Below are 136,949 nucleotides of genomic sequence, written 5' to 3'. Positions count from 1 at the left end.
AGGTTGTGCAGGTTATTGCGGAAGCCTTCCAGGCCTAGAGAGCAACCTTGTTCACTGTCAAAAATCTCCAGAAGGCCTTTCACAAGGTGTGGGAGGTTTGGTTTCTGGTCAAGCTCCAGCACAGTGGCACTGGAGACAACATGCACCGGTGGGCAAATTACTGCTATCACCATTGATCCAAGTTGGTCATATACTATATGAATCAGGGGGAATCCTCAAAAAAAATAAACCAACTGCACCTAGAAAGCAGGACCCCGTTATGATGGTAAAGATTTTGTGCCTTCAAAGTTTCGGATATGTTTTCTACTGTATTTGGAAGTAGTTATTATTGTTAGCCTATATTGATTGGTTCAGTCACAATATTAAATGGACATATTGTTGATGGCTACAACATTATTGTTTGTAACTCTACAGAATCATTCAGGTGCACCTTACTGCTGGCTGCAGGACTGCAGTTTAGAGCACAGTTTGTGTGCATTAACAGCCACAGCACCACAAGAATTGTTCTGCCTTAGCAAGAACAGTCTCAGTTCCAGCAAACTAGTAATTTTGATATTTGTAATCCCTTGTGGAGAAGGAAAGTAGCCAAACAATGATCAAATTATTTCCCATTTCTTGTTTTGGTGGGTCATGTTATAGTGGCGTTTACTGCATTTGAGTTTTATGAATTATGGGAGGCAGCTAAAAGGCTCAAATAGAGGTAATTCTACGCCAGAGCAGTGGATGGCAGAGTGGACTGATCCTTACTCTTTTTCATTGGCAGACTGACCATGGGAAATTTTACCTGGATCCAATGACATCACTGCCGGGTCTGGACCAGTGGCGTAGCAGGGGGGGGGCAAGAGGGGACATCTGTCCCCGGGCGCAGCATCCAGGGGATGCCATTTTAAAATTTTCTTTCCCTTCCCCATTGCAATTTGGCAAACAGGAGGGGGCGCGAAATCTTCAGTTGTCCCTGGGCGCTAAAAACGTTAGCTACGCCTCTGGTCTGGACCTGATGACATCACTTCCGGTTCCGAGCCCGATTATGTCACCTCCCCTGCCTGACTTTAAAGCCGCCATGTTTCCCTGTCTGTTTGTTCTTGTTCTGGACTAAAGTCTGTAAAATTTTGAACCACAACCTTCTCTTTTGGCAGCCAATTTCAAGTATATGGACTGCTGCCCCCAAACCTCTTTCTGTCTGAATCCTTTCACACAATGTAAAGCATTTATAGGATATTGTGTTTTCCCCAATTGCCAGATCTTCGTCTAAAGCATGCCAATTCCATCGCAAATTAATTTTGTGAATATTATGTAGTGTGTGCTTTCTACTCAGCTATTATAATAAAGATATTAAATTACATTTTATGTAATATAAATACTAATAAATATGGACATTTCTAGAGTAATGCATTTTTATTTAATGTGTCTGTATGTTAGCTCTGTCTGGAAGCAAGGGCTGTGGTAAGGGAGTCTAATGTCTTGTCTGGTCCAGTAGCCCTCCGATCTAAGATCTGTCCCTGGTGCTGGTGGGTGAACATTAGTTCTGCTGAGACAAGGGTTACATCAGGAAGGAGTACTTTCACCAGTGTTACGCATACTCATCAATAACTTTGTGTGGATCTCCAGAGCTGCCCATTATGGTAGCACTACACGCAGATGACCTCTGGTACCTTTAAGAGAATATAATAACCACACCCTACGGGACGAATCATACCCTGGACAAAATCACAATATACGTAGATAGCTTGTGCATTACTATCAATAAAGAGAAAACAACAGCTACAAGTTTCTCATTTCTTACTAAAGTCCAAGCTGGAAGACTAAAAATCGCTGATACACACACTGACATTGGAAGACCAGCACACATACTTGGAGAATTCCTTTGAAATAGTTCATCGTTAATGTAGAAGCATCAGTCAGAAGAAAACATATGGAGGAATCTGGAAGGAACACATTGGGACACCGATGAGATAATCCTCAAAGCTGTATAACGGTAAGACCATGGCTTAAATACGGATCAAGCTTCTAGATTATAGCAGCCAAGACACATCAACAGACCATGGAGAATATGAAACAAACACTAAAAATTTTAACAGACATTTTAATGTCAACACCAATAGAGATGGAGTAGCAGGTAAATATCAGTGTCGTAAAGATTATCAAATGTGTAAAAGTTTGAAACAAGTACAGGAGGTGTCTAAAAAAACTTCACCCAGGAAGCATGGACTAGATTTATACAGCTTGGTTGGCCACAGATGCAGTCTGGGCCAGAGAGCTTGTATCTATATGCAGTGTCCAAATGGAGTATGGCAGGCAGAGACAATACCAATAAGCTTCCAATATTTGAACTACAGAGCTGAAACATGCTATAGTGCTAAAGAAATGAATTGGTGGACAGATGCAGGTGCCTGAAGATGCTTTGCTGAATATGACCAGTTTCATCCTGTGAGCTGGCCTCAGGGTGTAACCAGTAAATGACTTGAAGACTAGAATAACAAGCAAATTCAACACAACAGGAGGAGATGCCAGGTATTGAACCCAGATTGCTGACGCACTGAGGTATTTTGCCATTACACTGCCCTATTATCAAAAAATGGTGTTTAATGTAAGCAACGAATTAAAGCAGCACATATTTTACTATTAGTGTGGTAATGGAACAGTGGTTAGTACAGCTGTCTTATAGCATTTCAGACCTGATGTTTCTGATTTTTGTATGCAATTATAATTTTTTTGAGTTACAGAACATTGGTTACTTTCTGGAATGTTGTTTTCAGATATGTCTGAACTTTGCATCTTATTTTGATGCTACCTTAATTTTCATGCACGTTGCTATTTTAGTGGTCTTGTTCTTAGGAATCACTCCAGATTGTCAGAGACACGGTCTTAGAGGTTGCAGAGACTGGCATCATTCACATGACAGGTTAAAACGTTACCTATAACAATTTTTCCTTATCCAAGTCTTCAGATAATTAAAAAATCCATGTTTTGTTGTTTTTTTGCTCCTTATTAGAATTATACACTCTTTTTTGACATCAGGCTTTGATTTTTGATTTAGGAGTAGGCCTTGATGACAGTTAGGTTGAATTGTCAGTTGTGATTTTTTTTGCTTGTATTCATTGATAGTTCTTCTCAAGGTTATCTCCATTATTGAAAGTTTATCTCATTTTACATAACACTAAGTTTCTTGACCAGGTCAATGTCTGTATAGAATTCATGTTTAATTTTATTGGTCCTCCCCAGGTACCCCTGTTTCTTTCCAAACCCTAATGTGATGTGTTAGGTGAACAGAAACTTAAAATTAACAAAGTGTGTCTATAACAATGTCCTCTGCTGGACTGGCATACCACCCAGAGTTGGTCTATGCATCCCAGCTCCAAATAAACTTGCCATGAAAAGAAAAATATACAAATATATTGTTTATTAATAAAGAAGAAAAACTCTTTACCATTTATAAAGAAGCCTAAAATTGAAAGTATAATTTACTGTATATATTTCCATAAAATCATTTTTTGTACAAGTTAGTTTACTATTGCATATTGTATTTGTATTTAGTTGTTCCTTGGTTTTTGACAGACTTCATAATACTCACTGTAAATTTTATTGGTTCTGCGAATTCTGTGGTGCTTAGAAAACCTCAAAGTGGACTTCTTTGATTTCTTGAGTGCTCATGCTTTATTTCAAATTTAAGAGGGTCAGGAAAGACAGAAAAAATGCTCAGGAAACAGATGTAACACACCAATACAGCTGAACTTATAAGGGTGCTTTGCAGCAAGAAGGGATAATTCAGTCAGGTCACCTACAAAATGACTTGTTTGTTGTGAGCTGTCATTTTGAGGGCATAGCAACCTCCGCAGAATAATGACAAAGAAAGTTAAGAATTTAGAACTGCGGCAAAAATACAAATATTTCTAAATTTCTATTTAATGTAAATCTCATATCAAGGACTAATAAGGCTCTGAATAATCTAAGCACCTTCTTATATTTTGGAGTGTTTGACCTCCTACATTCCAAAGTGCAATCTTAGATCCTCTAACAACGGCTTGCTCAGTATTATGAAAGTGAAGCATGAAAGATCTTACAAGGTGGCATTTTGTTTTTTATGCGACACAAATCTGAAATAGTTTATTGTTAGAGATATGCAGGGCTACCACAGTTGAGCACTTAAAAAATATTTAAAATGTGCCTGTTTATTCTGTTTATTTTTCTTAATCTTTTAATAAATACTGGCATTATGGTCATTCCTTTATACTATAGGGAAGTGGGAATTGTTTTTGCCATTTTTCATAAAATGCATTTTTATTTACTGTTGTATAGGCTGGTTATTAATCACTACTTTTGTGTGCTTTCTTTTTTAACTCTGGTACTAAGTATTTGCATGTTTTTTCCCTGGTATAAATAATCTGCAGATACCTGGGATGCTGAGAAGATGAAGAAAGCTCCAGAAGAGCAGCCTATTAATTGTGACATGTTTATGTACTATAGAATGCTGAGAGGGAGCTGGGTGGCCTTATGGCCTTGGAACCCATGAAGGATTATTTTCTTTAGCAATCTGCCAGATGCAGTTTAATTTTGCTCTCCTCCCTAGCCATTTGACCATAGTTTTTGTCATTAAAATGGGCATTTTGATTTGTATTTCTAACATTTTATATAACATGTCATAAATTACTGTGCCTTAGCTTTTACTTTCTTTTGTAACTCTGTTTAGTCATCATTATTGTAAAGCATTTTGAGATACTTTCATTTATGGACATGTGCTATATAAATAAATGGTGGCGGCATTGTATAGAGCATTATACCGTATAACCTGTCCAAGCTCAGTGAACTCTGAAGAGAGAATAATATTGTTTTGTGTTTTTCCTGGCTAAGCTTTACTAAATATAATCAATTACAAAGCAAGAAGACAAACTAAAGACTTTGTGCAATCTGTATAATTTAGCAAAAAGGTTATTGCTGCTCGCCTGGCTGTGAATAACCCCTTTAAAATTAACCCTGCTTTTATAAACGGCTCACAGAAACAAAATGATTAAAAGCAAATGGAAGATTCAAGAAAATTCTTCAGGAGCTCAATTTATGCTGGCTCTTATATATTTCTCAACGATTACCTTATGTCAGATACCAGGTTGATTACCAGAAGGCAATTTATGAAGCGTCAGACCGTGCAGCCAGTATGAAACATTTAGAAAAATCTATAATACAGCAACCTTACAGGCATTTTGAAATCCTCTTAGTTTAATTTATGGTGGAGGGGTAAGCTAGACATTTTAACGAGCAGTCTCTTAACATCCCCCCAGGGTCATTCCTTTTGTTTGCTCTGACCTTGATGGAAAGATTTCAGGCCTTTCCTCTCCTAATTCTCCGTCTCCTGTCATGAGCAGAAATGAAGCAGTGGAGTACAGTCAACCATGGTGAGAGACTAGGTGCTGTTAGACATGTGAGATTTGGGATGTGATTCAGTGAAGTGACAGGGAGTTAATTGTTCCTGTATGTGCTGTTGAAGATGACAGTATTGAAAATGCTGAACTAAATTCTACAACTTAACATCAAACAGTAGATTATAAAACACATGAACTGAAAGCTAAATCAATATAATTGAATTTGATGCATTTTTTATATTTAAAAAATGTACTTTGCAGAAGGTGGCACTCATTTAACTCATTTCATTATGTTGTTTTCAGAATATTGTCCTTTTCAGTATTTACAGTTTTCAGGTATAATTTATATAAATTAGTCTAATTAACATTCATTTTCAACATCTGTATACTTAAATTATTTCATATGCAGCAAAAGTAATGAATACAAAGAGTATAATGAGCCTAAAGCTGAATGAGCATTTATGTGTAAGTTTTCCCAGTATGTACACAGTTGAACCTATTTCCATCATATTTTACAAAGATTGCTCATTTGTAGAGGATGTTTCATTTCACACTGCAGTCGCTGTCCCAACCAAGAGCAGTGTGGAGTATCCCTTCTTGTGTTTATCTGGTATGCAAATCTACACTGTTGACCCTATTGCCACCAAATTTTTCACAGATTCATTTTTGTACAGGTGAACACCATAGCACTGTAGATTAGGTCTTATTCTAAATATTAGTTGGTGCCCCCACCCCACAGGCAGTGCTGACTGACCCTCTTGTATTCTCTGAAATAAGTATAAGAAGGTTTGGGGGCAGAAACAACCTACCCCATTTAACAGCCAATTCTTTGGGTCTAAAATGTAGGAATAAATGAAAAGTTTAATCAGACAGCACCAATGTGCCTTCCTCCATGGTTTTCCAGAGCTAAGAACTTGGGGACGAATTGGATTTTTAACCTGTGTGGGTAGTAGAGGCAGGGTCATAGATATGGCAATTGGTCATCTTCTGAGTCACGGCCTTCTGGGCAGAGGAAAAGGAAGGAAATGGTTAAGTAGCTGTGCTTTGCTCAAATCATTCTGTGGTATACCCATAAAAATCAGACACTTTAAAGACTGCAGTATGCTCCAGCCAGAGGTCAACCCATACCCAACCTGCACTGGACAAAGTGAGTTCAAATAATTTGATTTTTCATCTATATTTCCTCCACAAAACATAATCACATCTTCATTTTCCAATCACACCCCTTTCTTTAAATTTTTTTTGCCCAAAGCACCCCCAAATGTGACTCATGGAGTTCTCCCAGTGGTGGCCATTTAAACAGCATTCAGTGTTTAGTTTCTGACCACTCTGGAATCATGTCTGAGCTTAGAGGTGGTTTGTAAAAGGCCAAAGCCAGCAGACCTACAGTATAAAGCCATTGCAACCTGTAGGTCTTCTTTATACAACATTTTTGGGCTTTTTGCCCTCGGTGATAAACAGCTTGAACAAACCTGCCCTAGGAGGTGATCCTCTGCTTTGATATTCATATTTTTGGGGAAAGCTGTTAAGTGCGGGTAGCACAGTGGCGCAGTGCCTCGCAGTTAGGAGACCCGGGTCCTCCCTCCGTGGAGTTTGCATGTTCTCCCTGTGTCTGCGTGGATTTCCTCCCACAGTCCAAAGACATGCAGGTTAGGCGCATTGGCGATCCTAAATTGTCCCTAGTGTGTGCTTGGTGTGTGGGTGTGTGTGTGTGTGCCCTGTGGTGGGCTGGCATCCTGCCTGGGATTTGTTCCTGCCTTGTGCCTTGTGCTGGCTGGGATTGGCTCCAGCAAACCCCCATGACCCTGTGTTAGGATATAGAAAGGTATACAGTATAGGTTGGAAAATGACTGACTGACTGCTGCTAGGTGCCTGTCAGTTAAGCATGTCACTTAACTTGATCTGGTGTTCTTTGAGGGCCTCTTTTTAAGGACATCCTAGGAAGGATCTGCACCAGCAATCAGAAGGTTGCCAGTTCAAATACCCTAAGTGCCAGAAGTGATTCCATTCCATTGAGCCTTTGAACAAGGCCCTTAACCTGAAATTGCTGTGTCCTGGGTGTGATATTAACCTGCATTCAGCCCGGCAAGAAGGTCCTCCAACATGCAGGGAAAACACAGGGGTTGGTGGCAGGATTGGCACTCCAACCACTGTAAAAAACCTCACACTGTTCCACTCCATTTGAACTAGTGTGGTGCTGAGGTGTACCCACTGCACGACTGTGCTTGGGTCCTAATTTGGGATGTAGAGTTGGTTCATCGTGTGGTGGGTGCAGCAATGTACTGTATCAGTGCATGCTCCCCAGCACCTCCTAATCCTACTTTATAAACTGCTCAAAAAAATTAAAGTAACGATTTGAAACACATCTGATCTCAATGGGAAAAAAATCATGCTGGATATTATACTGATGTGGACTGGGTAATGTGTTAGGAATGAAAGGATGCCACATCGTTTGATGAAAATGAAAATTATCAACCTACAGAGGGCTGAATTCCAAGACATCTCAAAAATCAAAGTGAAAAAATGATTCAGCAGGCTAGTCCATTTTGACGAAATTTGATTGCAGTAACTCAAAATCATACTCAGTAGTTTGTATGGCCCCCACGTGCTTGTATGCATGCCTGATAATGTTGGGGGTATGCTCCTAATGAGATGACGGAAGGTGTCCTGGGGGATCTCCTCCCAGATCTGGACCAGGGCATCACTGAGATCCTTGACAGACTGAGGTGCAACCTGCCGGCATTAGATGAACCAAAACATAATATCCCAGATGTGTTCTATTGGATTTAGGTCAGGTGAGCATGTGGGCCGGTCAATGGTATCAATTCCTTCATCCTCCAGGAACTGCCTGCATAATCTCACCACATGAGGCCGGGCATTGTCGTGCACCTGGAGGAACCCAGGACCCACTGCACCAGCATAGGGTCTGACAATGGGTCCAAGGATTTCATCCTAATACCTAATGGCTGTCAAGGTGCCATTGTCTAGCCTGTAGAGGTCTGTGCGTCCCTCCATGGATATGCCTCCCAAGACCATGACTGACTGAACGATGTTACAGGCAGCATAATGTTCTCCACGGCTTCTCCAGAACCTTTCACGACTGTCACATGTGCTCAGGGTGAACCTGCTCTAATCTGTGAAAAGTACAGGGCGCCAGTGGTGGAACTGCCAATTCTGGTATTCTATGGCAAATGCCAATCGAGCTCCACTGTGCCGGGCAGTGAGCACAGGGCCCACTAGAGGACATCTGTCCCTCAGGCCACTCTCATGAAGTTTGTTTCTGATTGTTTGGTCAGAGACATTCACACCAGTAGCCTGCTAGAGGTAATTTTGTAGGGCTCTGGCAGTGCTCATCCTGTTCCTCCTTGCCCAAAGGAGCAGATACCAGTCCTGCTGATGGGTTAAAGACCTTCTATTCTCCTAGAGTAACTGCCTGTCTCCTGGAATCTACTCCATGCCCTTGAGACTGTGCTGGGAGACACAGCAAACCTTCTGGCAATGGCACGTAGTGATGTGCCATCCTGGAGAAGTTGGACTACCTGTGCAACCTCTGTGGGGTCCAGGTATCGCGTCATGCTACCAGGAGTGACACTGATTGTACCCAAAAGCAAAACTAGTGAAAAAATAGTCAGAAAAGATGAAGAGAGAAAAATGTCAGTGGCCTCCACTTGTTAAACCATTCCTGTTTTGGAGGTCATCTCATTGTTGCTCCTCTAGCGCACCTGTTGTTAATTTCATTAACACCAAAGCAGCTGAAACTGATTAACAGCCCCCTCTGCTACTTAACCGACCAGATCAATAGCCCAGAAGTTTTATTGACTTGATGCTATACTCTGATTAAAAAGTGTTCCTTTAATTTTTTTGAGAAATATATTTACAGGTTTTAGTTCTCTCTGTTGGCTAACAATGTTGACTTTTATATTGGCTCTTCATTTATAAATGTGGTCTTTCCTTGTGCCCAGGCTTTGTTTAATACTTCTCCTCTGACATAATTACTCCCACTTCTGGCAATTTCATCACAATTTGGATCCAGCAGATTTACTTTTATATATACTTATGTGAATTTAATACTTCAGATTTTCTGTAGCACTTTACCACCTCAATAGCACCTAGATGTAACACCTCAATTTATAGCCAAAGGATTTTAAATTGCAGAACTGGATAGGACCAAGTGCTGTAACTGTGGTTATCTTTCCTGGCATAGAGTGGTTATATTCTGGGGCTACACTTTTGTTTTCCCTTCTTCTGTGTTTTATGGTGTTTGAAAAGAAAACAAATAAAAAGAAAAAAAAAATCTATAGATATATTTCTGTGCACACTTTAACAGGATTGAGATTTTTGAGTGATTTTGCTGCGTGTGCAAAGTGTCTAGTACTGCTGTCTGACAGTTCCATAGATATAGATTCTAATTTTGGTTTGGTGAATTTTTCATGTTCTTTTCTTTTCTTTTTTTTTTATTTTCTGAGAATACTGTGGATTTCACTTCAAGGAAGTGTGTGTTATTTTACTGGTCATTGATAACGCTAAATTTGAATGTGTATGTATGCACTGTCATCCTGTCCTGTCTTGTGCCTACTGCAGCTCGGACGGGCTCTTTGCCCAATGGTCCTGACATGAATTAAACAAGTGTAATGACAGAGTACTTGGATTTTAAATATATCAGTAGTTTAATAACATATAGCACAAAGAGCTAAAAATGTGGTCTCCAATATGCTGCAGTGGTTTACTTACCTATGCTTACCATATGCATTGCGACTTTGTTTTCTGTCTTTTCTGTAATCTACATTTGTGTGTTTATCGAACAAATAAACATTTTTTTATACCTTTGGCCTCTTTGGAATTTATTATTGTTTTTGGAAGATTTTTAAATAAACTATGAATGCAAGACTGAATTTTACTGGAAATCTGCTTTGTGCTTGACCCTATGTATGACTGGCTGATAGAGAACAACAAATGGTCCAAGACAACAAGCAGTGGAGCCATGTTTATCTTTTAAAGATTGAGAAGTGGCAGAAGGCCAAGAAAGAAAATCCAGCCTGTTAGGCAGCATCACAGAGCCCCGAACTGCATGGAAAGGGATAATACTCTTTTTAATGCAGGCAGCTATGTGGATATACGATAAATTTGGGCCTCTAAGGACAGATAAAGGAAGAAGAGCCCAAGGAAATCATGGTATTTAAAGGAAGGGCAGGTAGGTGACCCTGTGCCAAAAAGTAAAGTTATTCCTGACTCCAAATCTGATTCAGGTGCTTGCCCAGAATTGACCCAAGCAGATTGCTTAAAGCTGAATTATGATAGAGACATCTTTGAGTCTGGATTACTTAGGGTAACAACCTATCTGGCAGGAGAATGAGGAGGAGAAGGAGAAGGAGGCTAGAGTTATCTGTAACTAGAAAAGGAAAAGAATGTAAAGAGATAGAACTACATGGGAAGTGATGGAGCGCAGTGCTGGTACTGCATGTTGCAGATGAGCAGGTTGATAAACTACCTCTACTCTACTCTACTTATTAGGCCTAGAGATAATATAGGGTTTTGTTTGTTATCTGCATAGTTTGGAACTTTTATGTTCTCCATTTTTGTACATATTTTATGCTTTTGAGTTATGCATTTATTCTGGGTGTTGAAGGCAGCCATAAGACTCCTCAGTGACATCCTTTCATAAACATAAACTACGAATGGGAAACTAAATTTGACTGGGAACCTTTACAAGTTGGATTCCTGCTTTGGGCTTGATCCTGTCAAGATAGGCTCACCACAACTCTGACCTGGCTTAAGAATGCTCTGTATATAGATAGACAGATCATATACACATAGCAGGGCTGTCTTAACCCAAGGACATGCTGGCCAGTTGCCTGGGGGCCCCATGAGCACAGGGCCCAATGCTAATCTTTGTATGTTGTGACTTGCTGAGTGGTTGTGTAGGTAAGGGCCCCTGTGCACTGCTTTGCTTTGCTGTTAAGATGTCCCTGACCACATAGTATCTTTTTGATTTGTATGTACATTTTCTTATTTATTTAAATGTGTTATCGGTGATAACTGTACACACAGTATACAATGGTCTATCTTTTCCATCCCTTACTGAACACACTTAAGATGTCATTTTGCTTGAATTCTCATTGAACTTACTTTATACAGTTCTAGGTGTTTGGGAGCAAGTACTGATAAGAGTTAAATTAACTGAAATGGAACTGAATTTAAGTGAGCAGCTCTGCAATAATGATTATCAGTTAGTTGTTTTATTTGATTTTCTCTCATTTTTTTCTGGAATGGAAACAAAACTACAGTTTTTATTTTCCCAGTGGGTTCGTTAATCAAACTCCTATTTCATGTAACAATTCTCAATGCCCTCTCCCTCATTTATCTGAACAGTTTGTTTTTAATTTGGGAAAGAATTCAGGTCAACCCACTCATTTTGTGCAAGAAAAAATAAACAAGCTCCAAGAATGTTACTGTGCCAAGGAAAATAATATTTTACTGTCTTTTGCTCTTCATTCATTTCCAAAATGTTAGTGTGCATTCAAAAAATATGTATTACTTACTGATCAACAAACTAATTACTTTATTCCGAATCATGCTAGGGACATTAATTCAGTTCAATTTGATTCAATTTCTACTAACAAAGTGCAATTCCACCCATACAGCTAGTGTATTATACATTAATATACTGTAATACACCCTCCACTGAGTCAGTGCCTTAACATGGCACAGTAGTTTGCATGATTCAATGATCTGCTAAGCGATGTCGTTGGGAGTCGTGTACTCCTGGTAGGGCCACCAATAGCAGCAAGGTCAGAGGTGAGGTCCTGACTAAGACTGACTTATCCACCCACACCCTGTCCCACCAAGGGTCCATCCAAAGTGGTGCAACTTTGTAGTCTTGCACCTGGCTTGCCATGTGGATTCCTGACAGGAAGTGAAACGGTGTGATTGAGGAATGGGCACCCTCACTATCACCGATATCAACAACTCATTTGCACAGGCTCTTCCTTCCATTTATCTTTCTCATCCTTTCTTCTGCATAAAAGTCCTACAGCCATGGGCAACAGACGAATTGAACTACCATTGGGTGATGGCGTATGCTCTTAGTATGGAACGCACATGTATGGTGCCATTGGTGTGATGGCTGTTCAGAGGCACACCCGGCACAAATGTGTCATCCATGTCTTGCTGGCATGACTAGGCAGCCTTTTTCAAGGATAGCACTGCCTACCCCTGAAGAGGAGAGGGCAATAAAAGGTGTCCTAAACAAAGTTTGTCCCATTTGTATTCAGCCAGGCAACCACATCTGGTGAATTACCCCTTTACATATGGTCAAAAAACTACAAAATCTTTTATCCTAGCTTCTTGGAATATCCGCACACTTTTGAATTTGACTACTATGGACTGACCACCTTGAAGAACAGTCCTTGTAGCTTCAGAGCTCCAATGCTACAAGGTGGACATCTGTTCACTCAGTGAGACTCGTCTCGTTGATGAAGGATCCATCACTGAAACCACAGCTGGATATACATTCTTCTGGGAATGCGGACCAAACTCAGAAATGCGGATCTACAGAGACTTTCAAGACAGACAATAATGAAGGAGTCCATTACTTTGAACAACAATGGAGACATCAACAAGAAGAGAAGAGAATGGCAACCATCAAAATCAACCCACTGTACCTGGGGGCAATTCCCTTGCCTATCATGCCCCTGGGTGTGCCTATATCGAATTTATCTGCTCTCCCATCAGCACACACACAAGAGGGGGAGTGACAGAGATGGACAAATGGATGGACTGCATCATCGTCGGATTGCCAGACAGCCATGAATATATATAACACAAATTAAGTATTTAAAAAAAATGCATGCAACAAAACAACAAAATCACTTAACTTGGCCTGCAGAGATAAATAAACAATCCAAACATGCAGATATAACTATGACTGCATTTAATAATTTTCAGTTAAGTGAAAAATCTTCTGATGGTTGCTATGAAAAATTAATATTGGGGCTTCAGAATAAACAGCTTAGGAATGAAGCTGATGGCATATAGTTCAGTGACATAAAAAGAGGCAGTTCATATAATTTATACATGTGGGATTTGAGAACAGATAACCCCATCCCACGCTTTAAATGCAAATAATTTTCTAGCTCATAATTTTAAACAGCTCATGTAAGTCTGTTAGACAACAAGGAAAAGTTACAATTATTTCCTGAAGTCAAGAGGCTACTGTCTGCCAGGCTTTGTTTTGAATACTTAAATATATGTTTATAATGACCAGACTGTTCGGCTGCCTTTGATTTAAAGAGGTTCTCATGACAGAATATGACTGATGATGTAAATGGGTTGAAGTAGACAATATTGCAGATAAATAACACCAGATTTAAATTTGCACTTCGTGCCATTAAGATCCTTCTTTCACTTTCCATGTCTCATCAAGATCCTTCTTTTAGTTTCCAGTTTGTCATCATCCAATACTTAAAATAGAAATAAACCAATGCAGCTATCAAGCTGCATCAAGGCTGTGCTTAAAGTATTTGTAGCTTAATAGCAATCTAGGAATACAAGTTATGATTCTTTTTTCAAATGTCATTTTAATGAACATATTTTTCAAACATCACTTTTCTTTTTCTTAAAGCCAGAACATTGTTCTATATGTTTAATTGTTGAGATGCAAGTTTATGCAGATTATTTGAAAAAAAACTGTTTTCACTTCTCTCAGGAATCATAAAGCACGGAGCAGTTTGTTCTCCATTGTGCTATCGTGTTCCTTTCCTATAACAAAAACTTTTGATTAAACTGTCTCAAGGTCTGATAATGTAAAGCATATGTTATGATTTTTGCATTGCATAGGCAGGTTTCTGCTTTAGACAGACAAAAACACATTATCCACAGTATCTTAACTATTTCTGGTGTTTCTAACACTAATTATTAAAGTGGTTAATCGTGCATTCATTCAGCCAATTAACATTGATGAATATGGAAAGCTGAATCAGTCAATTTTAATTAGTTTTCACAGAATTGCTTACAGTGAAGTAATTGAGAAAGAATAAATTACATTGGTCTTTATCTCTATTTAGTCAAAAATGAAAGATTTTTTATCTCTAAGGCGGTTTTGGATATGATTAAATAAATGAATAATGAAGACTATGGGAGAACAGTGGTGCAGTAGTTATCATTGCTTCCTCACAGCTCTAGGGACATGGCCCAGGCTCCTAGACCATTCACCTGCATTTTTTGCAGAGCGTCTGGTCTCCTGCCACAGACAAGGCATGCTAGGCTAGTTAGAGATTCTAAATATACCAGATGGGACTAGAATCCCATCCAGAGTTGTCCTGATCCTGCACCATTTTTGCCAGGATAGACTAACACATCTATAGATTCAGTATGGGAAAGCAGGGTATTTGAGGGAACAGATGGTATCAAGATTGTCATGGTACAATTTAATTAGTGGTGATTTCATGTAGTGCTTCAAAGGACTGCAGGCACATGAGAGACAAAGAGACAGTTGCAAGCACGTTTGCTTTGGACAGAGCAATTTAGGATTACAATCAAGAAATGCATATATTAAAGGAACACTCCACCCAAAAATTGCATTTTTTATATGTTACTTAGTACACTTTATTTGTAGTGATGGTAGAGAAAAATCTCATGTTTCATGGAGTGCAGAAATAAAAATGTTTCTGACAGAATAGCAGCCGATCATGAGCAATACTGGACAAAAGCATACAATATCAAAAACATCTATAAAAAAATTCATGATACTTGTGTCACATAATTCACATATCAAGTCATCAAATCTTGTACTCACCACATGCAAAACACTTGCAATTTTTTGATAAAGTGTTGTAAATTAAATACCTACAGAAAATAAAGTAGTCTGCAGAAACAAAGTCCTTTCACAAGGGATTGTGTTTTTGAACTGAAGACAGGACTGTTGATCAATGACCATGAGGGAGAAGCGGTCTGAAAACTGAAAGCTTCATTTTTGCAACAAAGTATGAACTGAACTGAGAACTCCTTTTGCAAAAGTCTAATATAAGGCAGGCAGGCAGGCACATATCAGTATACATGACAGATGTATATATGTAGTACATATACTTCATTGCAATATAGATTTAATTTTAAATGGACACATTTGCCATTTCTGCCTACAATCAATTATCCATAACAACAAAGTTAAATATGTTTTCTGAAAGGTTTGAAAATGTGTTAAAAATCAAAAACTGAAATTACTCATTTTTATAAGTATCCTGAGCCTTTGCCATGCACTGCACATTGTGGACAGGTGCATCCTGTTTGCTTTGATTATTCTTGAAATGCACCTAGAGCTTCATTGGAATCTGCCTATGGCAAATTGAATCATTTGGACATCGTTTAGAAAGGCACAGAACTGTGTATATAAGGTCCCACAATTCACACTGCATGTCAGGACAAAAACCAAACCTTGGGGTCAAAGGAACAAACTGTGGACTTCCGTGATCAAATTGTAATGAGATTTTATTAATCTGGGCAAGGGCACAAAACTATTTCTAAAGTGTTGAGTGTTATCAAGAGCACAGCAGTCTCAATAACTGTGAGAACGAAGAAATTTGGAACCATCAGGACTCTTATTAGTGATGACTGTCTGGACAAAATGGGCAAGAAGGAACTTGGTCAGAGAGGTGACCAGGAACCCAATAGTCACTACCACATAGCTTCAGAAGTCTTCTGCTATGATGGGGTAACCTGTATAAAGTATGGCAATTTCAGCAGCACTCTTCAGTAAAAGACATATATCATCCCACTTGGAGCTGGCCAAATGGCATTTAAAAGACTCTGACAGAATGAAGAAAAAGATTCTGATGAGACAAGAACTGAACACTTTGGGCAGAGTTCCAAGAACTATATTGGTTGAAGATCCTAAATTGTGCTTGGTGTGTGGGTGTGTGTGTGTGTGCTCTGTGGTGGGTTGGTGCCCTGCCCGGGGTTTGTTTCCTGCCTTGCACCCTGAGTTGGCTGGGATTGGCTCTTCGTGACCCTGTAGTTAGGATATAGCGGGTTGGATAATGGATGGAAGGATATTATATATATATATATGCTGTCAAATAAACGAACCACACGCCGTGGCGCAACGTTAGGGGCATCGCCTCTGATGCTGACGTCCGAGGTTCGATTCCCGAGAGGGAGTGCAGTGGAGTGTGTACACCTGATGAGCCCAGAATGAGGGCGAAACACGTGTCGTGTACTCTTTGCATTTATTTGACAGTAAACTATTGCAACCATATATATATATATATATATATATATATATATATATATATATATATATATATATATATATATAAAATGCCACACAATCAGATGAGATTCTGAAATGAGAATGCACATCTGGAGACAACCCATTAAAAAAGTATGTAATAATGGCAAAGTCCTACGCTACAAAGCTCCAACCACAGGATTTCCTCCAAAAACACCTGCCTCCAATTTTTTCTGTCAGTGCATTTTAAACCAGTACTGGGGTTTCAGGAAAAGAGCAAAAGATACTTAATATTGAAAGAAAATAAAATGCTAAAATTGCTGTTATCAATTCAGGAACTCAGTAGAGCTTAGTAACTAAAGCTTAATTATTAACTTGCACATTTTAATGAGCACTGCCACAGTTGAGACAGACAGACAGACACATACACGTAGACTACCTCAGGTAGTCTCCACACATTTCTGAAGTTCCTCGGTCTGCTATGATATCTTTCTGTCATATTAACTGCTGCATCACTATATGACATAAAAACAACAAATAGTTTAGATAACCATTGAGGTCTTGAAGATACAAAGTGTTAAAAAGCTAAAGCTATTTGTCAAGGTATGTTTACATTTCCAATTAGACAGCAATGTTAATTTTTTTAGGTAATTGTTTAGGCGTGCAGTCAGATGGTGGATGTTGTGCAGCTGCATCTGCACATCTACTGGTATTGTTAGACAGATTTGCTGATTCAGGTGTTTTGAGTACTGAAATCTGTATCTCAGATACAGATATTGGCTAAATTAACAGCAGTATTTTTTCACAGAGTGTGAAACACTGTTTACTTCAAGTGCATATTTTGCAGTTCATATTTTCATGAATATAGCTGCCAGTTTTTCCAAGCTTATATTGACTCCTACACTATCATTGCAAATGAAGAATAGAGAGCACACACAGCACCTGCAACAACGTATCATTCATGTTTACCATTTGTCCATTGTACATTGGCATTCGACAGAATCAATCTAAAGTTACAGAAAGGTTTTTTTCCTTGCATTAGGTAATGTGTATTTTTAAAATGTGCAATTTGCTCTCTACACACAGCGACACACATTTAGAAGTCTAATAGGGTTATTTAGGAGACTTTTTGATTGTAGATGGTTCATCATAAACAGAAGATTGCTCTCTGTCAGATTAGGTTACGGCCTCTACTTTGAGCACCACCTTCATGAGACATTGGATTGGTTTAGAAATGTGACGATCAGTGAGGTGTCTAATTGCTCCCACCCAGTTTAATGCACTCATGGTTGTCTCCAGAAGTATATACTGTATTATACATCTGGCTTCAGTGAGACTATACACACACACACACACTATGTTCTGAACACACACCACAATGACTAAATACAGAAAAATATAAAAAAGAAAGCTTCTGACTTGGCAGTCTCACACTTACAATGAGGCATTATACAGGCATATTCACGTTGTTATAAAAGAGCCCCAATAGCATTTCTTGACACATTTCTGCTAAATAATTCATGGGCTGAAAATAGTCAGTGGTAGTGCATCACAGAGAGGATACGCAGTATTGTTCATAAAGGCATCCAGTTTTCTTTTAATTTTCTCCGTCACTATTGACTCCAGGGGGTCGAGAGTGTATCTGATAACTGAGACTGCTCTTTTTAATTAGTTTGCTTATTTGATGGCCCTCTTTTGAAGTTATTATTACCTGCCTAGCACACCATAACATAAAAAATCACACTGGCTAGCACAAAGTTGTAGAATATGAGAAGGGTGTCACTACCCACATTAAAGGAGCACAGTCTCCTAAGAAAAAGAGCCTGCTCTGTCTGTTCTTATTTAGTTCCTCTTTTTTATGCGATCAGTCCTACCTGTCCTGAGTGAGGACCTTAACCTGCAATTGCTCCATCCTGGGTATGATGTTAATCTGCATCCAGCCCTGAAAGCAGGTCTTCCAAATTACAGGGAAAACTTGTGGGTTGGTGGTAGGACTGCCACTCCAGCCACTGTGAAAAACCTCACACTGTGTGGTGCTGAAGTGTCACCCATTGTATTCACATTACATTGATTAAAAATCTTCAATTTAAATTCAGTTTTGGTTCATTTTATTTTGCATATAAATTAGTATGATGGAATTGAGGTTTAGTGGTTAACTCTGCATCCAGACAGCAACCTCCTGGGTTCCGATACTAGAATATGTGAGTTTTCTTCAGGTACCCCAGATTCCAGCAACATTCAAAAGATATAAAAATTAGGCTGACTAACAACTTTAAATTGGCCAGGCATCAGTCATTATGGCTATGTAAATCAAAGTGTTCTGAGGGGGACTAACCAAGTAATACAGGTATAAGCTCTGACTTCTGAAATCCCAGTGATGAAAACAGCAGATTCTGGATGAATGTATATTAGGATGACACAGAGAAAAGCACTGACTGTTAACAGCAAAACAGCAAGGAGATAATAGTATGCAAACTTGCAAAACAGCCAAACAATAACACATCATTTTATTCTCACAAATGTCTGAACAACGTAACACCTGATGCTTTATATTACTTAGAAGCTTAAAATTAATTTCCTTATCTTCTGATTACTGTTCTTATGGATGGTAGATGTACAGCACAATGATGTGTTTGCTAACACTACTCTTTCACTGCTTATTAATGGGTCGGGTGCTTACACAATACTTTAATTAAACTAAAAAACAACATTATATTTCTATTGTTAAATGTGTAAATGGCATTGAGGACATAAGCCTATGTTTCAACAGAAAATACCCAGTCCATATGACCTACAATTTTAAAAACATATGCAATTTGTGTGAATTTTGCAACTGTTTCTCAGGTCACAGTAGGTTAATTCTGGGTACAGAGTTGTTTTCTCTTAATATCCATAAATGTGCATGTTAGGCTAGCTAGTCACATGCAGGTAGTCTTGTGAGTGCATGTATGAGCGTGTCCAGCAAAGGGCTGGTGTTTTATCCAGGTTTAGTGCCTGAATATATATGCAGCTCAGGAAATCCTTTCAGAAAATTGAGAGTATCAATAATCAAGGATCGTTGTCTGAGAAGATATTACAGTAATCTGACCAGTAACTCCCCTGGTGATCGAAGTCTTTACCTTCCTGTGGTCTCTTATTTAAACACTATTTAACACAGGCTTGCATGAAACCATTTCTGAAAATTTATTTATTTTTATGTGTCTAGATCCAGATAAACAACTAAGATGCCCAGGCTGTAACAGACGGCTTTTTTGAGCGCTTTGAGTAGTGAGAAAAGCGCTATATAAATGTAAAGAATTATTATTATTATTATTATAGTTCTAACAGTTATGTTATGACTTCTTATTTATTTTATACCTGTTTTCCTTTTTTCTGTCAGTCTTAGAACATGTAAAAAGGGGCTATCTCACATATGAATACTGGTTAAATTATATTAAATTTACAAATTAAAAGCTTCCTTTAGAGGTAAATAAAAGCTCAGTGGTAACGTATCTTATCACTGTCATTTTTAAAGTTTGTCTATGTAACTGTAAAACAGGAACCAAGTGTATCTGAATTTATTCAGAATTTGGTTAAACAACACTTGTCACAGATATTATAGCTAGTAAACCACATCTCTGGTGAAATTAGCTTCAATGCTGAAGACTGGACCTGCAAGTTTAAAACATAAAGAGCTCTTCTGTTTGCATATTTCTATCCTATTTCCTTCGTTAAAAATTAAATTAGCAAAATATTAGTTTACATTGAAGCATATACAGTATGCATTAGCAAAATTATATGCTACTTGATGAATGATTTTGATTGTTTAGAATAGCTTTACCAGATAGGTATGGCAAAAGAGAAGACAAAAATGTGAGAAGCTATGAAAATAACCGATGAATAAATTATACCAGTTTGACTTACAAGTAAATAAGACTGACTTTTATGAGACCCAGTTGTTTTTCACATGCATATGCAGATCAATTAGCAGCATTTTCCATGTTCACAATCCTTGTTATAATACAGTTGAATGAATTCAGTACTTTTATGCTGAAACATACATCATATTATTTTTTGTTCTTGTCTTTCAGGAATTATGACAAAGTGACCACATCCTCTGAAAACAAAGAAAAACTTCCTTGTAGGAAGCTGCTTTGGCTGCTCTGCTGCTAAGCTTCCTGGGAAAGTTATTATAAGTAGTAATCCAAGTTTGCAATGAATGGAACATTTGACAACAGGCACATTATGGTTTTACCATTACAAATACCTCCTCTAAACTGGATTATTGTCAACTTTTTTATATTTAAAAGTAAACTTAAAATTACTTGTAATATATAAACATTACTACATTTTAGAGTTTTTACTAAATTTTCACTTTATATACAATATACTATATTGTTTGTATAAAATAATAATAGCCTTTTATTCATAAAACTATTCGAATAAGGCAAAACTGTTGATTTTTTTTTTTTACAGTCCTGTAAATACTTACCAGGATCTCTACAAATTGGTATCTGCAGTGAAGCTGTAGGCCCGCCTCTCATTGCACCAATTGGTGCGTCTGGTGCGGCAGTGTGCTTTGTGATTGGTAAGACTAGTTGTCAATCGCGAGTTCAGCACGGGCGATATTTCACAAGACAATGGGCTCGAGGCTGGTGTGGTGCCATTTAAAGCTGGACAGTTAAATTCCAGGAGATGAGCTTAATGTTTATAAATTGATGTTATTGCTGAACGAACACTTGTCTAATACATAAAACGGATTCTTCGAGGTGGTAAGTCTGTGAAATGTCAATTGTTTTCAGACAGGTTATTTTCTTAACCTGTAACATGTTTTCTTTCCATCGTCGGTGCACCTTGCTAACATGAAAATGCGCGTGCGGTTCGATTTCAACTACAGGCTTTAATAAAATATGGAAAATACGAGGTGTAAAGACTTAATGCGGACAAACTGCAATCGCCCAGATTTGTTTTCCATTTGTTGAATGAAAATAACGTTTGGAGCTAACCCCACAAATTACGATGTACTCTAAGTTATGAAAAGTTTTATGTTTTCGTGCTATTTCGTCTACGGGTGCATAACATATACTTGCTAATTTCCCTTATATACTAGGATGTAAAGAGTATAGGTGTGCCTGCTGCCTATTCCAAGAGAAAGTGCTGCTTGCGAATAGACGTCGGCTCTTCATTAAGACAAACTCAGGTGTGGAGAACGAGCGCTAGCATCCGTCATTAGATCAGCGCCTCCTGGGAGCTCGGTGACTGCGGATTTTCCTTCCAATCAATTTCCAGTGTGCTGCTTTAAGTACAGTGTGAGATCAACATTTGCTACATTTATAATCCACAAGTTGCTCCAAACGATAATAAAGATTTTATACATAACGTGAAACAACAAAAGTCAGTAAAATTATTTAATTTGGTTATCAAGCGGGCGCATTTATTTGTATTTCCTTTAGTAGGATATCGTGATGGTGCAGTGATTAGCACTTGCTAGCACACAAATTCAGGAGATGAGACTTCATTCCTAGCCTGATCACGGTTTAGTAGTGTTTTAATTTTCACTCATTATATGCTGTATTTGTCACAACCCCGTCTGAAGGTACTCCACTTTTCTTCCATATCCCAGAAATGTGTAGGATATGTGCACAAGTGTGTCTTGTGGTGTACTGGTGCCCCATCCAGGATTGCTTTCTGTCTTCCTTTCTTTCAGTGCTGCCGCGGTATTTCTTAAGAGGGTGCTGCATATAGGGAAATGTGTATTAACATTTATTTATTTTTTTTCTGTGTAAGATGCACACCTTGCCTAGGGCTGCTTACTGTCTTGTGCACAGTACAGGGGCATAGGCTCCACCCCAGGACTCTGAACTGGGTTAAACTGTTTTGATAACTTTATGTTTCTTTTATTTAGGATGTATTGTCTGTTGCATCTGTGCTTTGTTCACTGCTTACTTTCCTGCTTGCCAAGTAACTGGACAGAACTGGACACGCATTCAGTCGAAGAATTTATCGGGGTGCGGATTTCTGCTGAAATTATTCTTTTACTATAAGTTATGTGTAATTTAAGGATGCACAGTAGAAAGTAAAGGAGCTTCTTGATTACTTTTAAGTTGATAATCTATTTTAAATACTATGTACATGTGTAGTTTTTTTCTACATTTTGCTAAACCTCTTAACTTAAAATGTAATCACTTTTCTAATGTACTTTTCCCAAAATTACACACACTACAGTAAATTTTAAATATAAAAATGTTTGTCATACCTTGTTTCTATCCACAAAATTACCTACACAATTCAGTAAATTCTTGTTTTAGCTTCTGTTTTAAACTTTTGCATGTGTCTGATCCCATGCTGTAGTGCCCCATATTCCTTTTTTCAGTTTTCAAATCAAGTTAAATTTTGTCACAAATTACACATACAGTACAGTATGTAGTGAAATGCTTAGTTGCTCAACTCCAATGACTTTGCATTTGAAAAGATTAATAAAAGGACAATAGCAATAATACATGACATTATAAATATCAAAAATCATTAATAGAATTTTTAAATATGTGATAGTAATAAATAAATGTTCTTTATACTCTTACATTTTTAATTGTTTTTTCTTCGTTAGTTTCAAACATTTGCTTAGTCTTTTAATAGTATTTGTTTTTATTTTGGACCTGGATCAAGATGTCTCTGAAGTGAGCATATCGATTTTTTTTTTTTTGTAGAGTTTTTATTTTTCTGTCATTTATTTTCTAGATTTCTCATTCATAAATAATAACAAAATGGTTATCTGAAAATCTGCATATGCAGTGGTTGTTTCGACCAGGGTTGAGAATTATCAACATATTTCCCCTTGGACCATTTTTGAATGAATGTAAAATTTTTCTTCATGTGCATACACCTACAATCAGTTTTACAAACAGGTATGCATGGCATATACACAGAGTAATGTGCAGGTACATTGTATGTTTTTAGATTCTTAGTATTGGATGATTTATTGTTATGCCCCCTCACCCCCTTTCGTTTTCCTAACCCAGTTATCCAGGGCAGGATCGCTGGGTAGCTAGACCTATCCCAGCAAGCTTTGAGCGTAATGCAGGTGCAACATCTGGATAGGGTGCCAATCCTTCTCAAGTCGAACACACGCATACAAACTACGGCCAACAAGTCACTACATGTCTTTGGACTGTTGGAGGGAACTGGACCACCCTTAGTAAATCCACGTGATGTGGGGAGAACATGCAGACTCCACACAGGGAGCTGAAAATGGGCAGCAAGCTGTTATACTTGTTAGTGCAGTTGCTTCGTGATTCAGGGGACCCGTGTTCAATCCTTGTCCCAGTTACTGTGTGTGTAGTGTCTTTACATTCTCCATGTTTCAGTGTGGGCTTTCACCAGGTGCTGTAGTTTTGTGCTGCCAGGATGAATTACAGGCCCCAAAAACTTAATGTTGGCTTAAACGAATTTAGAAAGACATGGAGGCAATGAAGTGGAAAGATGTATTTTAGTAATTTGTTACACATTATTAAACTATTTACTAAACTATTTAAGTAAAACATTTTAAAAATATTTGTAAATTCTCCCTCTGTTTAAGGGCACCAAAGTGGCTTAGAGGTTATTTTTATCCTATAGTCCTTTTGCACTAGTTTTGGCTGTTTCTTGTTTTTTATTTTTTCCTTTCCTCCTTGGGCAACTCTGGTTTTATTCTAACATCTCAGCGATGTGCATTTTAAATTGATTGGCAACTTTATTTGGTGAGATGTGCAGAAAGGTGTAACCCATAGTGACCTACTGCCTCATTAAGGATTATTTCCTGACTTGTAACCAATGCTTTTTGGATAGGTTCTGCCAAGAATGAATAATAGAGTTTTGGGACTAGATGATTGTATGCTTTAATTACAAATGTTGCACATATTGCTGATGTACTTGCACACCTCTTATTCGTTGTCTTGTTTGTACTAGCACCTCTTAACGCAACAGGGGATGAAGGTTATATAATAAGTGGCAGATTCCAGGTGTATTTGACATATAAATACTGTTAGGTCCATAAATATATGGACAGAGACAACTTTTTTCTAATTTTGGTTTTGTACATTACCACAATGAATTTTAAATGAAACAACTCGGATGCAGTTGAAGTGCAGACTTTCAGCTTTAATTCAGTGGGGTGAACAAAACGATTGCATAAAAATGTGAGGCAACTAAAGCATTTTTATAACACAATCCCTTCATTTCAGGGGCCCAAAAGTAATTGGACAAATTAAATAACTGGAAATAAAAGGTTCATTTCTAATACTTGGTTGAAAACCCTTTGCTGGCAATGATAGCCTGAAGTCTTGAACTCATGGACATCACCAGATGCTGGGTTTCCTCCTTTTTTTAATGCTCTGCCAGGCCTTTACTGCAGCAGCTTTCAGTTGCTGTTTGTTTGTGGGCCTTTCTGTCTGAAGTTTAGTCTTCAACAAGTGAAATGCATGCTCAGTTGGGTTAAGATCAGGTGACTGAGTTGGCCATTCAAGAATTTTCCACTTCTTTGCTTTAATAAACTCCTGGGTTGCTTTGGCTATATGTTTTGGGTCATTGTCCATCTGTATCATGAAACTCCGCCCAATCAATTTGACTGCATTTAGCTGGATTTGAGCAGACAGTATGTCTCTGAACACCTCAGAATTCATTCGGCTGCTTCTGTCCCGTGTCACATCATCAATAAACACTAGTGTCCCAGTGCCACTGGCAGCCAATGCACGCCCATGCCATCACACTGCCTCCACCGTGTTTTACAGATGATGTGGTATGCTTTGGATAATGAGCTGTTCCACGCCTTCTCCATACTTTTTTCTTGCCATCATTCTGGTAGAATGTTTTTCCAGAACTGTGCTGGCTTTTTTAGATGTTCCTTAGCAAAGTCCAATCTAGCCTTTCTATTCTTGAGGCTTATGAGTGGCTTGCACCTTGCAGTGCACCCTCTGTATTTACTTTCATGCAGTCTTCTCTTTATGGTAGACTTGGATATCGATACGCCAACCCCCTGGAGAGTATTGTTCACTTGGTTGGCTGTTGTAAAGGGGTTTCTCTTCACCATGGAAATGATTCTACGATCATCCACCACTGTTGTCTTCCGTGGACATCCAGGTCTTTTTGCGTTGCTGAGTTCACCAGTGCTTGCTTTCTTTCTCAGGATTTACCAAACTACGCAGCTTAAGGATGGCTTCTTTCACCTGCATGGAGAGCTCCTTTGACCACATGTTGTCTGTTTACAGCAAAATCTTCCACATGTTGTCTGTTTACAGCAAAATCTTCCACATGCAAACACTACACCTCAGATCAACTCCAGGCCTTTTGTCTGCATAATTAATAATGACATAACGACGGACTTACCCACACCTGCCCATGAAATAGCCTTTGAGTCAATTGTCCAATTACTTTTGAGCCCCTGAAATGAAGGGATTGTGTTAAAAAAAAAAAATGCTTTAGTTGCCTCACATTTTTATGCAATCGTTTTGTTCACCCCCACTGAATTAAAGCTGAAAGTCTGCACTTCAACTGCATCTGAGTTGTTTCATTTAAAATTCATTGTGGTAATGTACAGAACCAAAATTAGAAAGAAGTTGTCTCTGTCCAAATATTTATGGACCTAATTGTATATCTTAAACTTTACCCTCTCTTTCTCGATATCTTCTAACAATCCTATGCCTATGTTTGTGATACATGTGTCAAAAGAAAGGTGCAGCTGTTGCAGTTCTAAGGTTACACACCAGATTAATGATTTTAAACAACAGGTGGAGAGGGTGTTTCTTTAGGGAGCTCAGACATCTACTGTGCTGTACCAGCAGAAAGGAAACACATGTTATTCTGTGCTGCAATACCATTATCCATTCCAGTTGGTTATGGCTTTATGTGATCCTGTAAAGGAACACACATACTCATCTTTGCCTGAAGCAGTTGTAGAAAATTCTTCATTGTGCATTACTGATTAAAATGCATTCCATACTGTAGTAATCAAACAGATGGAAAGATAAGGATGAATATTTACCTGTTTAGCAGCTTCTAATAGTAATCTTTTAAATTTTCTGAATTGTTTTTAATATAGTATTCACATTAGTTGTTTTAATATATCCTAAGTTAAATACCAACAGAAGTACTGACATCTGTGGATGAGGTAGTAATTTAAGCATTAGGACAAATTAACTTTGTTTGCTTGATCATTCTGCTGGGATTTACTAGCTTTAGACTGAGCATTGTGTGTCACACACATTTGTTTTACAAAGAAAAATACATCAGGAGGCATAGATCAAGGCTTCATGGCTTTCTTGGGGAATAATCTGAATTAATTTAACTTTCTTTTAACTGTGCCAAAATAATATTTTCCCTTTCTGAAATTGTAAAACCCTGAAGTACATTACCGTGAGACTAAAGGCTACAATATAATTATTAAAGTAGCTGACAAGAAAAAAAAATCAAATTACACCAAGTTTTCTGATTTACATTTATTTTATTCTTTTTTTTCTTATCCTTTTTGTTCTTTACGTTGTAAAGATGTTTAAGGGAACGATTAGTTGAATGTGTATCAAAAGGCAGGCAAATATTTCTGTATTAATTTTTTACAACTAGACGGTAAAGGCTTAGACATGTGAAGTGAAAGGCTAAAAGGTAAAGCTGGTTGCGTTGTGATAGAAGGGAAGGACCCCATGAATGGAAGTTGTACCAGAGAAGTAGAAGAAATGAGTGATTGTGTTAGGCAGTTGTTTGATCTAAGTGAATTCAGGTAGAGGTTGTTACACTGGTGATAGTGGTGGCTATTTTTCATCTTTTAGCATAACTTTATGTGACTGTGTTTTTTATTATTTTCTTAATGCAGTACATCCCCAAAATTCACGGGGGGTTACGTTCCTAGAGCACCTGCGAATTGTGAAAAACTGCAAATTTTGGATGTGGTTAAAAAAAAAAAAGCCTATTTTCATAGTTTAAATCCTAAATATGCCCCCAGAACACTTTAATTTCAAACTCTGCTTAATACATTACCTAAAAATAAAGACTGTAAAGGTAAACCTGTATACAGTACTGCTATGTCTCCCGCAGTGCTAGAATATAACATACCGATGTTACCACCTGTGACAGTTTAAGGTCTCCGTGACCCCTTGAACCCTCAGACTACACGTCAGACACCAGGTAAATGTCCAAATATAAATATTTATTAGGACAATAACGTGCACAAAGCACCCTCCTCTCCACAATACTCAATAATAAATCAATAAACAATCAATAAACTCAATCCTCCACTCCCAGACGCGTTGCCACCCTTCCACCCAGCTCAGCTCAACGTCTGGGATTTCCCATCGTCCTTTTTATATTCCCTGACCCGGAGGTGTTCCCGTCCAACAGTCCACAGTTCCTTTTTCCTTCCGGTTCAGGGTAAACAGTCCTTTTCTTCAATCCGGGAGCACGTCGCTCCTTCCTGTCACGTGACTGTGAAGTACTCCCGGGTTATAGGGCACAGAAGAGTCCACGAGCCCCCCTACAGTGACTCCCGGTGGCCCCCAAGGTATCCAGCAGGGCTGTGTATAAAAACTGCATAGTCCATGAGGCCCTGCTGGAACTCTGGGCACGTCCACGCTGCTGGGAGAGCTCCTCCTGGCGGCCTGGGGGTGAGGGCCGGAGTAGAAAGCCGGCAATCCTTCACACAACATATGTACTGTAATTCATGCAAGCACAATTTTATTGCCAGAAGTCTTAGATGGTGCTGCTCGTTTCGGCGTCATCTTGGGGCTTTAACCCTTAAACTGTCACATACTTTATGGTTAATGCATCCTTGGACGCCAAATACTTTTTTGCTGCACTTTAAGTAAACGTCACAATTCAAAAAGAAAAAGTGAAATTTTAATGGAACACATTTTTCATGCAAAGAGCATCAGAATTACTGCAACACTAATCATTATACACACTGCTAATGAACTGCAAAACTATTTAAAAAAAACTACTGGAGCAATATGTACAAAGTGCAACTGACGCCATGGATGTAAATCACCGAGCCAACTGCGCTTAAACTGGCTCTACTCAAGTACACAGAGGCCAACGCTGACGCTTACCAGGCTAGTCTAGTGCAGCGGCTTAATCCCGGGGCAGTGCTGCAGGTTGTCACACTTGGGTCACAGAATTGCACAGAAACACAGGAGTTTGTAGAGACAGGATCTTATTTCAAACAAACATGTCTGTTTCAGAAGTAAAAGGAGCTCAGTATGCAGTTAGTTATCAATTAAAGAATAGACAAACATCATAGGGGAGCAAGGCCCCCAACAGGAGCAGAGAATGTCTGGGGGAGGAGAGAGAAACAAAGCAATCCGCCAAAAAGGGCAGGTACGGTTCAGGCTTTTAAAGTAAGCGTAGCGTCGCCTGAGAAGACGGTGATTTATTTATTTTTATGGTGGAGATTTCAAGGGCGCACCCGACCCGCACGCACTCACAAACCGAGACAAAAACAAAGCAAACCGGTAATCAAACAGCAAATAAAGAATGTAATGGAAACAAAAAAGAAAACAACGATACCACCCCTGCTCCCCTTACGGCGATTACACATTAAATACAACAAAGCACAAACAAAACACACACAGTAAATCATGAAATAGTTCATGAAAAACGGGAATAGATGAAATGTAATGATGAAAATAGATAGTCCAGAGATCAACACGTTGAATGGGAATGTAAAGATAGTCCTACCGGTAGTTCCTGAAATGGTGAAGACGGGTTCATGAGTGCTTCTTTCTTTGCAGGATGACTGGAGAATGTGAATTTCCCATTGGGATTAATAAAGTATCCATCCATCCATCCATCCCAAAATAAAGTGTCTGCAGAGAACTATAATCACATTGCACTGTTGTAGAACGTCTCCACAGAAAATGAAAATGGAGAAAAGTTAACATTTTTTTTCCACAGTTGGTGTATTTCTATCAGTTAAGCAGTCCATATTTTTGATTCATAAGAAGATAAGGGTGCCTTAACAGGTTTTTTATTCTTTGCTCTTGGAATAATAAGCAAATCAGAGTTGGAGGATCTACAATTACACTTGGGAATGTAGGGAAACAAACAGTCTGAAATATAACAAGAAGCAAGATTTTTCAGATAAAAGTATTTTAAAATTTACAGGATACAGTCATTCAGTATAATGATACTAAGATTAGTGAAATGTGCTCAGATTTTCTGTCTTTCTTCAGTAGTCCTGTTCTCAGTTCATGTGTGTCATCTGCATATATGTGGTAGTTCACCTTGTGTTTCAGAAATAGTCTGGTCTAATGGGAGCTTGTAGATTGAGAATAGTAGCCGGCCCAGAATTGATTAATTTACCACACCATGTATGATATCATGGAACTCTGATGTGCAATTAAGACAACTTAAAAATAATTTTCTTTGTTATATAAGATTGAAACCAGCTTAAGGCACCACTAGAAAGACTGGTCATGGAGTAAGCCTGTTTAATTAATTTAATTTAATTTAATTTAATTAGAGTACTGTTATCTATGGTGTCATATTCTGCATTCAAATCTTATAGAACAAGAAACTGGATTAATTACTGCAGCCTTTAAAGAGACCTAACAAACAGTTAACTATTTCTAGTACAGTTCTAGTTTTGATTGCCATGTCAGAAACTTCTTTGAAAAAGTCTCTTGAGAGTGGATCACACAAGTGAATATTTTAGCTGATTAGTCTATAAATTTCGGGTTAACTAGTTTTAGTGAAGGAAGTGTATTGAGCACACTGAAGTTTGATCAACAAGGTTTGTTTTTGAGGTGTGTATTATATTACATCTTTTATTTTTCCTTCAAATAAATTCAACAAAAGCCTCAGTTTTAGTCACTGAAGCTTTCAGGATCCATATGTCATACATGGTGGGTTTAACAGATGAGCAATGTTGAAAACAATATTCTAAGTTTATAAACAAAATCCAAGAAAAATAGAACTACCCCTCAGGTTGAACTGCTGTTATATTTGGTTATACGAATACTCAGAATTGCCTAGTGGAATTTTTAATTTAGTTCTCCTCCATTTTCAGTGAGCCTTCTATTCCTCTTGAGTTTACAGATTGCTTGAGTTTCCCATTGTTCTTTAATAGTAGAAGATTTCTTTTCTTGAAATGACCATTTTATTTTTGTATTGGAGTAACTCCCTAAAGAACAATCCATTATCAACTTTTAAAGGCTGCCTGTGCAATGAATTGTGTGCTTGCCTGCAGGGGAAGATGTGATTTGAATTTTCCAGCAAATTTAGTTTGTTTTATATACTGTATAATATATAAATAAATAAATAAATTCAATTATACCCTGCTGGCTATTAAAAAAAAATTGCAACACCATGAAAGGCATGACATATCAATAAAAAAACTTAAATGACAGATTACTTATGATACATGATCAAAAGTACAGGTCAATCACACACACTGAACTTCAAGTATACAGATAGACGAAATTGCGAAGCTCAGGGTCCACAGTGTAACAACATGCAATAAATAAATTAAAAATAGAATTAAAATTTAAAAATTAAAACACAAACAAGACATTGTGCAAAGATAGGACAAAGAAGTAGCAGCAATATTGATGTGTAAGATATGTAATATAATAGATATAGATAATTATCAGTGTATGCTAATAGTTGTTTAAGACGTGTAAACAATGACAGGTCAGAATGTTTCACAGCAAAAGGATAACAAGAGTGTCAAAATACTTAAAGGTCAGTATGAGATTTTCAGTTCTTTTCTCCATGCACACTCGTCTTTGCAGGAAAGTGGCTTGCATGTATAAAAGTTCTGTTTTTAGAGGTGGTTGAGGCCATGTGGAAGGTCCCAGGGGGCAGCATGGTGTTAAGGAGTCTGACAGCTTGGGGGTAAAAACTCTCCTGCAGCCTGGCAGATCTGGCTTTGATGCTGCAGTATCTTTTCTTGGATGGCAGATGTGTGAAAAGTCCATGTGAGGGGTGTAAGGGGTCCTGCACAATGCTGCAGGCCTTACTTTACAAACGCAGTGTCCGCATGTCCTGTAGTGAAGGGAGAGGCACCCCAATAATGTTCTCTGCTGTCTTCACTATCCTTTGCAGGCGCCTATGGTCGGATATGTTTCAGTTGCCATACCAGACAGTGATGCAGCTGGTCAGAACACTCTCAATGGTGCCTCTGTAGAACATGGTGAGGATGGAAGGGGGAAGACTTGCTCGCTTCAGCTACCTCAGGAAGTGTAGTCTCTGCTGGGCTTTCTTGATTAGTGATGAGGTGTTATGTGTCCACGTAAGTTCCTCAGTTATGTGCACACCGAGGAACTTGGTACTCCTAACAGTCTCCACATCTAAACCGTTGATGCTGAGTGGGATGTGGGCAGGACATGATTTTCTGAAGTCCACACTTATCTCTTTTGTCTTGTGGACATTGAGAGAGAGAGAGAGAGATTGTTTATCATCTTGATACATTCAAGTAGATATCTAAACTTCTAGTTATAATTAACATAAATTGGCAATTGTTACCAGTAGGGTTGGGCGGTATGACCAAAATTCTATATCACAGTATTTTTCTAAATTTATCCCGGTTTCACGTTGTTCAACGGTATTTTTTTCCCATGCAGGAGTGGATGTTAACCACATTTTCCACTGCAATTACTGCAGTAGACTAGCTAAGAATAACCTACTCCACTGTCATGAGCATTGTACATTATACAAAAAAAACATTTTAATGTGCACACAAGTATTAATACAGGTTTGCATGGCCCCATAAAGTGATAGTGTTCAAGGGGGTGGCATTAATGAAGAGAAGGAATCGCATTGCACAACAGATGCAGTCAAAATATAGAACCTTTTTATTGAACAAATTTTGCAAAAACTTAAACTAGAATTTTGACAACATATTTTCAACCATCCAAAGATGCATTTAGACAGTAAAATATCCAGAGGTGTTTGTCAAAAGTTGTATTGAACTGAACATGTCTTAGAAAAGAAATAAATAGTGAATATTTTTTGTAAACCAACTACATTTTCTGTTAATGTTAACAGTCTCTGTCCACTGACACGTTAAAGTGACTTTTTAAACAACTTTACCATCATTAAACTGCATGATATTTAAACTAATAAATAATAACAATAAAATAAATAATAGTATTATTACTGATAGTTGCACTATTACTTCAAGACTTCAAGCCCAGGTGCACTACACAGTATTCACCAAATTAAAATAAAATAAAACAAGTGCAACTTGGTGATGACATTTTTACCAACTGAACCATCATTTAGGCAAATTGCATTAATATGGACCTTGCTTCAATCTAAGCTATATACATAAATAATAAAACTGCAACTTGCATTTATAATGCTATTTGTGGTATAGCCCTACAGAATCGTATTAGGGCCACGGTGAAGAAAGAAAAATACGGACACAGGGAAGAAAAAAACGAACTATATGTCGAGAATAAAGTTGACATGTTGACTTTATTCTCGACATTTCCACTTTAATTTTGGCGCTTATGTCGAGATTAAAGTCGACATTTCCACTTTATTCTCAGTTTATTTTATAATTAAAGTAGAATGTTGTAAACTAAACTTCATCCTAAAATCATTGTTTAATTGACTAGATTTTCTCAACCCCCGTCATAAGTTAACACAAAGCATTTAATGTGCTGCATTAAGTGTTCCCCGACCAAGTTGTTAATCACTACGCTTCTTAAACTGATTTCCTCTGCACTAAGAGGAGGCAGCGATCACCGCACAGAATCCATTCACTTCATGATATTCCTGCTGTCTGAAAATTTAGAATGCTAAGATAAATACTTGATTATCATTTTCATGATGAAATGCATTAAAGCAGGTATTAAACATGCACGGTAGTGAGGCGGTAGTGCTGCTCCCTTGCAGTAAGGGGTCCCTAGGTATATGTTCAGTGTAGAGAATATGTTAGGTGTGACGAGGCTCCAAAAAACCTGGCTGTATGAATGGGTATCGCAAAGGTTTAACTTAAATATTGTGTGAATTTTGGGTTTGTGATCTGGTGGTCGGAGACACGAACACAGAATTCAATGGATGTTCTTCTGAGCGGGCTTTCTTTATTGCATGCGTGCTATCTCTATCTGACGTACCAAAACCCCAATTCCTATCCTTCCTTTTTCTTTCTCCACATAACCAATCGCCACACGATAAACGTCTTTGTGAAATTAAAACTAGTTATAAACTTAGTCCACGGAGTGTTCAGAACTTTAAAAATATCTTCGTTATACATGTTTAATTATGCCATCCATTCAGGGTTGCGCCCATCCCAGCAAGCATTGTGTGCGTGGCAGGAGCAAATCCTGAATGAGTCGCCAGTACATCGCAAGGTGAATACAAGCAAAACATACACTAGCAGGGTCAATATTGCATAACAAAACCCCACATCCTACATGACTTTGAAAGGAAACTGAAGCACGCAGAGTAAACCCACCAGAAAAATATGCAAATTCAAGGCAGGGTACACCCGAGACACCCTTGCTGCGAGGCAGCAGTGCAACCTCTACGCCGCAGTGCCCCCACATGATTAATACATGCTTTAATGTATTTCATCATGAAAATTATATCAAGTGTTTATCTTAGGCCTGCTCTCTGAACACTTAGAATGCTATCATAAAGTGAATGTATTCTGTGTGGCGATCGCTGCCGGCGCCTCCTCAGTACAAGAGGAAGTCAGTTTAAGAAGCACGTACCGATTTAACATGGCTCGGGGAACACTTAACACAAAGCATTTAATGTGCTATATAACTTATGACGGGGTTTGAGAAAATCTAGTAAATATTCATTTTATGATTGTTTAGTTTACGATGTTCTACTTTAATGACAAATTACGAGAATTAAGTCAACATGTTGACTTTATTCTCTTCATAAGCGTCAAGATTAAAGTGGAAATGTCATAAAGTCAACATGTCGTCACACTATTACACAGTACCCAGGTACATTACACTGTATTGAAAACAAATAAAACAAGTACAACTTGGCTTGCAGTATTATCCAGTAGTATAGAAACAGTATTTACACATTTGAACATAATGGTCCACATCCGACCTTTTAAAACCAAAGTATCTCCAGGCAACGGACGTGACTCCTTTTTTTCGGAAAAAGTTCTTCTGTGTCGTCATGTTCAACTTTATGGTCAGCTAGAGCTTCAGATTTGCAAAGTTCTCTGTTCATTTTCACCGCGCAATACCTACACTACCACGCCTATTTAGCGGTGTAGCAGTGAAAAAGAACCCCCGTGCAACACCTCTGTGATCAGCGGTGTAGCAGTGAAAAAGGTCCCCACTTGAACAGTTTCCTGTTGCGCCACGTTCCGAAAACGTCGTTTAGGCAGTTTAAACTGGTGTTGCGGTATAACAAAAATCCAGATCATAACAAAAAAAAAATGGTTTTCGGTATGAACCATTATACCGCCCAGCACTAGTTACCAGTCTCATTAACTTTATTTAATACCCCGGAAAAGCACTCTTACACTCCACTGATTACAGAGTTTGACATCTTACTGTTTTCTTATTTTTGGGAATGCTAGGTATTCATTGAGCATTCTGTGTGATGTAATCTTCTGAAACTAGTGACCTTCCTAGGTTTTTGCTGTCACTTGATAGTTTTTGGGAGAACCTTTGATCAAGTCAAGCCTTTTGGAAAGTGTTACCTGTTTGCCTTACATTTGCTTGATTTAGATCAATGGCTGATTGGTTGGAACATCAGTAATCCATGCATACTGTGCACACTTGATCGTAAGTTATACTCTCAACATTTCAGCCTGTTAAAGATTTTAGAGGTTTATTCAACAGGTGACTATCAAACTTTTATTTACAGCAACTTAAACCTGTGTCCTGCTATAAGACATGTCCAGTGAACTCAGAATTTAAATCAAGGCTAAAGGCCTATTACTTTACATTTGATAGTCCTGATTAGAGCACAAAAATACAATTGTGATAATCAATATGAGCTGTCACTGATCCTCCCCTATTATGTTTCTCTGCTTGGTATCCTGCTCTGGCACTTTATACCACTGCTGCATTGCCATGTTGTTACATAACCCTTGCCCTTTTAAGGTGGGGATGTGAATAAATTCTATATAAATGTTTAGCAAATTTGAGGTTAAACATTATAAGCATTGATGGTATTACCTGCAGTTGTACTTATTATTCCACTTGTATGCACATTGGTAGGATGGTGGTGCAGAGCAGTATATTGTTCAATATGTTATCTTTGTAAAAGAAACTATTGTAAGTTTTTATTTTAAACATTGCTTTTAAAATCAAAGGGTTGGTGCCCTTGCAGCTTTCACTGGAGTGGCTACATAGTTGCAAATTTTTCTAACTGTGAGCAGCCTGGAGCCCATGAGTACTTTTTGTGTATTTTAGTGTACAGACAATTGTCAACTTTCGTGGGTGTTGTGTTCCTAGGAAAAGACACAAGTCAAATATGCAAATGACGATATATTGAACCTATGGGAAATACAAAGTTAAGTTTCCGTGACCACCAAAAACTGTAATCTTTTGCTAGAGATTGCTCAAAATGTACTTGTCTGCATAGAATTATTTTTAATATGCACTTTCATAGCACAGTAACCATGAAACAACCCCATAAAATGCTGTACACTATATACGATAGGTAACACGTAGAAAACATTTTTTCTCTGTAGTAATTTCCTAGAATTCTGTGACCTGTTGTGCCAACATCTCAATGGGTGGGGGTGGGGGGGGGATTATTTTTTGAAGACACATAGATTGGTGAGGTCTCTATCGCCTCTGACACTCTTTCCTTCATGGCTGGTGGGTGGCGTTGGATAATGCGAAGGACGCACCAGATTGAAGTAATTCATCTGTGATGTCTACTATTTGCACTGCTTGAAGATCTTTAAGGGACTCTGCATATGGGAGCAAAGCTGAGGCGAGATTATGATTAACCTTGAGGCTGCGATCAGTGATGAGATTGGAGCCTTGTTGTCTCCAGCCAGCTGGTTGTAGCCAATACCGACTACAGACATTCCAGCACCAGGTTTATCAAACACCCTTATTTTCTCACTATACCACATTACAGAATTTGAACATTTGGGCTTAGAGCTCAGTGGACATGCACTATGCTTTGGGGGGCACAATTGCAAGGCAAAGCAAATGCACAGGGAACACTTTACAACTGAAGGGTAAACAAGATCATCGAAGTGCCCAGTAGGATAATCGCTGCTCCCCAAACTTGTATTCATCACACCTGTAACTTTTTTTCTCTCTACTCCACATAGTCATGAAGCCCATGAAAGTGTGAGGCTACCAATGTGAAAGTAAAAATGGGGTTACAAATAAAATTGAGCAAATGCTTGGAGTTATGAAAGTTAAACGTGTGAATGTTGAGGATTGACTGTAGTTCAGTTTTCTTTTATAGAGTAATTTGAATCTAAGCTCTTGTGTCCTAGTATATTAGTATGACCACAGTCACTATAGAAAAATAATTGTCATAATAGTAACCCTCTGTTACATGGGCTTACTTCTTGGCGTTTTCTGTATGAAAGGTGAGCGCACGAGCGTGTAAACTAAGAACTGTTATTACGTGTTGCTTTAATAGGTCTCATTTAGCTGGATAAAGTTCACCCTGTCCAGTCTTTTGTGGTAGCACTGCTGTCTCACAGTAAGGAGATCATGGGTTGGTATCCCGAGTCTTCCCTGCATTGAGAATGGTTTGAGTAGTGAGAAAGCACTATATAAATGTGAAGATTATTATTCCTTTATTCCCTTTTTCATATGTTGTATTGAAATGGTTTAAAAAAAAAACAAAAAACGGCCTAAATCAACAGCATAAAACAAGCTGCTTTTTACACACCAATTGGTTTGGTGGAGGGCATGGCAAAAACGGGGAAAAAGAGAAGGGCATCCTTAATTCAAATGGGAGAACAAATGCTGTACATCTGAAACACCACCTTCTATCTTTTAAGCACCAATGACCTACATAGACATAAAACATGGAATAAATTGCATCTTCACGTACTTGGCATAAATCATTAAAAAGTAAGATGAAAATTAAATCTGCCTGTTTTGAATTGCTGTTATTTAACATTAATGAATTAAAATGTCCATGTAAACACTTAATCATTCCCAATGCTTTAAATTTAAAGTTTACCAAAATATCTTGAATTTTAACACTTCTAATGAGAATCAACAGGAAAGTACTTCAATGTAGTTTTTGTTTTTACTCCTCAGTTTGTCAACTAGCTATTTCTCTGACTACTATTTGAAAGAAAGTGAATTTTCTTCGAAACTACAGCCCATACATCACACTTTACTGTACATGCTATCTTTTCCTTTTTACGTTTGTGAATGTAGCATACATAGCTACCTAAAAATGAGTGAGCAAACAGCACAAGGGGATAAAACAGCTTCACAATCCATGTCATTAGGTTTAATTGCAAGATGTGGATCATCCACACTCATGTGGAGGCATTTTAGCTTTGAAAAGACTGTTTCTCAAAAGATCTGCAAACTATGTCGGAAATTGGTTGCTGTTAAAGGCAGCTCAACAACTAGCTTCTTTCACCATCTGTGAATTAACCACCAGAAAGAATATGAAAAGCTTCAGGAGTCAGCGGTCCATGACAGGTCTAAATCACCCACGGTATAAGCACAAAAACACACCCCGCCAACTTTAGCGGAATCATTCTTCAAAAAAGTGCAGTGAAATGAGAAAAGCAACAGATGGCATGACATAACAAATGCCATCACCAATTAGATAGCAAACGATATGGTGCCAATTCAAGCAGTTGAGAGGGATGATCACAAACAACTTTTGAGTACTTTAGACCCAAGATAACACTCTGCCTGGCTGAAAATATTTGTCAAACAGCGGTGCCTAAATTGTATGATTCGTGTCACCAAACTGTGACCCATAAACTGCAGAAGGTTTCACATTTTGCCACAACAACAAATTTATCATCCAATCAAACATCCAAGCCACATTTCACTGATTAAACCTGGCTACTGCAAAGCTGCTGGCTGTTGTGTAAATTTTGTAGGCCTCTTTGAAACTGCTTACTCATACTTACTCATACTGTTTAATCTCTACTACTTTGACTGCTAATTTTTAATGTTTTTGTATTTTTCTTCAGTTATAAGTAAATAAATAAGACCTGCTTTCCTTAACTGTTGTTTCCATTAATCTTATTAGTAAGCTACAGTTAATAGGATATTAACAAGGCCAAGCTAGATCAATAAGACTTTTACAAATTTTTAAAGGATGCAAAATATCATTTATTATTATTGTTATCATCAAATTCCCAGAAAATATCAAAATATAATTTTTTTTGCCAATATCGCACTCTTACTTAGAGGGTTAGCCAGGATTATTTTGTTTTGTGGTAGTGCGTCAATACCCCAACATTTTCACAGTTATGAAAGATAAACTCATGTGGTCAAGTTTGAAAGCATTCATAAGTCCTGTAATAGACTTGGCACCCATCTAAAGGTGGTTCCTGTTTAGTGCCTGATTCCGATGCTAGCAAGATAGCCTCTGAGTCCTTCTGACTTTGTATTGGATTAATTAGACTGAAAATGGAAAGGTGGTGTTTTATTTTTGTGTTTTGTGATTTAAGTTTTTTGAGCCTGAATATATGGTTCATTGTGCTTAACAGTAATAGCAACTTCACAGATGTGTTTGTTGCCGTTCAAAAAAACATACATTTTAGTAGCAGGTTTACTTGTATCTGAAATGTTGTTGTTGGTTATTTTGCACTTTTATTTTTTCACATTGACTTAGTTTTGAATAATTGGCATACTTTTGGTAAGGCCACAATGAACTTTTCTACGTCTGTGCACTCTCCTTTGTTCTGATTGTCAGGTGTGCTTGGGTACGTACTGTTCACTTTGATGTCTCACAAGGCTACATCTCTCTACAAATAGAACATAATCATTGGCTGGTTTTGATGTCTTGCACCTCTTACTCCCAAAAGAAGAGACTTTCTTACATTACAAGTGAATGGTGTTTAAATATTTAATTTTCCTTTTAACTGAGACTATTGGCTTCCTAAATTGGGTACTTTTTGATGGTTTAACCACTCCTGTCATATTGTATAGTAAAGTGGGTGTATGAGTGAAAGCAGGTGGTTCACATAAAGCTTTGACTGGTGTTAGTAGTACTTAGTAGTTAGATTTTGTTTTAACAGTTTCCTGTTACCCAATTGCTTAACTACCACTCAAAGCCTTTTTGATTTTTTCTAGTTGGCTTCTATAACTTTACATGCCGAATAATTTCTGTAGAATTGAAGAAAGTTTCACCAATCAAGGGTATTAGTCCATTCTGATCCTGAAAGCTTGCCAAAAAAGATTGCTCCTCAACTCTGGCTTGAGGCCAAATCAGGGAAAGGGAAAAGTGCATTCTTATACTGGATGAAAGTGGGCTGGAAAGCTGATGGTTAAATACTTAAAGTTGACAGTGAACAACAAGGTAATAAAACTTTATCAGTGTTTTGCAAGTTATTTTACAGTTAAGTAATTTGTACTCAACGTTTTAAAATTCATTTTAGTCATTTTTTTTAAATGCTGACAGTTTTCCTTCGTCCACTGTGCACTTGCACATGGTAGAGTGCGTCATCTGCAAATCATGTTGAAACTGGATAATTTCTACAGAAGAAGCTAACAATTGTCATAAAAATCGGGGTTTGTCCTTGTCTAACAACGATTTTTTTTTTTTCTTAAACTTGACATGTTTGAACACTTGTAAAAGGATTTAGGATCTAGTGATCATAATGTAATAAGATTCTTTGGATTTTTCCATGGTGAATGTTACAAAAAGTAAAAATAATTACATTCAGAATTTGAATATTGCAAATTTGTGAAAGACATAATTAAGTTTTTTTTATGTCAACTAGGGTGTACTTTTGGGTTTAGAGATGGAGGGGATTAATGGGGTAGATATACAGGTGTGCTTTATACAATGGAAGACAAATTCATCACAAAAAAAAGCAATTGGAAATTTTAAAATCTTTAGTAAATAACCAAGGAGGAAGGGGAAAAAATCCATATTACTAACCGAGAATGCTAAACCGGATGATGGACGCAGGCACATCCGGCAATGGGCCGTAGCTGCAAAAAGACGTACTGCGCAGGCGCAAAAAGAGTCCGCGAGAGTCGGCTGAGGAGCCGAGAAAGGCGGACAAAAGAGGGCGAGAGAGGCGGATGAGGGGCCGCGAGAGGCAGACAAGACCACAGAAAAAAGGAGTGAGCACAGGAAAAATGGAGAAATGAGGCGCAAAGAGCACCGAAAAAAGGAAAAGGCACATAAAAAAGTAATCAAACGCAAGCAAAGCACGAAAAACATTGCACACGAAACTAGACCCAAAAAAAAAAACAAAAGCTCGCGCACAACAGCAAGGCAAAACCCCCCCCCCCCCCATCCCCCCCCCCCCCCTACAGGCACCGGACGGGACACACACCAAGAGGGGGATTCAACAAGACACAGGAACACAAAAAGAAAGAAGACGCTCGCGCGACAACAATCCTCAACTCCCACCCCCCCCCCCCCACACACACACACACACACACACATCCATAAGAAGTGACACCCAAAGCCACATATTCTAAAGTGAACATCAACACCTTCACACTAGACAGCATAGGTGTCAGCATTGGTGGATCTCCTTACAATAAAGCACTATTAACCGTTCAACTGCAGAAAAGGAAACATTAACAGTGACTGCGATCCTCCTTATTACTTATCCATATTTCGCATGCTGAGAAAGAAACAAGTCATGAATACACGGTCACGGGTACAAAACGAAAAGGAAAGGATAACAGGAACAAACACACGAACACGAAAGAAACAACAAAATAGACGGCTATGCAGCATAGGTGGATCTCATTACAATAAGGCACTATTAACCGTTCAACCGCAGAAAAGGCTCCATATTAACAGTGAGTGCGATACTCCTTATTACTTATCCATATTTCTAAAAGAAAAAATGTCTCGACTCCAAAAACGCAAAGCTCAACTAAAGCTTCTACCTAACGATGTACCTAAAAGTAAAAACTTTATGAACTGCATTAGATCCTACAATAGTTCATTTGCTTTTGCATATACCGGAGTAAATACCAGGCCACCAAAAGGCAATGGCCCATACTGCTTTCGCATATGTGCACAAATACTGCATCGCATTGGAACAGTGCACCCTGAAACAAATCAACAACGCAAATATGCACAAATCTACATCCTAGATCCACATGACGCAAACTATCAATCAAAGTGCTGCATCGCAACAGGCACGGATTCAAAACGAAACACCTCAGACATACGTTAATGGCAGCGAAGGCTACAACGGGCTTCTCACACAGCACAGGCAAATCGATTACAGCTCCAAAACAACACGTCCCAAATACTACACATGCAACAACGCGCCTCTCAAACGGCACAAGGAAAACATACACCAGGAAAATTCATTCGGATTAATGAATGTCATTTGCATTCATTGTCATTCAGTTCACTTCCCTGAAGAAACAACTGGCAATACAAGTTATACATTTACACGTTGTTGTCAAAAGGGTCAAATTAGACTGCCTTCTTTACATTCATATACTGAATATCTACAGAAGCTTATAACTGACGATGTACCTGAAAGTGAAATCTTTATCAACTACATTAGATCCTACAAATCGGTATCCACTATGAACATTAACGGTGGCACTGCACGTGACATCCGTCTTGAAAAATGTTGTTTATTGATGAATGTTCAATGGCATGAAGTCACTTACTCAACACCATTCATAAACTTCTACAAACGTTTATGAATAATAATATTCGATTTGGAGGAAAGGTACTTTTATGAGGAGGAGATTTTAGACAGTGATTAGCTATTCTTCCAGATGCCATGCACTCAGCTATTGTTCAGTGCACCTTAAAGTACGCAGACAATTGGCATTGCTTTCAAAAGATACAGTTAGTAAAAAAGATACGATGTCCAGAACCAGATCATAACAATTGCTTATTACAACTGAGAGATGGTACACTCACCAATACAGATGGACTTCAGCCACATATTATTACAATTCCTCAAGCCTTTATCTGCGACAACTTAGTTACAGAGACATTTGGAACAGCAATCTCATTAGACCAAATGCCCCTTTTAACACAACGCACTATATTATGTCCAAAAAATATTAATGTGGAAAACATAAATACCCAAGTCATTCCATTACTTCCTGGAGAGACACAACTCTTTCTAAGCTCTAACAAACTTGACTCTGATCACAACAATAACCATCTTAAATGACCTTACAAGTTCTGAGCTAGAATTACCTTTTACACTTAAACGGCGTGTACAAAGAAATTTTCAAATAAACCTTTACACTGTGCCACACACTTTATTGTTTGCTTTCTATTTGCATCATCTACACCGTCACACTATTCTATATCTCATTCATACATCACGCTCTGTCATTCCCAACTCCAGGGGTTGGCGAGCGAAGCGAGCAGGGGGCGGAGCCCCCTAGTATGAAAGAAACATCAGCTGTGATACACTTGCAAGAAGGGAAAAAAGCAAAAAGTTGTATAAAAATATGAAAATAATCACTTGGGGGGGAAAAAACTGCTAAAATGAAAGCTTCAGCCTGAAAAGACCATTTCAGCATTTTAGCAGTCTAAGAATGGTCAAAGAGAAGATGAAATGTATTAAGAATAGTAAAGAGGGAACTAAACCAGTATACAGAAAAGGAAGTTACCAATGTCTTTCTCCGAGGTTTACTTTCTGAACACAACCTCTCTGTAGCTGTAAAGAATGTGATTGAAATGTTAAATGATCTAAATATTGCAGAGAGAACTGCTGCTAGGCTTAATTCGGGCCAAGTCCGATTGATTTGCCAAGACTGATTTTTTTTTTTTTTTTTTTTTTTAAGGGAGTGCTCAAAAAAGCTCTGTATGTACAGTAGTTACAGGAAACAATATGTTTCTCTGTAGTGAGAATAATGTTAAACAGGTCATAATTGAACTGTACCTTTGTCTACACATTTGGGCTGACCACTCCACCATGAAGTGCTAGAGTTGTTTTTTTTCCCCTCTCTCACTTCCCACCTTTTAAGCCCACAGCATGCACCAATAAACCCCAACATTAAAGCCAATGATAGGTGAAGTGAATAACATTGATTATTTTGTTACACTGGCATCTGTCAAGGGGTGGAATATATTTGGCAGCAAGTGATCAGTTAGTTGTTGAAGGTGATGTTTTGGAAGCAAGAAAATGGTAAGTGTAAGGATCTGAGTGACCGTGACAAGGGCCAAATTGTGATGGCTAGACAACTTGGTCAGATCATCTCCCAAAACAGCCGGTACTGTTGGATGTCCCCAGTAGGTAGTGGATATTTTCTTCCTTGGCCCACTTTTAGAAGATCAAATGGTAAACTGGAGGCAGGATCATGGGTGCCCAGGGTCATTGATGCATGTTGGGAGAGAAGGCTATACCATATAGGGCTTTCCCACAGAATAGCTACTGTAGCACAAACTGCTGAAAAGCTGAACCCTGGCCATACGAGAAAGGTGCTTGTTAAATATGGGCTACATAACTCCCATGCTGACCCCTGTCCACCACTGAAAGTGCCTACAGTGGGCATGTGACTATCAGAGAAGGGTCTAGCTGCACCTTGCAATACCTATGACATAGATCAGGTAATGCCCACAACGTGAGTCACAAAACACCTTTTGACTCGGATAACCCTCCTACAACCTTAATCTTAATCATAGTGTAATGGGGCCCTAATGTTAATCATAGTCTAATGCGATGGGTATTGCGTGACTGATGTTGAGGACGTTTCGTGATGTAGGGGCATTACATGACTGACCTCATATGTACTGCAGTCTGCAATTACAGTCTGTTGGACCATCACAGCTGGACCATGGAGCAATGGAAGAAGGGGACCTGATTTGATAAATCATGTTTTCTTTTAGATCATGCATATGGTTGGGTGAATGTGTGTCAATTACCTGGGGAAGACATGGCAACAGAATGCACTATGGGAAGTAGCCAGCAGAGGCAGTGTGATGCTCTGAGCAAAGTTCTTCAGTAAATCCTTGGGTCCTGGCATTCATGTGAATATTACTTTGACACATACCTTCTACCTAAAGATTATTACAGATTACTGTACGTACAGCTCACCCCTGATGGCAGAGGCCTCTTTCAGCAGGGTAATACACCCTGCCATACTGTAAAAAATTATTCAAGAATGGAACATGATAAAGAGTTCAAGGTATTGACTTGGTCTCCAAATTCTCCATATCTCAATCAGATCCAGCATCTGTGAGATGTGCTGGAAAAACTGATCCATGGAGGCCCCACATTGCAACTTTCAGGGCTTAAAGGATCTGTTGCTTATGTCTTTGTTTTGGGTACCACAAGACACATTCAGAGGAATTGTGGGGTCCATGTCTCGATAGGTCAGAGCTGTTTTCGTAACAGGAGGGGGGCTTGCACAATATTAGGCAAGTGGTTTTAATGTTTTTGGCTTGTGAATGTATCTTTGCTTTACAATTGTAAGCTCAATAAGCCCTCTGATATGAGACTGCTGTAGTCCCTTGCTTTTTGTCACTTTCAGCCAAGCCATTGGCTTTCTGAGCTTTTCGGCTTTGTGCAGCAATTAAAAATTGTGTTTTTTGGGACAGTCTTGTATTTCTTAAAATGGCAACACAGTCACACTCATTACAGTGGGAGACCCTGGATGTTTATAACTTCAGTTGTGTGATGTGTCTCTGCTCTTGCAATATGTCATCCCTGGTATTGTCATCTGCCATCTAGTGGCTAGTAAGAGCTTTGCATGCTTCCACCTAGATCACATTTGTGTCTTTCTTGTAGTGGTGCCATCTGGTATTGATTTTGTTTCACTTATGCCAGCCTTTTGGTTTGCCCGTGAAGGATGGAGAAAGTAAACCTCTTGAGGCAGTGCGTAACAAGGTGTTTTTTTTTTTACCCCCCCCATGGTGACCCCCTCAAGACCTTTCAAGTTTCTGCATAGTACAGGTAGACCCGTGTATGATATAATGTGAACAAGAGCAGGATGTCTATTGGACGGAAAACTTTTTTAGTACTCAACAGCTTACATGCAGTGGTAATCCTACACAACAATTTTTGAGCGAGTAATATACTTTACCATGGGTAATTTCAGTTATGTCATGAATAGTATCAATGAAGGTTATTATCCCAATAATACCAGTTAATTTTCACTCAGACCACTCCTTAATTTTGGGAAAGCCCAGGAGATGAAGATAAATCAAGTCTGTTATTATGTGCTTTCATGTGCTTTCAGTGTCTTCTAGCAACCACTTGAAAAGGTTAACTTTATTACAAAATATTCAAAGCTGACTTCACAAAAACACATATGGAAGACAGTCTATTTTTGAACCAAATTTACAGTGTGCAGAACTATATATAAAGCATGTACTGTATACTGTGCATTTTGATCCATGCTGAGAATGTATTTCAATTCCATTTTGTCTTTGAAAAGCTAACCAATCAATCAATAAATTCAGAATGCTCTTAGCTCCTTAACCAAAAATGTACCCAAACCTAACTAAGGCTAAAAAAAAAGTTCCTCTCCTCCTCTCATGAAGCCATGCACAATCTTACTGGGCTAGGAACTGTTCCAGAGAGACTAAAAAATATACCAATTAAGGTGGCCCAGTGGGTTTAATTCTTCACAGTGCCTTAAACATCACCTTTATTTCCTTCCATTAGGTATGGGAGCATGCAAATGTGCCATTGAATTTGACCCATGTATCAGCATTGGACAAGTGTCTCATCTCAAAACTGTGAAAACTAAGGTGTCGGAACGTAACCTTTTTTATGTGTGCAGAACCTTAAATGTGTGGTGGTGTTTTTTTTTTTGTTTTTGTTTTTTTTTTTTTTGTTTTTTTTTATAAACCTGTCTTAGTTTTTTTTGTTTATACTCTATATGAAACAATAATATTGATTAGCAACTAAAGGTTATTCATTTGTGTTCATTCGTATTTTTAAAATTGCCTTATCTTTCAAGGTTTTATTAAATGATACAGTAGAAAGGTTTAGTGGCCTTACATGGTGTGTGCAGGCAGAAGCTGTGGAAATCTGCTCTATTCCTTGAACAAGAGGTTTTATCAGATTCTAAGTAGGAATTCTATTTGCTTGGAAGTATATCCATTGTGTGGCACGGAGTATGTCACCTTGCATATCCATGATGATGTAAAAATCTCTCACTAGAGCTCTGTATTTGTGACATGTCGTGGAATAAGGTTCACTATAGAATTGTTTCATGTGTAGTAAAAGTTGTTTAGCAGCTGCATTCACTTGTCACCTTCTGAATGAATAAAAATACAACAGATTTCAGTTCTGTGTTTAATATTAGGGTATACATAAATACAATTTTATTATCTCAAAACAAAGAACGGAGTGACATACAAATATATACAAAAAATAGAACATATTTAAAAATAGTTTCATACAATAGAACACTCAACAGAAAAGATTCATTTATGTTTGAATTGTGCTTAACTTGAACAGTAACTTGTGTCTTGAATCACCAGCTATATTTTCTGTTTAACAGAAATGTACTACAATCTGCTAGACATTTTAGGTGTAAACAAAGCATTGCGTACTGCTGTTATTTACACTACCATTGAGTACTTATAACTGCACGTTGGGAAGAATATACTATATAAAGACAATGACCTCCCACTCTGTGCTAACCCTAGTTTAGTTTTGCACATGTTCAATACTTTCTTAATGCCCGGATAGAGTAATTTAAAATTTAAAAAAAAAAAAAAAAAATGTGCTTTCTCTTTAACAAGGGTGCCAAGTCCTAACTAGGTTAACAGCATTATACAAGTACTAAATACCTTAATCTGGTTATTGTTATAGTTGTATTTTTTTTTGTTTATTTCATTTAACATCAGGAGTAGAATGGATATCAAATATAGTTTTATTTCAGTATAATAGCATAATTCTTGCTTTTAACAGAAGATTTCATTTTTTTGTCAATAGCAATGTCAAAAGAGCACCTGCTGTATGTGCATTAGTTTCCTCTTCAGCATTATCGTTTTATGTTGGAGATATTTTGTTTCAAGATGGGACCTAGTACTCTATGAAGAATACACAAATGATACTAAAATAAGATGCAAAGCTTAATGGTTGCTTTCTTAATTGCTTCATATTGTTGTTTAAAAGGAGCAATTAAAGGTTCAATCATAGTGAGCAAATGAACTGAAATAATATAAAAATTTACACTGACTGGAATTCTGTGCATTAATCCATATCTACTTGCGAAGAGATGTGTAGCTTTTGCATATGGTAAACTTTGAGACTGCGGACACAGTTGGACAAAGCCATCTTTTTAAATTAATAAAGTAACAGTAATGATCAGCTTCCAATTAAGATATTGGTTGGGAGAAAAGCCAGAAGTCACAGCAGGTCATTAGGATCAAAGTTCATAACTTACGAAAATGTAACATTCTGAGCTGTGGTCGGCAACACCTGAGTTAGCAATGTCAGAGGTTTTGTATGCTATTTTATTCTTGTAATAGTAGCAAACAGTGAAGATGATGTGTAAAATCTCTAAAGAAAATTTAAAATATTTTATATTAGTTTCTCCCAAAAATTAAAATGTTTTACTGCACACAAAATCTTATTCCCTAATTAGGAATGGTTAATAATAAAACAGGTGTATTTTCTTATTTTTGTAAGCGTATCTGAGGTTTGCAACCTGTAATACATCTTCACTGAAAGATTGTCTCCTTTGTATTTCAAGAGCCACGTTTTGGTTTCTTTTAAAGATATTGGCAGTGTTGAATGGAAGCTTGCTGGATAGATTAACATAAACTGGACATATTTGCCCCCATCATTTAAACAGCAATTGTTGTCGTTTTATCATCTTAGGAACTCTTCTTCTGCTTTCTGTTTTTTTTCTGTCCATTCCTTTGGAAGCATCGCTTCTTCTCTTCAAACCTAGAAAATAAATTCAGCATTTGAATTTTAGTATGAAGTAACATTTTTTAACATTTTATTTTTTCTACTTTGATAAAAAACATTCATCTATTATTTGTGGAATTCATTTAATCTGTAAAATATTGCAGTGTGTACATAAGCATTTCAAAAATGACTGATATTTAAAGACCACTTTATGCATGTTGTTTTCAGGAAGGGGGGGGGGGGGGGAGGGGATGGTAAAAGGCTATTTCCACTCTGGAAAAGAAGGAAGGCGAAAGACCAAACATGTCACCTGTATAGCCTTCATCGGGTGTTGGATACAGTTTAAACTTTTTGTAACCACTCTGATGTTTTTAGTCACAAACAAAAACTTTAGCTCTCTGATGATTTTAATTCCCACACCATCTAATCATCTTTGTCAATACTATTAAATCTATAACTTTTCAAACAGCTTATTAGAGCTAGTGGTAGGCTTTTAAAGCTATAGAAAAATCAGAATATTTTCATATTTTATCTTTTATTTTAATTTAATTTGAAATGATGTGCTAAGCAGTATGGCCAATGGCACTTTAGCAAGGTATGCTCTTCTGTGTTATTGTGTGTGTTTATTAGAAAGATGTCATAAACTAGTGTTCTTTTATGTCTTTTTTTTTTTTTAATTACAAATTCACAACAACCTTATTTTGGGCCTGTCCTACTGGACTAGTTTTGTGTGTGCTCTTTTGAGTGAACTTGTTTGATTTGTTTTGTCTTCTTTGTGGCTCTGCTCTGAAAGTGCAAGTGTCAATATGATATCTGTTTAAAGCATAAAACACACTGCTCAAGAAGACGATTTGCTAAAAAATGGGTGAAATCTGTACAGACCAATAAGCAGATATTTTCAGTGATTAGTCAAAGTAATGAAAAGGCAAGGAACTCCTTCTAACATAATACTGTCTGTCAAAAGTACATTCTCTGTTTTGAGACTTCCAGCTAGACAATAATAAGCAAAATACTGTAATCTTGATGTTTTAATACAAAACTGAGTTAGTTCTACATTAACATTTTGATGTTACATAGATTAGACAGGCTATATCTAAATATTCAAGATATTTTTTACATATTCATGCATCTTTGCAACTTCTTTCAAATATATACATTTAGATTAATAAGTTGCTGCAAATTAATTGAATATACATTTATATATTATTTCTAAGACCTTATTTCTATTCTGGCACCACCACTACCATTATTACTTTCAATTTTAATTTTCTCACTCACAAAATTGGCCATATACTTGATCAGATATGTTTAGCTGGCATTTCCACATTACCATTCTCTCTGTTGTTTAAACATGTGTTATGTATTAAATATCTACTATGTGACTATCATAAACTATAGCGTGCATGTTAAATTGTATACAGTATCTCATATAGAGACAGCATGGCATTATTTTCCTGCCACTTAAACAGAAAACTTTCTTAGTGCAGTTGCCTGGTGTTAAATACATTGTGTTCACTGTAAATAGCAAAATAAACCATAAAAATGTGTCACACCTTGTGTAAATCCTTGTGCAAAAGTCCTTTCTCATATGTGGCATTGCTTGCTTTAAGAACTCCTAATCACTGTGGTATTTTTACTTCTAACTAATGCAAAGTCTCCATCAGCTCTAAGAAATTAAGTTGGAGTACAGAAGCAGATAATTTTGTTCACATTTTGTTATTTTACTATGTGTACACTAGTGCTGGGCGGTATACCGGTTCATACCGAAAACGTTTTTTTATTTTTTTTATGATATGGATTTTTCTTATACTGCAACACCGGTTTAAATTGCCTAAATGACATTCGGAACGTGGCGCAGCGGGAAACTGTTCAAGTGGGGACCTTTTTCACTGCTACACTGCTAAACACAGATTTGTTGCACGGGGGCTCTTTTTCACTGCTACACCGCTAAATAGGTGTGGTAGTGTAGGTATTGCGTGGTGAAAATGGACAGAGAACATTCCGAAACTGAAGCTGTAGCTGACGATAAAGTTGAACATGATGACACAGAAGAACTTCTGCTGAAAAAAAGGAGTCACGTCCGTTGTCTGGAGATACTTTGGTTTTAAAAGGTCAGATGTGGACCATTATGTTCAAATGTGTGAATACTGTTTCTATACTACTGGATAATACTGCAATACCGTGGAGGTTGCACTGCTGCCTCGCAGCAGTGGGGTCCCGGGTGTACCCTGCCTTGCATTTGCATGTTTTTCTGGTGGGTTTACTCGGCGTGCTTCAGTTTCCTTTCAAAGTCATGTAGAATGTGGGGTTTTGTTATGCTATATTGACCCTGCTAGTGTATGTGTTGCTCGTATTCACCCAGCGATGTGCTGGCGACTCGTTCAGGGATGGGCGCAACCCTGAATGGATGGCATAATTAAACATGTATAACGAAGATATTTTTAAAGTTCTGAACACTCCGTGGACTAAGTTTATAACTAGTTTTAATTTCACAAAGACGTTTATCGTGTGGCGATTGGTTATGTGGAGAAAGAAAAAGGAAGGATAGGAATTGGGGTTTTGGTACGTCAGATAGAGACAGCACGCGTGCAATAAAGAGAGCCTGCTCAGAAGAACATCCATTGAATTCTGTGTTCGTGTCTCCGACCACCAGATCACAAACCCAACATTTACACAATATTTAAGTTAAACCTGTGCGATAGCCATTGATACATCCAGTTTTTTGGAGCCTCGTCACACCTGCCATAAAGTTCTCTACACTGAACATACACCTGGGGACCCCTTACTGCGAGGGAGCAGCACTACCACCTCACTACCGTGCATGTTTAATACCTGCTTTAATGCATTTTATCCTCAAAATGATATCAAGTATTTATCTTAGCCTTGTAAATTTTCAGAGAGCAGGAACATCATGAAGTGAATGGTGCGGTGATCGCTGTCTCCTCTTAGTGCGGGAGAAGTCAGTTTAAGAAGCGTAGTGATTAACAACTGGGTCGGGGAACACTTAACACAAACCATTTAATGTGCTACATTAACTTTTGATGGGGTTTGAGAAAATCTAGTAAATTAAACAATGATTTTAGGATGAAGTTTAGTTTACGACATTCTACTTTATTCTCATAGTTTACTTTATAATTAAAGTGGAAATGTTGACTTTATTCTCGACATATAGTTTGTTTTTTTTCTTCCCTGTGTCCGTGTTTTTTTTCTTCACCGTGGTCCTAATGCGATTCCGTAGGGCTATACCACAAATAGCATTATAAATGAAAGTTTTCGTTTTATTATTTATGCATATAGCTTAGCTTGAAGCAAGGTCCATATTAATTCAGTTTGCCTAAATGATGGTTCAGTTGGTAAAGATGTCATCACCAAGATTGCACTTGTTTTATTTTATTTTAATTTGGTGAATACTGTGTAATGCACCTGGGCTTGAAGCCTTGAAGTAATAGTACAACTATCAGTAATAATACTATTATTTATTTTATTGTCATTATTTATTAGTTTAAATATTATGCAGTTTAATGATGGTAAAGTTGTTTAAAAAGTCACTTTAACATGTCAGTGGACAGAGATTGTTAACATTAACAGAAAATGTAGTTGTTTTACAAAAAATATTTACTATTTATTCCTTTTCTAAGACATGTTCAGTGCAATCCAACTTTTGACAAGCACGTCTGGATATTTTACTAAGTCTAATTGCCTCTTTGGATGGTTGAAAATATGTTGTCAAAATTCTAGTTTGTTTTTGCAAAATTTGTTCAATAAAAAGGTTCTATATTTTGACTGCATCTGTCATGCAGTGTGATTCCTTCTCTTCATTAGTGCCACCCCCTTAAAAACTATCACTTTATGGGGCCATGCAAACCTGTATTAATACTTGTGTGCACATTAAAATGTTTTTTTTGTACAATGCTCTTGACAGTGGAATAGGTTATTCTTAGCCAGTCTACTGCAGTGGAAAATGTGGTTAACATCCACTCATGCATGGGGGAAAAAATACCGTCAAATACCGTGAAACCGGGATAATTTAGAAAAATGCTGTGATATAGAATTTTGGTCATACCGCCCACCCCTAGTGTACACTACACAGCTGCATATTACTTAAGAGTTGAATGCACTATGTATACAAAGAAAGTGTCCATAGTTAAACTCAAACAGGAGTCAATTGCTATATTTATTATTTATTCATTTAGCATTTTATTGATCCTAAACTAATAGGATATTAGCAAATAAATATAACATATTTAAGGAGTTAAATGATGCTGATTACATGGTAATATTTACATTTCTGAATAGCCTAGTAATCTCCAATTATGAACAGAGTGAAATTAATGTTGGTTTCTAGCAAGCTCACAATATAACTGTAATCAGTTAAACATCCTTTTTAATGGCACTTTATTTTAAATTTGGGAACATGCGTCCTATCTACAGTTCAGAGCTGCTCTTATTTCCTCCCTGTCTCTCTTTCCGTCTGCTCGTCTGATCATAGAACTATCAGCAACCCACTAATTACATGTTTCCAGATGCTGCCCTCTCATGTTTCAAGGCCTTAAAGAATTCTGAAAATTGCGTGTTCCAGTCCAGTTTATATTTCTTTACAAGTCCTGCCAATTTAATAGGCATCCAGTAAGGTGGAATAATTTGTTTAAAGCGTAATCAAAACAAATACTTATTATGTGGATTATTTCACTGTCCTCAGAAGCACAGAGGAATACCACTGTATTGTTGGTTTTATATAAGAATTGCATTTTCTTTCTATAGATCAGAGGTGGATGCCAGTGGAACTGGCACCTAAAATGCCTTGTGTTAGGTGCACTTTATGAACAGTAAAACTGCTATAAAAATAGATTTGCTGATTGCTGATGTGTGTGGGTTTAACCTTCTGAAATAAAACTTAAAGCGTACTGATTATGGTACTACAACCAGAGGTTTTAGACAATGTTTTTGATCCCAATTCAGCTATTGTTGTTATAGTTGTATTAGCAGAATTGCTGTATGCACAGAATATAGGGAAATTCTCATGAAAGATGTGTGACCAACATACAACACATTGTCACTCTCCAGCACAATGGTAAACAGTATCATGCATGATGTATATGAAGTGGATGGACACTAAAATTAAAACGCAACTAGAGTTTACATAATGTTGTTACACTGAAATTAAGTGAGATTGTATGTAATAAAGAGAAAATGTTTAAAACGTAGTCGATAACAAGTACTACAAGTATTTCTTTCACTTTATCAAAAATCTTCTAGTCAAGATATACATTCAGTCTTAGGCGCTTCTATATAACTATGAAGGAGTTTTACTCCACTTAGTGTGAGCCTTACACTTACAGTATTCTTTTTTTTGATTGTTCTGTTACAGTTGTCATTAAAGCATGTGGCACAAAGGCCACAATCTGGTAATACAGTATGTGTTTCAGCAGTGATTGTAGTACTTCAGTGAGTAGCTGTGTCCCCTCAAGTTTTTATATTTTTGTTTTTTAATTTATTTATTACTTTATGTCACAGTGCTTGTAGCTTTAGCTTAAATCAGAAAAAAATATAATAAAGTTTTGTTCATGAGCTATACTTAAGCATTACATGGTCACTTTCTACAGCACAGACAGGTCAGCTTGCACATTTATTTGGGAAAACTGTCTCTTCCCTGAATTCTTCTGCCTCTTCTCATTCTTGTGTAATGCAAAATCTGCTTGTATGAAAGTGTACATGAATGGTGAAAGGCAAGTCATTCTTATTTAATCTAAAGGTTTTTATCTTAATTTTTCTCACTGTGTCCACAACTTGATGTCTTCAAATAGATCCAAGTCAGTCTCTCTTAGAGATAGATAGATAGATACTTTATTAATCCCAAGGGGAAATTCACATACTCCAGCAGCAGCATATTGATAACATTAAATTAAAGAATGATAAAAATGCAGGTATAACAGAAAATAACTTTGTATAATGTTAACGTTTACCCCCCCCGAGGGGAATTGAAGAGTCACATAGTGTGGGGGAGGAATGATCTCCTCAGTCTGTCACTCTTCTAACATTTGTGGACTACATACTCCTAAATCCAGACTTTAATCGTGTCTTTGCTGACAAGAACCTCATGGTCTAGTAACCCGCATTAGCCAAATCCGCATAGAAATAAGTTGTTGGTTGTTAAAATGGGTGAAATTCTATTGTATTTCAGAAAAGGTCAGAGATCTAGATTCCAAATGGATTTCCCAAGACAATTGTAGCAAGCAGTATCCATACTTCTTGTTGCTCTAAAACTCACTGGTGGATACTAGAGGGAGGCGTTTTTGGTTTTTTGGCACCTTTTATAGGCGTCTGTGTAACAGTCCTTTTATTTGTGATTCACCATGTATTGATTTGAAAGACCATTGCATGTTATTTTTTACATGCCTAACAAATTTCAGTTCAATAGGTGGTGAAACGCAAATGTTCTTCAGCCATGTTTATGTTGAGTGTTTTGGATCATTTTCATTTTCACAGAATTACAATGAAGAGAGAGCCAAGAATATCTTAATTTCTGAGTATTCAAAATCTAGTACACTCTGTGACTGATGTACTGATAAGGTACTAGCAGCAGTACCCGGCGTTGCCCGGGAATCTATAACCGGTGAATTTCCTAAATGAAAGAAACAGAACATAGAAATAGAACAAACAGTTTTCTGATTGACATTTTATTGTAATGGGTAATATAAGTGGTCATTCCAGAGCCTTTGGATACACTATATTTTTTGTTTTGCCTTGTGGTGCGAAAATGAACAAATTCTGAGGATTGCCCACTGTAGAACATGCTACATAGAGTTGTCTGTGTGAAAAGCATGGATTTTCCAAATTGATGCGTTTAAGTTGCAGTGATTGCCCTTGAGCCTCATTAATTGACATAGCAAAAGCCAAACGAACATGAAATTGTAGCCGTTTGAAATCAAAGGGTAAATAATTCGGAAATCAGCGGAATTCTTGGTATGAAAACATCTTCACGTCTTGCGCAATGTTTCAGATGCCCATCGGAAGTGGACTTTCTAATTTTGGACACTTTAAAAAGGTGGAAACCCAACATCTGGTGATGTCCGTGAGTTCAAGACTTCAGGCTGTCATTTCCAGCAAAGGGTTTTCAACCAAGTATTAGAAATGAACATTTTATTTCCAGTTATTTTATTTCTGCACTTCAACTGCATCGGAGTTGTTTCATTTAAAATTCATTGTGGTAATGTACAGAACCAAAATTAGAAAAAAGTTGTCTCTGTCCAAATATTTATGGACCTAACTGTAATTGTCCTGCTTTTCGCGAATATACCCATGCCACTGAAAAAAAGACAAAATTAGAATAAGCACCACAGTGAGATGAATGTACGTTATTTACAATACGTCGGAAAGCGAACAAATAGCACCACAAATACGGAGAGCCAGTCACACACACTGGGACGTTCACGTTTTACATCCATACGGCAGTTCCCCTTTACATTGGTAAAGAGCGAAGCACAGGGACCAACCGTGCTGCTAGATGGCGCCGCCGTTAACATCTGTTGCAACGTGCGGCCATCTTGTCGATGATACAGTAAGTATGGGGTTGTGTGCCGAACGTTGTGTCGGTGAAAAGGTGCCTTGTGCTTCACCACTAACATTTTTCCCAACCATCCATACCCCATGACCTCCTCCTGGTCACAAAGGAGCCCCATACCCAGTTTGGTGGCGATCAGACGCCTGGTGCAGATTTGTATGGCGGACAAACATACATACATACATACACACATACATCAACTCTGCTTTATATATTAGAAAGAAGACTACAAGGTTAGATTGTTTGTTTATTTGGTGTGAGTAAACATTTTTACATATGTTAATTCTAATTCGAAATCTAGTTTATTTCTTAATCCAGTTCAAGACCGAGAGGCCTAGTCCTTTAACATTTTATTCAGCTGTCTTTTTCTGTTTTCCTTTTTACCAGTAGATGTCATGATAGTTCATTTTTTAAGCAATGTTTTTTTCCCTCAAAGGTCTGTTACACACAAATGTTACTTTTACCTGTGTTTTCTGAGCCTGGGGCCATGTATCCATGTGAACATAAGTGAAAACATTATCATTTTTTAAAAAATGATGATTTTGTTATTCTCCCTAACTCAGAACAGCAAGACATCAGCTTAGAAATAAATCCTACTCAGCATGGTGTCATCCAAGCTATCAAATGGTAAAGAAAGTTAGTGCAGCTTAGGTCCTAGTTTTCTGGGAATTTTAAAATGCCAACATACTTATGTGCTGAATGAAAAATGTGTTTTTTTTTTTCCCTTAAATAGAAAGTGAAAGTAACTTGTACTTACTGATGAAAGAAGTCTTCACCACATGTGGTAATGGGAATTTCCCACTTTCATAAAATAGGAAAGTACAAGTGCAATCAGGGTTGGTGTTATATATTTATTGGTATTTTGTACACTGTATTAATCCCAGAGGTTATGTGAAAAGGTCTTAAATTAGAATACTTTGCAGTATATATTATGCATTCCTGCATGACTTGCATGTATCATGTAAAAATAGCCAAGAGTTGTACATAACATAGAATTTAAATAAAAGTTGGTTGAAAGAGAAACCTCTCTCAGGATTGCATTTGCATTTGAGAATCCCATACTGCTGTACAATTGTAGCTTTGATCAGTCAGGTTTTAATTATGACAGTGGTAAAATGATACCATTCAATAATCCATTAAAACATGTACATTTTGCCTTTAAGTGTAAGTTTTTGGTCCCTTGTGCGTTTGTCATTTTTTGTATAAATAGACTACAGCAAAGAAATTAATAATTTAAAAAAATTCCAAGCATTTAAAAACACACATAAATTAAACATACCTCTTCCAGCATTTTTTGAGTTTCCTTCCTTGTGCTTTGTTTGGATTTAGGCAAACTTGCTTTCCACTTTTGAATGTCATGCTAGATTAAAAGAAAACATTCTGTGACAAGTGCAGAAATCAATTGTGGACATGAAAGGTCACAATATGTACAAATTGCATTGTATGTACTGAGAACTGAACTGATCCGATCATCTTTAATCCAGTGTTGTTGTTTCAGTCATCTTTTAATCTAGATAAAATAAGGTTTTTATTATAGGTACTGTATGTTTCTCTCTAAGTAAATATTTCTAACATTAGCAAAATATTTTAATGCTTATTTACTTATTTTTCTATCTTAGACGTGATGCTCTCATCATTTAACATGCATTAGGTTTTGTGGTTTTGCACATTTGTCTTTGTACAGTACATACTATATTTGGAAAGATTCCTCCCTTCATAGTATTCAAAGGTAAACTGGGAAACCTTTTAGTAGTTTCTGGCTATTCTGTTAGTTTTTTAAACTATTTTATTTCATTCGTTGTTAGTTTCCATCTTTTTCACCTGCTTACTTGTTCAATAGGATTAGAAATGTTTGTGCTGTTTTCTATTCCATTAATATGTACAATGACTTTTATTTGTATATAAACTTTATTATTCAAAATCTTTTGTAATAGGCATTTGTTTTCATTTTGAGAAAGTCATGCACTGGTGTGCAAAATATAAATTAGGAACAGTATCAGAATGTGGTGATAGAAATTTGAATGCTATCTATGTAATACTTATTTTTAAACAATTACATAGCATATTAAAGCTGCATCTGCTATATTTTTGATAATACACACACTTATCTAACATTTTCTAGCATTAGTGTTCAGCTGTGAGTATAATAAAGTAATTGACTACCATTTAGATCATGTTACTTTCAAAGTAAAATGCCAGGATTGACTATGTACAGACATGTTTCTGAGCAGACTTAGTTACAGTTTATTTTCTACCCACTTGAAACTTAAATTAATAAATTACTTACATAATCTGGTCATTCTTGCATATTGAAGATTTCTCAATTACTTTGAAATCAAATATTCTCCTTCCTTTGACTGCGTCCACTGTGTTTAGGCATTGACATCTTTCCCGTATGGTACTTGATTGAGCTGTGTGGTCTTAAAATGTAAAGAGAAGAAAAAAAAAAGTTTTTAAAAATGCAGGAAATAAATGTATTATAATATATTGTAGACACCACTCTTACATTTTAAGCATAAAGCTAAGATGACGCACGTGGCTAGTGCTGGTGCTATTAGTCTGTGAGTCATTTTAGGTCTTGTATGCTTCCAAAGGTTTGTGTGCTTTTCTGCTTTGAGCAGTTTTATCCATGCTTTAAGCTTCCGGCATTACATGTACAGCCCTCTTCAATCACATGATTTACTAGAAGTTGCTTGGCAGAAAAGCAGGGTTCCTATTGCATTTGAAAGAAAGGTTCTATTTTCCTTATGTGGAGCATTGATACTTGAAGAAAGAATACTGTACCATTTTCAAAATATTTGTCTATGTACAGTCAAGTATTCTTTCCATTGTAAGTTAATATAATAATCTTGAATACAAGCTAAAGATGACTTATACCTTTTGTTTAACTGATAGCAAAAACTTTGCTTTAAGACTTAATATGTTTGTAAGACTACTTGTAGTTTTTCATTATCCTCTAATGTGCAGAAAAATAAGTTTACTTTTCTCGTGTAGAAAGGATATTTTTTTCAGGTGAAAAGCTTGCCAGGTGATGTGAAATTCAAATATCAAAACTACTCTTGTTAAGATTGGACTGAAGCTTAACTTCTCTTTATAATCAAGAAATGTATAATTTAATGATTTATTTCCTGTGACAGTGCCACCACTTGTAATGCTGCTGTGGTTTTTGGTTATAAGATTGGGTTTGGAAGCAGTTTAAGCGAGTGTTTGCCTTACATTACAAGTCCTGAACCTAGAACATGAATCATGAGAGTGCTTAAAGTAATTATTTGCTAATCATATACTCCATCCTATTTTACAATTTAATCCTTTAAACCCTATATTTATCATTCTCTTATTGTTTAACCATTCTACATGTGTTTTTTTGAAAAAAAAAATGTGTATACATTGTATTACCATCATATTTATCCATTTTGTCTCATAGGGTGGAGTTGGCCCTAGAGAGAACAAAACACCATTACAGGGCACACTCACATACACATCCATTTTATAAAGGCCTAATAGCCCATCATGCTTGTCTTTGAGATCTGTCTGAAAACTAAAGTACCCAGAGAAAACCTGAGCAGGATAAGTGCACAAATTCCACACTGTGACAGAGATTGGTATTGAAACCAGGTCTCTTTGAGAAAATTCTTAAACTCCTGTGCCATCTTTTCACCTATTTCAAACATCCTAGTGTTTTAGTATTAGCATGCTGCTTACTAAATTAGCCTTTGCATGAGTTGCATACTTAATTTGAGCAATCAGATAAAATGTAGCTATTGATAGAGTGATAATTGCTTATCTTCTATTGCTGAAACCATCAAAAATACAGTAAGCATTGATAAAACAAACCGAAGAAATTGTCATGATGATTGTACAAAAGGTTGCAGATTTAGGTTAGTGTTTTCCGTTTCTGAAAAAAAAAATATCTAAATGAGGTACAATATGTTTGTTTCAGCTCCACAGCCTGAACAACAATCTCTGCTTTCTTTTCATTCCTGTGGTGGCCAAAGTTGGAGCAGAACGTGGAATATTAGGGAGATGCTGCATGACTTGCTAGGAGCTCAAGCACTCCACCTCATTCCTCAAACAAGCCAGCAAACCAAGAAATAGTTAATAACTCAATGCATAGTTTAATTAACCTCCTTGGCGTTAACCCTGAGTGTGACCTGTACTCAGAGTTCTATGTAAATATGGTTAATCTTGAGTAAGGCATGACGTGTAACGATTGTTTTCAGTGTTAACGCCCAAATACATTACTGGACAGTATTTTGCTGCCATCTAGTGGATGACATAAAATGCTACAAAAAAATCATATTTCTTTGTGTTCTGCCACTTGTGGTAACTTTATGGTACTCATTAATATTCATGAGTGATGTTGAGCCTTCAGCCAGAAACACAATTGCAATTGAAAAACTATAAAGGCAATTGTAAAACAAACTGAAGCTGAATTACAATAAAATGATGTAAAGATATTTTTGGTATATTCTGCAAAATTAATGGCTTCACTTTTTCCTGGGATAATTTCAGAGCTGTGATGTGTTTTGTGTCAAGAACATTTATTTACATAGCACATTTTCGTACATGGAAATAGCTCAAAGTCCTTTATAATAGTAATAGCTAAACAGAGTTACAAAAGAAAGGAAAAAAAAACTAAAGAATGGTTATTTGTAACAGTGGAGAATCATAATGACCAACTTGCTTACAAACCAGAAGCAGAAGTATAAAAGTAGTGATTAGTAACCACCCTATAAAATAGCAATTGGAATTGCATTTATTATGCAGGGTGGTCCAGATCTAATTATGCAATTATTGAATTGCATTGCATTAAAAGTTGCATAGTTAGATCTGTTAGATACATTTACACTATACCAAATATAAAATGCTCTCATTTTCTCAAATGTATACATTTTTAATGTGCAAAATGTGAAATATCTTGTTTAAGTTACATATTGGCTATTTAAACGGTAACTGCATCTGCTAAATGTCTCTCCTTAATGCTAAATATCCAACTAAATTTTAAAGTTTGCAGTCTGGCAACAGCTTGAGGATGCAGAGTGCCTCTTTGCTTGGCTGCTACTGCATGTTCAATGACTTCTGATAATCTTCCTGTATCTGTCATGATATCTATGAATGTTGTGGGCTCTGCTTAGATTTGTCTAGGCAGAATGGCAGATGTAGAAGGCAGTAGGTGTAACCAGTTTTCATATAGTGTAACGCACGGCTTCAAACTTTGACATTGAATGTTTAAGCATTTTCTATTTATATATTACTGCTCCTGCGGTGGCTGGCGCCCTGCCCGGGGTTTGTTTCCTGCCTTGCACCCTGTGTTAGCTGGGATTGGCTCCAGCAGACCCCCGTGACCCTGTAGTTAGGATATAGCGGTACAGTCTTCAGTAGTATAAGCCTGGAGGAGATTCTTAATGCAATGCCTATGTTTTAGCTGTCTCTCTACTGCCATCTAGTGCTTCTTCTAATTCATTCGCGGACAAACAAAGATCAAGATCCAAATGAAGATTATATATAGAGATAGATGTAGGGGGGCAAACACTACAAAATATAAGGTGCTAGATTGTTTAGGAACTTATAAAGTTTAAAGTATTTTAAAGTCAATCCTAAAGGACACAGACAACCAGTATAATGATGCTAAGAGTGATGAGAGATGCTTAGATTGTCTTTTAGTTACAATTCTTGGTGCTGCTTTTTGGACTAATTGCAGCTGAGTTACTGTATATCCTTTTTGGTTATCCTGATAGAGTTGCATTGCAATAATCTAGACCAGGGTTTCTTGTACTATTTTTGCCATGATCCAGTCTTGTTATATTTATTGTTTGAGCCCCATTCCTTGTTGAATGTCCAGCTGATAATTAGGGTTTGGGCTTGGGTAGGGATTGATCAGTTGAGGGGAGTTGTCTGAGCAATGTTAGAAAATTGCCATTGTCAGCGTTGTCCCCCTTGGAGAATCACCATCAGTTGTCTGGGGAGGTGGATCAAGGAAGATTGTCAGAGCAATGTCAATTGTTTAATCAAACCACTGTCACCCACTTCGCAAACCATCCATGTCCCAGTACCATTAAATGCATCAATAACTTGCAACCCGTAACGTATAGTTTAAGAAACTGATCTAGACGGCTAAAGACAAAAGCATGTTTTAACTTTTAATCATCTTGCAGTGATATAAAAGATCTAACTTGTGCAATGTTTAATTGAAAAAATGTAGTCTTAGTAATGTTCTTTATTGTGTGATTTGAAGTTTAACTCTAAAATGATACATTCTTTTCTTTTGACGTTATTTGTAGAGCCAGATGGTCTTGTTTTTTTTCCTGAGTTCCTCACTGTTTTGTTTGCTACCAATATTTAAAATATTCAATAATTTAAAAATGCTACCAGAGTTTTACATTCTTCTACACATCTGCAAATGTAGAAGAATGAAATGTTGCAAAGGAGACCTTGCATTACCTATGATTTTGCTAGTGGGGCAATAGAGGGCACTCTTGTAACATCCCCAATCAGAGACACAATATAGTGCAGAAGTTTATTATGCAATTAATTAACACAAGGAGTGGTAAACAAAAGTATTTACTCAACATAACAAAATATTAAACCTAAAAAAATCTTTTTTTTTTTTTTTTTCTCCTGTCTGGCTTGCATCCCTGTTGGTCCCACGCAGTGGGTCATTCACTTGCCCACTGACGACAAAGTACTACACCAACATCTCTTTTTCTCCCTGCTCTCACTCTCTGCTCCGACCTTGCACTTTCTTTCACCTATTGACTGCTTGATTCAACTTGCCTTCCAACTCTGCTGTAAGTAGTACTGAGGTGACTTATAACCCAGTCTTTGGCTACTTTCAGGTCAATTCCTGGAACCTCATCTGGATTTAGGATTGCTCTGGATTCTTTGTGGAGCACCATCTTGTTTCCCCACGTTTTAATAGACAACTAAGAAAAAATATACCCCTGGTGTTCCTGAACTCTCATGTTCCTCATAACAGATCAGGGCTAAACTGCACTTAGGATACATGTGTCTAGACTTCATTTATGTCATATCCACTTATTAAACAGTGTGTTAGGCATCCTTAATATCTGCAGAGCTACATGCCCCCTTGTTATTGTGTGGAAGCACTTTGCATAACCATGCACATAAGATTTACTCTCCACTTCCTACTAACATTGCTATTTTAAGACACTTTTTTATGTAATACCAGTGTGGGTGCTTCTCCCAGATAGGCTTTCCTGGCCTTTTAATATCCCTTTTCTCCCTGGAATTTCCTTTTGCCGCTTCAACATGTTATTATAATAATTTCTCTTCAGAGTATTGCTTGTTTTCGCAGTATAATTGAAATAGCACACATGTACAGTGTGTTTACTAAACATTGAACAATTTTTGTACTTGCATTAAATCTGTATACTGTACTTCAGTCTTTATACTGTTATCGGTATACATTTGATTTCTGAAGTTTTGTCTGGGTACCAATGACTTTTTGTTGCACCAAATTACAGCAAATTGAATAATTTTATTCCCTCCCATTAATGAATCATTAAAAATTATTTCTTGCCAAAAGCAGTAAACTTGAACAAGCTATATGTGTGTAATGTCCTAATTCCATTTGTTGTTGTTCTAATAAAATTGACAGTTTAGGTTCAAAATTTTTTATTCCCAAAAGTAAAAAATGCATATTGAAACATTCAGTGCATTAGCGTTAATACAGATTTGTTTTCATTAGTTTTTAACAGTTTAAAAAAGTTAAAATATTTATTTACTCAAATATTATTAAATAATGTGTTCTTGAATTGCATATTATTTTTAATAAATATTTTTGAATTACAAATTTTTCTTAACTTGGCACTTTTTAAATAAGTTAGTAGGTTTTCTTTGCCCCCTACAAATTTCATTCTTTTTCAGTAGAACCTTAAAACCTTTAGTTATTATAAACATTATAACTTGTTAATATGATGTTCTCTTTCTCAACTATCTGCCCATTTCAAATCTTGCTTGGAGATGACAGCCTTGGCTGACCATCACTCATCTTTCTTTAATGTGCCGTTATGCTGTCTCATTGTCAGCTTGGATGAAAAAAGCTGATTCCAGTTTTTAAAACATGTCAAGAGCTCTGAAGCACAAAATAGAAAAAAATCTGTTTTCTTGATGATTCCTTTTTGCTTCCTTTTTCATTTATTAAACTAGTGAAGGCTCATGATGTCCCATCTTTTTCATTTTCTGTGCTGGAATTCTTAGGTCGCATCCAGAAAAAGCATTCCATTTTTCTACTTGCATCTTTTTCAATCCTAAAATTAAAAACAGCAGGCAAATTATTTAACTTTATTTAGGTTACTTTAAAGTTGCTTTACTTTAATCTGTACAAATGAGGAAACAGTTGTAATTCACTGTTAACAGTGATTTTGCTTTTGTGTGACATGTTCTGTCATTTCATTTTGTAGTACATAGAAACATGTGGTCTGTGCATTAATGAATCATGCACGGTTGTAATAGTTCAAACCAACATTTTAAAGATCAAAGTAGAAGGTAAAACCCCAGCTTATCATCAGGATACCACAATATGTGTATGCATATTTTAAAACCTGTTTTGACCCTTTCAAACTGAATTTTTGCAACAAAAAAAAAAAACCAAGGGGTCATTAACTATGCCATGTAAAAATGTTCACTATCTGCCTTTTTCTGACAGGTCATGTAAACAAGCATGCTGTGGTGTACAAAGTTCATAGGAAAGCCCATGGACAAATGAAACACTTCACTGACCTTTTCCAGCAGTTGATTAGCCTTTTGCCTTGATGGCCTGCAGCCTTTAAGCATACTTTGCTTCCCTCTGTTAAAGTTAATCTGAAAAGAAAGTTGAGTTTTTTTTTATTAAAAACACTGTTTCAAAAAAGTTTCCACAATGCAAATGAAACTTGGGCAACAAAACTTTAAAGTCAGAATTGAAAGCATTTGGGTGCCCTTGGAAATATCTTCAAGGAAAAGGAGTAATAACCATTAAGTGTCCTCTTTTTTTTCCCTTTTCATAAACAAGCCGTTACTTGTTGTTGTATTTGATGTTGGCAGCAATTAAAAAAAAATGTAATCCAGCTTTCCTCCAGGACATGCATTAATGTGTTTCGCAATAGGATCTGATTACAGTTAACTCATTCTGACTCAGAATTTTAAATATTTATTGAAGTCTTTTTTTCTAACTGGTTTTCTGCTTTTTTACAAATGTAGTATTCTTAGACAGTACTAATCTGCAACACTTAGGTTTGTGCACTCTTTAAAATTATTGAAAAATTATGCAGAAAAACATCCATCCATGCCTTCCAATAAAATTGCAAATAAGTAGGTTTCAGACATGCTACATGTTGTGATTTCATAGAGGACAAGTATAACTTACATTATTTCATCATTTTTGCAGTGTGGTCCTTTTTCTGTTATCTTCATATCGATAACTGGCTTTCTTACAGTTTCTTTATTGTTAATGCAGCTGCACCGCGTTGGTACAAACAATGCTTCAACGGGTTCTGCAACATAAAAATTTTTAAGCAATTATGAGATTAATTTTTTATTCATTAAGAAATATTTTTCTATTTGTTACATTGACACTTAATTTCAATACTTTATATTCATTATAATGCGTACATGTACATACATTGTAGTTTAAATAAAAAGATAATATGCAATACACAAAAATTTACTTTTATATAGTTTTTTCTGTAAAGGTTTAAAAGTTCTTTTAAGTTATAACTTGCATTTGAGTGTTCATAAAAATATTCTAGTCACATCTGCTTTTATAAAGAGCAGTAGTAATAACAAATAAGCATTTTATATTTTATTTTTATGTTCTTCACACATATTAAAATCATTAACAGAGATATACATGGCATGCATAATTAAATATGAAATACTGGCCTTACCTTTATTAATATATATATAGGCCAGAATGGCCAATGTAAGATTAAATATTGAAAGTCTGGCTTCCATTCTTACGTTTTTGTCTCTGACTTTGCTCATGCAGTTGGCTTCTTTTATACATTCTCAAAGCTGCTTTTGCTGCCAGGGATGTGTCACATGATTTCCCGGATTTTCCAAAGCTGAAAATGAGAAAGTGGATTTTCCAGTCTGCTATCCAGATTCTTATCCCCCGGAACCAGGACCCCCCTCCTCCCACCAAGCTCTCAACCTTTTACATTAGCTTAATTTAAAACTACCTAGCTGGTCCTCTATAAACCTTCCAGTAGTTAAGTCTTCTGTTTTTAAGTAGCATTTCCATTTCTTATGTTTCTCATCCCAAATAACTGCTCCTGTTTCAAAACCATGAAACGTAATACCACATGATTTGAATGTAATTTACCTATCTTTTTCTCATCAGCTCTTAAAGGAGCTTCTTGCCTTGTTTAGAAAATCTGTATTTTAATTTGTCAAAATTAATTTTTAAAACTTGTTTGATTAGAGAACAACACTAAGAAAACGAAAGGGGTTAATTAGATTATCCTTAACCTTTTTGTGTTAGAATTCCTTAGCTGTATGGGTTATTCTCATGAAGGCCAGATGTTTCCACTTAGGGAAATTCCTGAAATCTCAGTTGGTCAGTTTTTGAAAAGTAGCCCAGTTGTGCTAGATTTCATAATCTTCTTCATATAACCAAGTTAATCTCAAAAGATTTTATTTATTTTTTTTAATTCCACAATTAACTCAATATAAAGAGATAAACAACTTTTCAATTGCAGTGCAACACATGAATAAATTATGTAGCATCAGAGTTAATAATGTTTTGCATTTAAAGACTTCACAGAACATCATAAACTTTGAAAGAAAAGATCTTTTTTTGAAGTCTTAATGAGGAATATTCTTTCCATGACTGTGTAATGACTACCCAGATAATTATTTTCTGTATGTCTGTACAGGAAACAATACAACATGGACACATTTACTTTTTATTTGGCTTGAAAGGGATTTCTGGATGATAAGTGGCTATTTCTACCTTTTACATTGTAGTTACATTTCTGGATGTGAATTAAAAAAAATATATATATATATTATACTTTTTTTTTACCCAGTACACAGTGTTTCTTGTAAACATTTTATTATTATTTTTTTTGTTTCTAAGCTGGCTCATATATATATATAGACCCTTTAATTGCAGTGCTTTTCATCATGTGCATGCTGTATTCTCAAATCCAAGCAGAAATCTTTTTTTAAATTAAGTTCATGCTTACCTTGAATATTTAATGCTTGATTATTTTTCAGACCTTTATTTTTGTTAATATGTATTTGTCATATGGGTTTTACAAAAATTGAATGAAAAAGTGAATACAAAATTATTTAAATTTGTATCCGCTTCTTAATACACTTTACTGATTAAGCCAGACAATGGCTCCAGCCTTGAGATTGACAATGTCATTCATGTTCTCTTGATATGATAACATGGGGCAATCCAACTATATGTGATGAGTCTTTGGTTTGGTAATATTACACAAAAACTGGAACTCGTTTTAACAGTCACTCATTATTGAGTTGCTGTTATCCCAAGGTTCCTCTATTGTTTATTGGAGATTTTAGCTTGCTGCAGCAAGTTGCTCTGCATGGTAAAGCAATGGTTTTCTTGACTTAAGCCAAATTGGTGGAACAATGAGTATGGGTTTTTGGATAGGGAGCTTGTCGTATTCAAGGAGTAAAGCTTGTTTGTGCTGGAAATATGGTAGTGAGATCTTAATAAGGGCATTAAGCCACTCAATAGACATTGGTTACACAGTTGGTTGTCTCATGGCTTGGTTAAGTTATATTTCGATGTCCTTGGTGTGCTGAATGTTGAGCCATATGGTAAAACAGTATTTTGCTGCTGAGTACACAAGGGCCAAGGATGGAAGTTTGAACGCAACTGGCAGATACTCCCTAAGTGTAAGACATCTTCTGGATCAGATTATTTATGGGTTTCAGTTTTTCAACTGACTTGCTGATATGAGGTTTGGGCATTGAGGTGCAGTCAAAATAAATAAAAATGGTCTCTTTATATATTGTTTTGGTATGGCAAACACATTTTTTGGTCATGAAACATTTAAGATGATGAATTCTATCTGAACAGTATGAGAGATTAAAACATTTGTGTCATTTATGCAAAATCTAAGACCTATTTTTGACAATCACATTATTTTTAATAAATGTTTTCCTGACTTTAACTATCATTTTGGTACATTCTCCTGTTTGATCATTATAATCCAATCTTCGTGCTAGTTCCTTTTCAATTGAGACATAATTGTTATTAAAAATGTGAAACACAGAAGACACTTTTTTGCCAAATACACATAAAAAGGTTGCCCAGTAGCAATTTAATCATTTATAGCACCTGTTAAACATCATATTCCATTCTGTACAGTGCAATAGATGTGAGACTGTGCCAGGTTTGCCAATGAATTTGCCAGTGTTTCCATACCTTGATCAGGTTTAAAGACCCATTTCAGTCTATACCGTTTTAAAACATTGGATCTCTGTGTTACCACAAACTTTTTGAAATAGGAAGCTTGTGAATAAGTCACTAACTTCAATCTCATCAGAAATCAGAGAAAACAAAACACTGGTTAGCAGCCTCGTTCATTTGTAGTTTTAACAAACTGAGCCCACTTCATTAAAAATTTTATTGGTACATGTCCTGGTAGCATGAGGTGTGAGAAAGGCCTTTTTTGTTTTAAACAGTGTCTGCTTTAGGCCAAGGATTTAAACACTTGGCTACACAGATGCATGGAGAAGGGCCTTCTAAGAAGCAAACTTACCTCAGGAAGTACTGGTGAAGAAGGTTTTAGGTTTTCTTTTACCTGGGGATATAGAAAGAAAAAAGGCAACATATCCTTATTGTTAAAGGTGTAAATTTAAAAATTATATTTAAGTGATATTCAGAGTAGAGGAGTATTTTTTGGTAAACTGTGTTCCAAAGCAGGACCTGAAAGGATGATGTCTTAAATTGCAGGAATACACACATTTTTTATTGTCAATGACTGCCAAAAAATGATTTTGTGCATTTACCATTTTTATATGTGATTTATTTTGTGGTATAAGATGAGGATTTTGCATTTATTGTTATATACGTACCTGTCTGTAGGATATAGTACCCGTTTCAAGCAGCACTGGAAAAATATTATTAAATAAAGTTGGGAACTAAGTTGAGAACAGGCCAGTATCAGAAATCCTATTCGTTCCCAATTGTTAAATAGTTTTGCCCCTTAAGATACAAAGTAAGGGGAAAAAATGACCCCAAAAGTACATGCAATGTAAGCAGTAATTTGATAGGTGTGACTGTCACTATTGTACTAAAATTTGGCTTTGACACTCTGATTCTATCTAATGTTATGTTTTTCACAGCTATCCCCTACCCCATCTTCACCTGCTTAGTCCATGAATGCTTTTATTTGCAATAACTGTTGTACAACCAGCTACTGTGAAACCTGCTTCAAACACACAGAACAATATGCCACCACCAAAACAGCTCATAAATATCAAACGGGCATGTGTACTACCCTTTGATAAATTAAAGTTACTTTGGCTTAAAACGGAAATGCATGCTTGTGAAATACTTTAAATGTATTACAAGTCTTGCTGAGTTTTCACTCACAATATTACCAGCACTGTGGATGATTTTGTGTGGGGTAACAAAAACATATATTAAAAAAAATAAATAAATTACACATGTTTTAGGTGTGGCACTAATCGACCAAACACATTACATGACTGCATACAGTGAGTGATGGTTAATCTCTCTGATGATGATGGTTTATAAATGTATTAATTTAAATAGACAAGTTAGTTATTGTTGACTAAACTATTACGTTATCAAAATAGGTTGGAAACTTATCAGTTGTTCTGAAAGTGTGGTGCATTAGTCAAGTGGATCACAAGATAACAGTCCTCATGCAACATTTATTATATATCTACATCATTTACTTAAAGCAATTGGGCTGCTGCCTGACATCAGTGCTGCTAAAGTTTCTTACTGTGTATCCACAAGGAATGGATCTACAGGTGCTGGTCATAAAATTAGAATATCATGACAAAGTTCATTTATTTCAGTAATTCCATTCAAAAAGTGAAACTTGTATATTAGATTCATTCATTACACACAGACTGATGTATTTCAAATGTTTTCTTTTAATGTTGATGATTATAACTGACAACTAATGAAAGTCCCAAATTCAGTATCTCGGAAAATTAGAATATCAATTAAGACCAATGCAAAAAAATTTTTAGAAATGGTGGCCAACTGAAAGGTATGAACATGAAAAGTATGAGCATGTACAGCACTCAATAGTTAGTTGGGGCTCCTTTAGTGCTGGGCGGTATACCGGTTCATACCGAAAACCGTTTATTTTTTTTATGATATGGATTTTTCTTATACCGCAACACCGGTTTAAATTGCCTAAATGACGTTCGGAACGTGGCGCAGCAGGAAACTGTTCAAGTGGGGACCTTTTTCACTGCTACACCGCTAAACACAGATTTGTTGTACTAGGGCTCTTTTTCACTGCTACACCACCAAATAGTGGGCGGTAGCATAGGTATGCCGCGTGGTGAAAATGGACAGAGAGCATTCCGAAACTGAACTAAAAGTAAAGTAGAACATGATGAACAGAAGGACTTTTGCCGAAAAAAACGAGTCACATCCGTCGCCTGGAGATACTTTAGTTTTAAAAGGTCAGATGTGTAAATACTGTTTCTATACTACTGGATAATACTGCAAGCCAAGTTGTACTTGTTTTTGTACTTGCTAGTGTATGTTTTGCTTGTATTCATCCTGCGATGTATAACGAAGATATTTTTAAAGTTCTGAACACTCCGTCGGCTAAGTTAATAACTAGTTTTAATTTCACAAAGACGTTTATCGTGTGATGATTGGTAATGTGGAGAAAGAAAAAGGAAAGATAGGAACTGGGGTTTTGGTAGAGAGCAGGAATATCATGAAGTGAATGGATTATGTGCGGTGATTGCTGCAGGCGCCTGCTCTTAGTGCGGAGGAAGTCAGTTTAAGAAGCGTAGTGATTTACGACTGGGTTGGGGAACACTTAACACAAAGTATTTGATGTGCTGCATTAACTTGTGACGGGGTTTGAGAAAATCTAGTAAATTAAACATTGATTTTAGGATGAAGTTTAGTTTACAACATTCTACTTTAATTATAAAATAAACTATGAGAATAAAGTGGAAATGTCGACTTTAATCTTGACATAGTCAACATGTCGAATTTATTCTCGACATATAGTTTGTTTTTTTCTTCCGTGTCCATATTTTTTTTTCTTCACAGTGGCCCTAATGCGCTTCCATAGGGCTATACCACAAACCGCATTATAAATGCAAGTTGCAGTTTTTATTGTTTATGTATATAGCTTAGGTTGAAGCAAGGTCCATATTAATGCAGTTTGCCTAAATGATGGTACAGTTGGTAAGATGTCATCACCAAGTTGCACTTGTTTTATTTTATTTTAATTTGGTGAATACTGTGTAATGCACCTGGGCTTGAAGCCTTGAAGTAATGGTGCAACTATCAGTAATAATATTATGTATTTTATTGTTATTATTTATTAGTTTAAATATTATGCAGTTTAATGATGGTAAAATTGTTTAAAAAGTCACTTTAACGTGTCAGTGGGCAGAGATTGTTAACATTAACAGAAAGTGTAGTTGGTTTAAAAAAAATATTTACTATTTATTTCTTTTCTAAGACGTGTTCAGTGCAATCCAACTTTTGACAAACACCTCTGGATATTTTACTAAGTCTAAATGCCTCTTTGGATGGTTGAAAATATGTTGTCAAAATCATAGTTTAAGCTTTTGCAAAATTTGTACAATTAAAGGTTCTATATTTTGACTGCATCTGTCATGCAATGTGATTCCTTCTCTTCAGTGTTCCCCCCCTTGAAAACTATCACTTTATGGGGCCATGCAAACCTGGATTAATACTTGTGTGCACATTAAAATGTCTTTTTGTACGATGTACAATTCTCATAACAGTCTAATAGGTTATTCTTAGCCAGTCTACTGCAGTAATTGCAGTGGAAAATGTGGTTAACATCCACTCATGCATGGGGAAAAAAATACCGTCTAATACTGTGAAACCGGCAGAATTTAGAAAAATACCGTGATATAGAATTTTGATCCTACCGCCCACCTCTAGGCTCCTTTGGCCTGGATTACTGCAGTAATGCGGCGTGGCATGGAGTCGATCAGTCTGTGGCACTGCTCAGGTGTTATGAGAGCCCATGTTGCTCTGATAGTGGCCTTCAGCTCTTCTGAATTTTTGGGTCTGGTGTATTGCATCTTCCTCTTCACAATACCCCATAGATTTTCTATGGGGTTAAGGTCAGGCGAGTTTGCTGGCCAGTCAAGAACAGGGATACCATGGTCCTTAAACTAGGTACTGGTAGCTTTGGCACTGTGTGCAGGTGCCAGGTCCTGTTGGAAAATGAAATCTGCATCTCCATAAAGTTCGTCAGCAGCAGGAAGCATGAAGTGCTCTAAAACTTCCTGGTAGACGGCTGCGTTGACCTTGGACCTCAGAAAACACAATGGACCAAAACCAGCAGATGACATGGCACCCCAAACCATCACTGACTGTGGAAACTTTACACTGGACCTCACGCAACATGGATTCTGTGTCTCTCCTCTCTTCCTCCAGACTCTGGGACCTTGATTTCCAAAGGAAATGCAAAATTTACTTTCATCAGAGAACATAACTTTGGACCACTCAGCAGCAGTCCAAAGGTGAGACGCTTCTGACGCTGTCTCTTGTTCAAGAGTGGCTTGACACAAGGAATGTGACGGCTGAAACCCATATCTTGCATACGTCTGTGCGTGGTGGTTCTTGAAGCACTGACTCCAGCTGCAGTCCACTCTTTGTGAATCTCCCCCACATTTTTGAATGGGTTTTGTTTCACAATCCTCTCCAGGGTGCGGTTATCCCTATTGCTTGTACACTTTTTTCTACCACATCTTGTCCTTCCCTTCACCTCTCTATTAATGTGCTTGGACACAGAGCTCTGTGAACAGCCAGCCTCTTTAGCAATGACCTTTTGTGTCTTGCCCTCCTTGTGCAAGGTGTCAATGGTCGTCTTTTGGACAACTGTCAAGTCAGCAGTCTTCCCCATGATTGTGTAGCCTACAGAACTAGACTGAGAGACCATTTAAAGGCTTTTGCAGGTGTTTTGAGTTAATTAGCTGATTAGAGTGTGGCACCAGGTGTCTTCAATATTGAACCTTTTCACAATATTCTAATTTTCCGAGATACTGAATTTGGGACTTTCATTAGTTGTCAGTTATAATCATCAACATTAAAAGAAATAAACATTTGAAATACATCAGTCTGTGTGTAATGAATGAATCTAATATACAAGTTTCACTTTTTGAATGGAATTACTGAAATAAATCAACTTTGTCATGATACTAATTTTATGACCAGTACCTGTATGTCTACCACCATGGAGAAGACCATTGCAGATCAAAATTATAGTGTGTGAGGGATGGCCAGCATCCTTACCTGGCTGGGACGCCCTTAGGATGAAAGGACAAGGTGAGACCGCTAGATAACAGTGAGCCCAGGCTCAAATCCCCACATGAGGGCCTGCAGGGTATTGCAGTCCTGGGGGACAACCCTTTTGGGTCCCATGAAGGCCGCCAGTAGGAGCTGCAGGATTGGGGAGGCCCTGCGTCATGGAGTTTCCGTGTCACTCAGAAGTGCTTACAGACCACATGTGTGGAAGATTGAGACCACTTCTGGGGTGGATAAAATAAAAGGGACTGCCTACCATGCATCATTGAGCCATAGTCGGAAGGGAGGAGAACAAAGCTTGCTAGAGGAGGAGTGGAGGTGGAAAGACCAAAAAAAAGGCCAAGGAAACAGTGCTGTGTGTATTGCTATGATCTCTTGTACTATGCTGTGCAGGTAGGGACGATTGAAAAGAGTTTCTAACTAAATAGAGCCTGTGTGTTCCTGGACGTGTGCCTGGTGTGTGTCTGTATCGGGTTTGGGGAGCTGATGTGCCCCCTGGTGGCCACAAATATTATAGTAACCTTGCCATAGGTGGACACATTGAGAAGGTTCTCAGTGATAAAAGTGGGATTAATGAACAAGAACAAATGAAAAATGTATTAATGAATAAAAGGAAAGCAGTATTCATGCCCCCTTTACTGTTTTTATGTATGTTTCCCTATGCTTACTCCTGAAACTATTCTGCTTTTCCATAATTATTTTATTAAATGTACACTACTATTGTTCTGTTTGCTACCGCAGGGTTCTGAGGAAAGGACCACAGTGACGGGCATGTTTTCATTCCAACCAATTCTTTAATTAGGGACCAATTACTTCTGCTAATGGAACTGACTTCTCTTTTTTAAATTTATAAACCTTAACTCATTGTTATTTTCCTTAAGAAGTCAAAAAAAGATCTTCAAACTCACAAGTCTCAAATTCAGTTCTTGGTGGTTGACATGTTCACTCCAGCTGATTTTTTTTCCCCTTCCTCCAATAGACATTTAAAAAAACAACTTCTTTTCTTCCGAGTGTGATCCAGATTTATATTTCTCAGACCATCATTCTGTTATTTTTTTGAAATAGTTTATTGAAGTAGATATTATATGATGAGCAAATAGCTACAAATGAGATCAAGTAAGGTGGTCAATTAAAATTAAGTCAAAAGAAAGCAATAATACCTTTTTACAGTAACAACATTTACTTCAGTGCTGTTCCTCCCTGTTCTGCTCCTATTGGCTTTCTTTTACACTCGTATTCGGTCCTCCTTCAGTCTTTATTTTTATCTGTCCTTACACGCATCTCACTCTCCTAAATTTGCATTGACATCATGCAGAGCCACCTCTGACCATTGCAATTCCTTTAATCTAATGAGGCTGGTGACATGTACTGCTTTCGCTGCATCGTTGCTGTCAGGCTGACTTTTGTTACAGTGTCTTAATAAGCGAAAGCTTGTTATAGATGAATGCCTGGTATCTTGGGCTTTGCCCCACAAAGCTAGAAATATTGGATATTAAATTCAGCATTTTTACCATGATTAATACATTTACTAAAATAAATGTGTTAATTGTAATGCGGGATTACAATTGGGTGAACTGGTGTATCTTTGACTTTAGCAACTTAAATTAATAAATTCTTTGTATTTATATAGCACTTTTCTCACTACTCAAAGCGCTAAGCAATTGCAGGTTAAAGGCCTTGCTCGAGGGCCCAACAGAGCAGAGTCCCTATTGGCATTTACGGGATTCGAACCAGCAACCTTCCAATTTCCAGTGCAGATCCCAAGCCTCAGAACCATCACTCCGCCCAACTTAGTCCTTGATCTGAAATGGTTTTATTTTCTTTATATATTATTTATATTTTGAATTTTTTAATAAACAAGAAAGTTAAATCTGTACTCTATACTCTATAATTTGTAATTGTTATTGCTTTGGTTTGACTTTTGACTGTAGGGGCCAAAATTTCCCCTTTAAAAAATGTTGGAATAGGTAATACTGCATATTCTAATTCCTTTCTGTGTCAGAAATTGATTTTTTTTTAAATATATATTTCTTTTTAGAGAAAAAACATGTTATTTACCTTGAGCTGAAGAGAGTGGAACCAGTAATACTCTGAAATACTTAATGGATACAAAAGCAGTTCTGCATCTGCATTTTACAGTACTTTAGCCATAGAGGCTAATGGTAAGCTGAATTTTTACCATTCATTTAACAATGACATGAATGAAGGGTTTATAAAATTGTGCATACTGTAAGATTTGGAAGACATACACTAAAAGTTAAATACAGTACAACAGTAAAACCTTGATTATCCATTGGGGGTTGGGACCGAGGCTATGACGGATAAGAGAAAAGACAGATAACAGAACAGATACTTTAAAAATTATATACTGTACAGTAGATTAGTTTAGCGAATAGTCGTATTTATTTACAAACTAAAACTATATTAACAAAATATAGCTTTAATAAAATCATATAATATTGTAACGACCAGCATAATAACCCAATAAAAATCAGGTACTGGAGTTTTCTGTGTTTTACTTGGAGTCTTTGTTCCTTAACAAATGGTACCCTGTCTTATATGCTGTTATCTGGGTTATGGAGCACACCTCCTAAACAATAAAAGAAAGCTTTCCATAAGAGTCAGTTTATCTCCCGCCACTTACATTCTTTTTGTCTCTATACCACCAGCACTCCTGCGAATTGTCTGACTCCCTACTCAAAACTTCCTTAGGCCGCAACTTCCTTTTTCTCCTAACTTCTCCTGTCACTCATCTCCTAAGAAGCATGTCTGCCCTTTACAGAACAGAAGCCCTTCTACCCAGTCCATTCACTTACAGCATTCATTCCACCCTTTCCACTTCCGTACAGAGCATCACAAGCTGCCTGCACGTCACAATATATTAACAAAACATAACAGAATTTAAAAAGAAAATTACTATACAGAAGAACTCTATACAGAAGAACATTAACATTAATACAGAATAACATTACCGTCAGTGGTGTCCATTTCCAACACATTTTTCAGTTTTGTCTGCATCACGCTTTGTATCATTCACTGTTCTTCCTACTCTGTAAATTGAAGCAATACTTGAAACACTATTACCATTTTGTAAATATTTAATAATTTTAATTTTTGTGACAGTTCCAACACCGCACGCATACATTTATCGTCCATAATAATCTATAGTAGATGAATTATAGCAAAAGAGAAAAGTTATGAAACGCTATTAAAACTGAAGGTCCGTAACTGACACTGTGGTGCAAGGGAAGAACTTTATGTGTTAGCACAAGGCACAGTTGTTCCAATGTACAAAGCTGTTTTAATGTTGATTGCATTTACCGTAACCTTGAAGAAACAGTTTGCTCCTTTTGTCTGTAGACATGAATGTGGAGCCTGTTTTTTTTTTTTTTTTTATTTTATATATGCACTGCGATATGCATAATCCTAATAATTTCTTGTAAATCTAATAGACTATTACTACACTGTTTTGTTATTTGTCTGATTCAATTTTCACATTGTTTGATTATAACTAGTTTTAGTTATCATTCACTAAAAAATGTCGATGACTGCTCTGAAGTTAATGTCAAAGCCAGTACACTGCATGCAACAATCTAAATGTAGAGAGTAAACAAATTACATATGTTACTTTCATATATTAAAGTAAGGTGTCTTAGATAATTCTCAGTAGTTACCTATTCTTCCCTTTATCAGTTAATCCACTTAGTCTATTATAAGGTCATGGGAATTAGAGAGGAGCCCAGGAGGAGCATCTGGCACAAAGTCATGAGCAACCTCTGGATAAGAGGCCAGTTCATCACGAGGGTCAGTCATACAGTACAAGGAAAATTTGAAATCATCAATTAACCCAAGTCACAGGATCAAAGCTGCACTAACAGTGGGAGAATCAGTGCAGCTTCACATGGTCAGTAACCCAGCCTGGAGTAGAACTTTGTCAATGATGTAGTGCAGTAGCACTAATGAATCCTTTGGCATGCAGTTTCTGTTAATAGTTTGAAAAGCATTATTTTAATTTGCATGTTTTGTAATAGTCACTGAGGTTGTATTATAAGGCTAACTACGTGGTATACAAAGAGTAGGTATATATTTTTATATTTTTAATGAAAACATTCTGTTTTCATGTCTAAAATAATATTGTAATGAGTTAGGATGATGATGCATGTTGTAATTGAATGACACAAGTCATCCTAACATTATTAACAGCTCAAGAGAAGACTATCAAACGTTTAGGTACTCTTATACATAATATATACATATTTATTGAAAATTAAGGGGAAGTGCATTTAGGCCTGAAGCCATGAAACACTTCTTTACTCAAAGAGTTGTGGAAATTACCAAACAGTAATTGAAGAAGAAACCTTGAAAACCAGTAATAAGTGTCTGAATAAGTTATTGGAACAGCTTAGCTATTAGCTAAGCAAGCACTGCAGATGGACTAATGGTCTCTTCTCATTTGACAACTTTATGTTCTTATTTAAAAGGTTACACTGCACAACAATGTTTTTGCTTCTTGAATACTGTTGGGTGTTTCTTATAGATTTTTGGGTGCTGATTACGAATATCACATCAAAATGTACCCATCGCGTACCATTTCAGAGAAATCTTCAGTTTTGTCATGATTTTTTCTTTTATTTGTATCTAAACATTTTCGCTTCCGTAAGTGACTTAACAACGGTTTGTGCAGCCTGGGCATGTCCAGGCCTGGAATCAGGCCAGGTTGGAAGCTGTTCTGTGGAATTGACATCCTGGGCATGCCTGTGCAGGTCTGAACGAGCTTGACGCTGTCTCAGCATGCTACAAAGGTAGCTTGCATACACCGATCCTGCTCATTTGGTTAATATAGATAGTCAGTGTGTATGTATAGTATCATTATAGTAAAGTATAATATCTGTAGCAATATAACAGTAAGTAAGCTTGATGCTATAAACGTTTTGGTGTCTGGCGATATGTCTCGTCAGTTTCATAACAGTCGCAATACATTCTGCTATATCTGTGGCGAATATACACTTGCACCTCAGAGACGTTGGATGACTGCTCTTGTGAAGAAAACTTATCATCTGTATTTCGGCTGCAAAATTGTGATCAAGACAAGGAATGGGTGCCTCACATTTGCTGTGCGACATTTGCTGTCAGTCTGAGAGCCTGGCTCAGAGGCACTCGAAAGGCGATGCCATTTGCTGTTCCGATGATATGGCGAGAACAGAAAGACCATGTGGCGGACTGTTACTTCTGTTTGACTAATGTGTCTGGTTTCTCTGCTAAACACAAGAAGTCAATTGAATATCCTAACCTGCCTTCAGCAATGAGACCCGTGCCACATGACGACAGTCTTCCAATTCTGAAAACCACCAGAGGATTGGACCTTAGACGAACCAGATGAAGAAACTGCAATGCAGGGTACGGACAGTGACTTTGACCCGGATTTTGAACCGTGCTCATCAGGCGATCCACATCTGATAACACAGTCCGAATTGAATGATCAGAGATTTGGGTCTGCCAAAAGCAAAATCCAAGCTGCTGGGTTTGAGACTGCAGGAATGGTGTTTGCTGTCACCAGGTATGAAAATTTCTGTTTCAAGGCCGACATCATGATATAACCAAATTTTTTGTACAAGTCGACAGTATCTGTTTCTATTGTGACATTGAAGGATTGTTCTCAGCCTTGGGTTGTGATCACAACCCGGAAGAGTGGCGTCTCTTCATTGATTCGTCAATGTTAAGCCTGAAAGCTGTTCTGCTACACAATGGCAACCTTTATCCTTCAGTACCTGTTGGCTATGCAGCACACATGAAAGAAACGTATGAGAATAGGGAACTATTGCTGAAGCACGTCCAGTATAACAACAACAACAACATTTATTTATATAGCACATTTTCATACAAAAAGTAGCTCAAAGTGCTTTACATAATGAAGAAAAGAAAAATAAATGACAAAATAAGAAATTAAAATAAGACAACATTAGTTAACATAGAAAAGGAGTAAGGTCCGATGGCCAGGGTGGACAGAAAAAAAAAAAAAAAAAAACTCCAGAAAGCTGGAGAAAAAAAAATAAAATCTGTAAGGGTTCCAGACCATGAGACCGCCCAGTCCCCTCTGGGCAAGCTACCTAACATAAATGAAATAGTCCTCTTTATAGTTAGGGTTCTCACAGAGTCACTTGATGCTGATGGTCATACAGACTTCTGGCTTTTAATCCATCCATCATTGTTGGAACATCATGGTGCTTTGGGTAGATGGTGGTGGCGCAAGCAGATACAACTGGAAAATCTGTGGAGATGTTAAACTCGTTGCTTTGTTACTAGGACTGCAGCTCGGCTATACAAAGTACTGTTGTTTCATCTGTGAATGGGACAGCCGTGCCAAAAAGTTGCACTATTCTCAACAGAACTGGCCACTCCGTAAAAAGTTAGTTCCAGGACAGAAAAATGTGGCACATGAATTGCTCGTCGACCCAGCAAAGATATTTTTGCCTCCTCTTCACATAAAACTGGGACTTATGAAGAATTTCGTGAAAGCACTGAACAAGCAAGGCGAAGGTTTTTGTTATTTAAGACAGATGTTCCCAAGAATAACTGATGCTAAGATCAAAGAGGGCATTTTTGTTGGCTCCCAGATCAGACATGTTATGAGTGACAAGTGGTTTGAAGATCTGTTAGTTGGGCTGGATAAAATTGCCTCGAAAACCTTCAGAGACGTTGTTGACAATTTTTTCTAGGCAATTACAGAGCCCCAAACTACATTCATCTGGTAGACAAACTTCTCAAAGCATACAAGACAATGAAGTGTGACATGTCACTCAAGATTCATTTCCTCCACTCACACTTGGACTTCTTCCCAGCAAATCTCGGTGCTGTCAGTGACGAACACGGTGAAAGGTTTCACCAGGACATTGCTACGATGGAGAAACAATACCAGGGCAACTGGAATCCGTCAATGCTTGCTGACTAGTGTTGGACACTGCAACATGATGCACCAGACATTAAATACAAAAGAAAAGCGGGAGCAAAACACTTTTACTTCTGTTGAATTTAATAGCTTATGCTAAACATAAACGTGACTAAATACGTTATTGTCAGTAAACATATAAATGTCAATTTCCCAGACTTTGCCTGTCACAATCAGCAAAAATTTTTCAGGAAGCAAGACTTACTAAAACTCATTAAAGACTAAATTCTGTCTAAATTAGTTGTTCCCATTCTTTTCAGTATTTTCCAATAGAAAACCTGTTATAACATACTGGACTGTTGGGAATTAAAAGATATATTTCAGTTTTAAGAATAAAGTTTAATTATTACAGAGAACTATCAAGATGTACCAATAATTTCCAATACAATTCGGAGTCCTGCCACGTGCAAAAGTTCGCTGATGATGCTGCTATCATGGGCTACATCAGGAGTGGGCAGGAGGAGGAGTATAGGAACCTCATCAAGGACTTTGTTAAATGGTGCGACTCAAACCACCTACACCCTCGCCCTCTTCTACGTGGTAGTGTGCTGGGGAGGCAGCATTAAGAAGGACGCCTCACGCCTGGACAAACTGGTGAGGAAAGCAGGCTCTATTGTAGGCACGGAGCTGGAGAGTTTGACATCTGTGGCAGAGCGATGGGTGCTCAGCAGGCTCCAATCACTTATGGAGAATCCACTGCATCCACTAAACAGTGTCATCTCCAGATAGAGGAGCAGCATCAGCAACAGACTGCTGTCACTGTCCTGCTCCACTGACAGACTGAGGAGATCGTTCCTCCCCCAAACTATGCGACTCTTTAATTCCACCGGGGGGGGGGGGGGGGGGGGGTGTAAACGTTAACATTATATAAAGTTATTGTCTGTTTTTTACCTGCATTATTATCAATCTTTAATATTGTTTTTTGTATCAGTAAGGTGCTGCTGGAGTATGTGAGTTTCCCCTTGGGATTAATAAAGTATCTATCCATCTATCCATCCGGGGGGTAAACGTTAACATTATTCAAAGTTATTGTCTGTTTTTACCTGTATTTTTATTACTCTTTAATATTGTTTTTTGTATCCGTATGCTGCTGCTGGAGTATATGAATTTCCCAATTGGGATCAATAAAGTTTATCGATCGATCGATCGATCAATCGATTGATGCCCTTGGGCTCCTATGCTTTTCCAGTAGTTTCAATGAGATGTTTAGCATCAAGCACATGCTTTGTATAGTTTACTACTTTTATTTTTTTCTAATGAAGTAATCAAATGTGTTCAGTTGTAATTTTTTTTCCCCACTCTCAATTACCAGTTGTTCTTGTACCAGTAATAGAAATCAAGTCTGAAGATGGACAGTTTTCATCATGCTTCATTTGTGAAAGTTGGAGAACACAAGACAATTTCAAAGTAAATATTTATTAATTCTTCGTACACTGGTAATAGTGAGCAAGTATCAATAAAATACATATAAGTATATTAACCATGTATGAAAGATAGCATTTGGGTCCTAAGATTAATTACCGTATGTGTGGAGGCTGCTTGTTCTTGTGTGTTCTGATTTTTTTTTTTTTTTTTTTTTTGGACTCCGTTCTGCCTCCCTAAAGGCATTAAATTACCCCAGACTGGTTGTACATATGTATAGTACCACAGGCTAAAATTCTATCACAGGCCTATTTTGAATGAAGTAAGAAAACATTTAGAAAATCTTTAAAATTGTCTTCCTTGTTTTGCATTTGTTACCTCTGTATTGATTTTGAAGTAAATGGTTGTATCTGTTATTTTTTTAAATTTTTTTTTTTTTTTTTTTGCTTGATTGATTGAGTAGTATGCTTCTGTAATGTTGTGGTTTTCAAAAATAAAATATACTGAAAAATAAAAAATAAAGTAAATATTAAAAATTATAAGTCTTCTTTACTTTATATTTCAGGTCAGAAATGTTAACATTGCTTAAGACATATAACTGTTATCATGAAGGTAAAAGTTTCCAGTTAAGAAGTCGAGAGGTATGTCATAAATCATGTTCTTTTTTTGGTCTGGTTTTTTCCAACTATAATGATGAAAGAATAAATTAAAATACCAGTGTAAACTTTTATTTTTAATCCTTAGTATGAGAACCCAGAAATACTCAGTTTACCCCATACAAAATACTCATTTACATAACCTTGTAGAATGTGAAAATGGATCTATAACAAATTCTGTAAATATATCTCTAGTATAACATGGTTGTTGGTTGGTGATTAGGTCTATAATCATTGGCATATCTGCATTAAAGGCTAGTATGGCACTGCTTCTCCATCTCCCAGCAGAGGAAAAAACGTATATGAAAAAATATGCACAGGTAGTAAATTTGCCTATATAATTTTACACATTGTTAAAATATCTATAGGTATGTCAACATAGTTGTCCTAATCAATTTTTTCTGGCTCTCCATGATAGCACTGTTTTTTTTTTTTTTATGACATAACTTTAAAGGTATATGAACTTGTACATCTCACTATTTTAAAGTAGTTATTATCATGAGTTATCAATTACCTTATATGCAAAACAATTTAGTACTTTCATCCAGCCAATGAAAATTGGAAATTTTATATATAATTATTTGAGTTATTTATACAATCTTTTGGCATATGTATTCAATTAAAATATGTTGATCAATCTACTTTTTTGAGATTATTTTGGCTATTATTTGGCTTACATTTTAACATCAGAAGGTAGCCTAGCTTATTGTGAAAGGAACCATCCCTCCTTCTGTTCCTCTTATATGAGGTTTTCTCGAGGCCCTCTCCTTTCTCAGCTGACCTGTTACACCACTACCACTTTTCTAGTCTCCTATAGCTGCTTCCATGCTGATCCAAGGATCTTTTTCTGCTGCATCTTCAACTTGCAAATTCACATTGCTGGCTCCACCTCAAACTGCTCATTTGTGATCAAAGACCGCACCATCTATGTTCCTTCTCCCCAACTGTCAAAGTCAATCCAAGCCAGGATCTTTCAAAGATTACCAGTGGCCACATACCTAGGTCACTAAATTTATTGGGTGTCTTCAGTTGTAGAATCTCTCTCTCTCTCCCTCTCATGGTGGTGTCATCAGCAAATTTCATGGTAGAGTTGAAGCTGTGTGTGGGCACGCAGTCACAGCTGAGCAAGGAGTACAGAAGTGGTACAGCCCACTAATAATCTTGCATATTAACGTTCCCATTACAGTCAGATTGCAGGTGATTTACACAACTGGATCCACATATGAAAACTAGAGGTGGAGTGTTCTTTCTGATGTATGACTACTTTGAAGGGTTTTCTTTTAACCTTTATTACTCTTCTGTTTGAAATAATAAATACAGACATGCTGTAGCACAGCCATAACAAAACAAATAATATGGTTAAATATCTGCCCATCTATTTTCTAATCTGCTTATTCAGGGCAATGGGAACAGGTGTCGTCATTGGGGAAAAGGTGGGAAATAACTTTGCATAGTGTGCCAGTCCTTTGCAAAGAATACTCGCAGACCAACACATCCATACTGGCTCATACAGGCCCAGTTTAGAGTAACAATTGAGTCTAACACATGCTTCTTTGGAATGCGAATACTTAAAGGATATCCCAAGTAGACACCTATAAAACATGCAGCCTCCATACAGGCAGTATGTAAGCTGGGGTTCAAAGCAAATGCTCTAAAGCCTTGTATCTGCGGTGCTTACAACTGCACCACCATTTCATTCCCCATATGCTGTTTGCGTCTTTAATAATGTGCTTTAAGGAAAGACAAGACTGTTAAGGATGAGTGAAACAGCCTCTCATGTAGAGTTTTTCTTTTTTCTTCTTAAGATCCTTGCTTCCTTTCTCTCACACTCCCCTTACAGTATATTCCCCTAAAACATGTAACAGAAAGGGTCAGTTCTCTTGTATCCTGTCATACCTTATTAGTAGTAATGAGCGAACATTTGCCATGAGTTCCCTGAAATCAAGGAAATGTTAGTGATATTGGACGAACTTGGCAAACTACATAAAAGTCAATGGGGTAGGACTAACTGAACTAGATTTGAATGGATTATAATGGTACAGTCATTTTTAAAGTGTCCCTTAGGGCTAAGGAAACATCTGCCAACTATACTGGACCAATTACTGTGGCCAAAAGGTGACCTGAGCTGTGTGGCAGCAGTGCAAACTATTGCACCACCATGCCTCTGTCAGACCACAGAGGAAAGAATGCAGTCAAAGACATGCAATGATATATTTCATCAAAACAAAGCAGAACTACTAAAATCCCAGTCAAAAGTCAGAAAAAATATGTTGGTCTTTTAAAGGCAGAAAATTCAAATATGACACACCTCATTGAAACTGCTGGCTTGTTCTATTTTTTGAAGTCATGCTAAAAGTACTCTGCATAGGGCATGCGCCTCCTTCTCTTTTATTGACATGGAACTCGAAGATTGACCTGCACATTTGGTTACAAGCACAGATTACTCATTCCACAGAGGCTGTAATGCAAATGAGAGTACAGTATACCCATCAATATTGGCTGTTGCAGTCCAAGTAACGTTGCACTGGCCTTGCAAAGCATTATGGGGCACTGATATTAAAAAAACTCTCCTAAACCAGCCGAATTATCAGTAAGTAATTCAATGAACAAGGGCAAATGCAGCAAATTCGCTGCAAATAACATTTTGACAAAATTCGCTAATCAACACTACTCTCTACAGTCCTGATAACTACATAGTATCAATGGCTGAATAAATAGTTTTTGTTAGAGTATAAATGGAAAATTTGTCAGTTTTGCTTAACTGCTGAGTAATAGATGTAAGTAATGCCTTCTTTTGAACTTAACCTTGTATAATCTAAAATATATAATTATTGGTAAAATTGTATATTTGCTTCCTGAACAAAACATTGACATTGCTTTTTTGTGGTTGAACTACTGCTGGTCAATTAAAGTGTTCTTTTTATGAGGAATATTGACTATAGTTTTCAGTGAAGAAAGTTTAAAATATTAACAGCTGTCAACTCAATGACAAACCTTTAAATAGATTCTGTAACAAATAAAATATGAACTCCTCCTAGAGGTTGTGTGTTTTTAAAGTCCAATATCAACTAAGTCCAATGCAGACTGTTTTTTTTTTTTTTATTTATTAGTTTTAATTAAAAAAGGACAATTTACCAGAAACACTGCAGAGTTTATACAACAAATAACATTAAAATCTATCTAGGAAGAACACCAAAGTTTTTTTCTTTCTTTTTAATTATAATAAAACAAGTTCATCCACCCCACTGACAGAAAGAGAGGAGAGCCAAGAGCAGAAAAAAAAGAAATGAAATTATCTTTTCCCCCTTGTATGGAAAAATATTCACATTTTTAATGAAATCTTGCCATGCTTTAAAAAAGATTTGAACACATCCTTTAAGCGAGAATTAGATGTTTTCCAATCTTATATAATATGGTACTGTGGCTGTCCATTTGTCCACTGTAGCTCGCAAACCGTTTGACCTATTGACATGAAATTTGGTACACATATACTGTGTGACCTTTACTGTCCACTTACAGGGTGATGATTGACCTCCAAGGTCAAAGATCAACCCAGGAAGGTCAAGGTCAAAAATCAAATAACCTGTAGCCTGAAAATTGGTACACATATACTATGCTGAAATTCTGCACTACTGCTTTATATTAAAAGCAAAAAGTTTTGGAATTGTTACTCTTTATTTTTATTTTATTTTATTGTAGAATCAACTCTCGGCAGCAGGGTGGCCGTGCAGTGGATACGTACGGGCACGGTGTATGGTCAAGTCAGGTGTATTCAGTGCACATTATCGTGCAGTACACCGTTAACTGGTTTCAGATAATACAGAATGTCAGTTACCCACAAAGTTATAAAAAGTGTGATGGGATTCTTCCAGTTATGCAAGATAAGTCTACATGCTAGTAGTAGTGGTATAGACTATTATAATTGATTTTATCCCTATCCATTTTAAGCCCACCTGGGTATATACTAAATATAACTGTTAATGGGTTAGGAGTGATTTTGTCACCAAGGCTGTCTGATAAATATTTAAAGATCTTTGTGCAAAATTATGTTAATTTGATGCATTTCCAAAATCTGTGACCTAGCAGGAGCTAGATGACAATGCTTGCAAGTTAGATCTTGCCCTAGATACATTTTGGACAATTTTAAAAGAAATAAGTGTGATTGATGATGAAAGATTTTAATTTGAATAATCAAATGCTTTGTACATGTGTAGCCAGAATTTTCTTTTGTTTGTATAAAATTTTGAGTTACTTCAGCACTATTTTAGCTTTATTCCAACCTGAGATAATAAGATTAACTAACCTGTTAGGATTTGAAGCTATATTTGTAATGCTAAAAAAAAATAAATTCTGATCATAGAAAATAGCTTTGCATATTCAGTAAATAACTGAATGCATAAATAGTGAATACAGTTATTTTAGTGAGGTGATATATAAACTTTAGAATATTTCTCTTTCTGGTATATGATGGTTATTAGGGTTTATGGCACACAATCCTTAATGACATATTGTAAGCAATTTCTAGAAATGATTTTATTTTTGTTTCCTGCATTGAAATTATTTTTTTTCAAAAGTGGATTTTCAATTATATATGAGTAATGAAAAATGTATAGAATTGAAAATGTTTCGACAATATGCTCTGATCTGGACATTCTAACAGCTTTACAAATGAAATGCAGTTTCCACTCATTAGACGGCAGCTTGTTTTTTGGCTGTGGATCAAGATAACAGATGCTGGGAATTTCCGTAGTTACAACATTTAAAATGCCTGTCTTCTTTATACGTCAGTCTATGGTTGAAGTATAAACTACTTACATATTTCTAATTGGCATAACTTCAGTCCTTGTATAAATATCAGTAGAAATTATATGAAATTCAATAAGCCTGTTGTGTTGCATCTCACAATTTTTATAAGCAGTATTACACTGCTTGAGTGTTTTAAGGAATACAGAATAGGGAGGCCAGCTTCTTTAACGAACTAATTTCACCACATATCATAAAATAAGCCTATAAAGTGATAAAGCAATGAGAGAATAGTGAGTGTTTATTTTTCTGTTTATGTGTTATCTTTCTTTGTTAGCATTTTTGTTTTTTAGTATAGATATAACATAAAACCTCTTTCTGGAGGGCCTCAATATGTACACTGTTCCCATTCTGTACTTCTTTTTTTTTTTTTTTTAAATTCAGCATATATTTTAAACAATCAAGTGCAAATATGTGAGTTGTGTTCATAATGTTTCATATTTTGTTAATCAATAGGATCCTCCTAAATTTACTTAAAGAATCCAAGCTGTAAGAAAATAAATATTAAAATTCTCAGGTGGAAGAATACCTTTTCTTTAATTTAAGCTTATGTTCTAAAACTGTAAATGGGTCTATTTCAGTCTCAAAACAGTGTTGTTAAAGATGATTACTTTTCTAAGAGAAGTTGCTCTGAAAGGTCATTTTTCTTTCTCTCCCACATCCTGCATTCGTAACCTTCCAAAATATTAGAATAACTCTTATTTAATTAGTCTTGCTTTCTATGTCAAGAAGGTCTTACAAGCAGGTCTCCAGTCCAAAGAAGAAATACCATCTTGGATAGGAGGGAGCCAGTAGTTTTAACAAAGAGAGGTGATGTTATTGGATAACGTAAGGTCCATTCTGGCTAAGATCAACTCCATACTGCAGAGCTTTTGTTGTCAACATGCTACTACTTGTTCTAAAGAAACTTAAAGATGAGTAAGCCAGTATCTTAACAAAATTGGAAAAATTGTCCAGAACCACATAGCAATATTAAATACGTATTAAAACATTGGAGAACTGGGTCATCTCCTGCAAAACAAGCTAATTAAGCTAGAAGACAGAAATTTACACAGCACTGTTTGCCTTCTGGAAAATATTTGGTAAGTTCTGAGAGCCCTTAATGTCAGTTACTTTTGGATTTTTTCCCCCCTCTCTCCTGGTTCTCATGGGAAAGGTGTCATCGCGTACACATCATGAACTTCGACTCCTTTGTGTACCCTGCCCCCATAAAAAAAGAACAAATTGTTAATTGCATTTGAGTAGCAAATCAACAGAAGCCTTGCTTTTCCTATCTAACCACCAACTGGCAATTTACATATACACAACAATGTATGAACTTTCACCAAGATTTTTGCAGTTTTCCACAGCTGTCCACTTGTCACACATGTCGGACAGGTCCTGTAAAATTAGTACAGCCGGGTAAACTATCTTTGTGCTTTCTTCCCAGCATTTTGTGAACAGCACTCACTTTGACTGTCACTTCTGAATTTATGGTGATATATATGTATTACACCAGAGCAAAATCATTTATGTACAGGCCTTGTTCTCATTCACATTTGTGTACCTTTTTTTCTTTAAATTCTTTTTGTTTTGGGTGTTTTGTAATATTTTAAATTTAATGCAATTTTCATATGATCACTACAGCACCATTTTTGAATGGTGTTTTTGTTCACAGCTATCCTCATTTTTGAAGTAAAACATGTTGCGACAAGTGTTTTGTTTTTAGTCCTGTTGCCATGTTGCTGCCATGTGATCGCGAGATGCCTGATGCATAACATTATTGCTGTGCCAAAATTTAAAATGGTGGAACAGTGCCTTCCATGCATAAGTTGGGGATACTTTATATAATGTAAAGTTTTTGTTTAGTATTTTGTGGGAATCAGATATTTACTTTCTCTTTTGACCACAAGGTTGGTTACTGTTACTAATATCTCTCTCTCGCTATCACACTCTCTCTCTCTCTCTCTCTCTCTCTCTCTCTCTCTCTCTCTCCGTCCCTCTGTCCAGGGCAATTATAGAAAAGGTAACCTGTGGATTTCTCAGATGACATTATGCTGTATGTTGAAGTCTGTTCTCTGTCATCTAGTCAACTTGCATTTCAAGCAGTGTTTTACAAGTTTAATATGTTTAGTTAGTTTATATTTTCCAAAGAATATTAATAAACAGTTAATCTTGTTTTTCTTCAGGGATAATGATGTTGCTTTATCCTGATTTAAAAAAAAAAAAAAAAAAACGCGCACACAGCAAAATACAGCCGAATGTAGTAGGTTTAATGCTGGTTCACTTCCACCATCCACTGGCAGAAAGATGTTTTGCAGTTAATAAGATGAGGGGGTAACAGGAGCAGTACTGTTGTAGATGACATTAGGCTTTTTTCATGGACTGTACTATAAGTACCACCAACAACTAGAAGTACATATGTTAATGTTTGTCTGCTTTTCTCTAGCTACAAAATAACAAGTAATACTAACCTTAGAACCAAAAGTATCAAGCAGTAAGGATTTTTTTTACTAGCACATGTACAAGGAGAGCATACTTTGTTTTGTTTTCTTAAAACTCAGTCAGTTTCGCAATTTGTGCTGTACTACAATTACAGTCTCTAATGTTTCACATGGTTAACCTCCCTTGCTAAAGTAAATTTTCTCAGAGATAGTGAAATCTTGATGCGTTTGTCTTGCTGATGAAAAAGAGTTTTTTAAATACAGACTCCGCTTCTTCTCCATGGTGTCCTGTGGTGAGGCTGGACTCCCTGTGGCATCCACAATAAGCTTTAAAAAGTGTTTCCCTAGAGCTTCCCTCCCTTATTGCAAGCCACACCTTGGTCAATAGGGAATCTGCTACAGAGAGCAAAACATAAACCAAGGCTTTGCAGATGCACAGGGAACAGGAAACCAGTACTGAGATTGGATTATAGAGAAATAAGTATATATTTTGTAAATTGGCTTTTTGGGTGCACATTAGTATTGAATCGATACAAAAATTTTCACTTTGGCACTGATACCTGCTTTCGCACCTCACTACCAGTACTAAAGCAAATAAGATACCCCACTCCCCTGGTTCCAAGCTGCTTCATCCCCCTTGCCTTCATACATGCGCATTTGTCCAGGATCAGAGGCAACCCATCCGAGGCTCATAATGTCTTAATCTATCTTTCCCCCTCAGAGTTTTGAGTGCACTGATAAATGCATATTATAATGTGGTGCTTTGGCGGCTCAGATAGTCCCCCATGGAGTTCCAAGCATGCCAATGTAAGTAAATATATACATATTATACGGTGGGGTGAATCTCCTTCAGAAATTCAAGCATGCTGGCATATACAAATTTCTTCAAGGGGGGGGGAAGGGGGAGCTAATGCTGGTATAGTACAATTTTAAAAAGTTAATTGTTCAGTACTATTTATAATAATGTGTACACACAATATTTTAGTTGATAGCTGATGTACATGTATGTCCATGAAAATTTGCAACGATGAGTTGTTGTCACTGTCCTCAATAAACCACTGACTATGTAGTAAGAGTGCCATTTAATTGTGATTGATATTTCTCAGATATGGGAGATCCAGATTGCCACACACTGTAGAGAGATCTACTGTAGCAGTTTCAAAGGGAAACTTTAGCTTAAGAAGTGTTATTTTAGCAAAGGTGAGGATGCTAGATTTCAGGCAGCTTAGGTCTGGAGCTGCATTTATAGTTGCATGACTCCCCTGAGGAAACTGAGCAGTAGTAATTTTTTGTAGCACTGTAGATATATGATTATATGTAAATAAAAATTTGACATTGAATGCTTTCAGGTTAAAAAATTCAAATGTATACATATGTACATTTGGGTGGATTTTGTGCTTGTATCACTTGTTTCAGGTCCTACCCCAGCACCTCTGTTGGGTTTATATCAGGTCTTTTGACTAGGCTAGTCCAAAGTGTACATTTTTGTTTGTTTTGGCCATTCTCATGTGAATGTGCTTTTGTGTTTTTAATGGCCCAACCATGTTTTAGCTTTAGCTAGATGACATGGTCTTCTCCTTAATGTCTTCTTGATTAGCAGTAGTTTGTGTCTTGCTACTATCTGATGATGCCCAGTAGTGTTTTTCTGATTGTAGAATCAAAAATACTGACCTTTGCTAAGGCAATATAAGTCTTTTTGAGTTTTTATTTTTTTAACGGGTTTCAGATGGGCTGCTCTTGGGAAGATTTACTGTAGCTCTCACTGTGACTCAATAGAGTCCAAGAACCCTAGAAATGATGTTGCAGCCCTTTCCAAAATAACCGATATTAACAACTTTTTTTCTGATCTTATGGGGAATTTTATAGTGGTTATAGTGGTCAGTGCAACATGAATTGGATTGGCATCCCAACCAGTGGAGGAAATGGTTCCTTACCCCAAACGGACAATCTGAGCAGGCAGATAGTCATCCCTGCGAGGAGAAAGGAAGGAACCAGACCCAGAAGAGATAGATGGACAGCCCATCAGATGCCGCAGGGGAATTGTTATTCCCCCAGGACTAAGATGGCATCAGCCCTCTGTATCGACACCCATTTGGGAACCAGCAGGGAATTCTGGGCGATTTAGTCTGGCAACACAGCCCTGCTGAGGGTTTGCTCAAGGGAATGCTGTTGGCAGATGCTCCCCAATTTTATAGGACTTCCGTACTTCCGTATGACCCGGAAGTCCTTCCATCGGGCAGTGGCTTTGGCACTGGAAGTTGTCCCAAGTCCTTAATAAAAGGTACGGCACTACCTTGACCAGGCAAGTTGGAACTGGGAAGATGTGGAACAACACTCTACTGGAGGAGGGTAGTGCCATGGTGAGAGGAATTTTTGAGAGAGATTTTGCTGGCAAATCAACTTTTTGGTATGATTCAAAATAAGTAAGGCTTATATAGCTCATGGCTGACTGTAATCAAGACGACTTGTGTCTGGCTGTTTCTCAACATTGCTTTGGTAGTAGCAGTAGTATTGTGTACAGAACCCAGTGAAATTCTTAATTGCACGTCCAACTGACATGCAACCTGTCCGCCGCTCTCCTACTCCATGAAAAACTTTAATTGGAGGCAATAATTTGTTCAAACAATGGCAATTGGTGTTTGATAAGTCTGTTCATAAGACAAATTAAATAAGCCAAAAGAAAAATCACGAACTGTTCATTCAGGGCTCCTTCAATATGAGATTTTGAAAAAAATAGTTTCATGTATTTGAAATAACAAAGAAAATCAAGAAAGGACAGATATTTTTTCACAGCATTTTATTTGTGGTGTACTCCTTTTCTGCACTCTTAACATACATCTTCTTATTTTGGCTTAATGTCAAGATATAATTCTCAAAGTTTTCCTGAAGAAAACCACAATGTCCTATCCAAGCTACTTATTATAAATAGATGTAATTGAAGAGAGGCAGTCAAGAAAGCTAAGATCAACAGGAAAATAAGTATTTTCTGATCATTTTTGCAGATATGAGTATTGTAAGTATATTGCAGGAGATGAAATTGTACATGCTTTATTGTTTCAGTTATTTCCTGTAATAAAAAATATTTATCACTTTTAAATCCACAAGGGCTATGTGAAGCCACTCCTAAAAGTGATTTAAATCTAGAGTAAACACTGGTAACCGGTGTTTTTTTTGTCATTGCCAGATGTAAATGCATTCTTGTGCTATTCAAAGAAGGGAGGTCTTCCTCTTTTGTTCATTCAATTTAGTGGGGTGAGATGGGGAAGGTCTAAAGCAGGAAGCATTAAGCAGCTTGACACGAGTGATGGCAATGCACTTTTCATTTCAGATCAGCATCGAATAACTAACTTAACTTGATATATCCATCCATCCATTATCCAACCCACTATATCCTAACTACAGGGTCATGGGGGGGGTCTGCTGGAGCCAATCCCAGCCAACACAGGGTACAAGGCAGGAAACAAACCCTGGGGAGGGCACTAGCCCACGGCAGGGCACACACACGCACACACTAAGGACAATTTTAGGATCACCAGTGCTCCTAACCTGCATGTCTTTGGACTGTGGGAGGAAACCGGAGCACCCAGAGGAAACCCACGCAGAGAACATGCAAACTCCACGCAGGGAGGACCCGGGAAGCGAACTCAGGTCCCCAGGTCTCCCAACTGCGAGGCAGCAGCGCTACCCACTGCGCCACCGTGCCGCCCTCTGGTATTATCATTTAATTAATTACTTGGAGTGTACTGGTGCCAAAAAACAGAAGTTTGAGTTGTAATTTAATGGCAACCTCTACTAATTAAATGATGTAGTTATTAGTGATGTGTTATAGATGTCACCCTTAATACCAAACAGCTGTAGAATGTTTCCTTTTTAATTAATAATTTCGCCACTTCACTTAAATTCCTTAAATAAAGTTATTCTCCATAGTAATTTCACATAACCAAACAAGTTGAAACAGGGTTATGATTACGTTAAGTAAGCTGATTTGTGTTTTCAGTTTGGTAAAGTGGCAATTTGCATTTTATAGCCTGTACGAGACATGTTAGGACTCCAGACACAACTAGACCAAAGACACTCAATGGGTTCAAGTAAACTTTATATCAAGCCAAATAATTTCTTACAGGTTTCTTTTTCATCTCTTCATTTCATTTCTTTCCTTTTTTGCCCCTCTCCTCCACTCCTTCCCAGACAAGCATTGTCTTTCTTCATTCTTGACTCTGGCTCACCTGAGTATGGCAGAGGGGCTGCCTTTATGCTAGACCCAGGAATGCTTCCAGTGACAGAACATAGTACCCTGAAAGAACTTCTTTGTAAGGTGAAACCATAATAAAACAAGTGACTACTCTCCCAATAGCACTCACAGTGGTACTTGGGCAAACCAACAGGGTTGCCCTTCAGGTCTTCAACTCCCATGCAGCTTTGTGGGTGTTCCAACAGGAGCCATAACAGAGGAGTACTGCCGCCTATCTTATAGGAGAAACAGCAGTTCACAGTAGCCAGTCTCCCTCTGACCATCCATTATTTTCTCCTCCATACTGAGAAAGAGAATAGGAACCATCCCAGTAGGCATCCATCACAATTTTAATACATTCTTGTTTATCATGGGCAGTGGAGAGTGGCTTATGTTGTGTGTTGGATAGGCATGCAAGTGAGAATGTCACTGTACTCTGTGCACATGACACAACTTCTACTAGTACATACTGTGAATAACATGATATTGTTGGATTCATTTATTTTATGTGTACTATGTAACCAATTGCTTTAATATTGTTTGTATTGGTTAAATGCTATGCACTCTATTCAAATGCAGCGCCAGCCTGGCTTAACTGGTGCAGTGCAATAATGCAAGTGATGCAATGCATCATACAAAAGTATTTTTGTAAAATGCTTCTGTATGTAAAATGCCTTTTCTATAGTTAAATGTACTTTCAATGTGTAAAACCAACAAAAAAAATGTTATTTCATTACAATGTGCTTTCTAGAGTGCTGTGGTGACTTTACAAGGAAAACACAATGACAAGATTTTCTTATTTGTATAATGCCCTTTTCTATTAGGGGTCATTAGAATTATTAAAATACTCTAAAGAGGTGTAATAGAATTCTTACAGTTGCTATTTTTTCTATGAACTCTACAAATACAGTAATGAGCATTCAATACAGTAGAACGGAACTGAACCTTCAAAGAAGGAAACTCATGAAATATTCCAATTTGTTTTATTATAAAAATATGTCTATCAAATTAAAGTTTACAATATTTTCATAACATATGAAATAAATATAAAAATTAATTTCTTCATTTTAAGTGCATGTTTAAAGTAGGGAGAAAGGATACAATTGCTGCCATTGAAAAGCTTGCTAGCTTTCCATAGTGAATATCAATGGTCTTTAATACAGTGTTTTTAAAACACCCACAAGGAAGGAACATTTTCTTTAAAAGAGTTTTTGTTATGTGAGTGACTGAAAAGCCAGTCCATTGACTCTCTTTTGTTTAGTAGATGTTGAGTGTTGAATTCTAGGTGGCTGCTGATTTTGAAGGTAACATCGTCCAGACAAACTGAAAGGAATTCTTCTTCGTCATTATTCCCAACATGTTGAAGATCTGTTGCACTGGAATGTTTGGTTATTGGCTTGTTGATAACGTTTGTCTTCTGAGACTTTTCCATATTGAGATGGCTACTACATACCAAGTATCCTGACAGAGATGTAGGTTGTGCCAGCTGACAAATTGAATTCACATAATCGTCCAGGGACTGAGATGAGCAGTTCTGGTTATGGCATCCACCCTGGGCAATTTCCTCGTGCATTTCACAGATTGTTGGGAGAAGCTCTACAGAGTGGAGTAATCTTGGTTTCATCCTGAACACATACACAAAAAAAGGAAATCACGTTATATTTCAAATGTTTTTGTATGTAAAATGTTTGAATAGATTGTTACATTTCTTAAGTGAAGTTCATTCAAAAACAGCAGCTTTCTGAAACATACTCTACTAAATATTCAAATCCACTTAAAAACATAAATATTACAACATTTTTAAAACCTTCTTAAAATATTTATATGTATAAATCATTATTTATGTCATAAATAGCAAGATAGAGTTATTCTTACTCAGTAGCAAATAGGGATCAAAGAAATAAATGTTCTTAATCTTATTCTGTGGTGAATTGGAATCAGAAATAAATGGTTTTTTGTCATGGGTAATGATGTTTTAGCAACATCCAAACTAAACTCCTACAATTTTTCTAAATAAATATTGTGTATGGTTTTCTTTGCAGGAAACTGTTTGTAGAAGAACATAGTATTATAAACACTTTGGAAATAAGGAAGATAACTTAATTATACAGTGAATTGTAATATTATGAAAATATTTTTTTACTTGTGTCATACATGTTAAGTTTTAAAGATTTTATAATCCTCTCTTTAACTGAAATATTATAGATATTCTTTCTTACCTTTTGTCTAATAGCACGTTCTTGAATAAAGTCTGAGTTTAGGTGCAGTACAGGAGCTGTTTGATGTTGACGCTTGAAATGCTTTTCTAAAATGAAATCAAGCCTTTTATACTGTAGTGCCTGCTGTGAGCTGTAAATCATGAATAACAGGAAAACAAATATAGCAGTGACTGTGACCTCAGAAAGCTGTCGAGGAAGTGTGTGCGTGCATATCAGTGTATGCGCTGAGCACAACCTGTTATGGAAATAAACCAAGGACTCTCTGTTTAACACAGCTGTTGTTTACATTAAATTTATTGGAAAGGTATTATTCAAAATTATGTTAACAATAATGGTACTGCTATGTATATATTCATGTACAATTTTTGTGGACAATTTGTGTGCCACATATGGTACATGTGTTGAACATATTGGCGAACAGGTTGAGGCATTCCTGTAAATCATCTTGCACATATGAAGTACTGTATGTTTTGTTAATAATTGTTTCCGCCACTCAAATGTTAACAGAATTTTGACTCGCATATATATATAATATGTGAGTCAAAATTATGTTAACATTTGAGTAGCGGAAACAATTTATTCACAAAACAAATATATATATTTAATGGAATATCATTTTGGTAGCATATTCATCAGTTTAAAGTTTTGGTTTAATAACCTTAGTTTATTTTTAGTTTCATTATAGACTTCTTAAGGACACTCTGTAATTTAAAAGTGTACGTGGTGTATTTTTGTCTCTACACATTTTTAATCCTTGCACAGAACTGATTGAGTCCTGAGAACGGAAAGGAATTAGCCATTGTATGAGGTCAGTTCCTGACTGGGCTCAGGCTGATATTTTTATGAGACACTGAACACGTAGGCCACCTGCAGTTAACCCTTTCCCACCACCTGGTTTAAAGCAGTGCAAGAGAGATACATTTTTTTGTCGTCTTTTATTTTTATTAAATAAACATGCCAGATCAGTCATTGTTACATTAAACTTTGTGTTTTTATGATGGACAAAATAAAAGTTAAGAACGACTGCTGATACACTCTTAAAAACTTTGGACACTTTCAGATTTTTGCCTCATTTTTGTTAAATTCACAGTGAAGAAAATTTATTTTCGTAATGTTGATTAACAAGTATACTTTTCAGTATGTTTTGCACTGTATCTTCATTTACTTGATTGATGTTAATATACATGATTTCTTTAGTTGGGTGAACAAAGTTGCAGTGCTTAGTATAGTAACCTGACTGATCCGATGTTCAGGATTTGTTTCTTGCACATGGGTATTGGCAGTTGCTGTTTTCCATGGGTATTCTGTTTTTTCGCCTCTATATCAAAGACATGTGTTTTTGGTTAATTGCTGAAAAAACTGGCCCACATGAGGGTGTGAATGATGTGTGAATGGGCTGAGTCTGTTACAGAGTATTGTTACCACTAGGGTTGGGTCTTTGCATCTAAAGCTCCTAACCTTGAATGTATATATATATATATATTTTTTTTTTTTTTGACCTGAGTAAGTTATCAGTAAGCCATGAAATCAAGCTGTTAAAGTACTTGTGAAAGTCTTTATCTCTCTCTCTCTCTCTCTCTCTCTCTCTCTAGATATATATCTATATCTATCTATATATATATATATCTATATATATCTATATATATCTATATATATCTATATCTATATATCTATATCTATATATATATATCTATATATATATATCTATATATATATATATCTATATATATATATATCTATATATATATATATATATATATATATATATATATATATATATATATATATATATATATATATATATATATATCTGCATATTTGCAGTTGGAGATCCACAAAGGGATCCCTTTGTGGATCTCCAACTGCAAATATATATATCTATATATATATCTATATATATATATATATCTATATCTATAAATATATATATATATATATATATATATATATATATATATATATATATATAATCTCAATCTATAGATTTAGATAGATATACTGAAACACTTAAGATTATGCATCAGTCTTGCTGCTAGACAAAGATATAGAATTTGTCATCTTGCCTCCAGTGTATAATCCCTACATTGGAGTATGTACAAAATAAATCCTCCCTTATTTGAAAGACGGATTTTAGAACAACATTGTGATCCAGGAGCAAGATTAAAGTTCCAGCCCAGTTACTACCTATGTAGCGTTTTTGTATCACCTCATGTGTAAATTTAACATTATGCATGACAATACATTCCCAAATTCTAAAGACATGGATGTTAGATTGATTGGTAGTATTGACTTGTCCTAGTAGGTGTTCTTGTGTGTCCTGTAGTGGACGGAAGACTTGTCTAGAATTAGTACCTGCCATTCACAGGGACTCTCTGCAACACTAATGGAAGTTTGGTCTGATTTTAGAAAATGGATGTATGGGTCTTTAACACATACAGTATCTTAAACTCTCTAAATGTATTCAGAATATAAGGAAAACTGGGTACGACAATAGTAAAGGCACTTGGTAAACTAATAAGGGTTTCAGGTATGGTTTGATTACGAAAAACACATGTTGATAGGCAACTATATATTTTTAATGAAATCGGTACATTAATTCAGTATTAAAATAACGGGAGTTACATTCATTTTTCTATATTTTTTTCCATAGCAAGTGTAAACTGATGTAAAAATGAGGAGTTCATTGATATAAACTTTTCATTCAAATGTATTATGTGATTTTTAACAGATGTATGGAAAAGAAATTTAACACAGATATGATACTGTAAATGTTCTAACAAAAGGAAACTTGCAGAACTTTTTTGTATCATAGAAACACATATTACTTATTTTCAGTATTTCTTGTTAATTTTCCATACTGCAGTGAGTTATCCTTTTATGCATTTTACAGTTAACTATTTTTAATAGTGTTAGACATGTCGTCTTCTGTTTTTTTCAACAGCATAATGTACTTGTGCTTCATTTTGTTCTGTTAGTGACTAGTTTGCCTATTATGTGCAAATAATGGCAACACCGTTGCCATTCTTCTAATATCATACTGAAAAATATCTCCTTATTTAATTAGGGAGAACTTAAGATCTTTTCACCTCAGCAGCCAAGCAGCATCTAAAGCCTTGTGTTGGCCATTGCTAAATAATTTCGGTAGTTAACTATGTGCAGCTTTATTAGAATTACTGATTACTCTCTATCTCACTCCCTAGGAGGAAGGGGAATTAATTATAGAAGGTTTGCTTAACATCTCTTGGGGTCTAAAAAGACCAATCAGACTTCAGATGCACGATGACCATGAACGAATGCATTTTGCAGGCTCAGGACAATGGAGAGTTGATCAAAGTTCTCTGAACAGGTGGGTCTTTAATGTGAAAACACCCAGTACAATTGAAAATCAGCATTAAAAACTATACAGTACATACTGCATGACCTTCAGTTAAGACTGGAATAATATTGTAATGTCTGAAAAAACATTCAGTACAACATAATTTAAAAATGTTAACTTTTTTGCTTTGTTCAAGAATGAAAGTTAATTTGTCATGTGATAATTCAGTACATTTTTTATTTTTGTAGAACTATTCATATATAAGTCAAAAGCTCTTAAATTAAAGGAATAAGCCACCATTTAACTTAACATATGCATCTTTGAGGTTGACATGTTAGCCAGAATACCTGAAGTGACCTGACAGGGAGAATATGCACACTTTATACAGGTAGTGAAGAGTGGGAATTAGACCCATGTTCATAGAGATGGGAGGCAGCTATGGTAGGGCCATTGCAGTAATTTGCTGCCTGCTGCTCATAAAATTTAGAATGACTGCTTACTCTCTCAAAGTTTTAATTTAGCTTGTGAAGATTATGAAAATTAAAGTATTAATCCAATAGTATTATCAATAACCCATTTAGTTTCCCTTTGATATCTAAATTACTTTGTATTGTCAAAAAAGCAACCTACAGTCTTTCAGATCATAGAAGTGTGTTCAGAGTTCTCATGTAACACATTAAGTATAATTATATTTGATTAATCCTTTTTGTATTAACATTTTGTGTATTCCACCAAATGGTCTTGTGAGAAATTTCGGCAAAATGTGTTTAGCAGAACCACAAGGATAAAGTTAATGTTTTCCTTCTTTGGCTCCTCTTTAGACACTTGGTGTTTAATCAGATTTCTATTTTGTAGCACCTAAAAGGAAATCCTTTATCTCCTGGCATTAGTATTTAACTGGCACTGTTTCCTGAGTAGAGAACTTTGTATTGGTGTACTGTTGAAACTTAGTCATAAACTAAAAATAATAAGTATCTGGTGGCAAGGATTTCTGTTTAGGAAGTCTCTGAAAATAGAATTCTGATAAAAATGTCATTTTTCTGCAATTATCTGCAGATAACTACTAAATAGAAAATTTTGTTTTTATGAGTAATTTCAATTTAAGAAACAAAAATTGAACTAAAAGAGAATCTTTGAGGATCTCAGCATGTTATCTTTCAGAATGCTCAACTTCAAGGTGAAAAGAAATTTCCTAGATATCAAAAACAGAAATTTTAAATTAAAAAATGCACATAAAAGCAGTCATTTGAAAAGATATTATATTGTTAAAATGTCTTAAGCGGATGTTTTTGTTTCCACTGTTGCCTCTGCTGAATTGCTGTTATGCACTGGAGGAACCTAGGTCAGCTTTGAGAGTGGTTAGATATGCAAAAGTTCTCCATAATAAAATTATTTTGAAGTTATAATTCACAAAACATATTCTTTAAAGACTAGGGAACCTTGGGATTTTTTTTCTTTTATGGAGAATTGTCTTTACTATTTTTGATGTGTATTATAAACTTTCTGAATGGAAATACTATTTGTTCATTAGTACAAGTAATCCCTCTCCCACACACAGTACCATGCATCCAACTTTAAATAGTAGGGTTTTTTTTTTTTTTTGCTGAAATGAGTAATGTTAAGGTAAGACAAAATTTTATATAGGAGTTGGGAGACTGTTTCTCTTATCAGTATTCCACACATACAGCATATCATTTCATATAAATGTTTCATTAGAGAAATAAACCTATTTAAGATGCTTTGTTTCCTTGCAAGGAAATTACAGTATATGTACATTTTAAAATGGTCTAATTTTTTTAAACATTGCAGATCAATATAAACTTTAACTACAGAGATGTTTTTGTATTTATTTGTTGGTTTTCTTGTTATAGTTAAACATAGCATTGTAAATTTGAACTGTCTACATTAGTGGTTTCCAGTCCATGTCCTGGGGGCTCATGGCTGCAGATTTTTGCTCCAACCAGTTTCATAATAAGCAAGTTATTTTCTATTTCATCTCATTGTTTAATTAGTTGCTGTTTTTTTTGTCTCCCTCTTATTCCACATTTAGAAAACAGCAGTAACTCATTTGCCATGGTGTCTACTCTTATTGTTAGTTGTCATTATGTGGAACAAACTTCACAGAAAAAGTTAAAGGAAAATGACAAAAGAGAATTACAAATGTTAAAACTGCCAAAAATATGAATATTTCTGATCTTAATAATAAATCTGAACTTTGTAAAAAAATTTCACACTTAGAGGTAAATTGTCTTAGTTATTGTGAAACTGTAGGTAACAAACACCTGTAGCTACAGGACTGGGATTGGAAACTACTGGTCTAGATGGTTGTGTAAATATTTATTTTACTTAATACTCTTCACAGCAATGGTCAAGAATATTTACATTACAAGATAGCAAATAATGTTCAATTATTTACATTTGTAAAATAAGTCAAATATCACTTCACAGGAAAATGTTGATATGTTACTACTTGTAGAGCTTCAATATGTGTATTTAATTTACCTTAATAAATACTTCACATAATGTTGCATTCAAATTATTTACAGTTATGGGGAAAACAAAATCGCAAACCCTTTTTTTTTTTTTTTTTAATTTATGCATAAATGGAACATTTATGAGGAAGATCAGATCACACTTTAAGTCCTATTAATAGACAATTGTGGGCTGATTATACAAGTAGAGCACTCCATATTTTATGCTGCATTATTTTGTTCAACACACATTTAAATGTTCAAAGTCAAGGATTTAAAACACATGTCAATCTCTAGAAAAGAGATTATTCCAATCAATAATGTAACATTTGAGGTTCTGTGCTGAAATTTTAAAATTCCCATCATTTTGGCTTCCTGCTCTTTGCAATAGATTTGTTGAAACTCAAAATGATTCTATCAAAAAAGATTTCAAAGGATTTCAGAGGTTGGGCTGTTGAAGCTCATAAACTTAGAAATGGTTAGAGTTACAAAGATCTATGCCACCTTCACTTCTAATTGGGGCAGATAATAAACTACTGGAAGAAATTTTGTGCCCTTCCTACCTAGTAATGAGGTTTTCTGAAAAGATCACTGCAGTACTGAATTATAAATGAAGAATTAAGGCTTTTATTTAATCATGTTACCAAAATACAACATTGGTCTTCGGTTTTGCATCATGAAAGAGGAATAATTACAAAAAAATATTTTTACAGGCTTCACTATGGTGTGTGGACTGTACGCTTTATTTTTTTCCTTTCCTACCAGTCTTAGTTTTTGGTAGACATATGTCTAGCAGTGTGGAGAAAATAATTATAACCTACTTAGGTTACTTTTCCTAAAATTTTGAATTGCCAAGCTATTTGAATTTCCCCTTGGGATTAATAAAGTCGATCGATCGAAGCTGAAAGTGCTCTCATGAAAAGATGGCATGATGTCCCTGTTCACTCTGATTTTATAGGAGAGAAATAAAGGTGGTTGCATTCAGAATAGTTTAGAGCACTATCAATGTGGAGGCCTTATATTTCTGTTCAGTTTTTTTTTTCCACCTCCTCTCCAAGAACCATGGAAGGTTAAATGTAGAGAATTAGCTCTCCAGAAGTAAAATGCCATCTGCTTGGTCTTTCTGACAATTAGGACATGATGACTATCCCTCTCCTTATACAGCTGCACAAAACTGGATATGGGTGCATAGTCAATCAACATGGAATTATCTGGATATTTGATAATGTAACGTAGAGTAATCATCCTGTCTCAGATCAATGTTATACAGGGCAAGGTAGGATTACAGTAAAGTCAGCAGGAACCTTCATATTAGTCAATTTATCAGTCAGCATTTGAAGATGGTTATTACTTAAAGCTGAAGAAATAGTGTTCTGACATAGGTATCAGGCTTACCAAAAAACAAAGTTAAGTAAAATAACCAACAGTGCATCATCCGTTAGCACAATAAGTAGATAATGTTTGAGGTTGTTGCGCATAAAGATGTTTGTACTTGTTACTGACTGTACTTGTTTAAATTTTTTTTATCACTGGCCTTGAACATTTAAATAAAACACTGTATTCATTAAAGGAATATGAATAGTTTTGTTTGTTGTATTTAGAAGCCATTCGTATAGAAAATCAGAAACATCCAAAGGTCTCAGAGCTTTTTCTCACTATATCTGTATACTGTATATCTGTTTCTTTAGATATAGTTAAGAGACACATAGATAGATACATACTGCACTCTATTAGAGCACAGAGTGTTTTTTTTGTTTTTTTTTTTGAAAAATGTTTAAAATATTTACATTCTGTTTACAGCATTTAGTTCGCTAAACATAATCATTTTGTATATGTTAATTAAATGTTTAATTTGTAAAAAATAAAAAATTTAAATAAGAGACTAATAATTATTTTAAAATACTAGGGGGCTCCTCCCCCTGCTCGCTTCACTCGCCAACCCCTGGGTTTGGTTAACCGGATATACAATTTAAAGAGATTATTTTCATGGGGATTTTTACAAATTCATTATTTTCTCTTTTACTTTAAAACTTAAGTAAAAACAATATTTGGAATTAACTTTTCTTCAAGATCGCATAGAATTTTGATTCCGTGTTTGGACTTACATTGTGACAATGCAACATATAACTGCCTGTGAGTGAATATTGTTCCTTTCTCTCTATCTATCTAAATAAACCGATTTACTTTTTTAATGTTTGTCCCTGTGATTTATTAGATAGATAGATATTAACTGTCATAGCAAAAGCTATTCTCATGGGAAACTGTAAATGTTTTAATACGAATGGCATTTCAAGATCTCCTTTTGTGTCTGTTATTCACGGAATATGTACTACATTACCTTTCATGTCGCCAATTAAAATTTTTAATTTTACATGTTAGAATTGGTCGACCAATATTTAATACAACTAATCTTGTCCCATTGCGTAGTCCATCACTCATACATAAATTACTCAATAACATTACGATACATACTTCTTTCAACAGTAATTCAGCCGGTGGGAGACCGGACATTGTTAACACTTGTAGATATTCTATGGGATATTGAAAATTGATGTTTTCATCTTCCGCAATATCACCACCAACTGCTTCAGCTTAGTCTATTGCTACGCATTTAATCAATTTGCCGTGTAACCGATAGACAATTTTCACGTTAATTCATTTGACTTTATCGTTGCTCACTGCTGGGATTGCCCGTGTACTAATTTTTTCTGTTGATAATCCTTCGGGATAAAATTCTTCAATAAGATTTTTACATAATAAGTCGTCTTTAATTGGGAGGTTTTGAATTATAAAATCTGCCAATGTCTAGTAGCCAGTTTGCGTGAATTTTGGTTTCTTCGAAATTAAATTTGTCGTAGCTTTATTTGTTGCGGGACCACAGATTCTCATAGCGTATGGTCCATTATGTGTAAATCTACATTTTGAGCATTGAATGATGCGAACATGAACAAATTATTTTAGACTCCTATATTTTGCCTGTAGTGTTTGTGGATTTCAGTTTCACCAAACAACAAATCTTTTAATTCTCGCAGATGTGCCTCTTCATTGGGAAGAAACACTACTTTTCTCTGATGGCAACATGAATTAGACGATCTACAAGTCTCTGACTTTCCTACTTTCTGTAACTTGCTCTGCATGCATTTCGCCCCATTTTTTAATCTTTTTATGACGTTCTACTTTGTCTTCTACAATTTGTCTTTTGTTTCCGACCTCGCTTGGACCTGCTATGATGATTATTACTTTCCCTTATTTCACCGAGTAATTTCCATTTGTTAGCGCTAATACCATCCATCCATCCATTTTCCAACCCGCTGAATCCGAACACAGGGTCACGGGGGTCTGCTGGAGCCAATCCCAGCCAACACAGGGCACAAGGCAGGAAACAATCCTGGGCAGGGTGCCAACCCACCGCAGGACACACACAAACACACCCACACACCAAGCACACACTAGGGCCAATTTAGAATCGCCAATCCACCTAACCCGCATGTCTTTGGACTGTGGGAGGAAACCGGAGCGCCCGGAGGAAACTAGCGCTAATACGATCTTTACTATCTTTTTTTTTTTTTTTGTTTTGTTTTTTTTGGACACTTTCGAAGTTTACTACTTTCATATTCTTTAACTTGGTCTGGATGTGTATTGCGCCAATGTTTTTTTTTTTTGAGCCTTTCAATTTCCACTTCTTTCATAATCTCTAACCTGCTCTGCATGTGTGTCGCACCAACATTTTTGAACGTCTTTATGAAGTTCTGCTTTGTCTTTTACTCTTTTTGTCTTTTATTTCTGACCCCAATTGGACCTGCAAGGTTTTTCAGTTCCACTTGGTCAAGGCAGATTATTATTTTCCTTATTTTCAGAAATTCCACATAGATTATTATTGTTCTTTTTTGCATTCTTTTCTCTCTCAACACTTTTGGGTTTCTTTTCGACGCGCTGCTCTTTCTTCTTCGCTTAGTTATTGACGTGTCATCTAGAACATATAAAATTATTGTCCTGATAAAATTTATAAGAGCTGAGAGCACAGGAAGTGTGTCTGACAAAAGCATTCACACGACTGAGAGGTTAGATGACCGTGGTCTTGTTTGAAAATGGTAGCAAGTATGACCTGACTTGAAAGAATTTCATGTTAAAAGTCTCCGTCTAGCAGGACTTCATTCCAAAAAGTCTCTTCAAAAAGTTGCGTCTCGTCTCAAGATTTTTTTTATTATAATAGAGAGATAAAATAGTTACTAAGATTTGACAGCCAAAAGCTTTAGTGGCTTTGTTTTTTCATTGTATGGTCACATTTGTGTGTGCCCATGATTTGCAGCATGTTAAATACTGTATAAGTATAAATGGGAGATTTAGAAATGAACCTTTTTCTTTCTCAAACAGAAATGAAAGATCTGCACATAATGTTTCAGTGGAGAAAGCTGTTGAATCCAATAATAATTCTGTAAACAATGAACTGCTCTCAGTTGGTGTAAGAAGTAAGTTATTTTAATAAAGAAAAATCATTTAAAATTTGCATTAAGTCTTTGCTTGTCTGATATTCAAAACAATGAACAAAATAAGTTTGATTCCACATTCATTTAAGAAAACAAATTAAACAGTTCTTAAAAAATTTAATGTAATGAAAAATGGTTCTACTTACATTTCACTTGGATTATTGTTATTTGGTCATGTCTATGCAGAATGTGTTTTGCCAGACATTTTTCTTGTCAGATTCAGACAGGTCACTTTCTGCACATCTAATACATTAGTATTCAGTAGTACTTTAGCCCAGTATACGATTCTACCCAAAGGTCTGTGCGGGGGGAAAAAAGTGAAAACATAAGAGTTGTACTGAAGAGAACCAGATTAACTGTCCTCCCCAGTACTCTTGTGAGGTTGCTGCATGCTGCCTATATTTCTACTGTTCTGCATCGCTTACCAAAAAGCAGCAGAATAAAATGATTATTTCTGGTCAGTTATAAAAAAAGGAATATTTTAACTACCATTCCTGAAGACACAATATAATGTATAAGAATGGCATTGATTGGTGCAATTTGTTTTAATATTTTTTTTTACTTTAGATTCTGAGATAGAGGAGGAAACACCTCAACTAATGAGAACAAAAAGTGATGCAAGTTTCATGAATGTTCAGAGAAGATGCAAATATCGAACTCCAGCAGAAATGCAGAAAATTAAAAGACATCGATTTTCCATTAATGGGCACTTTTATAACCACAAGGTACTTGCAAACTGAGTAGTATTAAAAAATACATCAGTGTATTGTTGGAAGGGATTTGGTGTGGGAACTATGTTTTCTGGAGGTTAAACTGCAAAAAGGGATGAAGAATTTTATTTTTGTATTATAAAGATTGCTTAGTACTAAAGATTGAAAATGTTAAAATGACCCTTTAAGCCACAGACCTGCATTGTTAAAACATTTTTATTTCATGCCCAACCTTTTTAGTGTTGCCAGAAGCTGGTCAATTAAATAAATAGAGCAACAATAGTGCTGTTGTCGGTTGCTTTTTAAAGTTAATAGCAAATATTTAATGAACTGAAGACTTAATAGAATCTTCATATTTCACTGAATGAGAGAAAATAAAAGCAATAAGGCAGTACAACAGAGAGAATGAGGTAAAAGAAAAAAGCAACATTATAGGTTGAACATTCAGTAAAAATGTCTCTTTGAACAATTAAACAAAGAAGAGGCAGGTGCCCAAATTGATGTGAACCTTTTGGGCTGAAGGAGCTTCCCAAAACCATTTTAAAAGAAAGTCACAGAATGTTCTTCCTGGGCATGGCGTTAATCTGCATTCAGCCCTGCAAGTGTGTCCTCCAACTTACAGGGAAAACTTAAGGGTTGGTGACAGGATTGGCACTCCAGCTACTGCAAAAAAAACTCACACTGTTCCAGTGTGGGGCTGAGATGTCACCCGCTGAACTTGGGCCCCAATCCAGGTGGTTCATCATGTGGTGGGTGCAGGAATGCACAATCAGCACATGCTCCAAACCTTACAGAAAAGGGAGTATATGGTTGAATGAGAATACCTGTTCACCACTTTACATAAATCTGGGTTTGGCCTGAACATATGTGCATGAATCAAACTACTGTATACCATTCCAGACGCTTCAATTTGTATTAGATAGAATGTCGGAAATAATGTTGTTAATATCTACTTCAAACTAGAATGCGGTACTAGACAAGGATGCCCCTTGTCACCGCTGCTATTTGCAATTGCCATTGAGCCATTGGCAGTTTACTTTCGAAATACATCAGAGATAAAGGGGATTTTTCAGAGAAGGACTTGAACAAAAAATATCACAGATTTGCAGATGATATGGTACTGTATATATCAGACCCACAAAATTCTGTGCCTACAGCAATAGCAGAATTTCAAAGACTATCTGGACTTAAAATTAACTTGAACAAAAGTGTGCTCTTTCCAGTGAATTCTCTTTATCATTGTAGATCAGTTTAAATACCTCGGGGTAAATGAGACAAGTAAATATAAAACTCTTTTGCAACAAAATTGTGCTGTTTGCATGGAAAAACCTAAACAAGACATCCATAGATGGTCTTACTTTAGCAGGAAGAATTAACATTGTAAAGATGAATATCCTCCCTAAGCTTCTGTTCCTATTTCAAAACATCCCCATATATATTAACAAACATTTTTTTAAGAAATTAGATTCAATCGTAACCTCATTTATTTGGAATTTGAAAAATCCATGCATTCAAAAGGCAGCATGGCTCTACCTAATTTTCAATTTTATTACTGGGCAGCAAACATACAAGCTGTAAAAACCTGGACATTGACACAAATAGATGAACACACACTAGCTTGATCTGCAATAGAAATTAAATCCTGCAGCACTTCTTTATATTCCTTGCTTTGTACTCCAGTAAATACAAGGTATCATCAATATACTAACAACCCAATTGTCCTTCATTCACTCAGAATATGGAACCAATATAGGAAGCACTTTAAGTTAGAGAATATCTTATCTGTGACTTTTCTACATGATGGCCATCTTTTTACACCATCTCGAACTTAAATAGTTTTTAAAGTATGAAAAATGTATGGGTTTAAATCATTTAGAGATTTGTATATAAATAATGTCTTTGCATCCTATGAGCAGTTATACTCCAAATTTAATCTCTTCCTTTTAAAAATCCAAGAGTACAGTAGGAAAAGGATCTCTTACTCAACATTTCAAAAACGGAGTGGAAGGCAGCCACGCACAGAATTCACTGAAGCTCCATATGTGCTAAACATTCAATTATTCTACTTTAAAATTTTTATGGAGCACATCTATCTCATTTGAAATTGTCCAAGATGTTTCCAGGGCAAGATCCAACCTGTGAACGTTGCAATCAAGCCCCAGCTTTACTGGGCCACATGTTTCGGGCGTGTACCAAATTAACATCATTTTGGACGAAAATTTTGAAATGCCTATCACAGCCAGGGTGTCACAATCACTCCTAATCCACTAACAGTTGTGTTTGGTTAACTTTCCAGATGGGCTTAAAGTGGAAAAGGACAAACAAACTGTAATTTCCTTTGCTTTACTATTAGCACATAGGATTCTTCCAGTTCAGCAAGACAAGTCTAACCCACCTCTTTAAAGTTGGTGGGTAACTGATGTTATATATTATTTGAAATTGGAAAAATTCAAATTCTCACTTAGAGGATCTGTTCAAAACTTTTTTAAAACCTGGCAGGACTTAATCAATAACATTTTAGAATACACATTTATATTGGGGGGGAAAAAATTCCTTTCTCTTTTTACTACTCTTAACAGTTTTGCTCTGGTTGTTGGCCTTCCAATCTTTTTCACATGTGTGGGGTTTGATTTGATTGTATTTTATGTTTTGTTAAGATTGATTTGATTGTGTGGAAAGTTATATGCTTTTAATAAATTCAATAAAATTTTTAAAAATGCATAAGAAAAGGGAGTATATCAAGACTGAATAAGCTTTAGTGAGAAGTAGTGTAATAATTTTTTTTTTTTATGTTATAGTGACAATCACATTTACCTCTTGGATTTTATAAAGTATATGCAGTGTATCTGAGTATTTCATTATGGTATACAGTATATTTGCCAATAATGATAAGTCTTAACAAATGTGTCCCAGTCATTATTGAGATAATGAAAGAAATGATATTCATCATAATTTGCTTGATACTTTGACACTTAAATGTAGCAGCATACATGGTTATTAAGCCTGTTAAGAGAATAATTTTATTAAATTTAATGAATTTATGGCAATTTTTTCTGACTCTCAGATGGAAATGTAATTGTGAGCCTTTAAGAAGTTATTCTGTTGTTAATAAACTGTAGCTTTAACTTCTGGTCTGAACTGATACCAAAGCTGAGGCTGCTGTCAAGGATGTCAGGGAAACAGTAAGTGTTTTAGAGAGTTTTTTCCTGTTCATGAATTTATAGAGAATTTGGCAAAAGGAACAGCTTTGAGAATGCATTTATAGAATGTATACAAGAATTTTCTTTGATGGAAAACAAACTAAAATCTAGCAAGTATGAAATAATAATAACTTGCTGTCATTCTGTTGTCTAACGAGAGGTTGCTGCAATCAATAGTTTCAAAAAACAGAAAAATTAAATATTTAATTTTTGCAGGGTTCTGATTAATCCAGAAGTAATTTTCACATATTAAAAGCATACCTATGCTGACCATTAAAGATGCTCTACAATTTGCTTAAATTTGATGCATTAAGGGAAATTTTGTTGTCTGTAATGTCTACATTTTTCTTTTATGGATCAAAATTATTTTAGCCAAGCTGAAATTCAAAATAGCTGTGCTATGTCTGTGGAGAAAGCCTCTGTTGTTGGGCTCTGAGAAATTTTTATACATAACATAGGTAATGGTAATGGACAACACCTAATGGCATTTAGCCATCTTTGCCCGGTAACTTTCAGTCAAGCCCACTTTTATAGGGTTATGTTTATCCATGCCCATTATTCATTATGCTAACAGCCAACACCTTTTTTACATTTTGCCATCTTTGGCTCCCATTCTTTTCAAACACTCCCCTTATTGCTAATCCACCATCCAGTCTTTGGTATCGGCTTTCAGGGTGTCATTTTACATTGGTGCTGTTGTTATATGTCAGACTCTGTGCTTATCAGTGCATTCCAATATTTTAACTGTCTTAAGACTCATTGCAATTCAGTGTGTAACAGTGCTTAAACAATATTGGTGGTGAGATTGCAATATGCTTTAAAAATAGTATCTTATAAGGTGCAGAATCAAATAGTAAAACAAGTGCTTAATATTATAAATAATACTTTTTATGCATGCTATATTCTAATTATCCAGTGTGTGATTGTTCATAAAAATATCCAGTAAATATTCATGTAGATATATTTCTATACCACCTATTATAAATTTTTTTGGCCCTGTCCACACTACTACTGTTTTTTTTATTTTATTTTATTAAAATCACACAACATTCCATACAAATAAATCAATTTTTACAAACATAAGATTGAAAACAAATCCGCCCCCACCCCTGAGAAAAAGAGCTAAGCCATAGAGTAAAACTTAAAGCTAGTAAAAATAAGTACTACGTTTTTGTTTAAAAATGCAGGTAATTTTGCCTTTCATCCACACTACCCCAGTGTTTGCAACTGCCAAAATGGGGACTTTTGAAAATGCTCATCAGAGCCATATACTTCTGAAAACACAGCCCCAGCCCCACAGTTTTTGAAAACACAGACACTAATCGGAGTTTGATTTGTTTGTGCTTGTTACATAGCCCTTCCCTCATTGGAGTCTGCTCTTAAAAATATCTTGTTCCCTGTGTGTGCCCTCTTCATAGAAGAAATACATACACCAAAATAGCAGACAGAGAACAGTTGCTTTTTTTTGCACTTATTATGTTGCTTCTGCATCTAAATTGCATTTTGTACAGTTTGAATGATGAAAACATGCATAAAAGGCAATTAATTTGCTGGTCACTACAATTTTGCAAAAAGTCCCATGGTCGGTGGTGTTACCATCCCATCAAGTATTTTTTTGCCCAATTCATTGCCAATATAGGCAAGTGTCTTTTTTATATGTGTTTTCAGTTGTTTTAGTGTGGGCAGAGATGATTTTTTGTAAATGATGTGAAAATGCTAATATGGATGAAGATACATAGTTTTCATCTAAAAATGAAAACCTAGTGGTGTGAAGTTAGCCTTTGTCATAATTTGTCATACATTAACAAACTGCATGTGTAGCCAATATCTCTCTCTCTCTCTCTCTGCGTGTGTGTGTGTGTGTGTGTGTGTGTGTGTGTGTGTGTATGTGTGTATATATATATATATATATATATATATATATATATATATATATATATATATAAAAATAGTCTGTCTGTATGTCTGTCCTCTACGGATTTTTTTCTATAATTTGCTTCAACATTCCGGTTGATTTTGCAGCTTCTCTCATTCAGCTAAGTATCATACTTTGCTTGCGGCACTGATTTATTTACACAAATCCGAGAAACACGGAGGGAGGTGAGGCCCTTCTCACTTACGTTTCAGCCTCGGGGCGTATCTTACTTCTATTTAGCTAGCGAATGAGAAAACTACTTTTAACGGATTTAGATTGGGTTTTTTTTCTGAAATTTGCTTGAACATTCCTGTTGATTTTGCGACTTCTCTCATCACGCTAAGAATCATGATTCGCTTGCAGGAGTGATATGTTCTCATTAATCAGAGACGGCGGCTGCAGGAGTGGGGTGCTGGATTGGGCCTTCCTCACGCACATGCCAGCCTCTGTTCGAATCGCTCTATCTCTTGCCACATTTTGGAGTGGACCTTGCCTCCGCTTAGCTAGCGATACCTGTTTATCTGTTGGTTTTTAAAGTTTGTCCTGTTTCACAACTATGTTGGTGAAGCCGTGGGGAACGGCTAGTCTAACATAAACGGGCAGCACCTTCCAGACATTATCCATGTTTGTTGCTGCTACATTTTTTTTAATGTGGGTTTGAATTCATGATACCTTCTAAATATCTGTTGCTTAATCAATTTACATAAAGATCTGTTCTCAATAGCAACATGTTTACTTTTTTAGAAACTAGGCATACTCATTATTTCAGAATGTGGCAGTACTCAAATTTTTAAAAATGTATCAGTAATAAACACATTTTTAGCAATTCTTTTTAGATATTAGTGTGCTTGTTTGTTTTTAATTTTATTATTTAATGTTACTCCTCTGTTGTAGACTTCAGTGTTTACTCCAGCATATGGATCGGTTACTAATGTCAGAGTTAACAGCACTATGACTACACCACAGGTTCTGAATTTACTGCTCAACAAATTCAGAGTAAGTACAATATGTTAACACATCCCTGCTAAACATAAGCCTGCTTGAAAATGTAATGAGTCTCTGTTGATGTCAGATTTCAATAGGTTTTGTAGTGGTATACTATGCTTAAATAGTTGTAGGAATTGCTCATAACCTCAAAGTGTGTGATATTCTTGTAACACCTTAAAGCATAATAATGTACATAATCAAGTATTTGTTCTAAGAAGATAATCTTTTCCAGGGCCTAATTTAAGAAGTCCTGCTAGCATTTTAAAATATATTTAATGTACTTACAGAAATTAATTTGTATTAATAACTTCTAAAACAGCCTAAAGGCTAAGTAATAGACTGTAAACCAAAAGATTGTCTGTTCAGTCCTCAATTTGACCCTGAGCAAGTTATTTAAACTCCCCCATGTTAGAATTTTCTTACCATACAACCAAACTTTATTTTATACAGTACTGTTCTATGTTATATCTATTTTTATGAGTAAGTTTTTAAGCCACAATATTTGGTGCGAAATCCTTAATTGTAAATCACAGAAGAACTTGTTAAAACAAATGGAAGCAAATTTAATTATGCATTTTACTTTTGTTCTTTCCTTAAGGCATTTGTCTTGAGTAATTCATCTTTATATTAATTTTTTTTGAACTTCTTGAAAGTTTAAAAATTAGTTATATATACATCTTTTCTGGGATTTTCTGACCCAGTCTGTTTCTGATATTTGGTTTCCTTATTGAAAAGTTTATAATTTTGTAACGTTATTTGCGACACCCATTTGTTTTTCCAGTGGGTGCTGCAATTTGAGGATTTCACATCTCATTACCATGGTAATAATACATCTTACAATTCTCTGGGATGGTGTAATGATGTCATGACTACACCTCTCACATCTCTAGTTTATCTGAGATTGAATTTATTTGTGAACTTTCTTTTGTAATTTTTGGTTTAGTGTTTTTTTTTTTTTTTTTTTTTATAAATCTCATCTTTTCTCCTGTTAACTTTAAGTCAGCACAGTAACGTTTATGCAACTGATATTAAGCAGGAAAGTTTTAAATCTGTATAGCAGTTGATCCTGCTCAATATTGTTTGTCCCTGGCTTTAAATATGATCATAATATAAAGTATTTATATTATGGTATACATTTTAAGATATATGTAAGCATATCCTTTTCATTTTCATTATGAAACTGCAAATTACATATGTATGCAACAAAGTTTAATTATAGTCCTTTTTTCTAAGTAATAACTTAGAGATATTTAATTTTTATGCTTTTAGGTTGAAAATGGTGCTGATGAATTTGCATTGTATGTGGTTCATGAATGTGGTGGTAAGTTGTATTTTTAAAATTTATATTTAATAAATAAAATTATTTATCTAACATTAAAATGTTTCTTTGTCCTTTAATCTAGCTTGTGGTTCCTTGATCGCATGTGATACCAATATTAGCCCACTTAGCAAAGTAACAGTCCATTTCTGCTTTACTGGTGTTAGATTAGGACTGCAGAGGTCAAATGTTAGGGGGACATCAAATGTACGGTAGTCTCAATTTGATTGGTGTGACCACATCGTTCAACAATTAGTCACTGCACTTTTGAAACCTTTAAATTGGAAATTTTGTCAGCCACACAATGTCTATTGCATTTCATTGACCATCTATGATTATTATTTCAATTCATTCATAATAAATAATAAAGCATGTAGATTCACTTTAAGAAAAGTAAAAAATGACAAACATCATGCATCTTCCACATACTGCATCACGCAATCCAGGTTAGATATGGTCTTTGTTGATAATAATAATAATATTGATAATTATGAGGTGGTTTAGTATTTCTTTGTTACATAGTTATGTGTGTATCAGTAGGTGTCCTCATGGAACCATTCACTACTGCATTTGAAATGTGTCATGTTGGTACTGGGTATGCATTTTTGATGGCTTAGAATGGAAAGGAAACCTTCAATTGTAAGGGATAGGAAACATTACAGTATGTTTTAAAAGTGTTTTGTAGAAGTACTGATTGGAAGTAAAAACAAAACAACCAAAAATACTAAGGAGCAATCAACTCTATGTGCATTGTATACAAACACCTAATAATATAGGCTGTTTTGAAAGAAATCCATAATGGTTAAAAGTGAAAGGTTCTCATTTATTTTCAGTGACCTTGATATTGCAGCTGTTGTTGTTTCAAGATTTGAAAAAAATGAGTCCTAAAATGTGAACCTGTTTTAAAAAAAAAAAAAATGGTATGGAACAGCATACCACTATTGTTTCAAAAATGGCTTGTTTTAGTTGGTTGTGCACAGCTGCAAACAAAAGCCTAAATTTGTATCTTCTATTATTTAAATTACAGGTGCAATTTTCCACATGGCTGGGTAAACTTGTTTTGATCAAAACTTTGTTTTGATTCACATGTCCAAACAGGATATTTGTGTAGCAGAAAGATAGCCCTTTATGCACGAAGGGATTTTAAATTTCATTGGAAAGTATTTATTTGATTGAAAACCTTTGTTTACACCAATTTATGATCAGGGTAAACAGGATGCACCTGAGCTCAATTTTGAGTTTTATGGCAAAGGCTGTGAATACTTATGTAGCATGTGCTTTCTCAGTTTCTTTATTTTTAATAAATTTGCAAAAACCTCAAGTAAACTTTTTTCATGTTGTCATTATGGGGTGTTGTGTGTAGAATTCTGAGGAAAAAAATTAATTTAATCCATTTTGGAATAAGGCTGTAACATAACAAAATGTTGAAAAAGTAATGCGCTGTGAATACTTTCCGGATGCACTGTACCTCATAGAATGAGCTGAAACCCAGATATCCAGTGTTAATGAGTCTTGCTGTATGTGGCTTGAAGAAGGTAAGACCTTTGATTTAAAGCAGTTTCACTCAATTGTGACATGCTGCTCACCTTAAGATATATATAAGCAAAATCATTTATTTTAATATTTTAGCATGTGGTTAAATTCATGAGAATCTGGTAACAGAGCAAGATCAACTACAGCAACAGCATTTGTAAATTTTAGATGTGGATAATGCATTTCACCCCTTGTATATTTTCTTTAATAAACGTTATGTGACACCTACAAAAAATGAAATATATATTTAATTTGAATGAAATACATATTTATTTGGTCCCATCTTAAATTCTCATTTTACCACTCCTGAAATGCATTTATTTATGATACATGTAAAGATCAAATAAGTTGAAGTACAGTAATTCCAACTCATTCTAGCTTGAAACTTGTGATGAGATGCCATATTTGGGTGACATTTCCTTTTAAATTTCTAAACAGAAAAAAAAATATTAAAAAGTAATAGGCCATTTAAAAATTAAGGAAAAGGGACATTGAGTTTGGTGCTTCTGTGTCAGCTGCAGCTCTTGGAGAATGGATTGAACCATATCTCAATCATCCACTGTGTGAAATTCACACATTTTCCTCATTTTTTGAGTGTTTTTCTCAAGGTACTGTGATTTCAACATCTTTTTAGATGTGCAAACTAATTAACTGGCATCTGTAAATAGGTTCGTTATGAGTGAAACCTGTGATAAACTTTCAAGAACTCTGAGGGAGAATGTGTCTGTTTGTTACTGCTTCATATTGCAAAAGTGTCGGCTATTGTTTTCTTTCCGGTGAAGTTGACTGTGAATTTTACTGTGGGATCATGTATATTTTATTATTTTCTGTCACACACAATAAATATTGACATCTGTAATTTGAAAACTGTGCTGGTTAAACAAACAAACAAAATCATTGTATATGTGCAGTACATGTCATTTTGCAGGGCAGGGTCATCTCAATATTAGCAGTACCAGCTTCTGCTCATTGTATTTTCTATCGGCTTTAAGCAGTCATGAGTAGTGTAAATGAGTTATGGGGTTACTTATTTGGGACTCTCTGTGCATCTATTAGTGGAAAGTCTTTTCAGGAAATTGTATTAACAAAATGTAGGCTAGTCAGAACAATACAGGAAAGCTATTATTGTACATAAAATTTCGCTGGGATAGTACATACTAGTTAAAGTCATTAAATTAAAAAAAAAATAGTTTACTGTTGTATAATACTCCATTTTTCCTTTTATGTAATTGCAAGTCTTGGCTTTTTATTACTCCACAACAAAATAATTTTAAGAACAGCTTTAAACGCATTGACAACAGCAGCATCATGACCAAAAAATTTGTTGCAAGTCTTCCTCTTATGGTACTGTAACTGACAAATTAAGAAAGACACCTAGCCTGTATTTTGTTGTGGTATATGGTATGTGTGTTTCTGATTCATTTGTTTTTGTTTACATTTGTCAGTCTCACTGACAAGGCCACTAAAGAGAGTTCTATATTTTTTAATTTGATTTTCTATGATTCAGAATTCAAAGACATGATAAGAGATGAAATTCAAGAGTGTATTTGTGTTTTGATAGACTAGACAAAGCCTTGTCTTGGAGATTTACACTTTCAGTCACTGTGAAAGCAATGGTTCTTATTTTGGTATTTGACATTTGGTACACTGTATTAATCCATGAGGAGAAAGGTCAGAGTGCAGGGACAGCCATTGTACAGCACCCTGAAGCAATATTCAGGTTAACATCCTTGGTCAAGGGCCCAAAAGAGTAGAATCCTTTCTGGCGGTAATAGGGGATGTATTTGTCACTTATTTATGCTGCCTTTGTAGTGTATTGTTTTCTTGTTGCTCAGGTTATTATATATAATACAGAAATCAAGATGACAGCCTTTTTTTTTTTTTTTTTTGCAGAAAGGACTAAATTAAAAGACACTGATTATCCACTAGTATCCAGAATATTGCATGGTCCTTGTGAGAAGATTGCAAAAATCTTTCTAATGGAGACTGACCTAGGAGAAGAAGTAACATATGATGTGAGTTTTTCAACTTTAAATTTCACGAGTGAGGTTTGTTTTCAAAAATTATTTTTGAAATTCTAAATGTGTGTTGTACTTGTATATGTAATCAGTAAACTGGCGATGAAATAAAAAAAAAAAACCTGAAGTAGTAAATACCAAAGTGCTCTTCTCTGGCAAGATTGTATTTTGAATAGAAGCATAGAATGTGACAGATTGAACTATCAGATATTACAAAACACTTTTGAAAATTAATTTCTGGTAAATACTTTAGTGAAGATTAAGTAAATCCAGCTAGTTCATTGCTTCATTTTCCACTCCTCCTTCTCTATAGTGTTTTTTCACCCTTATTTAAATATTTTGCCCTCTGTGTGCATTATGCCACATATTGAAAAAGTCATAGATTAGAGTTTAATTTGTAGGTGGCTCTGTGCACCTGACCTGATGTTTGTGTTGCTCAGGTACATACTAGGGGGCTCTGCCCCCTGCTCGCTTTGCTCGCCAACCCCTGGTCTTGGGAAACCTGAAATAGATTTGAAAGAGATTATTGTCTGTCTTGGTAATTGTTACATATGTATCATGTTCACTTTCACGACATCTGTAGGTCTATGTAATATATGTAAATGACAATAGCAGTGTAATTGTTATGTTATGCAAGTATAGAATGTCTTTGAGTTTGCGCAGATCTATGTATGAGATATATTGGAGTGTAAAGGTGTAGATGACGTACAAAGGATATCTTCATACACCACATTTGTAGTAAAGATGGCGTGTTGTCCTTGAATGAGTTTTCCTTGGTATGGAGTTATTATAATCTTGACATTTACGTCAAATGCATGCCGAACTCTTGAGAAGGCTACATAAAGTTGTCCATGTCTAAATACAGGCTCAGAGAGGTAAAGGCCGACTCTGTCCATGGTCTGTCCTTGGGATTTGTTGATTAGGTATACGCTGTTTACTGTTAGTAATATGGATAATTGCACTTACTGTTAAAATTACCTATTTCCGTTAGTTGAACTCTTCCGTTTCTGAGCCGTGGCTCCTTCGCTTGCGGTGCATAGGCGCATGCGCCTTCCGTACTATCTCGTGTTTGACTATGCTGTGTTTTGTGGACGTTTGGGGACTCCGTACTTTCTCTGGTTTGACTGTGGGGCAGGACGCGGAAGCCTCTTCTGTTTGTGTTTTCTGTGAGTACTTATAGTGTTGTATTACTGTAATGTGATTCACATATGCTGTGGAGTCCGGATATTCGGGGCTTCTGTACTATCTCGGGTCTTTGCTTGCGGTGCTTTAGAAGCGTGTTGTAAGCGCCTGCACCTTCCGTACTATGTCGGGTTTGACTATGCTGTGTAGTGTGGACGTGTAGGGTTCTGTACTCTCTTGAGAGGGCTACATACAGTTGTCCATGTGTAAACTCTGTGTTATTTGAGAACCGCGTTGTAGGCGCCTGCGTTCATTGGTTTTATCCAGGCGGGCTCGTTTTTGTATCTCCATCAGTCGAGCTCTTTCTTTTTGGAGCCGTGCCTGCTTTGCTTGCGGCATTTCAGACGCGCGTTGTAGGTGCCTGCGTTCATTGATTCTATCCAGGCGGGCTCGTGGTTTACCATTCTCAGTTAGCCTGTGTTTTCTGTGGTTGTACTGTTAATATTACTGTAATGTGCTTAATATTGTATTACTGTAATGTGATTCACATATGTTGTGGAGTCTGGATCTGTGGGGTTTCAGAAGCGCGTTGTAGGTGCCTGCGCCTTCCGTACTATCTTTGTGGACCTTTAGGGCCTCCGTAGCCTCTTCCGTTTGACTCTGGGGTGCAGCGCAGAATCCTCTTTTTTGTGTGGCTGTGTCGTTAGTCGTTAGCTATGGGCGCGTTGTTGCTTCATTTCTTATTTACGTTAGTTGAGCTCTTTCGTTTTTGAGCCATGACTCCTTCGTTCACAGTGGATCAGACTTCGCTTGCGATTTATGAGATGCACGCTGTAGGCGCCTGTGCACTATGTCTCCTGGGTCCATCGCCGTGTACCTGCGTCCGTGCCTTCCGGTTTACCATTCTCGGTTAGTAATATGGATTTTAAGTGTATTACTGACCTCTGTTCCACTACTAAGTTGTTAAAAAAAGATTCATTTGATGAGTTCTTTTTAATCTTTATAATAAATTGCCAATTTATCATACAGTCATGGCCAAAATTATCGGCACCCCTGGAATTTTCCCAGAAAATGCACCATTTCTCCCAGAACATTATTGCAATTACAAATGTTTTCGTATATACATGTTTATTTCCTTTATGTGCATTGGAACAACACAAAAAACAGAGAAAAAAAGCCAAATCTGACATCATGTCACACAGAACTCCAAAAATGGGCCGGACAAAATTATTGGCACCTTTTCAAAATTGTGGGTAAATCGTTTTATTTCAAGCATATGATGCTCGTTTAAACTCACCTGTAGGCAAGAAACAGGTGCTGGTAATATAGCAATCACACCTGAAGCCAGTTAAAATGGAGAAAAGTTGACTCAACCTTTCTGTTGTATGTCTGAGTGTGCCACTCTAAGCATGGAGAACAGAAAGAAGAGCAGAGAATTGTCTGAGGACTTGAGAACAAAAATTGTGGAAAAATATCAACAATCTCAAAGCTACAAGTCCATCTCCAGAGATCGTCATGTTCCTTTGTCCACTGTGCGCAACATAATCAAGAAGTTCACAACACATGGCACTGTAGCTAATCTCCCAGGACATGGACGGAAGAGAAAAATTGATAAAAGACTGCAACGAAGGATAGTCCGAATGGTGGATAAACAGCCCCAATCAACTTCAAAACATATTCAAGCTGTTCTGCAGACTCTGGGTGCAACAGTGTCAGCTCGAACTATCCGTTGACATCTGAACGAAATGAAACACTTATGGCAGGAGAGCCAGGAGGACCCCACTGCTGACACAGAAACATAAAAAAGCCGGACTGGAGTTTGCCAAAATGTACTTGAGGAAGCCAAAATCCTTCTGGGTGAACGTCTTGTGGACAGATGAGACCAAGGTAAAGCTTTTTGGTAAAGCTCATCATTCTACTGTTTACAGAAAACGGAATGAGGCCTACGAAGAAAAGAACATAGTACCTACAGTCAAACATGGTGGAGGTTCTAAGATGTTTTGCTGCCTCTGGCACTGGATGCCTTGACTGTGTGCAAGGCATCATGAAATCTGAAGACTACCAAAAGATATTGGGGCGCAATGTAGGGCCCAGTGTCAGAAAGCTGGGTCTGCGTCAGAGGTCATGGGTGTTCCAGCAGGACAATGACCCCAAACATACCTCTAAAAGCACTCAGAAATGGTTGAAGACAAATCGCTAGAGAGTTCTGAAGTAGCCAGCAATGAGTCCGGATCTAAATCCGATTGAACACTTATGGAGAGATCTCAAAATTGCTGTTGGGAGAAGGCACCCTTCAAATCTGAGAAACCTTGAGCAGTTTGCAAAAGAAGAGTGGTCAGAAATAACAGTTGAGAGGTGTAACAAGCTTGTTGATGGTTATAGGAAGCGCTTGATTTCAGTTATTATTTCCAAAGGGCGTGCAACCAAATATTAAGTAGAGGGTGCCAATAATTTTGTCCAGCCCGGTTTTTGAGTTTTGTGTGAAATTATGTCAGATTTGGCTTTTTTTGTTGTTCCAGTGCACATAAAGGAAATAAACATGTGTATACCAAAACATTTTTAATTGCAACAATTTTCTGGGAGAAATGGTGCATTTTCAAGGAAAATTCCAGAGGTGCTGATAATTTCGGCCATGACTGTATCTCAGAATTTCCAGATATTGCTGTGTTTCACAGGAGCCAGAACACTTATAGGTGAAAAGCCAGACAACTATCGTGAAGACTTTATGTGAATGTGTTTACAGGAAAGTCGGTGGATTAAACTGCAAGCTGAATGTTACTTGATGGAAAAGCAATCCTGCAAACAGATTAGATGTTTATGGATTGCTTGGATTCACGTATGACTCTTTACCATTTTCAAGCCAGTGCAAATTTTTACTTCAAGCTTTGGTTTAGGTTTTATTAATGTATTTAAAATTTTAACAACTGTTAAAAGAGATTTAATATTCTCTCACCCATGTTGCATTTATGAAACTAATTTTAATAATATCCTTAAATCTTCACTGCTTTCCCACCCTCTATCTGCTTATCATGGTCAATGACCTAGAGAGTAGGAGTTGAAGCCAGCGCTGACAATTAGTTGTGATGTCCGTCTGTTCATTTCACTGTACATGCATGTATAGACGTGTATCCTTCAGGACGAAATTTGTGGCAGTAGACGATGAGAGAATATTCATGACAACATAAGAACTACCTCCAAGATTAAAGCCAAAGTCAACCTTGGCTTCATGTACCATGTTTAAATGTAAATCCAAGAAACTTAGATGTGCATGTGGCTGGAATTATTGTTTCTAGTTGGAAGTACACTTGGTGTTTTTTTAAATTTAGCTTGCCTCAATAGTAAATTGAACTTTGTTGAGTAATGATGCATCCCACCCACCACTTCCACACAGTCAATTATGCGAAAAGAAAATGTATCTCTCTCCTCTGCCAATGCTTGCAAAACTTGAGTTTCCTGATAAGAGAATGGACTTGCAACATGGTTGTGTAAACTTAAAGTGGCCCCAATGTCTAAATAGGACCTGTACAATTAAAGGACATACACTCTCTCAAGTAAAAAGTAGAATCAGAGTAATCATCTGTTTGCTCTGTTTGCACTGTTTGCTGTATGTGAAACAAATTACATGATGACTGAAAGCACTTAACGAAATCAACATGATTTCGTTAAAACTTAAACTGAAACTCTGGATAGGTGGTTAATATAATTAATGTAATAGAGGCAGGATATGCAAGAATCTGCGATTTTAAGCATGGCATTTATCCTGTCTTGTATTTCACTTTAACACTGAAATAAGGTATATACATTATAAAATGACCATAGAATGTTCATAATCTGTTGCATAACTGCAGATTGTTGAAATTATTACTGATTTACTGTAGTGTTCTTTAATTTGAGTTGGTTGAAAATTAGCCTTCTAAACTTGTTTTGGCCATTTTTATTTACTCAGTCAAACAAAGAAAGGTAATCCTTTTGTTTTTAAGATTACTTTCCCACAATAGTGTGTATGCTAAGTTGTGAAAAAAGAGGAAGTTCTGTAACATGTCAAGAAAGGGAAAATTATGTAAAACTGCACAGTAATTCATGTGTATCAATGAGGGCATACAAGTTGGCAACTAATCAGATTAGCTAAATACATTTTAACTACAGCTTTTGTTGTTTTTTTTTTATATTTATTATTTAGGTGGCCCAGTACATAAAGTTTGAAATGCCTGTACTTGACAGTTTTGTTGAAAAATTAAAAGAAGAGGAAGAGCGAGAAATTTCAAAATTAATGAACAGGTAGGTTTAAAGGTAATAACTTGTTCTTAAAAGTAAGTATTTAGTAAGGATATTCAACCTCTGTTTACTTGTTTGCCACATACTGCCATACAGGCCTACAGTATATCCAGTTGCTTCAATTCATTGTCTGCTTGATAACAGCAGGGACTCCAGCAAGTAGTTTAATTGTAATTGCAAGCAATTTGTTTTCGGAATGAGCTTTTCTTGCATTCCATCATTCCCTAAGTAAATACCAAGAAATCCAAAAAGTTCAATTATTGTTTGATTATGTAAAAATCCTTGAGAGTAATGCGCAAAGGCAGATCACAAAAATACAATTAAAAGGAAAACCTCATCTCTGCTGCTTATCTGGACTTGCCTTCACAGGTTTTGACCCCCTTCCCACAGACCGCATCGACCCCTTTTTTATCTCAGAATAAACAAAGCACTCCTTTCATTTTCTTTATCCCTCTGGAAACTAACCTTTCATCCTCCCATAAGTGAGCCCTTGCCCCAGCTCACCCCTTGACTGTAAGATCAAGTACTTTGAGCTCAGAGTAATACTAAATCCCTTCCTGTGGTCACCTTAAGCTAAGCTTGGAACTGACAAGATATCATGGGGCATGTCTGTAAAGCCTCAGAGCTTGCTGTTACCAGCAGCCATATTACATACACATTACAGCAGGTAATCCACGTGAGCGGTAAGCATGCTTGGATCCTAGCCAGTACTTGGATGGGAGATCATCTTGAAAAATCTCAGGTTGCTGCTGGAAAAGGTGTTGATGAGGCCAGCAGAGAGCAATTACCCTGTGGTCTGTTTGAGGATCCCAGTGCTCCAATGCTGTAATGGAGACTCTGTACTGTACATATGGCACCATCCTTAAGATGAGACATTAAACAGAGTTCCTGAATCTCGTTAGTTATAAGATTCCTGTACATACTTCATAAAGAGTAGGGTGTATCCCAGTGTCCATCCTAAATTGCCCACCACAGCCTGGATATTCTGGCCCCCTACTCATTCCTGTCCCTAATTGGCTAACTATCTCTTCCATCACTTCACCACCTAATAACTAAAGTGTGGTGAGTGTACTGGCTTAGAATGGCAGCTGTTGCATCATCCAGGTATATGAGGGGCCAAACATACCATAATCCAGGGGTAGGCAACGTCGGTCCTGGAGTGCCACAGTATGTGCAGGTTTTTGTTCTAACCCAGTTCCTTAACGAGAACTCAATTATTGCTGATGAAGCACATATTGCTTAAGTGACATTTTAATGCTTCATTTTAGTGGTCTCGCTTGTTAAGGTTCTCCAACCTTAATGGCTTATTTCAATCTTAAACTGCTGCATTCAGTGTTTTAATTGCTCCTTATTAGCAATAAGATGTAAAAGACAAAGCAGCCAGCAGTTCTCCAGCTAGCTTTTTTCCAATTACATCTGTGTGTGTTCATCATGCACGGTTTGATTTAATAAAACACTTAATAGAAAAATGTGACAGACTGAAAATGATCTGTTTTAGGCTTCAAATCATTTGGATGATATCCTTGGAAAGGAAAAAAATCTACGATATAAAAGCCTTACATTGCACAGACTAACAAGCCATAAAATTAAATAAGGCAAGGAGATTGGCAATGATTGGTTTCTAATTAAGCAATTGGGTTGAATGAAAACCTGTAGCCACTGCGGCTCACCAGGACCGACATTGCCTACCCCTGTTTTACATCTTATTGCTAATAAGGAGCAATTAAAACACTGAATGCAGCAGTTTAAGATTGAAATAAACAATTAAGGTTGGAGAACCTTAACAAGCGAGACCCCTAAAATGAAGCATTAAAATGTCACTTAAGCAATATGTGCTTCATCAGCAATTATTGAGTTCTCGTTAAGGAACTGGGTTGGAACAAAAACCTGCACATACTGTGGCACTCCAGGACCGACGTTGCCTACCCCTGGCATAATCTATTAGTTTACATTTTAACACTATTGGTTTATGAATATTTACTCTCTGCATGCATACTTAATTGGTTTGCATGCGTACAATACTGGTTTCATTCATATGAACTATAATGGTACTTTTTTATACATTACTTTCCTCTTATAGTTTGTAGTGATGTAATTTCATGTTGTCATGCAGAATAGAGTAATAAATGTTTGTGATACAATGGAAGCCTATAGTGACTAATGCTGTACAGCTGCAAATTATGTGAAAAATGTTCATGAAAAAAATCTCTCATTACTTGTGTCACATAATCCTTATGTCAATTATCCAATTGCCATGTTCATAATGTGCTGAACACATCGTTACATTTCTTTTGTTTTTCCAATTGGAACACAGGCAGGTGAAGTGACTTTCTCATGGTCACACAGTGTCAATAGCAGGATTACAAACCCACAACCTCATGATTGAAGCCTGTCAGAGATTTTATTATATTACTCCACCTCTGACAGTTCTGGATTTTTTTTAAAGGAGTAATTAATAAGATATGTCAAAAAAGACAATGTTGTTTTTTAAAACTGATTCTTGCTTGGTGTGGCCTTTATTAGATTATTTTACTTTTATTTCTATAACATACAAGCATTATAATTAAATTGAAGTTGAAACAAATATTAAATAGTGTGCTTTCACAGTTCTTATTTAGTAAGTCAGTCAGTCATTATCCAACCTGCTATATCCTAACACAGGGTCACGGGAGTTCTTATTTATTTAACTTCCAAATGGCTTTCTTTATTTGAAACTCCATCCATTAAGTACATCATACTGAACATTTTATCACTACGTATAGTTTTGTTTCGATGTGGTGCTGCATTGTAACTGTTTGACTTGAGTCTTATAGAGGTTTGCTTTCCTAGAGGACCATTTCCACTTACGTTTGCATCAAATTAGAGTATCTGTTTTTTATTCTGTACCACCACCTGATGAAAGTCCTGTGCAGCCACCTGTGATGTTTGAATGAAAATGCATACCCCAGACTGCCACAAGATTCCTGTGTCAAATCCTCTAAGATGAAAACGAACACACAAAACAAAGAACTACCTAAGAATGTTTGTTAGGCTGAATGCCCAGTTGGGGCTGGTTGGTAAATGGTTGTGATATTCATTGTGTTAAGCCCCAGTATGAATTGCAGTTTTTTGTATTTAAATTCTAATGCTTAGCATTTCATTCTAATACTTTTTATGTGAAATATAACCCAGCTCACAAGCACATTTGCTAACTAACAAATTTAAGTCCTGTTTTTAATGTGTAATCCTTAATACTACCTACTTTAAAAAAAATCTGATTGTATCCTATTCCCTATTTTGTCTTTCAAGGTACAGATCACTAAAATCTGTGATTTTACAGCAGCTGAGTATTGCTGAAGGTGACTATGTTTGACAAGAAGACACTCTATACAGTATAAATGATGTCTGTATCTGGATTTCGCAGTCTAGCTTTAGGTAGCTATTTGCCTATGTTTTTCAAAACAAAAGTACAATGCAATAAATATGCTAAAGTGGCAGGTGTAGAAAGTTCACTGTTTAATGTGCATGGAAAAAATCTCATCCGGTCACACTCTGCTGACTCATGTGTGAGTGGAAGTGGAGCTCTTAAGGTAGGCGGTCTGATGGAGGGCTGTGATGCCTGGAACTCTGGAATTTCCTTTTGCACTACAGAATTATTCACGCAACATGTGTCTAGTTCAGTTATCTGATGAACCTTGTTACTTGTCTGTACTAGGAAAGTTTCTTTCTGTAATATATAAGAAAACAGTGATCACCATGAAGCAATTTATTACCTGTACAGGACAATTGTAAAGAAATAACCTTGTCAGTTGATACTTTGACTTTCCATATATTTTTTTTTTATTTTACAAAAGAAATATATATTCTGTACATTATTTAGTTATTAGCAAATTGATTTCTACAAGTAATGACAGTGAATGAAAGCATGTCTGAAATGCATAATCCTTTTCAGTTTCTTCAAGTAATATACACTTCTGTTAGTAGACTACCTGAGCAATGTCAAAAAGACTTTTCTTATTACAGTAGCTTCTAGCTTACATTTTATTTAATGCTTTGTGTACATTTGCTTTTGTTTTCTCATAATTTTACTTGTCAAATACCTCCTTGCTGCACTGTATTATTTCATGCTTTCAAATTGTACTTGGTTTATACTAAAACTGTATAAAGAGGAAATATTTTTACAGCAGCTTTTGTAGAAGAGTGTTTAAAAAAAAAAAAACTGAAACCCTGAGCCTGAAGAATGTACATTCAAAATGTTTAATAAAACATGTTTCTTAAATTTAGATTTTCCCTTTTGGTTTTAGATGACATGTACTTCAAAATGTTAATAAAGTTTAAAATGTAAGTTCAGACTTCTTTTAAAACTGCTGCTGTTTTTCCAAATATATTAATTCATTAAATACATTTGACAAATGATCCTGAATTGGATTAAGCGGGTCTAAGGATTTGTTTCAGGCTGTGTGGCTTCTAATTTCAAAATGTGTGTTTTGTAGAATGTGCAACAGTGTTTGTCAGTTTTCAACCAAAGAATTTATTTTTATATTGTTGGATCTAAAGATTTTCTTATGACGCTGAGGATTAAAATATATTTAGCTGCAATTTCACTTCTATTAACCACTGTGGTAATGCCACTCATGACACTACCTGAGCAAAAGTTTAGCAACAAGCGGTTTTTGCCTTCTGTTTTTCTTTGTCATTGCTAACAGTATCCTGATTGAACTTCCTGGAAATACCATTTTAAAGTATGTGTTGATGAATATAATGTTTCTTCCAAGTCTCACAATGTCATAATATTAATTGTTTTTAGTGTTACTCCAGTATTGAAGCTTCCCAGTGCAACACATACTACTTAGCAAACTATTCCAGAATATTTGATTTATTTGCTGTCTGTTAAAAATATGTGACTTCTTGTTACAAATTGCTGGCAGTTATTCAAATCACCAGAATTCAAAGGGGTTTAGTCATAAAGGTGAACTTATCCTACTGAGAATAAAAACGATTGAAGTAGCTGAAAAGGTTGACTGACGCATGAAATTTTAAGTTGACACTCACTGAACATGCCAGAATCGCAGCATCAAAGCTGTTATTGTTGCTAGTTCTTGTGTTAGTTTTATTGTGTAGTAGCAGCTTTATTAGGGATTGAAGCAGGTTTGGTTTTTGGAGGAACATGGAAAAAGCCACAGTTCAACGTATAATTTTATTCTCCTCCTCCTAATGGTGATTAACTGATTGAGAAGTGGTGCCAGGCACTCATTTGCTATGGGTCCAGCTGCCCCGTGAGATCACACTAACTGCTCCTGTGTTCTTACTTTTTTCTGCTTTGCGTCATCCTGTCCGGCGCAATTGGACAGATATTTTCCAGATGGTGTAACTGTTTCTTCAAATTGACATGCATTCATCCTTTATTATAAATGCTGGTGGGGGCAAAACCAGCATATTCCTGGAAATGAATTATAACATTTTTGTCAGATAAATGATTGTTTAGTGTTAATGTATTTTCCTGTGGTATGACTTTTAATTCTTTGAATATTTCGGGATTATTTCGGGAATGTTTGCCAATATACAGTGTGTAGCATTCCATTCTTCCTCCAGATGCATTTGAAAGTTTTGAGGATCTTCACAGAAGCATCTCTGTGTAATACAGTATTGTGCTCACACAGGCAAGTTTGTATCGACTGTCAAAAAGCAAATTGCCAACATGGGACTCCATATTTGAGCTGAAAACCCTTTAAGGGTTTGTAGGAGGTGAGGTGGATATTTAAAGAAAATCTAACAGACACACAAAAAAGTGAATGGGCTGAAGTCAAATCCACTCTCCTGAAAGTATAAGGCAGCAGTGCTAGCTGCTATGCCATCTTTTTGTTAGCACTTTCAAACACATCTTAAATATTTTACAACAAAAATTATTCAAAGCAAGGGTTTAATTATGATTTTATTGCATCACTTGTCAAATTCACAGATTAACTAATTTAATGTGGACCCTTCATAGACAACAGTATCTTAAAGCAGATAGATAGATACTTTATTAATCCCAAGGGGAAATTCACATACTCCAGGAGCAGCATACTGATATAAAAAAAAAAAACAATATTAAATTAGAGTAATAAAAATGCAGGTAAAAATAGACAATAACTTAGAATAATGTTAACTTTTACCCCCTACACATTATCATTTACCAAAAACAGGTAACAGGGTAATAATACAGTATTTGTACTTAAGCTTGAATGTTTTATACTGTTTATAGTGCATATAAAAAGTATTTACATTTTATTGTTATACAGCAGTGCATCTTAGTGGATGTCATTTGGCATTTTTGATATTAATCAATGTCAAAGTGAAAGCAGATCTCTGCAAAGTGATTTAAATTAATTCCAAATATAAAGCAGAACGAGTTACATAATTATTCATGTGAATATTTAGTATCAATTCAACCCTTGGGTCTTTGTGCTCAGGTCTCAGATTTGCACATTTGGACATTGCAGTTGTCCCCCATTTGTCTTTACTGAACTGCTCAAGCTCGGTCAGGTTTCATGGTGATTGTGAGTTAATATTTTTTCCAAGTCCAGCCACAAATTCTCAGTTGGACTGAGGTCTGGACTCTAACTCTGCTAACCCAGGACATTCACATTGTTGATCTGCTACTCCTCTTTAGCTTTTGCTTTATTTGTAGTGATGTTGTCTCTCTGGGAAAGGAATCTCCCAAGACACAGATTTCTTGTAGACTACCACTCTTACCAGTTACCACTCTTCCATATACTTATGATTAGTGAAGCACCTGGTCAAGAGTCAACAGCTCTCCATACACAGTCTCTCCAATCTTAGTCACTGTAAGTTGTAACTCCTTTGGAGTTATCATAGGTCTCTTAGTAGCCTTCCTCACTAGTAGACAAGACTAAAACAACTATTGGCATACTGGAGTCAGAGTCCGTTAAAATGTACCAATTCCAACTAAATGTACATTGTAAATATAATGTGTTAACATTTTCAATTTCACATATACTAATTTGATTAAACTATTAAACTTAACCTTTTGGTTAAAAAAAAAAAAAAAAATTTTTAATTTTATAAGTCAGTCATTTTCTAACCTGCTTAGGTTTCATCAGACCCCCACAACCCCATTCAGGACCATCTCGGCTAGCACAGGGCGCCAGTCCATCGGAGGGCGAACACACACACACGCACACACACTAGGGCCAATTTAGTATTATTTAATAAATAATATAAAAAAAGCCACAATGGCATTTCTACAGCTTTTAAACTCGGACGTTAACAGGTCAGGCGGCTAAAGAGTAGCCTGATGATTTACGATGGCTGTGATGAGAAGTGCTCTTTGTCTTTTATGTTGTATGCTTTCAGTCATCATGGTAAGTGTATTAGTCTAATTACAAACAGAGGAGTCTGAGTCAGTGGTTCCATAAATGGGGACATAGTCGAAAGTTTTATGTACTGACTCCACAGCCCTGCTGGTGCATGAGCACTCCGATTTTCTGGATGGTCTGCTCTGGGCAGATTTACAGCTGCACCACACTCTTTCCATTTCTTAACTGGAATCCAATGGATATTCACTAACTTGGATATTTCTTTGTCTCCATCCCCTGACTTGTGCTTTTCCATCACCTTTTTACAGAGATACTTACAGTGTTCCTTTGTCTTTATTGTGTAGGTTAAGCTACCATGCTGACTCACCACAAACTGGACCTTCTAAACACAAGTGAATTTATACAACAATCAATTGAAACCCCAGACAGATTATGTCTATTTAGCTAATAATAATTATTATTATTATGGGACTTCTAAAACCACTTGGCTGCTCCTGTGATGTTTTAGGTGTGTCGTATTAAAGGAGATAAATGATCAGTTATTTTGTGTTTGTTGTTTACTTTCCAATTAAATGACTTTGTGGAGATCTGTTTTCACTTTGACAGTCAGTGCTGATCAATGTCAAAAAAGTAAAATTAAATCCACTGTGATGCAAAATTGCATTAAGAGTAAAATGTGAAAACATCCAAGGGGGTTGAATACATTTTGTAGGTAAAACGGTACCTTTAGTGCTATATTTAAGAAATAACCCATGGGCTCTAGATGTGGTTTTTTGCCTTCAAGCATTGTTTTATTATTATTCGGAGTATAATTCTTTCTGTAATACTGACATAAAATTAAGTAAAATATTAATTTCATTGTGTGTTTTATGAGGTGATGAATTACCAATGATGACAGCTACATTTACAAAGCCTGCAAATGTTGCAGAAGTGCATGTTGAAAGTTATTTGTAAGGCTGTATTTGTGGTTATCTATTCATGGATTGTCATCAGTCAATATCAAAGAGTTTGCTTCCAAATTAAAGCAGTAATCAGATGGGCACCAATGCCCTGTTTTCCTGTACTGGATGAAGCAGGTTTGGGATATGGCTGGCTGATTGTGTGTTTCTTATTTATTTTTCTTCATGTTATAGCCATCTCCATTCTTCATGAACCATGCCAATTATGATGAACAATTTACAGTGCGGTTGGTTCACCTGTGGAAAATGTTAGTTTTACATCGTGAGTCAAATAATAGAGGTACAGTACTGTGCAAAAGTTTTAGGCAGGTGTGAAAAAATGCAGTAAAAGAATGCTTTCAAAAATGGAAGTGTTAATCATTTATTTTCATTAATCAACAATATGCAGTGAATGAACAAAAGAGAAATCTAAATCAAATCAATATTTGGTGTGACCACCCTTTGCCTTCAAAACAGCATCAATTCTTCTAGGTACACTTGCACACAGTTTTTGAAGGAACTCAGCTGGTAGGTTGTTCCAAACATCTTGGAGAACTTGGCTTCCTCATATCCTTCTGTTTCTTCATGTAATCCCAGACAACTTGATGTTGAGATCAGGGCTCTGTGGGGGCCATACCATCACTTCCAGGACTTCTTGTTCTTCTTTACGCTGAAGATAGTTCTTAATGACTTTGGCTGTATGGGGTCGTTGTCCTGCTGAAGAATAAATTTGGGGCCTATCATACGCCTCCCTGATGGTATTGCATGATGGATAAGTATCTGCCTGTATTTCTCAGCAGTGAGAACACCATTAATTCTGACCAAATCTCCAACTCCATTTGCAGAAATGCAGCCCCAAACGTTCAAGGAACCTCCACCATGCTTCACAGTTGCCTGCAGATACTCATTATTGTACCGCTCTCCAGCCCTTCGACAAACAAACTGCCTGCTGCTACAGCCAAATATTTCAAATTTTGACATCAGTCCAGAGCACCTGCTGCCATTTTTCTGCACCCCAGTTCTTATGTTTTCGTGCATATTTGAGTCGCTTGGCCTTGTTTCCACATCAGAGGTATGGCTTTTTGGCTGCAACTCTTCCATGAAGAGCACTTCTAGTCTGACTTCTCCGGACAGTAGATGGGTGTAGCTTGGTCCCACTGGTTTCTGCCAGTTCTTGAGTGGATGGCACTGCTGGATATCTTCCGATTTTGAAGGGTAATAAGCTTGATGTGTCTTTCATCTGCTGCACTAAGTTTCCTTGGCCAACCACTGCGTCTACGATACTCAACGTTGCCCACTTCTTTGTCCTTCTTCAAAAGAGCTTGAATAGCACATCTTGAAACCCCAGTCTGCTTTGAAATCTTTGTCTGGGAGAGACCTTGCTGATGCAGTAGAACTACCTTGTGTCTTGTTGCTGTGCTCAATCTTGCCATGACATGAAACTGTCTTCCACAACCTCACCTTGGTAGCAGAGTTTGGCTGTTCCTCACCCAGTTTTAAGCCTCCTAGACAGTTGTTTCTGTTTCAGTTAATGACTGTGTTTCAACCTACATGAGACATTGATGATCATTAGCACCTGTTTGGTATAATTGGTTGATCAGACACCTGACTATAATCCTACAGAATCCCTGACTTTGTGCAAGTGCACCTATAAGAATTGATGCTGGTTTGAAGGCAAAAGGTAGTAACACCAAATATTGATTTGATTTAGATTTTTCTTTTGTTCGCTCACTTTGCATTTTGTAAATTGATAACAATAAACAATCATTATTTATATTTCTGAAAGCATTCTTTGTTTACAGCATTTTTTCACACTTGCCTAAAACATTTGCAGAGTACTGTATGTGTGTGTATGCCTAAAAGTGTTTATATCATATTTAACTTAAAAGTAAATTATCGGTATTAGTTTCTGCTTTGTACTAAATGCGGATGTAGACCAAGTGGGTAGTGATAATGAAAGAGTTCATGTTTAACATCACATGCAATCTTTCTTCCATCACCTCAGCAAAATCACGATTAAATATAATTGAAATCCCTAAAGCTTTGAATATTTTGATACATATACAATAATGAAGTTGCTGTACTTTTCCTCTCTTTTGTTTTGCCTTGTTTCCAAATTTAGAATACTAACAATAGTTTTCTGCTCAATGACCTTTCCTCTCCGTTCCCATGACTTTCGGCTAGAAAACAAAAAATGGTAAAATGGCAAAAGTGATAATGGCCCAGCCTCATTCTGAGACAAAAGGAGAAATTATGTGAGTGAGTATTATTTCCTTTCCCAGAGAAGAAGAAGGAAATGAGGCTAAATAGAGCAGGTTTTTTTCTTTGTTATTTGCACTTTTTGCAGAATAAGGTTTAATCACTTATAGCAGATGAAAAGCTGCAGGTGCACTGACAAATTTTTAAAGCTATTTTGTATGTAAAAATTGTTGATGTGAATGTTGTGAATATCATGAATATTGTCGCTGTTTTCTGCCTTCATTCTGCATATTTTCTTTGCCTGCTTTTCCATCTCATTGTCCGTAACCAACCCTGGACAGGATACCAGTCAATCACAGGGCACAATCCCATACAGTACAAACTCAAACTAATGTTTACCCTGGGAAACTGCAGACAGACAGAACAACCACATAAGTAAGATGTGGACCAAAATGTAGCAACAACACTAGCCACTGCCTTATCTATAATAAACATAATAAAGTAAGAAAACATGATCATGGTGTGACATTCGGGTGCATCCAGGAATGTGGTTTGCTGGTGTTTAAACAGTGGAGTTATACATTTTCCTAGTCACTTTATCAAAGAGTTTATCACAATTTTGTTTCTGACATTTTTGTTAAAGTGGGTTATATTAATAAATAACTGGTAATAGAAAGTAATTACACGTACTAGTAGTACACAAGAGTATTTAAATGTCGTTTTACTATATAAGACAATATATATGACAAGATCCATGAGCTACTGTTAGTTGATATTGCATGTGCAGGTGCTACATCTAATTGTAGTTTAAAAAAAAAAAAAAAAAAATTAAATAAGTATATGATAGAGATTTGAAATCTGTTCTGATGTTTCAAGCTAAAATTGTTGGCTGCATCTGAACATTATAGACGATGGATAATTGTGGCACTGTGCAAATAAATCATTCATCCAGCCATCCATTATCCAACCCACTATATCTTAACTACAGGGTCATGGGGGTCTGCTGGAGCCAATCCCAGCCAACACAGGGCACAAGGCAGGAAACAAACCCCGGGCAGGGCGCTAGCCCACCGCAGGCAAATAAATCAGTGTCAGAGAAATGTTGTTTACTGTTAAATGAATATTAAGCACAAATTATCACTTAGCCTTCTTTCAACACAGGTTTTTCTTTTTTTACTTTTACAATCAATTAGCTTTATGTCACTTACACTCATTGATTACAAGGAGTAGGAGAAATGAGCTGCTGTGACTGGGGTTCATGAATGACACCATGTAGCCACAGCGATGGAAGCCGGTCTGTTAGCATGTGTGGAGATCTGCCACTGGTACAGTAAGAGACCAGACTTGCTTTGTATAGTGATGAGTAAATAACTCATTACTACCACATTGAATAATAAATTTACAGTATAAGGAGAAGGGTGAGAGGATTGTGGAAAGTATAGAAGGATAAAGCTGATGTTGCAGTGAAAATTTGGGAAAGGGTTATAAAGAGAAGGTTGAGGGAAGCTTCCACCACAGGGGTGGAGCAGTTTGATTTTGTGCCAGGGAAAGGAACAACTGATGCAGTCTTTGGCTTAAGACATCTTACTGAGAATCATCAAGATAAATAAAGGTTTTGCATATTGTGTTTTGTTAATTGATTTGGAGAAGACTTATGACAGAGTTACACATTGAGAGGGCTGGAGGTGCATGAGAGAGCAAGTGAGGATTGTCCAGGATATGTATGTGGGAGTGAGGACTCTGGTTAAAAGCAGGGTTGGGGTAACAGACAAGATCTCAGAGTTGGTCTGCACCAGGGATCTTCTTTAAATCCTTATATCTTTAAACTGGTTATGGATGTGTTGAATGATGGGATTAAAGACCATTCCCCCTGGTGTATGCTTTTTGCTGATGACATTGTGTTGTGTAGCACCAAAAAAAGAGAAGGTGGAGTGGAAGTTGGAAGAAAGGAGAAGAATATTGGAAGATAAAGGGTTGAAAATAAATAAGAAGATAGAATATTTGAGGTGTTTTGGTGATCAGGACACAGAAGTTAGCTTGCTCCGAGATCTATTGTAAATATTGGATACATTTAAATATATAGGTAGTGGTAGCCTGAGATGGAAAATTAGATGCAGAGATAACCACAGAGTGCAGTGAGGATGGAGCAATAGGAAGAAGGTATCAGGAGTATTGTGTGATCAAAGAATTAAGGTGAAGGTTAAAAGTAAGGATTTGAGACAATCGGTGGTACAGCAGAAGTGGGAGCGATATCTAAGAAAGTACAGGATTGCAGGTTAAAGTGGTGTGGACACATAAAGAGGACTGACAATATGTGGGCAAAACATTGATGGGAATGGAAGTACAGGAGAAGAGAAAGCAAGAGAGCCCAAAGTAGAGGTAGATGGATAAAGTAAAAGATCTGAAGGAAAAGGTTCCGACTGGAAAGGAGGTGCAGGATCGAGCATTTTGGAGAAGGTCAAACAAGCAATTGACCCCACAAAGACGTGGGTAAAGATCCAGAGGAGGAGGAGGAAGAAGAAGAAGACTACCACATTGAATAAAAAAAGGAATATCATTGTCAACTAATTCCATTCATCCATCCATTATCCAACCTACTGAATTCAATCACAGGGTCACGGGGGTCTGCTGGAGCCAATCCCAGCCAACACAGGGCACAAGGCAGGAACCAATCCCGGGCAGGGTGCCAACCCACCGCAGGACACGTCAACTAATTAGATGTGTATTTATTTATTCAAAATCAATCATTCCTTATATGGTAGTAGTTGGTCATCCTACCCCACCTATATCTGCCCACGTCCCATCCCGTGTCCTGCCATGAGGTCTTCTAGCTTTAGCCGACACACCTGGAGGTGTTTCACTCTTTTTCCTTCAAGATCAGCTGAACAAGTCAAAAGAAAAAAAAATGAAAATGTACAAGTTGAAGTAACCGCTTTCAAGGTAAAATTGACACAATAAACTATTCATTGTGGAAGTAACACAGAATGTTTCTATATTTTAAGAGTGATAGGTT

The 136,949-nt window shown here is 36.4% G+C and overlaps 3 protein-coding genes across 3 annotated transcripts; 1 reads left to right on the top strand and 2 right to left on the bottom strand.

Annotated features, from left to right (window-relative positions):
• Positions 1–21,162: 21,162 nt before the first annotated feature.
• Positions 21,163–127,762, top strand: rassf4a (Ras association domain family member 4a). Its single transcript, XM_028795607.2, has 12 exons — positions 21,163–21,326; positions 75,548–75,671; positions 81,768–81,862; positions 82,383–82,458; positions 99,350–99,495; positions 106,311–106,405; positions 106,991–107,148; positions 113,143–113,244; positions 114,505–114,556; positions 117,980–118,101; positions 123,407–123,504; positions 126,790–127,762. The coding sequence occupies exons 3-12, from the start codon at positions 81,804–81,806 to the stop codon at positions 126,851–126,853; spliced, it is 972 nt and encodes a 323-aa protein (XP_028651440.1). The 5' UTR covers positions 21,163–21,326; positions 75,548–75,671; positions 81,768–81,803; the 3' UTR covers positions 126,854–127,762.
• LOC114647088 (interleukin-8-like) lies at positions 46,872–58,667 on the bottom strand. Its single transcript, XM_028795609.2, has 4 exons — positions 58,516–58,667; positions 58,297–58,429; positions 57,289–57,369; positions 46,872–48,484 (listed from the first exon to the last, which is right to left on the bottom strand). The coding sequence occupies exons 1-4, from the start codon at positions 58,577–58,579 to the stop codon at positions 48,412–48,414; spliced, it is 351 nt and encodes a 116-aa protein (XP_028651442.1). The 5' UTR covers positions 58,580–58,667; the 3' UTR covers positions 46,872–48,411.
• On the bottom strand, positions 63,840–66,042 carry LOC114647087 (interleukin-8-like). Its single transcript, XM_028795608.2, has 4 exons — positions 65,897–66,042; positions 65,377–65,503; positions 64,752–64,832; positions 63,840–64,279 (listed from the first exon to the last, which is right to left on the bottom strand). The coding sequence occupies exons 1-4, from the start codon at positions 65,991–65,993 to the stop codon at positions 64,186–64,188; spliced, it is 399 nt and encodes a 132-aa protein (XP_028651441.1). The 5' UTR covers positions 65,994–66,042; the 3' UTR covers positions 63,840–64,185.
• Positions 127,763–136,949: the final 9,187 nt, after the last annotated feature.

Source organism: Erpetoichthys calabaricus, chromosome 2 (assembly GCF_900747795.2).
Source record: "Erpetoichthys calabaricus chromosome 2, fErpCal1.3, whole genome shotgun sequence".
Taxonomy (NCBI): domain Eukaryota; kingdom Metazoa; phylum Chordata; class Cladistia; order Polypteriformes; family Polypteridae; genus Erpetoichthys; species Erpetoichthys calabaricus.
Note: the sequence above shows the minus strand (reverse complement) of the source record. Positions and strands in the feature narration are given on the sequence as shown.

Excerpts from the sequence above, each read along its gene's own strand:
- LOC114647088 (XM_028795609.2), bottom strand. The coding sequence starts at position 58,579 with ATGACTCACAGACTAATAGCACCAGCACTAGCCACGTGCGTCATCTTA. Across the intron at positions 58,430-58,515 it reads CTTAGCTTTATGCTTAAAAT|ACCACACAGCTCAATCAAGT; the intron begins GTAAGAGTGGTG and ends TTACATTTTAAG. Across the intron at positions 57,370-58,296 it reads TGCAAGAATGACCAGATTAT|CATGACATTCAAAAGTGGAA; the intron begins GTAAGTAATTTA and ends CTTTTAATCTAG.
- rassf4a (XM_028795607.2), top strand. The coding sequence starts at position 81,804 with ATGGACAGTTTTCATCATGCTTCATTTGTGAAAGTTGGAGAACACAAG. Across the intron at positions 107,149-113,142 it reads GGCACTTTTATAACCACAAG|ACTTCAGTGTTTACTCCAGC; the intron begins GTACTTGCAAAC and ends CCTCTGTTGTAG. Across the intron at positions 123,505-126,789 it reads ATTTCAAAATTAATGAACAG|GTACAGATCACTAAAATCTG; the intron begins GTAGGTTTAAAG and ends TTGTCTTTCAAG.
- LOC114647087 (XM_028795608.2), bottom strand. The coding sequence starts at position 65,993 with ATGAGCAAAGTCAGAGACAAAAACGTAAGAATGGAAGCCAGACTTTCA. Across the intron at positions 65,504-65,896 it reads CTATATATATATTAATAAAG|AACCCGTTGAAGCATTGTTT; the intron begins GTAAGGCCAGTA and ends TTTATGTTGCAG. Across the intron at positions 64,280-64,751 it reads CTAATCAACTGCTGGAAAAG|GATTGAAAAAGATGCAAGTA; the intron begins GTCAGTGAAGTG and ends TTTTAATTTTAG.